This window comes from Vanessa cardui, chromosome 4 (genome assembly GCF_905220365.1).
Source record: "Vanessa cardui chromosome 4, ilVanCard2.1, whole genome shotgun sequence".
Classification (NCBI taxonomy): domain Eukaryota; kingdom Metazoa; phylum Arthropoda; class Insecta; order Lepidoptera; family Nymphalidae; genus Vanessa; species Vanessa cardui.
This window is the reverse complement of record NC_061126.1, coordinates 7,789,410-7,910,770: the sequence shown is the minus strand read 5'-3', so window position 1 is coordinate 7,910,770 and position 121,361 is coordinate 7,789,410. Positions and strand designations below refer to the sequence as shown.

Here is a 121,361-nt window from a genome sequence, read left to right as displayed (position 1 = left end):
TGTGAACACACAATGAAAACCTTAGTGGTGCAGGACCGGGTGATGGAGGCTGCAGAGAAGCTTAAATTGATTTTGCAGCAGTTACTGTAGACTGAAGCGTTAGTTTCTCCCATCGAAAGATATTTCCCTTTATACTAGTCGAAGCCCTGATGGAGATAAAAAGCGTTTGAAGAAGCGAGAAAACCTACATGAACTGATGTTGGGACTGTAAGTGTTTTAACACGGTTTGTGAAGTCATGATCTATCAATTCAAATTTAATTCAGTTAAATAATGAGGCCGCATTACGGAGCTCCAAATTTGAAGCGAGATAATTATATTGCCTTAAGTTCTGTGAAAACAAAAAAAGGGTACATTTTGTTCGCATCTTCCTTCACTCGATTCTCGATATGTAGACGTAGACATGAGGTAGAAATCAGCAAATAAAACAGTATATTAAATCTTCGGTCGCTTTGGAAAACGATTTCAATATTTCTCTTTTCTTTGCCATCGTTTTATTATTCCAAAGAACAAAACTCTCGTCTTCTAAGTTATCACTAGTTTCATTTAATTTAATCATTACATTATTCTGAAAGTCAAAAGTATATTTATAATTGTTAATAATATTTTTTTATGGTAATTTTGCATAAAAATACTTTGGGTTAGGTTTCAGGGTTAGCTCTATAAATATTTTGTCTGGTACTCCACAGTCACGTACGGTTGATTATATTTCATCGTCATTTTATTTAAATTAATTTTATAGTAGGTACGACATACTCTTACGCTATATATATGCTATTTGCTCCGTTCGTCGTTTAACTTTTCTTCGTTTTCGATATTTCTGAAACCATAAACAAATCAAAATTACACGATTTTGTCGCATAAACGTTTGATACCAAAGCAATACAAACACAATATCAACAACCCACAGGCACGTAATATTAACAACGTGTAATTACCAGGAATTATTATAGATACTGGCAAAACAACGATAAAGTAAAAATAACACATAGTGCGTTTTTGGATTGATCATTTAAATCTAAATATTTTTATTTTGACGCTTAACTTAAAAGCAAGATAATAGACGCGAAAGAATAATAGAATAATAGCGATGAATTGAAAGCCAGTGTTATCATTAAATAACGCCGAAATGAGAAGAAACAGTATCACGTAAGTAATACAAAGATAATACATGATACGTCACATTGAATCAATAAAGAAAATAAGAAATTCTGTATAAACGAACTGAACTACAATAGCAAAATTTTAAAAATATTTAAATTTCTATTTCACACGATCGTCGACAGATATACTGCGCGAAAACAGGTAACGGGTGCGTGTATGTTTGGCAAGTCTATACTTGCCAAACATCGTACCTTGGAAAGAATTAAGAATGGCCCAGAATTCTGCGCATAAGAAATAGTACTAAAGATCACAATTATTAAGAAAGTAATATAATCACCACGTTTACAAAATGTGTCAATCCTATGCTCAAGAGGAATGGGTTTGAAGACAATATACAAATCCATTGTATATTATATGAAGTGTTTTAAAATAGTCATATGCCGTGAATTTGTAGGACACAAATTAATTATTATATAACTATAAAATGGCGTTGATAACAGGTTTTAATTCATATACAGCGACATGGAATCGAGGAAATCATAACCTTACACTAACGTAGAAACTATCATGAAAATACCATGAGATTTAAAATCAATGTCCAGCGCCTTAAAATTATAAAGCAAAATATACCTCTGCATTATGCTGCAGTATTTTGCATATGGCTCAATGATCAATAAAACACATAATGCCAACTCTTATTATATATATTCATACTTAAAAGATAAAAAATGTTGTACATATAACAGGTGGATACCTCACACTAACAGCTTTTGAGCACATAGCACGTATACCTAAGTTTATGTTTTAAAAAGGTTATTTGCATGTTTTGGATGTCTCTAGTGCACATTTTTTTTACAACTATAACTACTTAATATGAAAAATCCTTTGAAATGTTCCACAAACTTTATTTGGCAATTGTAAGCAGTTTTGTTTTAAAGTTAAAGTAATGATCTTACAGCATATCACAGATTATTTTCCTGCAGGGAAGTAACAGAAAATTATAGTAACATTAAAAAAAACAAATTTAGATCTTAACATTGTTAGTAAGAAATTAAAGCCATGTCTTAATTAATTATTTTTGACTCATTGGTGAAGGTATTTAAAACTACAACTACTTTTGTTGCCATTCGATATTACTGGCTATCTACTTTTACAAATAATAATTACCTAGCGTACTTAACGTAAATTCAAATAGCTTTCTGTAATCAAATACCCAAGAAACGTTGAAAGCATAGTCCATTCCACGAGTCGAATTCCTACGAAACGAAATACTCGCAAACCATTGGTCAATGCGCACGGCTAGAGATAAGTAGACGAGTCCGATATGTAAGTAATCCAATGAAATCATTTGGCTGATGAAGGTCACACATATTAACCTATAAGCGCACACTGGCGATTTCCTTTGGGAGTACGTTTCGTGGATTGGACTACGTTTTTGCCAAAGCAAATTTCTACACAACATATGATTTAAATCCGAATCGAACTTATGTCTACAATTGTTTCTAGGAAAGAAGACAAACCAAAACTACTGAGATATTTATGCAAAACATATAAGTTATAATACACAAGTAGCTCAAATTCCACATGAATAAACTTGGATTATATCTGTTGGAAAAATAACGTTTGAAATAGACATTCATGAGATCAGTTTGTCGCAAACTTCCACGGCGAATTATATACAATATAATTAAGATAATTACAATTAACAATACCTATAAAGGCCGTAATAGAATATGTACAAATACTTATCATAGCTATTGAGTACTTAAAATTTATTGGAAACAATATTGTATTTTAGTTTTATAAATTAAAATTTCTGTTCATACTTTTCCTCTCATTCAGCCAGGAATCTTAAATACTATCTCTCCACTAAGCGGTTTTAGTGGAGAGTTGTATCGTTATACAAAAACACATTTTACACCAAGAAAAGAAATAACGACTGTACGAATGAAACGGTCCTATCTCACTACACAACACTTTATTCAGAATCTTCAGCGTTACTTTTTATATTATTAAGCTGATCGATCAATTCCTTGCGAAGATCTTCGGACGCTTTGGAAAACGATTTCAATATTTCTCTTTTCTTTGCCATAGTTTTATTCCAAAGAACTAAACTCTCATCTTCTAAGTTATCACTAGTTTCATTTAATTTAGTCATGATATTATTCTGAAAGTCAAAAGTATATTTATAATTGTTAATAATAATTTTTTTATGGTATTTTTGCACAAAAATACTTTGGGTTAGGTTTCAGGGTTAGCTCTATAAATATTTTGTCTGGTACTCATGCCATGCTCCTCATATTAGATATAAATATTTACCTTATCTGTAAGGTCGTGCATAACAATGTCATCAAGAGCAGTACTTGGAGAATCCACATTTCTTTTTGATTTTATATTTTTCGACAACTCACTTTTGAGATGAAAGCCTTTTTGAATCAACATCTATAAAATTAGAACTTAAATTAATATGTTACAAAAATATAATTTAATTTAATTCACTTAAGAACATTTCAAACAAAATTATAATTTTAAGTTTATTTTACATTAAAAATGGTACAATATTAATTTCCTCATTGCGTTACTTTGTTTCCGATTATCGCAATCTTAATCTAGTATAAAGAATTATAAAATTCTGAAAGTCACGAGGATAACATAACATATTACTGTTTTGCCATGGAGGCTGTCATAAAATATAATAAATCAAGCAATACGTTTGATCATCAAAGAATGGCCGCTTATCCCTCCTCTAAATAACCATTCAATTTTAAAAAAGTGCCTTTAAAAAAATAAATAATATTTGCTAATTAGGATAGCATCACCTCAATTAGCATTACTGCTTAAATTATCGGGAAATTTAAAAATATACTGAATATAAATGAATAAAATGTTTAATTTTTGACTCACATAGTCTGGAGTTAAGTCTTTTGCCTTTAATTTTTTCTTGATGTTGCTATCAGGTAAAGACTCAAGCGCATGCCACTCTAAATGAATATGCCTCGGTATATACATTTTTCTAGACATAACCCTGAAACAGAGCAATTTGTCAATAGAAACATTATGTTTTTGTGGTTATTGTCAATAAGGTGGTATATAATATATTTACTTACTGAGTTATTTTATTAAAGGCTTCGTCTTCTTTATAGAATTCGGTGTATTTAAACCCAGGAAATTCAAAGCTCAATTCATTTTCAGAATTCCGTCTGCCAGGAATCCAACCTAGATTCTCTACATTTTTACAGACAATCCAAACATCTTTACACGTATTATCTTTAGTGCAAGGGTTACTAATACTTTCATCCTCGTCATCCGAAATAACGTAGCACTGAGTTTGTTTATTTACTACGGATTTTTCAAGAAATTCTTCTATGTCCATATCCATGCTATCAATAGACTCTTGATTGTTAGTTTTCTCTTGACCACATAATAATTGATTTTGAAAAGATCTTTGGTTAATCTCTTCCGGTTTTAATATTAACATACCCCCCTCTAATTTCCTTTTTTGTAAATCATTTGTATGACCAACATTCTTAAGCGTTTTTGCTTGATTTGCAATTTCTTGTACAGGTTTTTGTTTTTGTAACATTATTCCTTTTTCCACTGGTTCTTCAGGCTGAGTCAAATATTGACGCAATAGTAAAGGCGAATTTAACAGAGGTGCGTTTGAACTACTACTATCTTTATTTATTAACATATTCTTTTTAACAAGAAAAGCGCCTTTGTATTTTAATTTATCTTTATTTTGTAAAGGTACCTGTTTTAACAAACCGTTCGGTGCCAGTTGGAAAAAACCATTCGTCTTTCGTATTCTTATGGGTTTAACTACTTTACCTACCACCCCCTTATCAGTCTTTTCATTAGAACCCGTTGACGTTGTACTTTTATCGGAAACTTGTTGATACTCGTTTGTACCATCTTTTGAGCAAGAGTCAGTGTCTAAACTAAGCATATTATTACTGTCTGCATTACTCGATGGCATATACATTAAAGGATTATCTATAACATTTAAGTTATCAATTTTATTAGTAGTTATCCATCTACCTCTTGTGGAATTAGATTTTCTTACATCATGCATATTTCTTATAGTTTCTATACCCAATGCCTCATCTTTTTCATAAGGCCCGATAAAAACATAATTTTCTACATCACTCGGTATGGCATAAATACCAAAACTTGGATTGGTTTGCGGATAACTGCAATTTTGGGATGAAAGTTTCACCGTTTTACCTGACACCTTTGCAACATTTATTGCTTTTATAATACTTTCATACTTTACAAAAAATCCTCTTTTGTAAAATCGAATTTCAGTAAAATCATTTTCAACTGTCATTACAAACCATTTAGATTGTTCCGGAGTATTTTCAGATGTCTGATTAAAAACATTTTCCAATGAACAATTCAATTCATCTGAAGAGTTATCCGTAATTACTGGCATAAATTCTAAATCAGAACTGCATTCACTTTGAGATTTTGGCCGTTGTGAAATAATTGTATCTATTTCATTTTCTTGTGTTACGTTACTTCTGTTATTGTTTACTTTTGTAACCGAACCAACTAACTCCCAACAATGTGACAGTCCACATAAAATACAAAAATTATCTTTTAGATCGGTTGCATTTGTAAGTAAGTTTTTTACCGTTATGGGATATTTATCAAGATCGGATAAAGCAATGTCATTTATATTAATACAATTATCAAATAAAGCATTTTTTACATTTACCGCCATGAAAATACGATAGGGTTGTTGTTTAGATATGAGAAAGTAATTTTTCTTTTCCCGATATCTATCTAATATGAAGTCCCAAGGATATAAGGCCATTGTACCTAGTCTTGGTGGATGTAATGAATGTTTAATTGGACCTTGATTAGTTCGTTCTTTATATTGCTTATAATTTGATTCGAGCCATGTGACAAGCTTTGTACTTGATAATTTTTTAACATCTTTATACTCTAGTGGAATTTGTTCAATAACATTATTCAATAAATCATTCGAGGTTGAATCGATAACAACGGGTGTATTAACATTTTGAGAAACAATATTTTCTTGTGAATCTTCTTTATTAATTAAACTTGCCAATTTCTTACGTAAAGTTTTGTCGTTTCGTTCCATTTCCAATATTTTCTTATTTGTAGTATGATAGTATTCCTCACAATGTTTTCTGCCTCTATAAGGTAGTGTTCTAATACATTTTACACTTTCAAAGTAGTCAAAAGAATCTAATGATGACTCATTACTTTCATAAATAGAACGTTTCCTATTTGCTTTGGTATCTATGGATAATTCTTGCCTAGTTAGGTCAATATTTATAACCACCTTTTTAATTTTTTCAGGAATTTTATTATTTGTATTCACAGGTTCCTCTACTCCCGGAGTAAAACTTTTTGTAAATTTACCCTTACAAAAACATTTATACAAGTTGTGGACCATACACCAGGGCTCAACGTTATTAAGTACAAGATTCGTGCAAAGAACTGACAACGTTTTTTTTGCGTTATCTTTCGTTTTTAGGCGCATATTACTATAAAACTCAGCATACTTTTTTGAAGTTTTCCAATTTCTTTTTTGTGATTTTAACACTATACTTTTGTCATCTGTTACTATTACAGTCTGATGAAATTTTTGTTCCTCTTTTGCTAATGTTTGTCCCAATTTTTGGTCCAAATTCACTAATCCCGGCAATATATCGGTACAATCATTATCAAATGAATCCGAAAGCCTATAGTTCGAATAGTCACATTTACATTGAAACATACATTCAAATCGTCCACAGTGTATTTTTAAGCCGTAAGAGTAGTTCAGAGAATCACAAATACACCCTAAGGTACAATGAGCATTAGAACATACATTTTTAGCATTTAATTCTGATTTATCTGAAATTCTGATAACAGTAACATCAAGCCTATCTAGCTCACCGTATTTTCGTTTCCCTTTTTCTTTTAGGTGATTTGTATTAGAACAGCTGTTTGTTACTATTTCTTCTCGCGTTTCGTCTTCTCCAAAAAACATTGCATCTTGATTTAAGCTAATTTCGACAGCATCAATTATATTATCTACGACGCTAATTACCTCAGACAGTATAACTGAATCATCTTGTGTCGTTTGTATTGGTACTCTTTGTACTTTTTCGAGATGTATAATATCACTATCGTTACGCATAAGTATTCTATTTTGAAAACACTTATAATCTAAATCAAACGTAACATTACAGCTATCTTTTGATTGAACTGGAATTCCCTTTTCATTTGTACCCAAAACAGTAACTGCAAAATCTGCCCATTTCGGACTAATGACTCCGTCAGAATTTAACAAAAAGGTATTTTGAAGAAATGTATTGATAACTGGAGCCAAGGGCTTACCATAAGAGGGTTGTATGTCAAGACCAGGCTTCGGTAACGTGACTACTGCCATGTCACCAAACTGATGTTTTTGGTAGGAATTATCTAGACATTTTTTCTTCGTCAATGGCCCAGGCTTAAATTTTACATTTAAAGAATTTTGAAGCAACGCTTTTTTTTTCTTTAAATTATTTCGTCTGTATGTTGAATTATTTACAGAAAGTTCCTTTATTTTACCAATATCATGTTTACATATAAATTTACTATTCCCTCCTTTACTGCCATTTACTTGAATATATTTCCCATTAAAACGAACATACTGATGAGCAAATTTTTGGTCGTTTGGGTTAATATTTATAAGCATTTGCCAAGCCGATCTTGAAATAGGAGAACTTGATTTTAGCATTTTTCTAGCTATTTCTTTCGTTTCTTCGTCTTTTGAAGAACCTAGCCTAATTTTACGTAATAACATATTTTTCTGTTTTTCTAGCTCATCTGGCAAATAACTATTGATGTCCGCTTCAAATATCTTTCGAATATCTTGAACAGTTTTAACTTTCATTCCATTCTTCTTCTTTGGTACATAATATTTGTCAGTTTTATGTATAAAATTACAATCACTGACTTTTTCTAGCTTATCTACTACAGGCGTAGCTGGAACAATATTCAATATTTCTTGCAAATTGTTTTTAATATGATTCTGTGTTCTTATTATCGTCGATGAGAATACTTTTTTTTCGACCTCCATTTCAAAAAGACGATACTGAAAAAATAGTTCATTTATATTTTTGCATAGTGTATAAATTAAAATAAAACAGATACTTTAATAAGCTTCGTTTATTTTTATGTAATAGTTAGTTAATTTCAATCAAAGTGTGAAAAAAGTATAAATATTAAATTAGTAGCAGTATCAGGTAATAGTAGGTTACAAAAATGTGATTTTCATTAGTAGATTTGGTCGCTGAAGATAGCAATACCACCCACATCATAAACAATTCTTAGTTTTTAAGAAAACTAAGTATAACTTTTATACTCTATAAATGGGTATGGGGTGGTTATAATTGGATAATTAACAATGAATTTTAATTAACTATCATCGAAATAACGATAACAGAAGCTTCTCTAGGCTTTTTGTAAAAAAAATAACCACTAAAGGACAACCTCATTTGACACTTGATAACAAATGTAAGACAATGTAGACTTGAACAGACGGATCGATTATGTGATACACACTTTCTCAATTTATCTTTTAACACCACTAATAATTTAACCGAGGTAGATAATTATTAAACGGAGGAATTTGAAAACCAGATAAAATGTCGAATATACCAATAGAACCACAATTGAGCAGCATGGTGGAATAACCTCTATAACTTCATTTTGAGCGGAGAGCAGGTCTCTTAGGTCTTAGGCTATCGCTAATTTTGCTAAAAAGTTTTTTTAATAAGATGTAGTTACGTAAAGAAATATCTACTAATTAGTCATGTTTCTAAAACGTGAGTCAGTAAGTTTTAATTTCAGAACCGATTAAAATAAACAACGCGTCACATATTATTAAGATGGCGACATCGAAACTATTTCTTTTTAGGTTATTTTATGTTCAACTTAATTATGAGAATTAAAATCAATTAATAACAAATGGGCAAGTTGGAAAAATACTCACGATTATTTAGATAAATGTTTAATAGTTTTACATATTTTACTACCACGGATCAGTTTATTTATGACGTAAAAATCGACATCGATTTATATGTTTGGCAAAATGGCCGTCTGATTGCCCAAAAAGTAATTCAATATTTTTCCCCTTTTAATATATATTTCTTTATTTAAAATTATTTTTTTATTTTTTAAATAAACTAATTGTATTTCTTAAGCCCGTTATTATAATCGTTAACTTAAATCATTCTATAAAAGTAACCTTAAACTGAAGCGTTGTTTCTTGTAAAATCATCAGTGCTGCCAGTTTAAAAAAAATAGTAGGAAATAAGGTATTATGTTTATTCATTTAAAACATACTAAACGATACGTTATAACTTCCATTTAATGAATTACATTAAGAAACAACAATTTAATGTATTTTAATTTATAAAAGTACAAGAACAATACATCAATAAAAATTTAAGTTTTCTTGTTATCAAAAATAGCAATTACTAAACTTGTCTCGCAACTTTAATGTACATAAACCTCTCTGCATTCAAAATATATAATTCGCGGATTAAATATAAACTTTTTATTAATCGTTTACAAAATATTATTATTACACATGTTAAACAGCACAAAAAGTAGTTGCACGTACCTCGCAGCTTTTTTTTGAATATTTGTGTTCAGATTTCTGTTAGAGAAACATCACGTGATCAGTTGTTAAGATGGCCGCTTATATATTTAAGCTCACAGCCACGTAAAACCAATCAGATTAAATCTTTACTTTCGAATTAACAAAATACACGTTTTATCAACTATATTGATATTAAAAATTAGATTTATGCATTACTTACTGTATTTTAATTATAATTTAAATTATTCTATTACAAATTATTCTTCAATTTATCCTTTATCACAGATAACATTTATTTTGGCCATAGATTTTAAAGTCATTTCACAATGACAGATAAACAAAGAAAATATATTTTCAAATACTTTAAGCTTACAAATGGAAGTATGTTCATAGAAAATGATTTGATTTATTTTTTTAGCTTTTTTTAATGTTATATGTACTTTTCGATTTATGTCGAGGAATCTAACAGCCTATATTGTTCATATGGGACGACTTATTCGCATTTTCGAATATTATTTAATCTCACCTATGTAAACCTATTGTGTATATTTAAAGAACATAATTTAAAATGTTTGTAAATTATTAATAAAATTACTTCTGCCTTTCAACATTTATAAATAAATATAAAAAATAATAATGGCAACATGAATGCCATATAAATATTAAATTTGAGTTGGATTATGAAATATAACATTATTATTAAAAAAATTAAGAGTCGATACATCATACATTTTTACATATAATTGTAGTCTTAAATAAGAATATAGGCGAGTAATTTAAACGTGTGGTGTAAACTTCTTGTTTTGATATATAAGACTTACCGAAATGAATGTATCAGTAAAGTTCAGTAAATTGTATGAAATATTATTAAATTGTCTTATTTGTTATTCAATGTAATATAAATCGTAATACTTTTTTAAATCCAGATATTTTGTTATATATAATTTAAGCAAGCAGGTATTCTATTTTGTCGCTATGAATCCTTAAACCAGTGTTGTCAGGTTTTATTGATAATTTTCATAGACACATAAATAAACAAATTGAAAATAAATAAATATCATTTATAATATCAACAATAATAATAAATCAAAAAAATAATAATGTAACTTATATAAACAATCAACAAATATTATTACTTAGACTTAGCAATCGTAATGTTATTCGTTAAAAAGTTTATTAAATATAAAGAATGGGTAAAATTGTAAGTCAAAATATGTTTTATTTCGAAATAAATATGGTTACAATGGAATATTATAAAATATTAATATTTTATTATTGAAATACTAATATTGAAGATAACATCGTTAATTAATGTCTAAAATATGTAATAAAGCATATCGCCAGTATACCATAATTCTATTGGTGATTTAATTTAGTGTGCGTGTGGTTACATATTCTCTATACGAAGCAATAGAGCTCCACACTCTAGCAGCTTACATTGCATAATTGCACTATAACGATTAGTCAGCGTCATATTGGATTGAACTATTTGTATGTGCTTTTATAGTCAAATAAGTAAATTAATATATTGCTTATTGTATTTACGAGCATCGCCATGTCTTAATATAATGAAAATTATTATTAATTTCAAAGCAGATAAGCAAATGAGCTACCTGATTATAAGTATGGTCACCTTTCGTGCTGAGATTAGTATTGGCATTAAATTAAATACGCATCAAACACTATATTCAAATCAGCTTAGTCAGATGCCCGTAATTACACTGATAAATATTAATATGACGTTTTGAAGTAGATGGAAATCAAGTAAAAAGTTTACGGTATATAAATACCGGATAAGCTAATAGAAGGTGTTAAAAAGTGTGGTTGTGTGGTTACCCACCTTTAATCAGTCTGCACAATATTAAAGTTGCAGTCACCGGCAGACAACCGCTAAATATATTAGTTATTTTTCTTTTGCAAGATAATTAGAATGAGAACATTACACCATAAAAGTTGTAAATGCTATTTGTATTATAAACAACGTAAGACATTATAAGCGCTTTAAACGTAAATTAAGTAAAGTAAAGTAACAACCTGTAAATTTCCCACTGGTAGGCTAAGGCCTCCTCTCCCTTTAAGGAGAGAGTTTGGAACATATTCTACCACGCTGTTCCGATGCGGGTTGGTGGAATGCACATGAGGCAGAATTTCAATGAAACTTGACACATGCAGGTTTCCTCACGATGTTTTCCTTCACCGCTGAGCACGAGATGAATTATAAATACAAATTAAGCACATATAAATATATAAAGAGTGGTGCTTGCCTGGGTTTGAACCCGAAATCATTGGTTAAGATGTACGCGTTCTAACTTCTGGGCCATCTCAGCTCCGCTTTAAACGAAAACATATTTATTTAATAGTTTTAGTGTATAAAAATATTATACTTTTTTTTATGTTGTAGGTATTTTAGACACTAATTAGTCCAAATAAAACGCCAACCATTTCCAGTACGATTTTTATTACAGTACAATAAACACATACTGTTTGTCAAATCCCAACGAGATTCAAAATTAAATTTCGAAATAAAATTTATTTTCTTCACTGGTTAGTCTGTGTTCAAAAATAGCTTATCTTCTAATTTTCGACTCGTTAGACCGCCTAGTATAGTACTGTTAAGGAGATCATTTTAAAAGAGCGATAATAAAAAGAAAGCAATAAACGAAAACACCATTAAAAAACAACAACATTAAAAAAAGAGGATTTAAAACTAAATTTAAAATAAGTTAATATGAAATATAAGGATATTGAATAATCTAAATTTAATACTATAAAAAAGGATATTGTTTGTCTCGTGGTTCTTCGTGTGAGCGGTCTCGGAAAGGTGACTTCTCCTGAGAAATAAGAGTATAATATAAACAATAATACACGAGCCAGGATGAGAAAATTGAACACAACTTTTTCTATGAAATGTAGCGTAATGCTATCTGTCATTGACAATGCGCATAAAACCACAACAAAGTTTACTTAGCCTTTTTGTTATTTTTTATTTTCAATTATTAGTGAATTTTTAGTATACAGATATTGAAATGAATATATTTTGCTTATGTTAGGTTTTTGTAAATACATAATTGTGCTTCACAAAAGCGAGTGGACTATTTAACTTTTTATAATTTTGAAAAGCAATCAACCAAAAATGCAAAATTCTTAATTATAAACTTGAAATAGCTAGGCAGTGTAAATGTGACTCTCAAAGTCAGTCTCAGTCTCTGTCTCATGTTATTAGTAAGAATGATAACAATATAAGTTCAAATTGATAAAATTTTTGAATATTTGTATTTTTCAATACCATCTAATGGTAAGTGGTCACTAACGTACATAGACAATGGTGCTGTAAGACATATAAACATTTTTTTAAATCGCCATTGCGCCATCATTCTTAAGAAATAAGATGTTATGTTGCTTGTGCCTTTAGTTCCGCTATCAATAAAACAGACAAACAACAGTACCGAGTTCTGGTTGGCGGCAGAGTATCTGACGTGGGAGTGGTATTTACTCAGACGGCCTTGAACAAAGTCCTACAGCCGAGATTAGTTCTTGTAGTATATATAGTTCATTTAGATCACTTAGAGTTTCTCTGTTATCCTAGTAAGAGGGTTAACATTATGAAAAAGTTTGATGCTAGTAACTCTTATTTCAAGTCAAAGCACTAGAACTACCATTGGTCTCCAAAACATATACGTCAAAATCAAAAAAGAGGAGCATATTACTCTCTTTGCCACTTAATTAGTAAACAAAAATTTAAAATATCGTTTCCTATTGAAGATAAAAAAAGCTCAAAAGGCGAACTTATTTCTGTTTTGGACTATTACGTAGTTTATGTTCTTAGAGAAAGCGAAGGATCTATTCGAATACATTTTTTTTTGCTTGCAACAGCAACTTCTATCTTTTTTGTACAAACCTCTTTTAGTTGCAGTTTCCTCATTACTGAACTAAATTGGACAAACATACGAGGAAATAATATATTCATCGCCAGAAAAATAATATAGAGACAATACCCTTTTGTGATATTTTTCATAATGATGATCTTCTTGAGAACCGTTTTGATGACTGCTTATCTTGGCAACAGCTGTAATAAATTATACCCGGATTATAAAAAGCTTCTACGTATAGTATGACACAAATTAGATGTAGCATCGGAAAATGCAATGCCATGAAAATAAAACCGATTAATGCCGATTTACACAACCAATAGAAATAGCTCCCTATCGCGCCATTCGACGCTATTCGTCGCTATAGATTCTCGCGTCAGAGAAAGCAAGTGCATGTAAATCGACGTGTCAAATTGACGAATATATTCAGTCATGTGATATTACAAGTTATTACGTTTGTGCAAAGATCATATTCGCATGAGAAATAAATATTGATAATTTGGGACAGCGTACTCAATTCGGATGTGATCAGTTTTACGAATTTTACCGAGGCGACATCTATTTTGTGTCGTACTATACACTATTTTCATAAATACAGATTATTGCTTCTGACTTCATACCTTTTTGTTCGTCACGACGTCTCTTTTGTTCTAAAATAGCCGAATCTTCGGCTCGATCCTAGATAACAAATTAACACGTTAAACTGCAAATAGTAATAAGATTATATGTATACAAGTTATTAATAAACAATGTTATTAGTCGAACTTAGAATTTTAGTACCTATGGTTTGTATTACTCATTTAAAAAAATATGTTAATATTTTGACCACTTATATTACGAATATGTGGGGGTGAATTTCTCAATAGCCCAAATAGACAGGAAAAGTTTTTAAAGTATGTGAACATTGACGCTTACTTAAAAGCTTTACTCAATCAAATGGTATCTGTAGTATCTCAGCGTTTTTTACCCGTACAGAATTGGTAAATAATTTTTAAAGAAAAAAAGGGAGTATGCCTTTAAAATACAAAGTAACAAATCCGCCCATCAAGTATAAATAAAAGTATCTTCATCTGCCTTATCCACCACTTTGATTCATCATCATTCACATATCGCCATAAGAGTGTCGTGGAATCCATGATATCCAAAATTCAAGTTTATATCTGTTATAGTTTCTAATATTTCGTGATTAATCAGTGTGTGGTTTTCTAATCTATATACACGTATAAATTAAAAATATACTTAGCAAAATAATGACTAGTAAGTTCTTAGTTTAAAAATAATGGTGTAAAGTTTATTGACTCACCCGCTTTCGACTCATCTTACGCTCTTTCCTTTCATCCCCTCTTAGTTTAGCCTTTCTCTTTTCCTTCTCTGGTGACCGCTCTTCTATTTCTTTGCTACCCTGCTCATTCAGAAATCGTATATTAATTTTGAATTAGATCTATTAAGACAACTAAATATACTTCTTTTTCTATGAAAGAAAATAGAATATTTACAAAAAGGTGAAACCGAGGCAAAAGGCACATTTAATTAAGGCAACAATAAACATCGTTTTGACGTTTTCTTTTCCCCTGTTTTGATTTGTTTTTATGTTAAAGTTGATCCATTCACGGCGTACGTAAAAGGTAACTTGCAATTTCAAGCAGCACTGACGAGAACGGCTCCTTACGATGAACATTAATTATACATATTCTTCTTCATCTTCTCTTCTTGGTGATGAATGGTCATGACTATGATGCAAACGAGACTAAAATATATGTTTTATGACGATGCTGATTCTTCGGTCCTTTCAATTAACTTGATAAGAATATTCTTATCAGATAATATTTTGTTGATTTTTCATCTGATACTTGGTACAGGAACTATTAATATTTCTGATGTTTGTTTAATGCGTTTTTATACTATAAATTCTTGATCGTGATGTCCTATAGTTCTTCTCGTTCAAATTATTATTTACAGTGACATAAATCCAAATAAATTTAGTCCTCCATGAAGTTTGTTCACTATTTTCTTCTCTTCGTAATATTTACATCTCAAGTTTGTCTATTTTCTTATTTCAATCTATAATTGCAACCTTAACTCAATGTACCTTTTGATCCAGTCGTATATTCGTTTTAAAGAACAATAAAACCTTACCGGTGCTCGACTGCGGACTGGACTGGGCTGACGGAACTTACGACACGAATTTTTGATCCTTTTGTTTTTATTTTGATTAAAAAGAGATTTAAATCACATTTTTATTTTATATCATTTGGTCATCCTTTCTTCACAAAAATTCAATCCCAATTGTTATTTTCAGCTTAATCCTGAGATCGTCTGCTTAATGTAAAATAGCGTAGGGTATTTTAAATATACTTTCGAGACTTTCCTTTCAAACTTCTTTACTCATTTTGGTCGTGGTGTATCCTGAGACCTCACATGGGACTTTGCGTCAAACTTTTCTTCATTTAGACATAAATAATTGAATCCATTAAAATTAAAGTTAACATTCACATGCAAAATTTACAATATACGTTAATATTGTACATGGTTTACGGTTCCTATGTTGATGTTGTTTCCCTTAAATTCTTTATCCAAAATCTTCTTTGCTTCGTATAGTCTTGAGTTGTATTTGTTATTGTTGATTTGAAGTATCTTGAGATTTTTTTTACTTGTTTATTAGATGAAGTCCGTTTTTATTTTAGGACAAAATTTATTTAACTATTATTATTTTAAACTGCACATTTACAATTTAAGCACTGAAGTCTTAGAGTTTTTTCACAGAGCGTCTTATAGTGTTCACATCTTGTACACAAGTATGATTTAGCAGAGGAGATTTTCATGTCTCGTGCAGCCCAACCGTCAGTCCGGCGCTAGAGCGATGCAAGGCCGATTTATTATAACGTTACTCACCTTGCCATTGCCGCTGCTTTCAACTTTACGACGTTTCACATCTGAAATACGTGCAAAAATAATTAAGGAACTGTAACTCTTAATATTATTCTACCAAGAAATCTAATCCTAGGACAAATTTTAAAACGATCTCTCTCCTATCTGTCTTTCTTTGACAACTACTAAACTACCTCCGTAAACCTTCACATACAAATTTTCCAGTGTGGAAAATTGAATTTGTCCAACAAATAAAATATTCTAGTGCTTCAAGAAAAGTATCAAATGAAGGAGGAGGCAAATCCAGAAATCTGTAAATTGCCACAGATAACGAAAAAGTATGTAAGCATCTCAAGGTTAGACGGAATAATTGTAAGAGAATACACTAATGGACACATATTATGAATCAAATTATATTCGAGGAATACAATATAAAAAAAAATGTCCTTACCTCGATCTATGTCATCGGGTGGATGACGATGATCGTGAGGCGGCGAAACGGACTCCAAATAACGTTCCTCCTGAAATATTAGTAACAGTCCTTGAATATAAGTTTTAATTACATGTAGAAATAATAGGCTATTTGACAATGCGAAAAATAAATTGTGAATTATTGTAATCAGTGTATATTATGAGTTTTAAAAATGGTTATTTACTAACGAAACTTGAAAATAACACTTAATTTATTCAAAAATCAATAAATAAAAATGCATTTCTTCAAAAGTTTGTCACGTGACACAAAACGCTCCTGATTGGCCGGGCTTATGATGAAGTCACTTTCTTGTAAACCACAGATTAAAATACAGCAAAGTGACGTCACCGACCTCATTGCAGCGCCATATTGTCCAAATAGCGTTTTCGCGCGTTATTTAAATATGGAATTTTTAATATGATATTTTTCGGTAAATATGTACTAGAAATAAAAAAAAATCTACTTTTACCGGGTTCCTTAACCTCTACTAAATAATGTAAAACGGATTTTAAAAACCAGTCAAATAGCCTATTGTATCACAAAAACTCACTCTGTGTGATCTTTCTCTTGGAGATCTGTCTTTGCTTCTTATCTCCTCTTTGTTTCTTTCCTTCAAAGACCTACAAAGCAGTTTATGATTACAACACACGATTTACATAATAATAAATAGTCGCAAATAATCCGTCATCTCATGGTTTGGTTTACTTACGATCTGGATTCACGTTTGGACTCCTTCTCTCGGTCTGAATCGTCGCGACGTCTTTCACTCGCCCTCGTCTCTTTCTTTTCTACGTCTGTCGAATAAGATACCATCATTATTATAATCTATTTAAAATAAGTTTACCCATATACAAAATCAATAATTTTTTTCTAGTTAAAGCCTTAAATGAAGATTGTTACATAGAGAAACGTATGAAGTAGAGCTAGCTTCCTAACAATGTCATAATAATAATAAATGGGGGCTATCAAAAAAAAGAGTTGTGACCTGGATTCAAACTCAATCAGCCGAATTTTTTCCAGTAAAATAAGTAAGTAATAATTCCAATCTTTTTCATTCAAAGTAATCCTTTTGCCGTCTCATATCGCCAATGTCTTAAAACAACTGATAATTATCTTCTACAATGCCCCCTCCTCCTCCCCTTGATGGAACAGCAAAATGTGGAAATGGCACACGTTGCCAATGATATAAATCAACTCCACAACTTAAATATTCTCCGCAATGTCAACACAGTTGACACAGTGTCAAGTTAGTACTCGGTTACCAGATTCAGACTGCGTATTCATTAATACTACTGTACCAAAGCGTATTTCGTTTCCTTTTACAAGTACAAGAACTGGGAATCCATCTCTGTTATTCGATTTCGATTGCTTTTGGTGCACATTGGTGGATAAACCAGGATCCTAAATCAATTGTAAACGTCCCAATCTGTATGTATATTATGTAGCATGTGTATCAAAAGTCCATCCACGTGCAGTGACAGTGACCATTTCCTTAAAATTATTAACTATTTAACAGATATACATATAACATAATTCAAGTAATGCTATATTTAAAATAAAGACTTGAAAATACTAACTGCGGAGCTAATGCAAACTCTATTAATATCTTGTTAAACTAATTTCGTTAGTAATAAAAAATGACCATTACGAGATCTATCCAAGTTCTAATAACTTTTATAACATTACCCATTTTCCCTAAACTGTTTTTTTTTTCAAAATGAATAAAAGAAATAAGATTGGACCAATTTCTGTAAACCTTTTACCACTCGGTTGCGTACAGTATAGGCCAATCTTAAAAAATATTAATAATTTATACAAAACTTGTCCTTTGTTTTAGGCAGGATAGTAACAACATTTACTCCATGTGTGACCGATAAAATGGATAGCCTATTAACATTTTGAGAACATCACAAAGGTCTAAACATAAGTAAACAGAAACAGATGACAATCCCTACTCATGGAAATCATATCACTGAACGTAAGAAGGTCTAAATCATCATCATCATCCTCCTGCCCTTATCCCAATTTTATTTGCGGCGGCGCAGCATGTCTTCTCCTTCCATACTTCTCTGTCAGACGTCATCTCACAAGTAACATTCTTTCTAACCATATCGTCTTTCACACAATCTATCCATCGTTTCCTCGGTCGTCCTCTACCTCTATATCCATCCACATCCATGCTCAAGGCCTTCCTCAGAATATGTTCCTCATTCCACCGCATTACATGCCCATGATAGTCGCCTTCCACAAACTTCTCAGCAAACTCCCTCTTATGTACTCATTCCTTTCTCTATCCATTCGCGTAACACCACAAATTCCTCTCAGCATTCTCATCTCCGCAACATGCAATTGTCTTTCAGTCATCCCTTTTGTAGCCCAACACTCTGATCCATTTAGGACAGCAGGTCTGATCATGGTCTATTAGATCTTCCCCTTAAGTTTAAGGGGAATACGGGGTCACAAATTGTTCCCGTAACCTGCCGCCATTTCATCCATCCTGAGTTAATCCTGTGCTTCACCGTTCGATCTATTTCGCCATCGCCTTGAATGAATGAACCGAGATACCGGAAGTCGGAGCAGACTGGAAGAGCTGCGCCATCAAGCGCTATGGCTTTAGGACCGGAGAGACCGCCGAAATCGAAGAACACGTCTTCGTTCTACTGATTTTCGGGCCAACATTCTCCAGTTTCCGTTGCCAATCCTCCAATCTGCTCTGGATCTCAGGTCCATCTTCACCAACCAGTACAATGTCGTCGGCAAAAAGCATGCACCAGGGTGCCTCCTCCTTTATGTCCGCCGTTAGAGCGTCCATAATCAGCAGGAAGAGGTAAGGACTTAGAGCCGACCCTTGGTGAAAACCTACAGCCACACTGAACCGGTCCGTGTTACCGGCAGACGATCGGACGTAGGTACAAGATCCCCTGTACATAGCACGGACTAACTCCACATACTTCCCAGACAAACCTTTCTCTTTCAATGCCCACCATAACACCTCACGAGGCACCCTATCATAGGCTTTTTCGAGATCAATGAACACCATTTGCAGGTTCTTGTGAGCACGTCTGTACTTCTCACATAATTGGCGGAGTGCAAAGATAGCAAGATAAGAACAGGAAATTAATGATTTTTGGTCAATAGACCAAAAATCATTAATTTCCTTAATCTTGTGAGTCGAGATGGCCCATTGGTTAGAACGCGTGCATCTTAACCGGTGATTGCGGGTTCAAATGCAGGCAAGCACCGCTGATTCATGTGCTTAATTTGTCTTTATAATTCATCTCGTGCTCAGCGGTGAAGGAAAACATCGCGAGGAAACCTGCATGTGACAAATTTCATAGAAATTCTGCCACATGTGTATTCCACCAACCCGCATTGGAACAGCGTGGTGGAATATGTTCCAAACCTTCTCCTCAAAGGGAGAGGAGGCCTTTAGCCCAGCAGTGGGAATTTACAGGTTGTTGTTGTTGTTGTTGGTCAATAGACCATATATACATAGATTCGTTGATTTTGTTAATCTATTTATAGAGCGGAAAATTTATTTAATCTTTCAAAATTTTTTTGCGTGGATTTTCCAATCTATACCAAATTTTGTTTAGCCTCATATAATTAGTAGTAGTGAATATTCTGTAAACTAGTCACCGACCTGCGGGCATCTCGTCGTCCCGCGTCTTGGGCGCTTCGTCCCGCGCCGCGCCGCCCGCGCCCCCCGCCGCCGCCGCCGTGGCCCCGGCCGCGCCCGCCGCGCTCACCTGCAAGTTGACGATCTGCGTCCACATAGAATTCACAGTTGATAGTGAGCCACACACACACAAACACACACACAAGTGAGAACTAATTATTGGAATCGACGATGGACGACGACCAAAAACATTAATCTTATGTTTATCGCAAAATTAAAATTGAATTAGATTTGTTCTGATATTTTTTTCTATGGTAAATCGTTTATGCAGAAATTATAAAGATGAATTAGTTCATTTTACTATGATTAAATGATACAAATCACACTGGCAATTATTGTTAATTAGAATTATATTCGTACCCACCTGGTGAAAATCACTCTCTTTCATCATAGGAACTTTGTTTCGTAACTGGCCGCTGTAACCGGTCGCAAGAACATATAAGTCCTGTCTCTGCGTTTTCTCTTCCTCTTTAACCTATGTTGTAAAATATATTGTAATTTTACTATCATGTATAACTATACTGGAGTAGCTTGTCATCACAAAATGGTATAATCAGAATCTGCTTTCGTACCTTCTCGACCTTCTTCTCTATGATCTGCGCGAGCTTGGCGAGCACGGGGAAGTGTGGCAGGATGCGGATAAGTACTATGAGTGCGTTGCGGATTTGCACGTAGTCGCCCGAGTCCAGACAGACCACCATGGCCTTCGTGATCTTGTAATGCCATTTGTGACACACGTGCCTAACGCAAGAGACAACGCTTACAGTCAGCCACATAATTTTATTATAATATGCATAATTATCAGCAAATTGTATGGAATATATACATCTACTATGGTTTGATAATAATCTCTACTCTCTCAGATATGTAATGTAAAATAATTTCCAAGGTTGCCAATGTGTAACCGGTTTATACCGGTTATTCCTTATGGAACGGTTTATATTTGTATGAGTATACACCGACCTGTAGTTCTCGTATCCGACGTGGTCATTGGCCTCGGTGAACTGGTTGGAGACGCGATACTTGGTGACGAAGCCGGGGTAGTGCGCGCACTCGCTGTGGAAGGCGGCGCGGTCGGCGTGCCAGCGCATGGCCGTGCGCAGCACACGGCACAGGAACTGGCCGTAGCGCGCCGCCTCGCCCTCCGTGCACGACATGACGGAGTACGTGATGTCGCAGAAGAGCCTGTCGTAGCACAGCAGCGTCGAGAAGTTGGGCGTCTTGAGCGCGTGTACCGTGTGCACGAACTCGGCGCAGTACAGCGCGTCGGGCGCCGTGAACACGCAGCGCGGGAACAGGCAGAGCTGCATGAGGCGCGTCACAGTCTCGTTCTTGGCGGACTTGGCGGCGCGCGCGGGGAACCAGCCGCTGCACTCGCGCTGCAGACGCGCGCGCACGCGCGACACGTGCTCCTCCTGGCGCCGCCGCTCCTCCTGCCGACCAGCCAACACACGTTTAAAGCATTCTACGTCGACTAAGTATGTAAGCAATAAAAAGGAGGTATAGTACGACAAGTTCGACAAGTTCGACTAATAACATTGTTTATTAATAACTTGCATACATATAATCTTATTACTATTTGCAGTTTAACGTGTTAATTTGTTATCTAGGATCGAGCCGAAGATTCGGCTATTTTAGAACAAAAGAGACGTCGTGACGAAAAAAAAGGTATGAAGTCGGAAGCAATAATCTGTATTTATGAAAATAGTGTATAGTACGACACAACTTAGACGGCGCATCGGCAAAATTCGTAAAACCGATCACACCCGACTTGAGTACGCTGTCCCAAATTATTAATATTTATGTCTCATGCGAATATGATCTTTGCACAAACGTAATAACATGCAATATCATATAACCTAATATATTCGTCAATTTGACACGTCGATTTCGACGTCGACCTGCACTTGTTTTCTTAAGTTGAACTGACGCGGGAATCTATAGCGACGAATAGCGTCGAATGACGCGATATGAAGATATTTCTATTGGTCTTGTAAATCGGCAGTAATCAGTTTTATTTTCATTCCATTGCATTTTCCGATGCTACATCTAATTTGTGTCGTACTATACATAGTTGTTCTGAATATCAGTACTTGAAATTTTAATAAAGAAATAATAAAAAAATAAAAATGACTACAGAAGCAACTACAAATTAATGCAATGGAAAATTCAGTTTAACTGAAAGTAAAAGAATTGTATGGTAAACATTCATCCCCACAGCAATTGATTTCTATTGTTCTGTTGTTTTCATTGTGCGTGATTGGACAGACATTGCATTTTTCTAAAACATAACTTTGAAAAACAAGTTTTTATTGCACCTGTAGTTTATCAATGAGAGTGTTGAAGCGTTCCTGCTCCTTCTTTCCTTTTGTTCCCTGAGAAGTGTCTTTGGCGGCATTCGAAGCTGCAGTTTTCAAACGTTCTATTTCTCTTTCATAACTCTCTACTGGAACTCGAAGATCATACATCGATAATGACCTACAAAAATAAGAATTGTTTATAATCTCATACGAGAAAATCTATATTTCCAACTTCATTAACACAAATTTTTAAGTGGGCTAAATTAAAATCTTACCAAAAAGTAACATAAAATTCCGGCGATATATCTTCCCACACCTTAGTAGGTAATAGAGGTGTTATTGAAGTCACAACTGGCTCCAATGCCTCTTTGGATGCAATGTTATATCTTTCTATACTTTTTTCCATTGATTCACTTTTACTATCTGAACTTTTTCTAAATGCTTCTGCTTTCGCTGCAATTTTCTGAGCTAATACTGGGCGATGTAGGAAGAATGCCACATCAGCATCAACATGGTAATCTCGTAACAATTCCTAAAACAATAAAATACTTGACTTTAATTCAATAGCATTTTGTGATATTGTGATAGTGATTACACTTCATGTAGTGTGCAAAACGAAATCAAAAAATATTAATAAACTAAGATTATGTTTGGTATATTAATAATACTTTTCTTCTTTTATTCAAGCGCTTCTCTATAGGACACATTTTAATATAACTGTTAAAAATGTGAAATTTTAAACTTAGGATTACAAAGCAATAAATCAACTTTTGCGCTCATTTATACGGCAATGGAATGTCGAAATGTGCACGTCATACACTTTAGGTAGTTAATTCGTCACGGCAGCATGTTCGATGATATGTTTTTTTTTGCGGGTAACCGTGCCAATGCGTTTGCTAGCGATATAAAAAATCAGTGAAGCCACACTGTAATGTAAAACTCAAAATGTTTACCTGAAGAGGGGGAAGTCTAGCCGCATACTCGTCTGGTGCATGCGAGGAAGCTAAAAAGGTACCCAATTGCACAAGTGCATCTTGACACTGGTCTGCAAGTCGACCCACTACTTTTAGTTGTGAGCCTGGTGGCTCACCAGAACTGGGGCTGTCTTCTGCATATTCTACAATATGAAACAAAGTTTGTTAAAAAATATTATTTTAAATATATAATGAAAAACACAATGATGTTATAGTAAACAGATATGTTATTAACGCGCAAAAAGTGAAGACTAGAAAACGTCCCAATTGGGACGTTTGCCTTTAGTCGTTTTACGTAGTAATAATAGTAATACGTTATAATACATCATAATTACGTAGTAATACGTTTTGCGAAATTAAAACATCTAGTTATCCCTTTTACTTATTGTTTTTATCAAGCTATCCTTTTTACTTGTAACGAAATGTAAAATAAACGGTCCCCGGCGCGGCACACTTTTTTCTGTTGTTTAGTATGGATATAACATATTTGTTTATTAGAATATCATTGGAGAAACATAAACAGTTATTTTTTAATAGATTCACCTTTCCAAACGCAGCAGTGCCTTTGTTGGGCAGATAAGATGCAAAGAGCAATGTCAAGGTTATTTCCAACCACGGCCTCTTTTAATCTAGCAGATGATCGCCTAGTATTTCGAACTTGTGAAAAATACCCAGCCTTAAAAAAACAAAGTATGTTTAATAATACAAACTAATACAAAGCATCAATGAATTTTATACGGTTTCAATATATTTACTTCTCCTTTTAAAAGTTCTCCACCGGCCATGGCATCCAGCTGTTCAGGTGTAATTTCTTCGGCAGCTTCTATACCTGCCATCTTTTGTACTATCTCTTTAAGAATCAGTAGATCATGACTGCATCAGAAAAGAGACGAACTCATTATATAACATGTATATCGACATCAGCAAGACACAGAACATATAATTGACGACCTCCGTGGTCGAGTGGTGTGTACACCGGTTTTCATGGGTACGCCACTCTGAGGTCCCGGGTTCGATTCCTGGTCAAGTCGATGTAGATTACCATTAGTTTTCTACGTTGTCTTGGGTCTGGGTGTTTGTGGTACCGTCATTACTTCTGATTTCCATAACACAAGTGCTTCAGCTACTTACATTGGGGTCAGAGTAATGTGATGTTGTCTCAAATATATTTAAAAAATATATTTATTTATATATATATATTTGTCTCATATATTTAATTGAGATGAAATGTAACCTCTGCTGCGCTTTCAAGCGATTCGCAACGAACTGCAGCAGCGCTGTGAGTTCGATGTTGTGCTTCTTGAAGGCGGCGGCGGCGAATGCTGCGAGCGCTTGCAGCGCTGGCGGGTGCGCCGCGCCCACCGTGCCGCGCCGCGCAGCCAGCGCCTCCACCAGGCAGTAGCCCAGCACGTCCAGAGACAGCGACGTCAGGTACTTCAGCGACTCCACCACGGGCCCGATCAGGTTGTCGTACGTTTGGATCTGTCCGTGTTTACAATTAGCTACTGGTTAGTGGCAAAGGAGCCGAGATGGCCCAGTGGTTAGAACGCGTGCATCTTAACCGATGATTGCGGGTTCAAACCCGGGCAAGCACCGCTATATATATGTGCTTAATTTGTGTTTATAATTCATCTCGTGCTCGGCGGTGAAGGAAAACATCGTGAGGAAACCTGCATGTGTCTAATTTCATCGAAATTCTGCCACATGTGCATTCCACCAACCCGCATTGGAACAGCGTGGTGGAATATGTTCCAAACCCTCTCCTTAATGGAAGAGGAGGCCTTATCTCAGCAGTGGGAAATTTACAGGCTGTTACTTTACTACTTTACTAGTGGCAAAGTGGTCACGCAAACTCAACGTATCTTCGGCAGCGCAGTTGAATAAATAAAATTACACTTTATATAAAACTAGTTATAACGGATTTGAATCGCGTATATTAATTATTTTTGATATCCCGACGTTTCGAGCACTTTACAGCGTTCGTGGTCACGGGTAGACTGACAGTCTACCGGTGATGGAATGTCAAAAATAATTAATATACGCGATTCAAATCCGTTATAACTATTTTTATTTAAATGTGTAATAATCGCGAAAATTTAAGACAAATTTACACTTATTAGTACTATGAGATAGATACCTGCAAAAGCATGTAATCGAACAGGAAAGCGGACGCCGCATGCGACAGTTTCCCGATGAGACGACCCTGAGGTTTAATATTTTCCTTGGAAACTCGTTTCATAATGTGCTTGATACGTTGTAAGGAGTTACCGCGAACGCGCATCAAAGACGGAATTTTTTCACCAGCCTCATTCTTCCAGCGAGCATATAGACAATATCTATAAAACATAAATAACAAAATATTCCAATGAATTGTAATGTAGGCAAAGATTAACTATTTCTGTAGAATATGTTCATAAAACTTAATTGATCCTATTACCTGCATTGATACGGGTATAACTTCAGCAAAGTGTAAACTTCTTCAGCCATGCAACAGTTACCTTCCATTAAGGTTAGAGCTGGAAGTATGGCAGTATCTAATACCGTTAATGCTTCATGATGCAGTGGGTCTTCTACTAATGTTCGTGCCGTTCGTAAAATACGAATTATCTAATAAAACAGATACTAGTGTAAAAAAAAAATCTAATACAATCGTAATAAAAGGATAAAAAAACCTAATTTAACTTACTTTATACATTAAAATAGGATCATAATGTAGAGATGGTCCGAGCAGTACAAGTGCTGGTATAACTGTTTCTTTCATATCTTCAAAATTCTTGCAAGGTGTTGGTGCAAGGCTTGATAATAGTGGTGGGATTGGTTTGCCTATAATTTTTGGAGCAATACGGCAATGCCTAAAACAATCGAAAAAGTTAAGAAAGAGCTATTCTACGTCTTAGAGATTTAATATATTTATGGCTTGTATCTTACTTTCTGTATAGAGGCTCAACTAAAGCATGTAGCATATTACAAAGGGCTACAGCTGGGCGTTGTGCCACACTTGTAGTTGGTAGTCGAGCTGATAGTGCAGCAAACTCTTTCCAAGCCGTAACATTCAAAAGTGCTTCGCATAGCACTAGTTTTTGATTGTTCCAGTATTCCTGTAACAAAAACTTAATTTTAGGCAACTACTTAAAGTAGTGTATTTAATATGTAAAATCTAATAAGAAATTAAATGCTTCCAGAGAATCCACGAAGTCCACATACAAAGGTAGGCAATTGGTGTGATTGTCAATAGTATAAAAATGTCTGATATTATTTTTGAAAAAAATCATTAACCTTAAAAATGACAATAGATATATTGAAATAAAACTAGTTTTAACGGATTTACATCGCGTATATTAATTATTTTTATCATCCCGACGTTTCGACTAGACGTTTCGGGTAGCCTACCCGCGACGCTGTAAGGTGCTCGAAACGTTAATATACGCGATTTAAGTCCGTTAAAACTAGATTTATTTCAATGTGTAATAATCGCGAAAATCTAAGACAACATTATGACAATAGATCTAGTTTATCCATTGAGTAGAAGCTCTCAAAGAGGTAAATAGATTTAATCCTAATTTAAGCACATTATTTACTAAGTAGTGCCTATCTGTTGACTAAAAAATACTATTTTCTTTTATCTGGCAAATAAGTTCTATAATAATGTTTATCTCAGGATTAAAAGTCAAAACTTCATCTAATAAATGTTAAATAATACCACAAAAAGTTTTCAAAACTATATTAAAATTTGAGATATTATTTTTTTATTGCCTCACTGAAAACACACTTAAGGAATATACAAAAACTTATGCTAGATGATGCAATACATTTAATAAATATTAGGTAACTTTGCATGGGTGCAATGCAGATACTAAATATACTACAGAATTTTTTTACACCATTACAGTAGAAACATATAAAATTATCAGTGTACTATATTGTGTGTGTTACTATATTTTTCATGTATTATATACAAAACCCTTCCTCTCGAATCACTCTTATCATTAAAAAAACATCAAAATTCATTGTGTAATTTTAAATATCTAAGCATACATAGGGACAGACAGCGGTAAGCACCTTTTTTTTTGTAGTATGTAATGAAAAATATAGTTATAGAATATTATACAATAATACGATATGAACTATTATTCTTATCTGTCACTTATCAAGTGGAACAATATCTAATGAGTTTTACTAATATATATCAAAATGTATTCAATGGGTAATCACTATGTTTATATAGAAAAAGTATAAACATCTTACCTGGGGATCAGCTTTTTCCTCAATAAATTCAGCTGGTGCATTACTTTGAGGTCCTTTAGTAGAAACAATATTTAGCTTCCTGATATAGTCTTGAATTGCTTTTAATTCCTTATCAGCTTCTTTGGCCATCAGTGTGTCATCCGGACGTAACTATAGTGAACATAATTATTACATTTGTCTTTATAAGTAACTATAGATTTAATTTGACTTTTTTTTACATACATTTTAATTTCATACATCAATTTATTGTTCTTTCATTTCATGAAGAAAAAAAACACACAACACATATTATTTCATTTTTTTAAATCAAGATTAATGATAAGGATTTTTAGAACAGTCTATTGTGATATATTTTTGTTGATAACAATAACAAGCATCCTTTTTTCTTAATTTTAAGCAAGTTTAGAACAAACCAATGTCAATGAATATTCTTCAACAAGTTTGTATAAATATTTGAGTCATCAGAATTTATCATTTTGCAAACACCTATATGAAAAAATAAAGTGTTATAAATAAGTATATACAAGAATACTAGTTTCAAATCAACATACCCATGGATAAATGTCATCTAATGATATAACTTCATGTTGTAAAAGTAAGGCTATCACAGTCATTAGTGCAGGTGGTTCCTTATAACTTTCTAAGACTTCCATGTTTCCTAATTTAAAACCTAATACTTCTGAAATCACTTGGGGATCCCCCATGTAGTTCTTAATGAGTGAAATAAATAATTTATCTAAGTTTGGCCGTGCCTCAAAAGATTCTAAAATAATGTCGAGGACTCTGTTAGGATCCAAGTTGAAGCAACCTGAAATAATTTTTTTTTATGTATAATATTCAATATTATGGGAACAAAGCAATATCTGTAAATAACATTATTTTCAAATCAAATATAAAAAGTAATGTGCCTAATGAAATAATATATACATAAATTAAGTACATACCTATAAGAGACTGAATAATTTCAAGTATAGTCTTCCAGTCAGTGTTTTCAGAAATTTCCTGATTCAATTCCACAATAAGCTTAGAATATCCTTCACTTTCTTCTCTAAACAAGTTGAACTTACGTTGCTTATAACTAAATGTAAACATAGAATTCATTAATTTCTTTACCTAACTGTAATATTTAAAAAAATTGTTTATTTATACTTACTACAGCTTAGTTTTGATTTTAATAAATTTTGTATAAAAGTTTTTATTTTTCAATGTTCCAACGTCTTGCAATGTGTCAATTTCTAAGCGCTCCTTTAATAATTTGTCAGATATAATTGACTCCAACTCTCTTACTAAATAACAAAAGTTATTTCGCTCTTCACTGTGAATGTCCATAGATGTTTCGGAGTCAAGTATGCATACTACATCTAATAATATGGATGGTAAGTCTGCATGTGAAACCTAATGAAAACACGATTTGTTGATAGTAGCAACTTTAGCTTTAGTAAATCAAAATTGTAAAAATAAAACGACTTACAATTATATCTTTCAGGACAGAAATAACGGAGTCCTTTTTCAACAAGCCCCGAAGACCACATGATAACAAATCATAAATGCTTTGAGATAATCCAGATAGTTTTCCGGATTTTGAAAATAAGGGCGTCTTTCCCTCATCTTTAACGTATTGTGTAACTGATTTTATACTGGAATAAATAACAACAGTAAATAAGAAAGCTATATTCTGTACATTATAATAATATAGTTCATTTAATTAGTAACGAGACAACAATAAATACAATGTATTCATAATTATTAACTATTTTAAAATCACGTAGCTTCTTCAATGAAGTTTCCTGTCATATATAACACAAAGTTAACAGCAGAAACGTAAAGTATTGTTGTTTTAAAAGATGCCATTTTGACAAATACTTTTATACATGAAAAAAATCAGCAAAATTAACGAATTTATTAGCTTTTTGTTTAATAAAGGTTACGTTAAAATCAACATGTGGTAAATGGAAAATACACAGTATGACTTGAAAATTATAAAACTTACAATTGATCTCGTCCCGATTTTTCCCACGTTTTACAATAATCAGATATGAATTTAGTGGATGCACCCATTTTTAAAAAGGGATTTCTAATTATATTCACAACAATTTTTAAGCATTAGAACAACATAGGTACGCCGCAGCCATGACCAATTCCAAAAAAAAAACAGCACAGATTATGACTGTATGGTAGACTGTTTAGTGATTTTAATGTACTATGGTCTATATAAGTAAACAAGCATATCACAGAGTATATAAGATTATGTTAAATGGTACGTATAAATAGTCACTAGTCAGTAATAGCGCAGGATGGCTTCTATTAAAAATCATCACGGGTTTTGTACATATATAATTATATATGGACAATTAATAAAACTTTGAAACTTTTCCGAAATAAAGTACTTCAGTGTTTCAATAAAAGTGACTATAAGAATTATTATAATTAAGTCCTGAAATACAAGTATACAAATGTAAATTAAAATATGCCCTGCATAGGATAAATAATGCTAGCAGCATTTCGATTTATTTATATTTAGTGAGTACAATCTCACATAACCCGGCCTCCCCCCCAGGAGTCGGGTATCTATGACGATTTACCCTGCGTCAACAAAAAAAAAAAAAAAAAAAAAAATAGGCCGGTCCTTGTTCCCTGGGAATCAATGTCAGTCCTCTCAAAAGCCTACCTTTCTATAAGAGAGAAATGTTATCCGAAAGAGATCGTCTCTTTTCTACACGGACACATATTAATATGCACACCAGTTACCTGACTCCTTAATAATTGTTAACGCTAGAAGCTTTCACGGGTTTTGGCACTTTTTAAATTTTATGTCAAACTATGTAGAGTAACTTGGACCAATGGCGAATCCCAAAGTCTTTGGGGTATCCTTATCAGGGCAGTTTACCTTCAAGTTCTCTGTCATCTCTGAGACATTTGTGATTTTGACTGAATTATTGAACAAAGGTCTGAATCGCTATGCATAAGAAGATGGAAAGACCGGTAAGGCAAGTGGCAACATTCGAAATTTTCCTCACGCCGATGCCACCATATGGCATAGAAATTAAAAAGTCTAGCTTGAGTTAAATACTGGATGTATTGTATTAATCGAAACATTACAACACAGGTTTAGAATTTTTTAAGGAGTTATTGATTTGTAAAGCTAGGAAATTTCCAGATTAGGTTCGCGTGCTGAATATGCTTATATTTATGTTGCAAGAAGGTGTTTTAAGATATTATATACTCTACGACAATTTATGGATATTTTTCGAAAATATTTTAATTTTATCACTAAGAAAAGGCTCGACGCCTTCATCAAACATCGGTTAATTATAGTCATAGTTTAACAATTAGTAGTAACACTAATTAATAAACGTATTAAACCGATCTTCTAATCATTATAAAATACTAGATAGATTTTATAATTGGAAGCTTCCTTATACTGATAGGGCATTTAATGTCACCGAATGCTCCGATACTTAACCACGCATCATGGCAACGCTACGCCGACTTCCAACACCTAAGGGGATGTCCGGATTACAGAAATATCTGGGATCGGAGAGTCATGAAGAGGTGTTGATTGCGATGAAAAGAGTAAACTAATCAATTATTGTCGTTTAAAATATATAAATGTTATAGATTTCACCTGTAGTTATTGTGTACAAAATTGTGCCATAAGAATGGAACGTTATTCAAAATGCCTTTACGATATGACCAATGTTATTTTACCCCAATAACTCCATTAATATTATTGACATTATAATAGCATATAAAGGATGAATAATAAGTCATATTTTGTAAAAAAAAGTATTGACTATTTATTGATATGATGTGTTTCTACACTAAAGCTGAAACCGCACTTTAGAGGCGCGGAGCGGAGAGGCGCGGCGCGGCGCGGCCTCGCCTAACCGTACTAGACTGCAGCGGAGCGGCGCGTTGCGGCCTTTTCACTAGTCAGTGCGTAGCTAGACGACATTGAAGATGGACGAAACTTTTGAAAAAGTGATCGCGGTGTCTTTACTATGTGAAGAGGCAGAAAAATTAGAGAAAAGGAAATGTATGAAATCTACATGGATACATGACATCCCACGTTCTCGCTACAAAGAGGGAGAATACCACAAACTTTTTCCACGACTCTTGAAAGACATCGTTCGTTTTCATACTTATTTGAGAATGTTAGAAGAAAAATTCATATCGATATCAATTTATCCTCGTCCATCGTGCGTCGTCTTGTTTGGCTGCTAGTGGAACTTGAACTGAGTTTATTACATTCGGCCGCGCCGCGCCGCTAGCTATACCGCACTAGCGGCAGAGGCGCGGCGCGGAGCGGCGCTGCGCGGCAAAATATTCTTTGGTGCCCAAACAAGCCGCGCTGCGTCGCTTCACGCCGCGCCGCGCCGCTGTGGTGCGGTTTGAATCATATTATTATTTAGATATAATATTAATCGACGCCGCTCCGCGCCGCGCCTCTCCGCTCCGCGCCGCTAAAGTGCGGTTTCAGCTTAAGAGTAAAAGTACTCTCACATTTTTCAAGTCATCTACAGCAGTAGTATCCAGTAGCGTAAATGACCAAAATTTGATAGAATGTGACTTTTAAAAATATTAATAAATGTTATAAAATTAAATTACAAAAAAAATATTTCATCAACTTGAGAAGTAACTATAGTTAATTAAAAAGAAAAAACAATATTTTAAGCCTCATTGAAGCACAATTTTATTGATAAAATTCTCATTATGTATGTAGTTTGACTCAAATAAGAGAGCAGGGAATAGCCAAAACTTTTTGACAGGTTGGCAGCCCAGCTTTGTCAATGTCAAATAATGTCACATTTATATTGACATTTAGTATCAAATACTTTCTGTAACCTGAATTACTGATATTAAGTGCGCTCCAAAGCGGACACTGTTTATAATAGTAATTTTTCTATAGCTATAATAACTAGCTATTTGGTTAGATTGATATAACAAACTACAGTTTTCCATAAATTATAAATATGCCTGCTTATGAATTGGCTCTACTATTACGAGCTATGCCCAAAGGAGAATTGAAAAAAACATTAACTCGGATATCCCATGCTATTTTTAATCGCGGTGGAATAATTAGAAATATAGAAAATCTAGGATTCAGAGCAATGCCATACAAAACAAGTTCACATGGCTTAGTGCACCGGGAGGCTAATTATTACGTTTTCAAAATCGATACTGCTACTCAGTCAGTTGCGGATTTGAAAGAGGAATACAGTCGAGATGTTGACATAATAAGGCAGCGTGTGTTTAAAATGAACGAGAACATGGAACCTCCACCATGTACTTTAGCGGAAGAACTACTTCCTCCAGCATACAGAGAAGAAGTACAGAAAATGGTTGAAGTTGGAAAAACACAAGTAAATCGCTTTACATATAAATTTAAGTACAATTCTGGCCTTGATTATTATCCCTTCCAAAAGTAAATATTTTATTACATTTAGTTAGTTGTAAATAGAATATAATAAATAGGTTTGATAACATTTGTCTTTTATTGTAGCAATTTAATACATCTATATTTCCTATTATCCCATGAAAGAAAATATATAAATTTTAAGTAAGACTTTCAATTATACAAATTACTTAGTAGTTTTACTATTTATGTTATGATTCCGTTACTGAAATATTTCTGCTGAATTTTTGATGCTTGTTGTCTATTTTTTTGGTCTACAGTGATCAAGTGCAGTGGAAAGTTCCATCCCATTTAATTATTATTAATGATAATACCCAATTATTATTTTCCACTTACATAGGACATGAAACATTCACTGAATATTAAATGTGCTGTTTTTTGTTTGTAATTGAACCACCAATTGGAAAATGGGAATAAACACCACTTTTCGACATATTCACTTTTATACACTCTTACATTCTTTAGACGTAGGGCTAAATATTATACATTTATGGCAGGTCTGTTGGTGAATAAATCAGGATTGATATTTTCTTAATCATTGATATCCTATAAGTTAATAAGTTGAAAGTAAAAATTTATGAAGTTTTTTTTTATTATATCCATTCCAATTTTTTCGATTTATTCCCTTCTCCCAATTGTTGGTATTATTCATATATTGTAGAACCACATTAAATCAATATTTGAATTCAGAGACTGCAATACTCATCTATCACATATGTTGTATGTGATGTAAGCAATAGGAATAACTCCAGTAAGGATACTGAAATCAAAATCTCTTGAAGAATACAATAAAGAATTTATTAGACCAATACTTTCTTCTCTTAATATCTAACATGATTTATTGTTACCAATGTTTTAGTAGTAGCTATTTTTTGATGAGTTTTCTTTAAAATCCATAATTTTCTCTACTTCATCAAGTTCGCAATTTTTTAAAACATTTTGTAGTCTTTTTATGTCATCATTGTTGATAAAAATTTCATTGGAATGTAATTTCCACCAATCTATATACCATTTTGTTACTGTCTCTAGAAATAAAAAATGAATATTTAAATACAATAATATTATAGAAATGCATCATTCTTATTTACTTTAATTTTGGCACCCAAAACAGACTTGTCGCAGTTACCAGTTAAGATATAATATATAGAAAATTCAAGAGCTATGTGATTATCCTGAGCATGTGTACATATACAATTTACAAAGCACAATAAAAAAAATAATCATCATAAATGCCTATAAAAACAGAACTATAACTATAAAAGTAAAATCTGTGATTAAAATATCTATATTTGGACTTTTAAGAATCAAAATTAATGTGAAGTCTCAATTATAATGTAATATAAAATTCTCTTACCCATTAATTGATCAAAATTTGTCTCAATAGCATTATCATCCGATGAATTATATATGAGGAGATAGTCTTCACATAATATTGGCATAGTTTCATCATTTATGGTCATTTCATCCAAATCTAGAGAACTAAACATGAACATAAAAATAACAAAATATGATCAAGGTATACTTTATCACTTTCACATGACTTCATTACTAATGGACTTAATATAATGACTTGTATAGAATATTGCTTATAAAAACATACATAGCCTTTTGTAATTACCTTATTGCCTTTTTGATATCCATTTCTTTTTTTCTTTGGTATTCAGATTTAAATTTATCTTTTAGCAATTGAAATGATTTTAGGCAAAAATCTTCTGGAACATCTGTAAAGCAAATTGATTTTTTATTGAATTATTTTTTAACAAATATATTAATCAAATATCAAAGAAATACAAACCAAAAGAAATTTCTTCTCTTATATTTCTTTTTATGCAACAGTTTGAGATAAAATTTTTCAGTACCATTATTGTGGATATATTGTCGGACTTAAAAACAGCCGAACCACGCCTGTATGTCATAATTCAAATTTATTTTAATTATAGAAATTATAATTATTAAACTATACATGATATTTTACAAAAATCGAGACTAAGGCTAATATTTGTCGTTTAAAAAAAAGATTAGAAAAGGAAGTTGTTGTGAGACACCCATTTGCAACGAAGTTATTTGCGATGTTTTGTGTATCAAATAGCAGAAAATAAACAACAACGTTTGAGAATAATTTAAAGAGAAGAGACGAAATTGTTATTAAAATGTTGTGTGAATGATAACAATAAAAAAAAATAATAAATTATAAAACCGTATACAACAGAATGAGAATGAAAAATCGCCTGGAGGGGCAAAGCGAATTTTCCTGTCGTGACGATTTCTATCATTTCACTCTCCTGAAGTCGCGTAAAAGAACATCGTTTCAAAAAAAATCAGACGAATTTTGAAGTCGGTTAAAAAAGTCAGAAATATTGTGAACACGAACAGTTACAAGTATCGGAGTATTTTTCTTGGACAGAAGTATCCTTTATAATTGCGGTAATAAGGGATGGTAATTACATTAAACAAATTACTAAATCACTGTCTATAAAGTGAAATTATTTGAATCAAATAAGGATTTTATTTCATTTCATATAAATCAAATACAAAATACACTAATATTTATTTAAAGAAAATATACACTTACTGGTATTTGCATACGAGTGAGGTACCAAGGAAAGAATGTGATCGCGCAAAAGAAACTTTGTTAGCAGGCCTAGGTAGTTCTCCTGGAAGAACATCCGTTAGCCATGATGTTATTTCAGCTACCGAGAAACCTCCTGATACTTGAAGCTCACACCAAGGCCTCAGAAAAGATTAATTTCGTTATAATGTTTTTCCTTTTAATATAAATCGTAGTAGACACAATAAATAAAACCTTAATAACAGCCTGTCAATGTATCACAATCCTGACTATGTGATGTGAGTCTGCTCGGATTAAGATCACAACTCTTGAAGATATAATTCCATGTCGCTGCTCCAATGTAGGTAAGTTGATAGACAAGTGGCAGAATTTTATCTAACTCTCACAACGTTTTCTTTCACGGCCGAGATCAGCACAAGACAAAGTACCTACCTACTTATAAACACAAATTAAGTAAAGGACTCAGTGTGAATGTTTAGTGGTTCTAAATTATATCTTCAGTCGGTCAGAGTCGGATTTAAAGGTGTGGAGGCCCCGGGGCCACAAACAGGCTAATAATTATATTATTATGAATTAATTAGTTTTTTTTTATTTCAATCAGTAAGCTATGAATTGTTTCGTATTTGTATCGGTAACTTTTAAAATATTAAATAGTAACATTATTATAATTTGACTATATTTCAGTATTTGTTAACTTGCTGAAAACTGTGGCCCCCTCTCATGTGGAGGCCCCAGGGCAGTTGCCCCGGTTGCCCTCCCCTAAATACGGCCCTGCATTCGGTTCATGTTTGGTCATCATATAGACAATTTAAAAATATTACAATATATTTTATAACGTTATTGGCAAAAGTAAATCCTAAAATATGTGTGATTTAATTTATTAATTACGATTTAAGACTATCAGAAAAATAGTATGTCATTTAAATTTCAAAGTCATTATATGATACCTTGTATTTTCTTCAATATCTAAGGGTTCATATTTTGAATAATGTGGTAAGATGGGCAAATGAAACTTAATAACTCGAGCGACTCTCGGGGCGCCTGCTGGTAAAATATAGACTAGTACGCGAGTTCCTTCCATCTTTGTGTCCTCCAAATTTACAATCCGCATACGTAGCCAAACTCGCCGTGTTCCAGCTTGACATCTAATTGTTGTTAACAATTCTGTTCTGTTATATTCCTGGTGATACACAAATTGTTTTAATTTAATTATTGAAAGTTGTTGATTATTTAAGTTATTTAGTAGACTGCAAGAAAATGTATACACAATTCCTAGAAAAAATTAAGTAAGCTTTAACTTGAATATCATACTTGCGGAGCACATGTACTGAGGACGGCTGCGTTATCCGTCTGAATTTCTAGTTGGCTATCACAATATACAAAGAGCATATCGAGAGGAACTGCAGATGTGATTTTTGCTTCTTGCCAACCATTGTGAGTAGCTCCTGAAAGCTAGAAAGAGAATAGAAAACCATTAGAAAAATATGTAAAACGTTTTTTTCGTGTTGTTTCTTATAACTCTTTTTATAAAACCTCTTTAAACTCAATACTTTAAAAAATGATGTACCTACACGCAAAATATATAGGTTTATCGAAATCGAGAATTTCGGCTTCGATAGCTATTACACCACCGAGGCCGTAAAGCCAAATTATGATTTTTTTACTGACCTCATGTTGTATATCTAGTAAGGGTGGTGCTGACACTCCGGAAAATGAAGAACGTGTAATCTTTTTATATTTTTCACGCTCATTTGCCGTTTGTTTTTCTAAACGTGAAACTTCCGACCTAAAAATATACTTTTAACTTATAAAACTAGAGAAAATAATATTTTAAAATCTTATTATAAATATAGTTTCATACGCACTCAAGTTTCGAACGACGAGTAGCAAGAGCGTCACCAGAAGTTTTGTTTGAGGAGACAATGAGTCTACTAGATCTTAAGCCGAATATTCTTCCCGAAAAAGTTGTAACAAGCAATTCTGGTTCCTCCGTTCCAATACACCCGCCACAAACTGAGGTTACAGGCTCACCGGAAAACTTATTTTAAAATAATTAATTTGAGCTAAACGAATCGTAGAAGTTACATAATTAATAATACATATTTAATGACAATGATAATTTCTTACATATGTAAAATTCAATCTCGGTTTTTCACTCAAGTCTTCCATGCTGATAAGGTACAACTGGATGGAGCCATCATGCCGACCTACCGCAAGATGTGTGCCAGAATTATTGGTATACCATCCAACACACATGATAGAGCCTAATCCACATCCTTCCACTAAACATTTAGCAGATAACTCGGATCTAGGTAAAAGGATAACTTATAAAAGTAAACCACTTTTTATTAAGTGTCTATACATTTTATAATTTAAAAAAAAATGTCGAATTAATACCTAACCGAAATCTTGGTTTTAGTTTTGGTCGATAAAGGCTATTTGTTGCAGATAGCCCAAAAAAGTGGATTCTACGTTCATTAATAATATAATTATTCTTATTCAGCGGCTAAAGTTATATAATATGTAGATAGTAAAATAACAGCCTGTAAATTTCCTACTGCTGGGCTAATGGCCTCCTCTCCCATTAAGGAGAGGGCTTGGAACATATTCCAACACAATGTTCCAATGCGGGTTGGTGGAATGCATATGTGGCAGAATTTCAATGAAATTAGACACATGCAGGTTACCTCACGACGTTTTCTTCACCGCCGAGCACGAGATGAATTTTAAACACAATTTAAGCACATATACATGGTGGTGCTTACCTGGGTTTGAACCCGAAATCTTCGGTTAAGATGCTCGTGTTCTAACCACTGGGCCATCTCGGCTCTTAATATGTATATAGCAGCAATTTTTTTATATGACATGTTGTAAGCTGCTACAGAAAACCAGCAATGTAGGCTACAAGAGAGATTATTCTTTAACCAGATATTTATTAAACACTGAATTTGGTTTTACACATACATAAGAGCAGCATAAAATTATATAATTAATCGAGATCTTAAATAATGTTTTTGCCAAAAATTGTTTTTTGAAAGTCGCAGTTATTTTTACTTTCAAAGTTCCAATAACAGTATATTGGAACTTTGAAAGTAAAATTAGAGTAGACATAATTAATTTAGTGGAATAGTGTTGTATAGGGAACATGCAAATATAATATTTATGAAAATGTTGCTATTAAAATGTTAAAAAAATGTAAAAGAAGGGCCACTGCAAGGTTTATATTTGATATAATGTTGTTTTTTAACAATAATTACGAATTAAAGAGTCGTGAAATGGAATAGGTTTCAAAACACTAATTAGCGTTCATTTATTTGAAAACTTTGTTGAAGTAGATGAACACATTGGCACAAAACATACGTCAACAAAGGTTTTTTTTTTCGAAGTAATAATAGTACGTTTTAAATTTTTACAAAAAAGTATCTCAATGGTCGAGAAAAAATGCACAAGTATGAAAGCCAGCGAGGAAAGAACGATCAGTGAGCCAGTGACAGCCAACAGTAAAAATTTAAATTGACATTTTGAAACCGCATTTTTTGAAGTAAATTAAGTGTTTTAGATTTTTAATATACTTGTGGTCTATTCTATATGGAGCTCTTTAAAATAAACACAAAAATAAAAATATCACATTTTCTCTATTATAAATACAAACATTAGTCAATGTTTTTCATTATTTCACAATATAAAAATAATAATAGGTATGTATTAGAAAAAAAACCATTATTTGATTCTAATCTAATGGTTAAATATTTTGATTGATCATGGTCATCAAAGTCTACATCAAAGTCATTTAATAATTGGTAATAGGGCGATAGTTTGACGCTCGAGGTATATAAAAATGTGGTATTTCTCTAGAGTAATTAAAATAGTGGTAGCTACTATAGCTTAGATTATGGTATTAAATATTATGAATGAAACAATTCGAAAGGTTGGTCGAGTTCTACATCCTAGGCATAAAAGTACTTACTCATCATAAGAAATGAGCCCGATGGAACCGTCTACAGCACCATAAAATGCGTATACTTCAGATGTCGATATGGACTGCGGTACAGTAAACCGCGTCGGGCCAGCCGAAATATGAGTCCGCTTTTGCATATTCCCATTCTCAATAATTAGTACTTCTTTGTTTGCAATTAACACTAATATTCTTATACGATTTCTCTTTGTATTTATGAAAGAAAAGAGACTTGATCATTAAATTCAAAACAAAAGCGAATACGCATAAAAACAAACACTTACATTCCGTGTGGCGAAAGCGATAGCGTCAAGCACTCTATCTTCACAAACGTAGCAATATATTTCCTGTAGTTCCCTATAAAGTGTAACCGTTCTGCCAGAACATAAAACGAGGTCGTTGCCCAAGACGCACCTAAATATAAATATCCTTTTTAACAATGAATAAACAGCTATGTTAATAGTAAAATGACTAAAAATGTGTTACATGGATGTTATCGTTTCAGACACAGAAGTTTCAATACTGAAGAATACTTTGCCTTTTTTAGTATAACCTTTTACTTCGTTCCCCGAAGCAGCAAAAATTTTATCTGTATTGGTTCCTAAAAAAATACATTCTCCATCAATATATAATTCATTAAAATTAAATATTAAAATACCGAACTGAATATTGTCATTGACCAAATATATAATACATACATAAATATAGTTGAGCTGAGATGGCCCAGTGATTAGAACGCGTGCATCTTATCCGATGATTTTGGGTTCAAACACAGACAAGCACAACTACATATATGTATATATGTGCTTAATTTGTATTTATAATTCATTTCGTGCTCGGCGGTGAAGGAAAACATCGAGAGGAAATACTACTATGCTTAAATGTACCCATAGAAATATCTATCTGACCTACCTCTCGTCCAGGTGATGATTTTGTATGACTAATATAAAATTAAATATAATATCCTACCTACAGACGAAGCAAGTTGTACAGAAGTGATTGGTTTTCCTGGTATGGTTTTAAAGTGGACAACTGGTTCTTCATCCTTAATACTTAAACACTGCAATACTCCATTTTTATCTCCTACTGTAAACTGTATACATAAAATGTAAACTGGGTGAAAATATACTTAGTAAAAATTATTTATTCGTTTTAATTTTATTTTTAGTTTCACCTTTTGTTGCACTTTATGGTCAGTATTTGGCAAAATTTTTAATGCATCTGGATATGTTACTCCACAAAGAGTATAATCAATACGAGCTAAATCATAATCCATGTTTAGGCTTTAATTCGTTATTAAACTGCTAAGATAATTTAGCTTTGCTTCAACTACCTACTATAGATAATATAGAGAACACCAATGTTTAAATATTTTCGTTTCTAAGCAACAATAACAGGACAACATTTTCATGTTAAGGCTCGAAGGTCAAATAATAAATCGATCGAATGGTTAAGTTAAAAAAATATGTACAAAACGTAAATAATACGACAAACGTTTAGGTCGATAAAAAACGTTCAACATACTTTTTTAATATACATTGTTTATATATAGTGTTATTGGTAACTCGACATATATCTGGTAGGAGGTGATAGGGGTGACTATTTATCCGTTTTTGGAAAACTATTACATTTTTGGAAAGCTAAGAAAACGGTTATATTTTTAAAATAATCTGACCAGGTTTCATAAAGATTTTTTTAGTTTTTGAGGCATTTGTGAGGAAAAAAAAATCAAAAAAGTATTGAAAGAAATTCGTTTCCCATCTCGCATTTATAAATTTGGTCAGATAATTATTATTTCAATATTAAGAAATATCCAGTGTGTGATCGTTTTTATAAAACAAAAGAAAAAAATAGATTTTAATTGAAACTTTTTTTTAAATAAATTTTTGAAGTTGACAAATTTTGAAAAAAAAAACTAAAAAACGTGATAACTTAAAAATGGTCACTTTTGGATTATGCATAAGGGGGTTAAAATTATTGCAAATAGTCACCCCTATCACCTCCTAACGGATATACGTCGAGTTACCAATAACCCTGTATTTCATATATTGATAATACTAAAATATCGTTTTATTAATTTTATAGTTTAAGTTATATAAACTATACTGATTTTATAAGCCTAGTGAATAAAGAATATATTTTTTTTATTTGAAATATATACAAAAAAGGGACAAATATGACGAGCCAAGTGCACAGTCCTACTAAAAAAAAACACTAACAATTGACAATTTGTCACTTTCTTGTCAATTGTCATTTGTCAGTAAAACAACCTAGAAAACGACTGGAACACTTGCCAACTGTTTTTGTTATTAATATACTATATAGTTTTTAATTTTTTGAATTAATCTAATAACTGTAACAATGGAAAACGATAAAGATAATGTAATTCAAGCTGTAGTGATAATGGACCTTTTCAATAATAATTTTAGTCCAATATGTAACCAAAACCCAATGGTAGGTTTCATTTTAGTTTATTTGATTTAAGATTAATGTAATATTAATTTAATAAATCCTGTTTTTATCCTCTAGGGACTTCTTCCTGTTGCAGGAATTCCTATCATTGATTATGTTTTGGAATCCTTGGTATCAGGTGGTGTGGGAGAAGCAATTCTATTTTGCTGTCAGGACAGTTTAAAAATTAAAGATCACATAAAGTAAGATTTTGCTTATTACGACCTTAACTTTACATCTCTAATTATGTTGATTTTCAACTAACTTGTAATATTTTGTTAAGTTATTTAATTTGATACATTAAAGGAAATGCAAGGAAAACAAGGTGCCATGGAGCATTACATTAGATGTGCAGATAATATCATCAGACACTTGCCAGACTATGGGTGACGTGATGAGAGAAATAGATGCAGCTGGATTAGTTCGGGGATACTTTGTACTTGTAGGAGTAAATAGTATAACAAATATCAATTTCGCTGCCTTGTTGGAGCAACATAAGTAATATTTTTATTATTAGTAATTCATGTTTAATTTGGTTACTGATTTAACTAGTAATATAAAACAAGATTGAGGTAAATAAGAGTAACATAATATAAGATCAAGTTGCTAAATTTGTTTGCATTTATATATATAAGATTTGTAGTACAGCAATTTATTAATAAGGATTATAATTTTCTTCATTATGATTTTTATTATTTATTTATTTTTACTCATATTATATTACATTTTTAAATATAAAATATAAACATATGTATAAAATATATTTAAAAATATAAAATACAGAGGCCAACCAGTGACGGGAACAGGGTCTAAGCCACCGGTGGTCAGGGCTCCAAAGAGAGGAACTTCCTCACAATACGCGCCGTGCCGAGGAGTACTGCCTTCTGCATCAGGCCCTTGACCCAGCTGTCTAACGAGAGTCTCTTAAGATGTTGGTCGAGGCTCTTGGCCATTAGGCCATTCGCTGAAACAACTATCGGCACAATAACTGCTGTATCCACATCCCACATGTCGACAACCTCGTGAGCTAAGTCAAGATATTTTATTTGTTTATCCTTCTCAGCTTTCACGAGATTCTCATCATGAGGGATGGTGATGTCAACAATTATCGTGCGGCGCTCTGACCGATCTATCACCACTATATCAGGCTTGTTGGCGACAACAGTCCTGTCAGTGATTATAGATCGGTCCCAGTACAGTGTGATATGACCATTCTCGAGAACTGGGTCGGGCACATACTTGTAGTATGGTACCTCTGATACCACAAGACCGTATCGAAGTGCAAGTTGTTGATGGATAATCTTGGCCACTTGATTATGTCTGTGCAAATACTCTCCGTTAGCAAGACGAGAACAACCGGAAATAATATGTCTAAGGGATTCGCCCGGAGTGTGACACGCCCGACATATGTCCACCGTGCCATCCCTCACAATATACCTCCGGTAATTGTTCGTCATGATAACTTCATCCATAATCGCACAGACAAAACCTTCGGTTTCACCAAATAGGTTACCGAACCGTAGCCAAGATACGGACGCCATAAAGTCCACATCGGGTCCATGAAGGGCCCGATAGAAGCGTCCGTGTAACTCCTTGCTCTTCCATACCTCCTTGCGGTTCTCAGTACTTAATACTACAGGTTTGTGCCAGTTCTCTTTGCCTAAAGAGAGCGGAGTTAGTCCCTTGTCCATTGTAACTACATCTCGGTGCATATCCAAGTCAGTGTGGAGAAAATACTCCCTGAGTTTGTATACCTCACGGTTATGTAGGGTCTTGGCATTTAAAAAGCCACGGCCACCACATCTCCGTGGGATGTACAATCTCATCACCGAAGACCGAGGATGATGCATTCGATATGCAGTCAGCAGGACACGAACTTTCCTATCCAAGGCGTCTAGTTCTTTTTGAGTCCACTTGAGTATGCCAAAAGAGTACATCAAGACCGGCATGACCCAACCATTGAAGGCGCGAACCTTATTGCCACCTGATAAAAGACTTTTGAGTACCTTTTTCAGGCGACCAAAGAAACGCTCCTGCAATGATTGTTTCATGTCGGTCACATTGATGCCTAACGCTTCCGACATACCCAAGTATTTGTATGATTCGTTTGCGGACAGTGACTTAAAGTTTATGGAATCTGAAAGTTGTAATCCGTCAGATTCCATAATCTCTCCTCGCTTTACATGCATAACCGCGCATTTGTCAACTCCAAATTCCATTCTAATAGAATTACTAAAAGTTTCTGTTACCTTTAGTAACTCCATTAGTTGTGAATCTGAAGGTGCAAAGAGCTTTAAGTCATCCATGTAAAGTAGGTGGGATATTACTTTACCTCCTCTCCGCAAACGATAGCCTAGCCTTGAACTCTCCAATAGAGTACTTAGGGGGTTCAAGGCTAAACAAAACCACAATGGACTCAAACTATCGCCCTGGAATATTCCCCGCTCAATCCTTATCGGTTCGTCATTACCATGAATCGTTCGGCATCCTGGATAGCGAAGGACTGTCCGCCATTGCCCCATACATGATCTCAAGAAACTGCATAGAGTTGTATCTAATTTATACAACTCCAGCACCCTCAAGAGCCATGTATGCGGCACGGAATCATAGGCCTTCTTGTAATCTATCCAGCATGTCGACAGACTCTTTCGAGAACGACGAACCTGTTGGCTAATGGTCATATCAATGAGGAGTAGCTCCTTAGTGCCTCGTGATCCACCCCTACATCCATTCTGAGAGACAGACAAAATACTATTATTCTGTATGTGACTATTAATCTTATCTCTCAGAATGGCGGTAAGGAGCTTATAGACCGTCGGTAAACAAGTAATCGGTCTATAATTTTTAGGATCCGTTGCACTACCTGACTTATGGAGCAGGTGGGTGACTCCGGTGGTAAGGAACTGTGGTAGCGACCCAGACTCTAGAGCTGACTGGAACTGGGATGCCAAGCATTCATGCGAGCTGCGTAGCCATTTTAGCCAGAAGTTATGCAGCCCGTCCGGTCCCGGAGACTTCCAGTTGGCAACGGATCGAACTGCAGCAGCTACATCTTCAGAAGCAATGGAAATTTTTCCCATCACTTCCAAAGGCTCGCACGCTTGCCTGACCTCCAGCATCCAATCACCTTCAATGTGGTCGACGGGCACCGACCAGATGTTGCGCCAAAATGTATTCGTGGCATCATCATCTGGGCGGCACCCATCGCTCACATCCTGGTCGAGTCGCTCCCACGTTCTGTACACCCACCTTTGATCGCTCTGGAATTTGCGATTCAAGTGATAACGGTCCACTCGCCGCCTGTACCGACGGATGCGGCTTGCCCATGCATAAACTTTTTGTTTTAGGAAGTCAATACGCTCCACGACATGGAATGGATATTCTTGCGGACTGATACCAGTTCCCAAGAACGCCCGCCCCACGAAACGCATTACACGTGGACGCGTATTCCCTTCCTTAAAACAATATAGTTTTCCAATGAGCACTCTGGTCTCATTAATACGTTTCTCAATCCTGCTCTGCCAGGCCGGTGCAACAGCCTTTGGTCGTGTAGCACGTTCGGTGTCTTCAAATGTAACACCAGCTACACGACATGCTGCAACAGCCGCACAAAACAGAATTGAGTGCGTATCCTCGAGATTTTCACTGCTCTCAAAATAATCTGCGAGCAGTGAATCCAGAGTGCACACTAGGTCCCTATTCCGTTTAGTCATGGGTAAACGTGGCAAACGTGGCCTAAGCTCAGCGGGAGTGTTACGATACTCCCGAATCGCATCCCCCAGTGCGCTCCTCAAATGATCACTGTACTTACTTTTTGTAATAGCCATGACACCACCACCCTCATCATCATGTTCTGGACCCTGTGGTATTGCAGGAAGTGGTTCCTCAACCACGGGCGTTGACGGGCCAGAAGTGACATCGCTATTACATGTTTCCGAGCGAATCCGATCAAGTACGGTGTCACTCAGCCTGTTGTTACGCAGAATGACTCGCACCTGATCCGACAGTCGTTGAGCCGAGACGTTGACAGCTGGTTCAAGCGCCTGAAACAGAGAGAGCATCCTAACACGGTACGCAGTGAGGTTAGTTCCCCCCTTTGTAGCCCCATAGTATGCGCGCATGACATTTTCATTAATGGGTTGTGTCCATCGCATGCGCTGCACACCACCACCGGAAGCGGGGACCCTGTTCGAGACCGGTTGGCCTCTGGCTCCCAAGCCCGTCGGTGGCCGGCGTCTCCCCGCTCGACGTACAGGTGTTGGCGACGTCGGCGGGGAGAAGTACTCGTCGCTCGAGCTCGACGCAGCTGCAGACACCAGACTACTTCCTTGTGCGGGGTCCTGTGCCTGCGAGGCGGAGCTGAGCGGCGGGTCCGGGGATGGATTGTTGTGCGCTTGTTGTCTGGCTCTTGTCAACATGATCTTAGATTTTTACATTATTTATTGTGTTTTGACACTGTCATTTAGATTTTCTGCATATTGTAGTTATATATTTGTTCATACTGTTATATACGCATATTTTATTACTGTTTTATTTTATATACTGTCTGTATTTTACTTTTTTAGGTTTAAAAATTAGATTTAGATTATTTTAAATAAATTTCTTTGAATAATTCTTTGACAGCTCAATTTTTTGCATGTTGACGTATTCGTTGGTTGCCAGTTCTTTCAGTGCTAATAATATTTTTTTGAAATAATTTACAACTTTTTCATGTCTTATATTTTAGTTGGGATATTTTATGATTATTATTATTATCATCAAGAATCCAAAATTCAAATAGAGAAGAATTTGTAAATTGTGATCCTAAATAACTCAATAATACCTTCAGGCAAACATGCAAGAAAGATAAAGGAGCAGCAATGACCTTGGTATATAAAGAAGTTGCATGGGAACATCCATTGATAAGCAATGACAAATCATTACTATTGGCAGCTGACGGTAGAACTCATAAAATACTCATGCATCAAAAATATAAGCCAAAATCTAAAGAAACTGCAGTTTCTTTACCTTTGGTAAGTTATTTATATTGTAGTCATTAGAAAACAGAGTTATACAGTTTGTTGTTATTATTATGTTTTAAATATAGCTATAATGTTGTTTCTAAATTGAATAAATACAAATATTATTTTAGGAAATATTATGCTTATTAATATATTATATCTGAATTTAGATTTAAAATTTTCACATTTTTTTGTTACAGGAGTGTGTGTTGCAGCATTCTGAAGTCAAGTTGTACCATAATTTAGTAGATGCTGGAATAGCAATATGTTCACCTTCGGTGCCTCCCCTTTTCTCTGACAATTTTGACTTTCAAACTAGAAATGATTTCATTCATGGTATTTTAATAAATGAAGACATATTGGCTAGTTCCTTATATTACACAATGTTGAAGGAAAATCAGTATGCAGCTGCTATAACAAACTGGAAAACTTACCAAACTGTGTGGTCTGTGTTAAGAACATTTTAAATGAAGTATTATGGTAATGTGCTAATAATATTTTTTTGAAATAATTTACAACTTTTTCATGTCTTATATTTTAGTTGGGATATTTTACACAATTGGGTGTATCCACTATCAATTGAAACTGATTCCTTTTATAAGAATACCTTCATGTTTATGGGCAATCATATCTTTAGAAAAACAAATTCCACTTTGAGCAGGTATGTATGAAACAAAAAGATCATTTTCAAGTGATTAACCATTATTCATTTTTATTTATTTTTTTGCAGATCATGTACCTTAGTAGAAGATGTATTAATAGGAGCTCAATCACATATCAGTGATATGTCAACTGTTTCAAAATCTATGATTGGAAGTAATTGTACAATAGGAAATCATGTTGTGATTCATGGCAGCCATATTATGAACAATGTTGTGATTAAAGATAACTGCCAGATTTTGAATTGCTTTGTAGATGATAATTGTATAATTGAGGCAAACTCTAATTTAGAGGGTGTCATAGCTTCCAATAATGTATGCGTAAAAGAAGGAAGCAAGCTCCGAGGCATAATTTTAGAAGAAACAGACAATAATGGTATTTAGATATAATTATTTACTATCTGAAAAAATATACCTTACTGACAATATTTCAGAAAATAATTTAATTCTGTTTTAGATAAAACTTTGAAAAAAACATCATCCGAGTCTGGAACTGAATGGGAGAATGAGTCATCTGGCAAAGAAGATGATGAATATGTTGGTTTTGAAAAAGAATGGAGTGACAGTGAGTCATGCTACTCTTCTGACAGCAGTGCTGAATCCTCATTACCTGATTCACCAATTCCAGAAGATACAAACAGTAAGTTTTTTCTTAATCATTCACATATTATAGAATATGCTGCAATTAAATAAATAAATATACCAATTTAGTATTTCAAATTAAAATATACAATTCTTTATCATTATATTATTGTATTATTATTCTTATTTTTTTTAGTATTCCTTCAAGAAGTTATAGACAGTTTAGCAAGAGGATATGAAGACAACCTAAAATGTGATTATCTAATACTTGAAATTAATTCATCAAGATATGCTTACAACATTCAACTGCATGAAGTAAACTTCTTTGTTGTAAGAGCCTTATTGAGTATGCCAATCTTAGAGGACAGCAAGAATGTACTTACTACTGTCAAAGACATTTTAAAGTTCTTCCGTCCTGTTATAGCTAATTACATTAAAACAAAATCATCAATAATGGATTGTTTGAAAGCTGTGGAAGTAAGTAATAATGTTTGGTGTGGATATTTCCATGTATTACAAAGTTTTACAACATGAACTAATTGATTTACATAATTCTGTAGGATAGCTGCATAAAAAATAGCTGGCTAGAAGGCAGAGCAGGCCAAATCATCCATTTACTATATGAAGCAGATGTAGTTGATGAGGATTCCCTGTTAGTGTGGTATGAAGATTTAAAAGAAAATGAAAGTCCAATTAGAAATCAAACTTCTATTGTTAAATTTTTTGAATGGCTTCAAGAAGCAAGTGAAGAAAGTGAAGAATCAGACTAACAAAATACTCAATGAAGTAAAAAATCCGTGTGTGTTAGAATTTTGCAACATTAACCTAAATTAAATGTTATTATAGTAAGACAGAATATTGTACAGATTTATACCTGGCAATCAATTGCCTGACAGTTCATTAATGTTCAAAATAAATTTATATAAAGATAAAAATGATAACTCACAGAGGGCATGTAATTATTTTATTACTCAATAAATAATATTAGTTTCTTAATTTTATGTATGATGCAGAAATATAAAGTAAAGTAAAAAATAATATATTATCGAATAGTTGCATATTGCTGAAACTCTACAGTTGAAAAATTTCTAAATTTGTTAATATCAAATGAAGTAGGTTCACAAGGAGAATGAATTTTTATTTGTCTCATATGTGTGTCTCTTCCATTTTGGTGATTGCTTAACACTGCTATTTGAATCATATATGTTCTAATGGGCCGATCATGAATATCTTTGATTGGTATCATTTCCCATCCTGAAATTGTTAATATATAATTTGTATTTTATTAAATACAGTTTTCATATTAAAAACAATATGAGTTTTTTTACTTACCACTTGGTTCAATTAATTCAATTACTTCAATTTCTTGTAGATCATTGAAATGCGTTCCAGCTCTAATAGATATTCTACTAGGTGTGTAACTTTCATCAAGTTTATAGTCAGTATAGATGTAAATATGAGAAACCATAGTTTTCCTTTGAAACTGAATATTGACTAAGTGAGGTAACTGACCATCTGATTGCCAATAAGTATCCATACAATCATCCCGCAATTGATCAATCCCAAAACCTAAAATAGGTTTAAATGAACAATTATACTTCTAAATTAATAATATTACATGAATCATGAAAATATATATTATTTAATGTAAAACTTTAAGGAATAATTTAGTTTGGTTTGAATAACTTTGGTTTAAAGGATAAATAATCTCAGCAACATGAAAAATATTGCAAATAGAGGAAATTTTTTATCAAATATAATTCCCACATAGATATAACATAAAGACTTTTAACTATGTAATTAATTATATAAATAGTCAATTAAGTCATTAAAGAGATGGGAGTAAAATTATTGTTGTTTCTAAAACTTATTTGAATAGTGTTATTGTTTGTGTTTTATTTGTTCTTTTTATATAAACAGTAGGACTATTAATATACCAATCAGTTACATTTTATGAAATTAAAGCAAGAGAGAAATATAATCTATTAATAAATAGATAGCAAAGAAACAAAATCAAAACAAACTGTAATATTGAGGTTTTTTATGATATGATATTGATATATGTAGCTACAAATTGGGTTAAATCAAGTGAAAAGATTTACAGAAAGATGAAAACTTTAGGGTCCACTCGCCACAACTTACAGTAACATCAATATTAGTAAATAATAGTTATTTATAAAACAATTGTATTTAATTATCACAAGTAAATATATTATGACCTGGTTTACACGACGATAAGCTCCATATTGCATGGTTCCCTACTTCTCGCACAGTTCCTGATCGTTCACTTACGAGAGGATCTTTTTCTGATGTCATTGTACAATATCTAAGCAATTAGTAGAATATTAATGCAAAAACTTGATTGTTATTAAAAATTAAAAATACCTAAACAACTGTTAAGCTTTCAAATATCAATGTAAAATGTCAATACTGTCAATGTCAAAACAAAATCTACAGATATCGACAATTTAAACGATCGACCTCAATATCAATTTTATTACAAATTCTCAATTATTATATTTTACCAAGTAAAATATTTTATTCTAACATATTTTTGTATGCTGTCTGAACTAAACGGTAAAAGCCTGGCTATCCAACGAAATGAACATTGTATAAAAATACATGAAGTGAAATTTTGAATTGCTCCGTGCTGTAGTGACTAAACTATTACTATGATCACGTTACCTGTAATTATACTAACCAAATCACATTTTAAAGTAAAACATAATAACACGAGATAAATGGGGGGTTTGTATAAAATTTTTAACAAATATTAATATGTTACAACATTTTTTGTACAGCTAAAGACAGTAGATATATATGTGTTTTCTACGACCTTATATTATAACAAAACCTATATGGCTATTTGACAATGCGAAAAATAAATTGTGAATTATTGTAATCAGTGTATAACATTACGAGTTTAAAAATGGTTATTTATCAACTAAAGTAGAAAATAATACTTAATTTATTCAAAAATCCATAAATAAAAATTCATTTTTTCAAACGTTTGTCACGTGATACAAAATACAAAACGCTTCTGATTGGCCGGGCTTATGATGAAGTCACTTTCTTGTAAACCTTGCTTTTCTACTATATGTACTACATATTAATATACAAGAAAGTAACGTCACCGAACCCATTGCAGCTCCATATTGTCCAAATAACGCTATTTAAATATGGAATTTTTAATATGATATTTTTCGGCAAATATGTACTTGAAATAAAAAACACAACTATTACTGGGTTCCTTAACTTCTATTAAATAATATAAAATGGATTTTAAAAATCAGTCATAAATAGCCTATTATACAATCACTTCGGTATATGTTGAGTCTAAACCTCTCTCATTAATTTAAACGTGATTTTAAACTTCTTAATTTATAATCGGCGTTTTTATTTTTCTAGATTAAAGGATTTATTTCCCATTATTTTCAATTACTAATTAATTACTAGTAGTTTTTAGCTCGCGGTTTCGCTCGCATTTGAGGATGTAGGTTGTCATGTGTTAGGCAAAACAAAGTGTCTATGTCCTTTCTTGATATTCATGTAGGCTTCATGCCAAATGTCATGAAATTCGGTTCAGCAGTTTGGTGGTGACGGTGACAGAGCGACAGACAGACGGACAAAGTTTCTTTCGCATTTATAATAATAATATTATAGACTATAGATTTCAAAGAGGAGATATGCCATTGCTACTCCTTGACCTATGGTTTATATAATAAATTCGATCGCCCAGTGAAATACTGGGCAAAGGACTTCTAGTAATATACTTTTATTTGTTATTTGGGCGAAAAGTTATGTCTCAACTGAACGCTGCTTACTACATTGGATACTGGAGGTTGTAGAAATAAAAAAAAAAACGGAAATAAATACTTTTTTTATTAATGTTAAACTGGTACCCTATTTATTTCGTAAATCTATTTAACTGTTAAAAAGTTTACTTACTTTTTTGAAGTGATATGCCGTTTATATGGCTAGAGAGACCTATTTGCGCGATTCTTATTTTGTGTTAAATATTGTAATGTACCTATAAAGTTATTTACATATTTGGATTAATTCCTCTTCGTTTTTACTTTTAACCGCTTACGTACATTTTCGTGCACTTGCATAGGCCTATGTCCAGCAGTGGACAAAAACGGGCTGATGATGATGACGTACATTTTAGCTAATCCGACAATGCGTTGGGATACTTTTGCTTATACCTACTTTTTAGTTTTAGTAGATAGTTTAGCTAGCACTAGTAAGAGTTTAAAGCAATTTTAATTTTGTTAGTAGCATAATATTAATAAAACGTCGTGATTTCGTTCTCTTTGCACATTACTATGTAGGTTTTATTAAAAAAAGATAATTTAAAACAATATTTGTGTCATTTGTCAGTGTAATGTTTTACAAAAATAAGCGGTCTTGTATTTCTATAAATACAAGTAAACAATAAAGGCGTCGAAAAGTATATACAATTAATATGATTTTCGGTAAAAAACAAATAGAGCAACTATCCGGCTTTTTGACATCTTTCCTTGGTTATAGCGTGGCTGGATTTGTGAGCATGGTATATTGCACGGATTGGAAAGCTATATGCGCATATATTCCTTTTTATAAAAATAAATTTACTGATGATCGTCCGAAGCAATGATTTTTTTCTTGTATAAAATTCAAGTTAAATAACTTCAGTCATATTATTCTTAATTATTAAAATATTCAAGAGATTATAATAGTAACTGGATTCAACAGCACGCGTTATGTTCGGGGCACGTGATAACGTATTCTGTTTCAATTGAAATCTGAAAAGGGATTTGTAATGACTAGTTTACGAGATCAGGTGGGTTGGGATTTTTGTAATAAAATGTCAACCGGCTCGCGCGCACCCGGCTTATGCGCAAGCGCACCCGCAGCTGCTGTTCGCCCTCAGCCCTCCTCTGACGTGTGCATTTGCCCTCTGAATAAACAACGACCACCTCTTTCGTTTTATTGTAATGTTCATATTTTGTTATTATAATAGTGTATAAAATTATAAAAAGTTTTATAACCTACCCCTATTATTTTATTTATTTAATTGATATTCTTTTAATAATCATTAACCTAAACATATGAAGTTAATCTGACGGAATGTATAATAAACGAATTAAATGTTCTAAGAATTGAACCTCGCGTTTCTTTTGGTTTTTTAGCAAGGTAATTTAGTTTATTTACTTATATCAGATGACCGCAATAGGTAAAAAACCTACCTATGCATATGCATTACCCATATAATATTAATTATATAATTCATACGAAACAGGTAACTTATGGCTGTGAAATAATTATTAATTATAATTAATGTAAAAGTAAATACAAAATAGATGTATCATGTTCCCATTACGTGAAGTCTTTGAATAACAATTAAAGACCCAATGTTTTATCAATTGGGCTCAATGCGATTATGATTGAAGTTTCGAGTCTACATATTCTCGAAATATATCGTTTTAATATATCATTTTATAATGTTTACGTGTAAAGCACTTATATAAGAATCAACAAATATTTTGTAATTAAAAATAATACAAATTTCACATTGATTTAGTTGTACACCAAATTTAGTATTGACTTTAAAAAAAATACTTAAAAGTGACAAAAATTCTATAATCATGAAAAGTATAACCTCTCTCAGCGCGGTGTATACAAGCCTAAACAGGGGTGGGGATTAACGTAGGGCTTCGAGAGTGGGTCCGCGGGACGTTGCGTTCCTTTACATGCGGCATGCCACTTCAGTTTGACAGAACACACTTGTCTGTTTGGCTGCTTGCCGAGCGGCTGTGTGAGCTGTGACAGCGCTGCTACATAAACTCGTTAAAACATAAACACTGTGCGAACTTTGTGAACTTTAAACCACGATCTAAGTAGCCTTAGGACTAACTATTTTAAACTATTGTGGTGTGAAGTGTTTCTTAGTGGTTAAAATGGATTTATCTTGTGGAGAAAACCTACAAAATTCTGGAAATAACAGCAACACCAGTGGAAGGACGATGGACATGTGTGTCGCTGGACCTGATCGTGCCTTGGATCGAGACCCTAGGCTTTTGTTGAATCTTCTGACGTTAGAAAGAGTTCATGCATTACACACAGATTATTTTCAACATGTACAAATTGATATACAACCTTTCATGCGAAAAGTTGTTACTACTTGGATGCTAGAGGTGAGGTCTTTTTTAATATTTTATAAGTAAAAACTTGCACGCATGCTTAAGATTTAGTCATAATCTTTATTGTGTTTATTAAACGCCCTTTTCATTAAACTTAAACTATCGCCTACAACTTCCGACAACAGCTGATTAAAATTAGAGTGAATGACCTTAAATTTCTGAGAGCGTAAGGGAACTAAAGCTTTCTGTAGAGAACTATGTTGAACTTTATACGAAACTAGGTATTATTTTGTAGTTTTATATTACTCGATCCAAAAATTATAATTTACATTATAAAATTAACAAAGCATGGAATTTATCTAGTACAATTAAAGAAACATTTGCTGACTACCTACTTTTTACTTAAAAGTCTTATGTATAATAAAATAATTATTAAATTTTAATCTTCAACGATTTATTAATGTATTTATGGTAATTAATTAATATGTTAGTAAACATGAGAAAGATCATGTCAATAGTCATAGTATTTAACTAAGTATACTTAATAGGTGCTTAGTGGAATAAAATTGTACTAGTACATTAACGAGCCACATACCTGGAGTCTGGGCCAATGACAGTAATCTAACAATGTTGTGATGCACGTGTGATTACGTGAGGTATAAGCCCTTAGAATCGCTCGACACGAACGGAAACCTTTTTATTACAGTTTTTTTACGAAGACTCTGTTCGAGTTCAATGAGCAATGGAATCTTTATAATGTAGTGTAACAGGGATTGCAAAAAACGTCTTACAGTTTATGTCTTGTATATGTATTCAACGGTTATCCTGTTGGTCTATGTATTTATAGATGCAACTTTAATTCCCGATTTGGCGTTTTATTTATAACATGCTTTAATTTTACGCGAATAAAATATCTGCTATGCATTGTGATATTTGTATGAGCTACTACATTGCTATCAGATATTGTTCAATCTTTGTTATTGTTTCTCATCTCGTTTGTACGTTGTACTTTTGCGTTGTAATATAACTTAAAATAACATGTATAATCCACTATATCTTGACATTTGTTTTCGATCTCGTAACCGTCAACTAACACTGACGACTGAGTTATCGCAAATTTTACTTTTGAAATTTTTTTTTTTGTAAACGAGCTACCTATTTAAAGTGAAAAACGAATAAAATTAAAATTCGCGTTTGAATTATTCATAACATGTTTTACATCAAAATATTTTATGTACATAAAAAATAAACCTTTTCTTACCTTCTTATCTTAATCATTGAGTCTAATGTTAATTTAAAACTTACTACTTAATTAGCGTATTAAAGCATGTAGCATTCCATAATTACTAAGTATAAGGGCTTTAATTAATTTGTGCTTAATCCATTACTTTTATACATACCACAAAACATTCATTACTATAACCTATTCTTAATAACTAGTCTTGACAAAATTATATGTTCGATCTTATAAATTAAATACAATTGCCAGGTTTGTGAGGAACAGCAGTGCGAGGAGCAGGTGTTTCCTTTGGCCGTGAGCTACATGGACAGATTACTGGCTCAGCGTGCTATATCGCGGCAGCAGTTGCAACTGTTGGCCGTCACTGCCCTCCTCCTTGCCTCCAAGTTTCGCCAGTGCCATCCTCTCTCAGTCGACCTGCTCTGCGCGTACACTGACAATTCCGTTTTCCCGCATGAAGTCCGGGTAAGATATAAAGTTTACTTATGTAAAATTATGATATGATAATTGTAAATTTTTTTTTTTCAATATAAAATCACATACTCATAGCTGGAGTACTAGTCGAGTGCTTTGCTGTCTGCCTTATGCTATTAAAACTTCTAATTTCTAATTGTGTATAATTTGTACCAAACATTATTTAAATTCGTTAAGATGATATGGAAATATAATCGTTATAGGATTTTATTCAAATATTTAAAATTAGTTATCGCTGTAAAAGATCAAAATCTTATGAAACGTTAATTGTAAGTTAACGCGTCGCGAAGCAGCCATACACCTTACATCCTGCGACGACCGCAAGGCGCTGCATTGTTTTGATTTCGTTGTGTATGAACTCGATTAGCTGAGTCAAATGTCACTCCTTCACCCTAAAGGACAACATTATATTACCCGTTTCCTTAAAGTTCTGCTTGTGAGTTTCCGGTGATTACTTCTTCCGCGACAGACACATTCTAGGGGCAAAGAATATAATGTCGCTTTCTTACAAGTACAGAGCTGCAACGTGTGACGAAGTATTGAATTAGTCGCTACTTCCGACGGAAATGTGGGTAGCGAGACGTTATGATACATTGATAAGGCGATTCTTCTTACATCCGTACCATTTGATGACTGGAGTAGTACATTCATTATACTCCAGCTCACACTATTGTGTTAGAAAGTTCACACATTACGAATATTGTCATATCGTCATAATTGTAATATTGTGTGAGCAGGTAGGCAGGTGTGATTCGTTCAATTAGTTTGCTAGCGCTCGTCAGTTTTTGACTTGTCGCTTTCACACGCCACTGTCGCCCTCACCAACCAAATGTTGTATTGTAATAATGACATTGCCTTAAATAAATAAGTCATGTATTAAGTCATACGAAACATAGATTATTATGAATTCCCATACAACTACATAAGTGAATTAAATGCTACAACGTATGTTAATTTTTCTAACATTTGGTAGCACAAACCGTGACCGTGAGAAAGTACTCACGTTCTTTGATAAGTAGGAACCGTATGGCATAGTACCATATACTTCCTTATAATTAATTCATGTGATGATCCCGATAACTCCACGATGTGTGTGATAATGAAGTTGGAGGGTATGTTGCAGAAAGTTCCCATACTTTAGCGTATTACTTAGCATTTTTCGTTTGATATAAAACATTATTAAATGCGTTGGTATTTACAAACAAGCTAATTGGTATACGATAACGATTCCATTACTTACACTTAATTAAAGTATAGCAATAAATAAGCACATGTAGGGAATACTATGAGCAACATAGCAACCCTGCAAGGTTTCATAAATATAATGCCTTTTCTGGATAATTAACTTCACCCTTATTATTTTAAGCCTTTGAGCTTCACTATGTGAATATCCCTAGGCATTGGTTCCCTGTTTTGCCCTTTACTTTCACAATTGTAATATGATTCGCTATTTTTTGCGGTTTCCGCCTGAACCACCGTGTATGACGGTTAAGAATACCTTTAAGGTATCTGTTATTAATTGTACATTTTCTAAGTACTTTGTTATATAAATGAACTGGTAATATTAAAGGGCAATGGAAACTCAGTTATAGTATTGGGGAATGTTTAGTAAGCATTAAAAGGGTATTGTGTGTACATTTGAAAAAGACAAGAACATGGGAATAGTCTAAATTTAAATCTGGGAAATAAACGAGCAACTTTCTGAAATGTTTTACGTCATTAGCTATAGGTTTTATGTTTATCGGCTTAGCAGTTTTTCAGTTACGAAAAAAGCGTCCTCGTGTATAAGTATAGATACGCAGTAAATATTATATGTGTATTTTTTTGTTATAGCAATGGGAAGTTATGCTTCTACAACGACTAAATTGGCAACTCTCAATTGCCACAGCCTTCGACTTCGTAGAGCCTCTTTTGGCTCGGGTTCCGTGGGGCCGCTCCAATCCTCTCGTACGAACGCACGCCCTTACGCTAACCTCCGTCTGTTATACAGGTAATGAATTGTTTTAGATAACTATATTATTTAGGTAAAAGTATTTTAGTTCGCCAATATGTATTGTTTCAGCAATATGCGGGTCGAATAGAATTTGGCCTTCCTTGACTTTATGGTAATTTTAGTTGATCGATAAATACAAAGTTGTCTCAAATATAATATGTTTAAGTATGAAGTTTTAAAATTGAAATTGAATCATAAATTGACTTTTGTTCAGCTACGATCTCGATCTTTCGGACGATATGATACGATTAGAGTGCACGCAATGGAGTGGTCACAAGCATTTAGGGGTTGAGGGAGGGTTGGATGTATCGGAACGCACATGCCGCTCGTGCCGTGATATCGTACACCTTGTGCCGCCACCCCACACACTGACCCTTTCTAAAATTTCCTTTGTTACACACAAATAATTGCAATTATATTTTAATAATTGTACATACTGTAAGCACATTAACCAAGTATTTTTTTGTGATGACATTACGCTCTAAATAAAAAAGTACGATATATCGAATAATTCAGTCTTCAGGGCTTTGGAATAAACGCGTCTAAACTATTTTTATTTAAAGATTTTATAATGTTGAACAATTAAGATGGAAACCAAGTCTGATTGGTTGGTATGTTGATAACGTAAGAAAAACTGATCGCATTGTGTTGTTCAACTCTACTATAGCCATTACGTTATCTGAACTCAATCTGATTTATGGTATACCACGCCATGTGCTCGATACGGTCTTCTACTAGTGAATAAACATGCTCGTAAAGTCACGTCAACATAGATGTGTTTATTTTTATTAAAAAAAAAACTTTATTATTATATTTAAAGCACGTTGAGTCTGTTATTCTAACCTACGCTTGTAATTACCAGTGCGTAGATGTAAACAATAGAATACATATTAGATACTCACTGATTGGTGATATTGAGTGATGAACGTTACACGTTTTATGAATATTAATATCGCTTACAGTAAGAAGAAGCTTAAAAAAGTTAAAGCAAGCGAGCAAAGAGTATCAACTTCATATGTATGTACGATATTATACGCAGACGCATTTAAGCATCGTTGTTCTTTATAATTAAATATTATAGATTTGAAAAGCCGTAAAACTTAGTGCCTAATGAATAAGATTTCAATAGGATTAAAAAACAATACACTATTTCATGTTTGTGAAACGTGTATTTTGTTGCTTTATGCATGTTATAGTTAACACTTATCGTTATTCGTTGGGGTGGTAAGCAATTGCCACTGACCATCATTGACCCCTTACGTTACAAGTATAAGTTCAAACGGGGGTAAGAAACTATATGATAATATAAATATGTACTTTGTAAATGTAAAAAGCTCGATGTTCATTAACATTTCGAATGAAGTTTGTAATTACAATTCAGATACATTACAAAAATATATTACATCGATACGACTGTTAACCCTGTATGCCCCTATATCGTTCATCGAATCTCGATAATAATTGATTTATGGCTATTGGGTTACCATTGGAGTATTTCAGTTTTGAAAACATTATGATGGGACAGTCAAATTTGAGACTGTATAGATAATGTTATAATTATAATCTACTATAAGTACAACACTTTTTCTACTTATTAAAGCTCCATTTGTTTGTAAGGCATTTACTTGAATTTATCTTTGCTTATCATTTAGTGTTACTGACTACAGAGCTACAAGGTCAGAATCTTTACTGAATTATATATTAACTTTTTAGTTGTATATTGATGATGTATAATGTTTATTATCGACTATCTCTATGTAAATCTATTTATATATATTATTTTTAAATTGTACATATTTTAAATTAATAATTATATTTATGATCTTTTTCTTTACGTTTGATATTTGTTATTCGAGTAAATGTTTTCAAAGCAAATAGAGTCCCATGCCGGAAGTATCCATAATTGCTGGTAACTGATCGCGCATTACCCTAAGGTGTTAACAGGTTAATAACACTTCTTGACCCTTAAACTTCCTTTCATGTAATAATATAGTACAGTTAATTTACGATTAAGGCCTTAGAAATTTTATGGTTTATTAAAACTCGAGTGATATAAAACTTTGCATGTTTTTGGTGTCAAGACAGTCTTAAGGCTCGACGTTTATGTTTCACATTTTCGAAGATAGCAATCAAAGTGTGTTATTATTGTAACTCAAGTAACCGTGTCACGGTCGCGGTGACTTATGAGTCGATTTGTCGTGAGGGGAGCGACCGCGCCAGCTGAGTCGGCGACAATACGCGAAGACGTCCCGCGGCCATTGTCGTTACCCAAGCACTAAGGCCTGTCCCGGCATTTAACAAAGGGTCCCCGACAAAGACCGTCTCAGTACGCACCTGGCGTCCCGACCCTTAGCTATCTAACACGATACTTGGTTGTACGATACGTTTTACTCAATCTTCCGACATTCGTTCTTACTACCAACTATTTCTTATTTGCCTATCAAAAGTAAACTTTTGAAATATTATTCTTCTTTGAAAAATCAACTACCAAGTATAACAATATCAAGTAATCTATGCAAGTCATATAAATTGTGTCATATCAAGATGACTTGCATAAATTCTCAATTTAATTATTGTTAATTTAAATGATTATGATATTATAACCGATAGTAATCAATAAAATTATTCTAGTATTCGATCTATATAGGTATATTATAGATTTAGTCTGTATTTTTATCACTATAGAGTATAAATATACAATTATTTACATCATAGTATGTGTATTGAGATCACTTGCGGAAATCACAAGATGAATGTTAATGAATCTCTGTATGGTTATTATAGTGGCATATTGCATCTAATATGATATCCTTAGAATATAAACAGACATGAATAGGTTAGTAAAAAATCAAATTTATATGTATAATTGACGTCCACGTGGAGGAAGGCGCAGCTACCGTGAATTAAATAGAATAACTGATTTTATGACCCGCGACCCTTTTAATGACCCCAAAAATTAATATATTTTAAAATGAGACATTAGGACGTTTTGATATTATATTACGACTAGTTTCACACAATTAGATAATGACACTAACTATTTGCAACCCTTGCACTTTTGCATCTATTTGTATAAGTAAGGATTCTCATAAAGGGTGTCGTCGGGACAGGTTCGACAAACGGAACTTAACGGTTCTTAAAGTCTGTTGGTGTAACGCTCATTACGTGTTCCAGGATAATTAGAAGTAGTAGGGTAAGACGGGGGTGTAGTCTTAGGCGTGCGTGGCCCTTTGGCTCGTGTGTCTGGTGTCAGCAGATGTTGACTCCAACTGGCGGGCAACCTGTCGCGCAACGGAACGCTCCGGTCCGGTGCCCGCGCGAGATCGTCTGATATCTCTAGTTCGTTTTTGATTCGTTAATCAGCTAACCGCTCGATAAAGCCCACAACAAAGTTTTCCCTCATATAGTTTTACAGGACCACAGATGTTGTGATTTATTTTATCATGTTATTATAGTTTAAATCAATATAACTACTTATTCGATATAAAAAATCTATTAATTAAACGAGTAATAAGAAACTCCAGCGAAAGTTCACTGTTATGATATAAAGTATTTATTTTACTATAATTACGAAAGTTCCTTATTTTATTGCCTGCGTTACTCATAAGCTCTGACCTTAACGTTTCATAACAGTTTTTTTTTTCTTTAAGTAATGAGGTGTCTGTAGTATGTTAGCGTAAAGGAACGTAAAAGGGCTCGCTAGTAAGAAACATGTAGGCGGGCAGTGACCCAATCGTACCTACTCAGAGGCAGCAAACGGAAGGGTCGTGCCAGGTGTTAATACATCTGCCGTCTTGGGTCCCTCTACTCCACACCCAACGCGACTTAGTTGAATGTTTCAAAGTTATACGGTTCATCACCTCATCTTCGCCGTTAATATTCGCATTATTTGCAGATAAAATCAGAAAACGTGATAGCGAATCAATGTTTAAGACGGTCATCTTTATGAATTTTTAAATTAATTAAAGTAACAGTTTTGATTTAATATACTGATGTTATTTCATATAAAGCAAAAATTAAAATTATTGGCGATCGATAAGATGAATCGATCTTGAATATAAGTGTTAAATCACGAAACCCTCCTGGTTCGTGGCGAAATTGCAGCTGCGTCCTTGGCTAGTGAACTTAAGATGTAAATTACCATTATTCTTGGCCTATTGTGACGAGGTACGCAACACACAAAGATGCAGACGGGGACTCCATGCACAAATCTGGCAGCTGTTCGATTTTCCTTCCTTATTCTCAGACAACAATAGCATTCGTATTGTGCAAAATGTAACGCGATGGTTTTTTTATGCGGACCCCTTAGACCGTCGGTTGTCCTTTCTCGGATTTTAAATATTTCGTTTTGATTTTCTATATTTATTTCGGTAAATTATTTTATTGACGATTTACGCGCAAGGAATTCAAAATAAGTAGTACTGTTTTTACTTTAGAAGGTCGATAAAATAAAAGATTAACACAAGGCCAATAAGATGCAAGGTGCCCAGCCACCTGTCCGCTGTCGGTAATTATCTTGCAACAGATGCGCGCTACCTGCCTCCGTGCCTCTTTGTATCCGCATAGTAATGCTACAAAACAAGCTTATCAAAAACTATTGAAAACTAATTTATTTCTACTGCAAACATTCCTTGATAAATTTACTATGCTATATATGGTGAATTATTGAATTGAAATATAATTAAAGTAATAGCATGTACATATTTTGTAAGTACTTTTGACGTAGGGATTGTAAGTTCCAGTAGGTTTTCACTATTTACATACGTGTAAATATTTCTTTAGAGATATAGCCAAATGTTTGATAGGTGTATATGTACATATAAGAATAATTTAGCGTATGCGGTAATGACTATGATTTAATGACATTAACAGGAACGAATAAGTGCACAATACACATTAGATATTGTTTATTCGAATCTATAACGATTATTTTGTTATTGTAGTTTTTATTAATCCAGAGAATAAAGAAACTTCTGGATGAATTAATTTCAACTTTTATACTTTTTATATTTTATTGAACTGTAAATGTTAATGTAAAACATACATGTAAGTTTAATGACCTTAATATTTGTTTGTTAACAGAAACGGAGTTCCTGTTGGTACCGCCATCGTTGATCGCTGTGGCGTGTATAACGGCAGCGGCGCGGGGCTTGCGTGTGCGCATGACCATAAACGATCTATGCACTCTGACACGGACGCCTGCTGCTGCCGCCGAATTGGTCGCCAGACACGTTGAACGAGTGCTCGCTAGAGAAACGCAACCACAAGAGCCCAGAACGAGACACATTCAACCCGTGAAGCAAACAGCGTCCGATCAAACTCAGCTACCAGACACCCCAACAGACGTCCAAGACATTCGCTTCTGAGTAACAAATGTTACTTACATAAATTTATTATCCTCGTCTATATCTGCATAGACATATCCTACACAAATATGAAGTCAATTGATCTCATCTCTATTGATGAAATTGTTATGAAACGCGTTGAATGGATTTGATTGTTATGATATTTTTTTCGTCGCGCACCTGGGTGTACAAGTTTCTGGTTCATAAAAAAAACGTTATTTATATTGGATTTCTTCAATGCGAAGTTGGAAGATGGATTAGAAGAATTGCCCTTGATCTCAAATTACTATTTATGTAAAATACTACGTTGTAATAGATTTGCGTTATTTATAAGGTAAACAGCTAACAGTTTGACAGTCTGCAAGCTCTCAAAAGTCTTGCTCTATGTTGATCTCCGTCGATTCCAAAAATTATGTTTTAAGACTGTTTGTTACTATTGTTCTAAGATTTCCCTGATTATGAATTAATTACATTCGATGAAGTTTGTTCAGTTTAGCGCAAACTATCGACAATGATAGAAGAAAAAAAAACGAAAATTATTATTATTTATTATACTGAATGTATTTTCAGTTTTATCTGGCAACTCCTAAATAAATTTGGTACGCAAAAGTATATTTAAACGAAGAGTAATTCGGTAAAATTTTGAATTGGTATAATTTATTAATATTAATAATAATAATTCTATCGTCGATTGTTTGCGTTTGACAAATTAACAGGAAAAAAATATTGTTTTGCGCACATTGTATAGCTAGTTATTAATGTTTTATTTCATGAACTTTACAGATTTGAATAGAAGTTATTTCGACAATATTTGTATCTTGATTGATTGATAAAATTTAAGGATCTCAATTATTTAACAAATTCTAAATGAAATGCGTGTATAGCAAGCGTAGGTTTTAGTATTAATTTTAGCTGGTTTCGAGTGAAAATGTTAAAGTATGTAATTTTTTATTTAGGTCGATGTTAAGTTTAGTAAATTCTAGTCACATGTTTTACACATTCCTGTTTTCGACCAAACTTTATATTTAGATTTAGATTTAATAAATAAGCGTTTAATTAGAGTAATGAAGACTTATTTGACTTACATTCTCTCTTAGTAATAAACTTATGATTATTATATTTTAATTACTTTATAAAATACTCACATTCATAGATCAAGAGAGATAGTGTAGGGCAAGTGGCCTTCCAGCGTAATTTATATTATATCGTATTTAATAATTATTTAGGTCACGTTTATACTAAGGGAGATTTATTTTGTAAACCGAAGTATCGAGGCGCGTCCAGCGTTACGCGGAGCTGATTAAGGTAATTAGAAAAAATTAATGGTCGTGCTTTTAAGTTTTTCTATTTATAATTAAATTGAAACCTCATTCGTCTTTGAGCCCTTTTAAACATTATTTCTTATTAATTTATTGTGAAACTAATAAAGAAGAATTTATTCGATGGATATAAAAATAATGTTTACGTATACAATGTAATAAAATGTCTGAAATACAATGAAAATTGTTTTACAATAACGTGAAACATTCCCATATGGACACATATTGTTGTTTTTGCTAAATCTGCGTTAGTTGCTAAGACTAAGATAGTCTATTGTAGGTCAATGTGTACAGTTTTGGTTTTAAAATTTATTAAATAAAAAACTACCCAAAAAGAATTTAATGTTTTATTCGTGTTCTTAAAATTTTGATTCTGAAATGGCGAGCCAATCAAATCAGCTAATTTTACTTTTATTTTTATGGTTATTGGTCGATGGAAGTCTAGACGCATTAGGCGACCAATGAGCGTTTAGTATTTAGTAAATTAGTGGCTCTGATTCGCACTTTAGAAACTGTTAGATTTTCCCGTTCCATCTATTAATTATAATATTATGTTTTTAACCCGATTTTTATATAATAGTGATAATAGTTGTCTGTCTATCGACCGACATTTATCTATATTTTTTAATTTATTCTGCAAATTAACACGGTTTTCGAAAATATAAAGACTTTAGGTATAATATAACTAATAAACTAGTTATTGACGTAAAATATTTGCCAATTTATGGTGTAGGTGTTACAATAATAGTGTAATAAACGATATAACTATAACTCTTTAAACTGAGGCAGAAGAAAAGGTCAGCATCTCAGTAAGTCTTATAGTTTAACACTAAATTGTTAATTAAAAATGTCAATAAGTGCTTGAACCCCAACTCGTTGGAACTTTGTAGATATAGAAAAAAAAGTGCGAGTATCTCGAAATTGGTTGCCATATTTTTAACATTTAAGTAATTAATAAAATACCTTTTCCTTGGAACTTTGTAGAGGCCTACCTCTACAAAGTTACTAAACTACTTCTTCTTCTACTACATTTGGAAATTTCAAATGAGACACAACTCAAGAAAAAATTCTATCATCTCTTCATTTTCGATATATCCAAAGGTTTTAAGTCAACGTCTCGAAATGAGATTTTTGATTTATTAGCGAAGTTAGTTAATATTTTCAAAGCGCGATTTGTATAGTTTAATATGGTCGCATGGAAATATTGTTCAAAGTTAACAAGAACATCAAAACAATTCTGGATACCTCTACACTGTACTGAAGTTTATTTGTGAGGTATGCTTACAGTGGAAATTATAACGTGACGTATCACGTAGTTTCTAAAAGAGTAGTGCGTTATATAATTCCAAAAATGTATGAAATAAGTATTTGTTTCGTATGTGTATATTTTAGTATTTAAACTTGATAACTTCAAAATATACATATATATATCGACAATCCGAAATATATCTACAGTTGCATTAATCTAATAAAATACCTTCAAATTAGATTTTTGTAATTTTTTTCATATACCATTTTTAATACTGTCCTCTTATATTTAATTAATTTATTGTTTTATAGTTAAGAATTTATTATTCTTATTAATAACTAGCGGTCCGCCCCGTCTTCGCACGGGTGCAATACTGATAGTAAATATACTACTTACAGTTTTTTTTGTTTCTTTACTACATTGTCGATGTATTTTATATAAAAACTTTCTATTAAAAAACGCATCAAAATCCGTTGCGTTGTTTGGAAGATCTAAGCATAAATCGGGATAGACAGTGGTAAGCGACCTTGTTTTATACTAAGCATGAAGCTTAAAGAAGTTATTTTCTGTTTTTAAAGCATGCATGTCTTTAGTCTTAAGTACTAGTGAAATAAGACGAGAGATGATAGCTCGGATTAGCTCCAAAAATTTACATTTGAATATAAAAAAATAATTCGGCTGTCTTTAGAAAGCTGTCCTGATTGAATGTTTTTTTCATAGGGTTTAATTTTGGAGAAAGAATCCGAGTAAGATCAATTTTTAAATTTAAATATATATAATACTATATTTGTATACGCATTTTTTATTTCTGTTTTGTAAGCTTCGGTCATCCAAAACCAACCGAATTATATATTACTTTACTTTTATTTTTAGTTTCCATTTTATTTTACGCACGGTTTAACTATAACAGCGCCATCTCGGTTTTCTGAATAAAACTATTTATATTTTGTCTTCCAATAGATGTCCTTAGCGTGCTTATGAAAAAAGAGATATATATAGCTGGTATACTAATAGATGGCAGCACATTTGAAAATGTACTTTGGTCATAACTTCTAGATTTGTCGATAGATGTCGGTAGCTAAAACATTTCTAGGTATTTTTGAATCTAAGAATTCAAGTCTCACAATGCTCATAACTGAGGATTAAACGGGTGCTTAACTATTTTATATATTTGAATTTAGTGATGTTACCACACACTTTTTTCGTCGAAGAAATTAATATAAATAAATAACTGAAATAAGAATATCACATGTTTCAAGGAACACCGTATGTAATGTTAAATTGATTATTTGTTAATGAAAATTTTGTAAGGTAATAATAAGGTTTTCGATAAATTAGTTTTAGCTACAGTGTGAAATTTTTGTTAATAATTGTAGTAGGATTTTTTAAATGATGTGTATACGATAATATAAAATAAAGTATTGTTCCAATAGATTGTTGAAATCACTAATTTAAATTTTTGAATTAAATTTCAACTACCGATTTGTAACTTCGGAATAGTTGATTCCGACCTGCTAAGAAGATTCAAGTGTACGAGTGTACAAATAAATTTATTTGTTTGTTTGTGTAAAATTATCGAATGCATATTCTACGTTTCTTATTCTATACAGATAAATAATCTTGTATTGTAAATCATTATCAATAATGAATTCGCAGTATTAAATAAGGTTCTTTTTTTACTTAAGACTTAATTTTATTGAGTGGTGAAGGTAAAAATATTTTTGAACGTAAACTAATTGGACTCCAGGAAGAATGTATTGACTGCGTAATCGTGTATATACCTAATATTAATTTGAAGTTTTATATTGGAGTGTTTGATGTATTAAATAGAGATTTAGATAAAAAATTATATTCAATAGAACTTCAGTTACTAATAATAATAATCTATGAGCTGTGGCCCATGTCGTCGTGGCCAGCGTCGATCAGTGGCTTAAGTCTGGGCGAGCACTGAGTAATCACGTCGAAAATTTATGTCCATAATTTATATAGTCGGCGGTAAAGGAAGAAAATTGTGTCATAAAATTACGCATAATGTATCTGATGGATGAAATTTAGCCCAATATATACGATCCGATCCGCAGTGCAGTGGCCTGGTGAAAAAGCCCTAATATGTCTTCCCAGGGAAGTAGATTTTTGTCTAGATGCAAGACATTTATGAGTTGTCGCCAATACAGCACCAACATATTGAAAGTAGCTACATGGTTTAACTTTTATAATTACAAGAAAGGTGTTTTGTTGACTTTTTTGTGTTTGTATTGATCATATTTGTTACGGAGTTACGTTAAATGATATAATTTATTGAAAGTTCCTGATACAGCCCGGTAGTTAAAATGAAGATATATTCTCAAATTTTTCATTTATTATTTGTCTTCTCTTTTATTATATTTAATTTGCGTTCTAACATATTTTTATGTTTGAATACTAACATATGGCTTCACGTGTGCAAAAGCAACATCAGACGATTCAAACGTAAGTATAATACTAAATATAAGTAAAAAAAAATCAACTTAATATTTCTCGCGTCGGTCATGTCGGTTTGTCTACAATTTTCGCATTTGCACTTGAAAGTCCGATACGACACCGAGGGAGCAAACACTCCGAGGTTTGGGGGGGAGGTATTGGGGATTCCGCAAAGCCAGGCGTACGAAAAAGCCAGGCGAGGAGAGCTCGGGGCGTCGAGGCAAACACACCGTCTCGGGAGAGCCGTTCATTAGTTGTTCAAACAACCCGACGGCGGCCACTTTGACAAGCGGCAGGACCTGCTCGTCCTCCATCTAGAGGATTCTTCCCCTTCACTGATCTAAGGTTAACTAAAGAGCTATCGGAGCTGCACATTGTAAATAGAGCGGTCTGTTGTGCTAATGAACCGCTCAGAACTGAGAATCAATAGTGCTCTCGTGATATACAATTCGCTGGAGTGTTATAACATTATTTTTCGTGTAAAAGATTGTTCATTACAAAGCTGCATACTTTATTATTCTATATATAATACAGTTTATGTGGCGATCTATATCTTAAATCGAAACTAATAAATCTTCCACAAATTTTGTGAAATTGTGCTATCTGTAATCTTATATTATAGTCTACTGAATTAAAGTTTTATGTATATACCTGTATCTAGAAGATTTAAAATTTTACTTGGATATTGAAATAGTACTTAAAAATTAAATTATTTATTCCACACATATTTCTTTACGAATAGACGGATGAGTATACTCAATTAGTCAAATTAATTTTATTATATTTTAGTCCATTTTTACACAATAATATGAACTTAAATATTGTTATGACATTTAGTTAAGCTGAGATGGTGCAGTGGTTAGAACGCGTGCATCTTAATCGATGATTGCGGGTTCAAACCCAGGCAAGCACCACTATACATATGTGCTTAATTTGTGCTTATAATTCATCTCGTTCTCGGCGCTGAAGGAAAACATCGTGAGGAAACCTGCATGTGTCTAATTTTATAGAAATTCTGCCACATGTGCATTCCACCAATCCGCATTGGCGTAGTGCAATATGTTCCAAATCCTCTCTTTAATGGAAGAGGAGTCCTTATCCCAGCAGTGGGAAGTTTACAAGCTGATACTTTATGTACTACTTTACTTAGTTAAATTATTTATCTCATTATTTGTATGTATATTTAATTGTCGCAAATTGAGTCGTCGGAAATTAGTCGTCCACTTCGTTTAGGTTCTAGTTTTATAACTAACGTATCATAAACATTTAGTACTAAACTCATATATAATATATAGACGTACAATTTATATTTTCTAAGTACATTGCGGTTTTCTAGTTGTGTTGTGCTTTGCAATAACGATAATGTCACACTCATTAATCAGTGACGCAGGTGTATTGTCATACCCCTTTTGGCTTCGAGCAAAATACTATAACGTATTTATCGTACAAATAAACGACGAATCCGTCGAACGTTACTATTAAATAAGAAACTTATTCCAGTTAATTGATGTTAGCTTTTCTTATAACAGATTATTTCATAGTTTATTTATTGGTAGGATTTTTTGGTAGGTCCCATTTATTCTACAGCTACAAAGCAATGAATAGTATTTTGTATTCTACCTCATAATTACAGGCAAAAGGGAAGCTTAGTATTTTTGTCGTCGTATTGATAATTTAAAGCTTAGTTAATATTTCTTATAGACCTATATGATGGTGATCACTTAAAATCAGTTGGTTCAATAGGCTGTTTGCTTATTTATAGTATAAAAAATAGTGTATATTTTTCAAAGTTTTAGTTACATTGTTCAAGTAAAGCGTTGCTGAAAAATGTAGGGTAGATATAGCAGCCGGTAGCCAGTAATCATGGCGATTGGTAGGTCATCAATCAGTGGCTCAGGTGCCATGTCAGGGCCGGTCGTCCCACTGAAAACTCTAACGCCTCTATTCTACGGATTGTAAGTAACTATGTTACGTAAGTATCTGCACGTTTAAGTTAAAAATTAAATAATATAAAGTACGCTAAATTAATGTTTGTTACTTATTTTCATTATTCTTTTGTGGACATCAGTATTTATTGATAACTAACCACCAGACCCGGCTCTGCATGGATATAATAAGGGTCTTAATATAACCTTTATATTATAATATACATTATACAGGGTTATTGGTAATTCGACGTATATCCGTTAGGAGGTGATAGGGGTGACTATTTGCAATAATTTGAACCCCCATATGCATAATCCAAAAGTGAACCATTTTTGAGTTATCACTTTTTTTAGCTTTTTTCAAAATTTGTCAAAAATGCAACTTTATTTAAAAAAAAAGTATCAATTAAAATCTATTTTTTTCTTTTGTTTTATAAAAACGATGAAACACTGGATTTTTGTCAATATTTACCAATAACCCTGTATAATTCTATTGTCGGTATATTTTTAACCGTTATCTTCAACAATCATCATGATATTACTGTCAATTGAAATTACCTATTTATGATATGTATCACTCCGTCTTTTGGTGAAAACCGTATAACAGACATTAGCGAAATAATCTGTGTCCTTGTGGCATTTAATAGCACAAAATCCAAAATAGATAAAACAATTTCGTTTCGTAGTTTTTGAGTTTATCGTATAAATACGAGGTAAGTGTAATTTATTTTATTTTATGTAGTGATGGTAGCTTGGTGCACCTTCGAGCAGTTTCCACAAATCGAGAAGCTGTAAATGTTCACAATATGGGAAGTTATTTTATGGTATTAAATGTTTGATTATAATCAAACAATTTTTGGATTTCATGGGTTGCCAAGTTTGGAATTATTTTTTTTATTTTCGGGAAATACACAGAGTACAATAGAGCAGTAATATGAAAAAAAAAAACAATAAAATAATACATAAAGCAATCAAGTTTCCACTGTTATATATTACAAATTAGAAGCAGGAAGTAATAAAGACTAGAATAGTTATTTAAAGAATTAAAATAATAATTACAAACCCAAAAAAAATATTAATATTAGTGATTAAAAATTTAAAACATTAAAATTTAATAACAGAACACAATATTAACATTTATTGATTCAGCAATTTATTGCTGTTCTTTTTTAAAACTTAAAAGGGAACATGAAGATTTAATAAAAACCTTTGAATTTGCACCCGTGATAATAATTTGTTATGTTGGTTCATTCGCCTTGCATAACGAAGCCTACATCCTACAACTACAACATTTAAAAAAGCTGACGCTACACAATGGATCTTAAACTTCATGTTAGTTGGATCTAAGATAAATAATATACTTTTGAAATTCCTCATATTATTTTTAGCTTTAATTAAGGTCACGGAAAAACTTTGTAGGTCTATTTTCGTGCGTCAAACGTAGGTACACGTCTTCCTCACAGACATCCCTATACAACAACAACAACAGCCTGTAAATTCCCACAGCTGGGCTAAAGGCCTCCTCTCCCTTTGAGGAGAAGGTTTTGGAACTTATTCCACCACGCTGTTCCAATGTGGGTTGGTGGAATTCACATGTGGCATAATTTCTATGAAATTTGTCACATGTAGGTTTCCTCACGATGTTTTCCTTCACCGCTGAGCACGATATGAATTATAAAGACAAATTAAGCACATGAATCAGCGGTGCCTGTCTGGGTTTCAACCCGCAATCATCGGTTAAGATGCACGCGTTCTAACCACTGGGCCATCTCGACATCCCTATGTTATAGTCTATTTTTTTCAATAATTCACAATTTTCAATATTTCAACATATTATTTTTAACAGTTATAGTATAGTTAAATACCAGTTATATATGTCTTAATAGAAAGATAAGCGTATAATGTTGAATAGAGGTACAAATACAGAAACTAAAACAGTAAGACTTATTTTTGTATCTTATGTGTCTTACGAAATGACTCTTTCTTTCGATACTAAATAAAATGTTTATCAAAACAAGCTTATCCTGTTCTTTTTGAAACTACTGAGCCAAAAATAAAATAAAAACTAATTTTTAATGCTAAAATCTTAGAGAGAACGTCTTGATTCCAATTTTTCGGAACGGGAATATTGTACTAGTCTATAGTATCAGTCTTTTGTGATATACGCAAAGGGGGCTTAGGTATATGTATCATCGAAAGTAAAAAAAAAATTGTTCTAAGTCACTGAATAAACTGCATAGAATTTATTGTAATCTAAATTTATATGTATTAATATATAACGGATATTGATTATAAATTATTCGTGTATATGGTAAAATGACTGCACCATAATTTGGATGTGGTAACAGTAAAAGTGAAACTTAAAATGATTGTATTAACTAATATGATTGTATTTTTTAAATGTTGAAAAAGAGTAACTACTGAATTTCTTGCCGGTTCTTCTCGGTAGAATCTACTTTCCGAACCGGTGGTAGCTTCACTTAATTGTAAAATGACGATTCAAAAGTGCTTGTAAAAGCCCACTTGAATAAAGTTTATTTTGATTTTGATTTTGACAAAAACCTTATGTCAATCATAATGCAGGCTAAGATTCGCAGTAAGTGTTCTATGACGCGTAGTTTAGTTATATGTTAATTAAAAACAGCGATGTATGAGGCCACCCGGCATGTGGCCCCTGGGGCGCAAATTGAATTAGACGACGCACGCATTCGCCCATAACCGCGCATTATCGGATTAGTTGCAACGCGCTGCTCTAGACTGACGATTACAACTTCTTTGTTTTGCTTTTGATTTTTATTACCAAAAGAAGTGTTATTCTTATATCCTTTTATCTATATTAAGATTAACGAAAGAATCTTTATTCATTTCATTAGTATTTTATGGTATATGGCAATTATTTAGGATCACGACACCACCTACTGATTTTGTTGACACGGTAAGGCATCGTCTTCTTTAAAAAAATGTTAATAAGGTACCTTTAATAATCACTCTGCAATTCGGTAAAAAATAAGCTCTGTTAACAATGAGTCTACGTGCTCTTGCGAATATATTGTAAAAAGCGAAGATTTTATTATACGATACGATTATTATTTTACGATGTATTTTCAAACAATGTCATACGCTATCATAACAAGTGTAGTTACGGTGTTTAGAAATCATCAAGTGCCAATAAAAAACTCCGCCTAAACATAGGCGGGATACTAAGTATTTACCTAATTTTTTCAACTAATGTGAAATGTTTATGTTAAACTGTTTTAATACACACGATATTTTAGTAAAATTTAAGGATGGCTGAATAAAATAATGATAAATGAAATATTTTAGAACGTTTGACCTTACATGAGAGATATACCTAATAAATATTAACGTTTTTTTTTCTTTAGAAAGATAATAGCTAAAACAATTAGTAATATTTTTATATCTTATATAATATTACCATAATAATCGTAAATCTATAACAACGGAATAAGAAAAAAAGGTTTTACGGGAACAGAAAAACTACGCAGCAGTTGTTTGATTACAGGTCGCTAAGTGATCACATATATTACACAAAACTTGTTTTTCCTTCCCTTACGCTGAGTAAATACGATGTCAATGGATGTGAGTGTCGTTCGTTATTTTAAATAGATTTTTTGTTTATTGCGCGCAAATTTATGTTATAAAAAAAATTAATAAAATTAGGTATGACACGTACAGTATCATATATATTGTATATTTAATTGTTTTCTAAAACTTTTTGAGTAGTATCTTTTGTGGTACCGTCCTTACTTCTCATTTTTCATAACACAAGCGCTTTAGCTACTTCCATTGGGATCAGAGTAATGTGTGTGATGTTGTCCAATATTAAATATTATTATTATCTTTGTATATAACATAGCTTCAGTAAGTAAATAAACTATATGAAAACATGTTGAAATATTTCTTCACAACGGGGTCTAATAATAATCGAATATTGTTGTGTTTTATATTTCCGCAAAAGAAAAAGGTTAGCCTGTCTACTGGACAGAACCGATTTATTTGACTAGTCATTCAAATGAGTCAGTCTGGAGCTATCTCCAGCAACATGAGCAAATTACTTAGTCCTAGAGCGATATTTGTAAAAATCATATGTTGGAGATAGATCTGATTCTATGTTTTCACGGGATTTTGTTGAAAAAGTTAAAAAAAATAACTTAAATATTTCGCTTACGCTTGTTATAGGTACATACATTTAGTGAATTATTTTCATTATTAAGTATCACTAATGTGATAAACGTGATTCACATTAATCTTTACTTATGCAATAGGCTATTGGACAATGCGAAAAATAAATTCTGAATTATTGTAATCAGTGTATATTATGAGTTTAAAAATGGTTATTTACTAACGAAAGTTGAAAATAATACTTAATTTATTCAAAAATTTTTTTTTCAAACGTTTGTCACGTGACATAAAACGCTCCTGATTTGCCGGCCTTATAATGAAGTCACTTTCTTGTAAACTTTGCTTTTCTTCTACATGTACCACAGATTTAAATACAGGAAAGTGACGTCACCGACCCCATTGCAGCGCTATATTGTCCAAGTAGCTTTTTTGCGCGCTATTTAAATATGGAATTTTTAATATGATATTTTGAGCCAATATGTACGAGAAATAAAAAACACAACTTTTAGTGGGTTCCTTAACTTCTACTAAATAATATAAAATGAATTTTAAAAACCAGTCAAATAGCCTATTGTACAAGAAATTAAATAATATTTTTTAAATAGATTTTTAGGTAGTTTTTATGTAATCAATCATTATATAATTAGTACATTACATATTTTCATCCTACAACGTAGCGCTACCATAGCGTCAAAGTCGATCATTAAGATTTCTTACATAGGTAATGAGTATAAAATTTTGGATTAACTTTTTTGTATCCATTTAGTTTCATATGAGTGATTACTTTGACAAACGAGTGAAAAACTATAGTACACAATTTGAAGACAAGATGGAAGAAACTTTTAGAAATTATATTTAAAAGAATGCTATTGCTGTGAGGAATGTTTACAAACTAGTCCTATATGTACCGGTCTAACCTTGTACCTAACTAATTTTTTGTATCTTATCATGCAACCTGTTCAATTAGCCGCCGCTTGCTGATGCTGATGATGATTTATTATTTTTTATAGTATGTACAACGATTTGACAAAAGATTCTTTAAAAAAACTAAATCAATTATATCTCTAGAATTAGATGCATCGTGTATTGAAATAAGAATATTTATAAGATCCATAAAGTGATGGCACGGTATCGCTGTGTTAGCGATAAGACCGCCTCTTGTACATCTTTCCTAACCGTGTCTATGTGATTTCTTTACTGGTGTACAATAAAGAGTATTTTGAATTTTTTTTTGACGGAATATATTTTGTAAGAATATACCTGCAACGGGAAATAATCTGGCACATATACATAGTATAAAACACGTTATTTCATGTCCTCTGTATACTGCTCTTAGGTTATACAATTGTTTTTTTTTTTGCAATTTTCATCAATCAGTAGTTTATTTCTTTATTAATATTATAGTACTTTTTCCACTACCTGTGATTTTCAACTTTCTTAGCAGAAAAGGCAATAATTTTTATTTTGGTTCTTCAATTTAAAAGTTGTATATAAACCTTTTCATATCCATGTTAAGTCGGGATGGATCTAGTATCTACTAAACCATATTGCAAAAGCATGGTAGAATGATCTCGAGACGTCCTTAAGAGTATTTTACATTATCCTTGTTTTCGATTTTCAGAAGATATGGAGTATATATACATCACTAAATATTATAACACCAAGTCCTCCCAGTGTCTCATCTGTCTGTCTGAACTCGATAAACTATTTAACGGATTTTAATCCGGTTTTCAACAACGGATGCAGTCGTTCAAATGCGCTTGCGCCGCCTAAACTAATATATTTACATTATTTTAAATTGTATATATTTATATATGTAATTATATATTTCTCTTATTTTACACATACGAAGTGGAGATAGGTAGCGAGTTATCATCGGTGGGAACAACATTTGTCGCTTATTGTTATTGTCGTTGTTGAACCTCTCTTACTGGATATGTAATAATTCGAAACCTTAATAACTGTGTTTTAAGTAAATTCTTAATCATCCAAAGCAATATTTCGTATCGGCCTTTCTTTTATGTAATAGTTATACAGTTAGAATCATCAACAACAAAAAACTACATGCATTATCTAATACATCAAACGGAAAAATAAAAAAGGGAGTAACTGTGTTGCAATTACGATGAATAATAAATAAAGTGGCGGGATGCGTCGCTAGTCCCGCGGGACGACGCAGCGCGTTGCGTCGCGAATATTATACGCGTCATTTTCTCACGTACCCTGTAGTGGTGTGCCTTATGCAATGCCTTATTGTTCGCCTCCCGCAGCGTACGACTACACAGGGAATAACATGCTGGTAAAGACTATTTACATTAATTTAATTTTATGTTTTATTTCTATTTTTTGATTGCCAAAAGTTTTGCTATCGCTTAGACCCAATATTCATTATTTTGGTATGACTTACAAACTAAGGTAATTGATAACACTATGACTAGCACTACCATTACTTAATATGAGTTCGCATTTTTCATTTTTAAACTTATATAACATTGTGGTACATTTTCATGATCTACTTAACGATATTATTAGCATAGTCTATTAATTTAATTCCGACTATTCGTTAAAGGACATTTATAATTACATAATTTAAATCGGAACACAACAATATGTATTGCTGGTAGAATATTTGTAACTTTACAAGCTTCCATACAGACCTGGCTCCAAGTATTAAATATCTTTTTTTTTATTTTTAATTTTAACAGCGTATTACCATTTTCAAGATCTTACTTTTTCATCCTTCTTTTTTTATTAAGAATAAAACTAGTACGTAGGTACTATATTATTTCAATAGTACCTACCTGGAAAGTAAGATAATAAAATATTCAACATAATATAATTAATTAATATTATGTTTCTTAATATTACTAATTAAAACTTTATTTTATAATTAATAGTTTTCAAAATTTCCATATCAATTAGGCAACTCGTCCGCCACCCGCAGCTGAAAAGTGTTTCACAAATAGCTCACAACGGCCACCCTAAGACAACGATCAATCACTTGCGAAACCTTTCCTCGCACCAGATCCATCTAAACTTTTACAATATATCCATAATGTTATTTACTCGTAGGTATAACGCTTACGACAAAGTTGGAGTGCAATAGGGTCCCGATTAAATATACCAACAGCCATTCATTAGTACCTACCTGGACCGTTAATTACAACTTTTTTATTTTCCTCAATGACAAAGAAACTGTCGGCGAAAAGAAAAGTAGACAAGTGTCGTGACATGCACCCTCGAGCGTAGCGCGGAGGGGACGAGGGTGCGGGGACCAATGGGGCGGTGTACCCGACCGCCGGGCTCGCCCATTGGCCCTCCTGGGGGTGCGGCCCCGCCCCCTCCTCGAGGCTCGCCCTTATTGAATTAGGCTTATCATTCGATTTCAAGTGGGGCGAGCGCGCGGTCCTCCGTGTCGGTAAAAACTATCCTTGTGATCCGATACCATCTGTAATCGGCATAATTCGATATACTCGCGGCTCATCCAATTATGTGGCTGTGAGCTCTCGCGACCTCCGACACGCAAAGAACGCGCCCCGCGCGGCGCGCCACTTTTGGCGGGAGCTGAACACTTTTCGTTTCTTAGGATTCGGAGCCGATGTTAGAAAGTGCGTTAAAAAAATAGGTGCAGCAATGGAGTACGGGTATCTGAGCGGTGCCGGTGGTGGGTTCGACAGCGGTTGCCTGGGTTCCGGCGGTGGAGAGCTGTCATGGGGCGAGTTGGCGTCGTGTGGGCAGATGTCACAAGCTGCCTACCGCTACCAAGGCATGCGTTACCAACCGCCGCCGCCTCAGTGTGCGCGACCTCAGGATGCTGCTATGAGGAATCACCACATATTCCCGCCGGCCATGAATTTGCAACGTAAGTAACGATTACATTACTGTTTTTTCCGTCGGACGGTCTTAAAAATAATACCAATCTTTATTTCAGAAAAACAAGTTTTTTTTTAATAAATTATTCTATTGAATGTGCTTTAGAAGTAATTTTATTAGCTAAACAAACAGACTCTACGGCGCACATGTAGCACAAAAGTTGTTTTTCTAGCATAAAAAAGTGTTGTAGAAGGATTAAAGGATGATCAAAGTTGTGTTATTTGTATTTATTTTCTCTCAGTTTGAATCAAAATACAACAATGTTTACAACCTTAACCACTATGGTTATGATTTTTAATTTGGTTATAATAAATTAATTTTAATATAAATTAAATACGTAATAAAAATCTTCAAAACGGTATTCACCAAATAGACGATCAAAATGCTTAAAAATATATTGTCTTTTTTTAATTAATGAGCTGATTGATAAACTGAAATGTTTTGTATAATTTCATTACCGATGCCGTAGACATCGTTTGGCCCCTTGTCGCTTCTGAAAGACCAGCTCTTGATTCTTCTGATTACTGATCCTACAATCTCTCATTAAAAAAAATAATTTTGTTAACCAATAACCTAACCGTTTAGTTGCATGCTGATAATAATAGATAAAATTCATTGAAAAGTTATTAGGTTTTGTCACTTAAATACTAGTATATTTCACTGATAAACACTATGATAGTCAGGAGTAATTATTTTCTGAATTGAAATACTTACTCGTACATACGGTGGTTATAACCATTTAATTTGTATAATTGTAATGGTTTATGTGAATAAATCATTCTATAACTGACGTATCTACTAGACTGCGAGTGAAACAAAGTCTTGTATAATATAATAGATTAATTAATTTAGAATAAAAGCGAATATGTTCGATTACGAACAGAACAGACCGTAATGACAAAAGACATGTACCTCCGTTCAGTGTGAAACAACAAACATGCAGGCCAGTAGTATGGGGACTAAATTCATATAAATATTCAGGTTACGAAGGCTTATTTGCATGTCAGATTCGAATTAGCAATAGCAACGTCCAAGATGCATGAAATAGTTACTTCTCAAAGCTGTTTTTTTATTCTTTGTCTGGTTTTTAAAAGTTACATAAAATATATCTGTTATTTACATTGAAGTTCTATAAATCTAATTATTCTTTATTCAAGTAGGCTCATAGAAGCTCTTGAAGCTCATTGAATTAAGTTTCAGTATTTTTTATTTTGCCTAGGAAATGATTTACTGGCTTATTTATGGTAAGTATATAAGTAAGAGGATAGAATCTATAATAAAAAATGGTGTGTAGATGTAAATTCTATTCTATTTTCGAATTTGGGTTCAAAAGAAATGTCTAATGTTTTTTTTTCACCACATAAAAGCTGTGAGTACCTAAGTATTATGTAAAAACACATGTTAATATTTAAGTATATATGATAACATAATAATTGTTAAGATTATAATTAGTGTAGGAGTATAATAATCATTTATGAGAATGAAAAAAATAATAATTCAAATATTAAGTCGTCCACATTACGTCTTCTGGAACAGGTGCCCTGCTGCACTTAAAAGAAGGCTCCAACCTATACTGTTTAGACGAAATAAGCTGAATAAATATATGTATATATATTTTTTTATTATGCTTTTTGGATGTTAAAATATTAATACTATAAATAAAAAAAAACTCTAAGTACTAAACAGACCGATATTATTGGTTCATTGAATAATTGAAATACATTCCACAAAGGTTATCTGCCTCTTTTATAAAATAATATCTCAAAAATTATGGGTTGAAATTTCTCGTCTTTTGATTTGTATTTTGAAAAAAAAAACAAATATATCTTTAATATATGTGCATATATTAAATCAATTATAAAAGAGACGAACACATAAGGCATATATAGTGAGAATAAAAATTACTTCTTACACCACCAACCAAGAAATCCATGATGTTACATCCTTTGCACGGCAAGTTCATACATAATTCAAGAACCATAGCTAATTCCAATACCAGAAACAGTATTTCGATTTAAACAATTAATTAATAAATCTGCTATATTAACAGATTTACACAAAGACTCTACAAACTTTTTTGATTAATGTATTTTTATTTAAAACACAACACTTAAATATTTAAGTTTATTTTACTCTCAGACTTCGAATGATATTTTCGGGGACATTCAAAATGCCATGTATTTACGAATAGCACTGAAAATTTGATATGATATGATAATTATGTTATATAATTGAGAATGAGTTGTTTATTTTTATCTTGATTTTGTAATAAGTTTTGCAATATAGCTTAAGTATTGTATTATATTCAAACGGGGTTGATTTACGTTTTTACGAGTTTTTTTTTTCAGTTCAGAATGTATAGAAATTATTTAAGAGCCTAACTGTTATGGTTCATGTTAATTCAGGAATTAAAGTTCAATCTCTAAAAAATGATTGATATATTTGTTACATGTATCCCTTGTATATCAATATTTATTGATATAGAGTAGATAGAACTATTGAAAATTTTATTTGCTTATATTATATTTTTATAATCGTAGAAAAAGAATCAGATTCGGGATATATAACTTACTCAACTAACAAGTTAAGCCATACAATATTATTGCTATAGTGGTTTTTGTTATAAATATCATTCCATAAATAATATTTAAAATGCCAATATTGCTATTCTTAGTTATAAATATGTCTCGTATCAGATATGTTTCGATGCTCTCAACTAAGAATCGTTTTTAAAATCCTTATAATATTTTGAATTAATTATAAACTTTGATCGCTATCAAAAGTCACCGTTACATGTTGTTTACTAAAATACCTACGTTTCGTAAATATGATTACACTTATTTCGTAGTGAGGCCAAAGTAAAATCGTTTTCATTTGGTAACAAGTGGCGGAATGATGGGGGAAATAAGACGACGTCATGAAACAAAGAGTGCCTTGGGCGGAGCGGGTGGCGTGGGGGCCAAGTTCCAGCCGCGTGAGCGATTGCGTCCCTAATTGGCGGCGGCGTCCGCGAGAATCTTAGAGGGAGGACAGCAGTTCGAGCCAGTCTTGCTTGTGCCTTGGATCTCAGCCTGCGGACCGACCCCCTCCTGAGAAGTTTGTCTCACCCCCGTTAGCACCCGTACAACAATAATTCTCATCACGTAATCTTCAGTAAGCCCGCCTTATGCCCGTTAATCACGTACAAATTAATTACAAGTTTGTATATTAATTGTTGCACGATTATAGGAATTATATGGTTACATAGTATGCCTTTGCTTTAAGAATACCCATTTCTTTAATATGTGTAACAATAACATATCCGAGAAAAAGAAAAAATATCTTATTTTTTACTATTATATTACTATATGACTGTCTTAGTAGCTTTCAATAGTCTATTTTAGAAAATGATGAATAAGGCATATTTTGTTTCCCTATTCCAATTTCTTTCAAAAATAGTGTTTGGAATTTAAAGTAAAATTATTTTATATCAACGTAAAGTCATATAAAAAAATGATAGGTCGAAAACTTTTATATCTCACTACATTCGAAGTATATCGACGGATGTTTATTCGATTTGATTTGTAACGGAGAGGGAAAATTCGTATAGTTGGGTACCTATCCTAAACCAATATCGCAATTTCTATTCTCGCGTCGGCGCGCCTTTGCATGCAAGTGGACGGGTTAATTCGATTTGGTGGCTCAGAGGGCAATATTTTATCGCATCATGTGATCTATTCTGTCCCAGTAAGTATAGTAGAGTGGGTCATAAAAAAGGCAATATCTCACAGTTGAGTTGCGTCGCGAGCCAGCCTCGTAACTTCTACAATGTTACTGTAACACACTTTACTTGAGGAGACGTTTTCATTTTGCTCATATTACATCATCATCTAAAAATATATTATACATTTTCTTATTAAAAAATACGAAAAAAAACTTTTGTACTTATCACGTCAGATAAGGCGAATTACAATTGCAATATATTGTGGCTTATAAAATTTATATTATTAGATACAAGTTGTTCTGAATTGTTGATTTCCTTAGGAATGGTTGAATTAATAAAAAAATGAATTTTTATACCCGTTTCCGAGTCGTCGCGAAGTGCAATTTGACTTCTGTTTCGGAGAACCCGTTTTATTACTGCCATTATCGAAATTTACCTACATGTTTATTCGCAAATATAAATTGTATTGGTGTTCTGCATTACTCTTGACTTTTATGTTTTGCATTTTTATGGTGTTCCAAATGGAATTATAACTAAGATTTGTTAGACATTTTTTTAATTGATGGGGTAATTTTAACATGATTAGTCAATCGAATCGAAATATCTTCAAGTTGGTAGACGCTGTGAACATTTGTGAACTTTTTTACAAAAATGTTTAGTTAGCTTTAGTTAAAGCGTATATATAATATATTTTGAAGACAGGACCAGAAGGTAACTAAGTATAACCAATAAGGAAGCGACAGTCCTGCCGACAAGTGTCTTTCATTTTTTCTCCGAGAAGCAGTGTCGGCTTGATCCAGCTTTCCATTAATCTGCTAACCCTTCCGCAATATGCCGCGTTGACGCGCCGACATCGCCTGCATTATGAATGTCGGCGAACTTTGCGCGTGACGCGAGAAAAATGAACCACGGCCGCGTGGATGGATGGCGAAACAATTTACTACGATTTACTAAAGAGGAAAAAACGTTGAACGCTTTAAATATGCTTTAACTAATATATTTGTGGAGCACACTCTAGAAAAAAATAGTTTAACGTAAACATTTATGTCATCTTTTTCTTAATTTATTTTCATGCCTTTCTATTATTCCTTTAAATCATGATTATTATTGTATATCAGTTATGTAGGTATTATAGGTATTATATTTTTTTATGTCTTGTAAGTTTTAAATAATAATGCACAACCAAGTGTAAATGTACAGTAGATTCTCAGAGCCCCTGAAGTCGCTCCGTTCAGTAATTAGCGAAGGATCTCCGGTTGGGAATAAGTCTGGGAGGGAAGATGGGGGTTCATGGATCATATCACCTGTGAATTAATCGGCGTCTGACGATTAATTAGCTCCACGTGTTCCCCATGTTACGAATTTGTGATACACAGGTTGAAGATAAACTTCGTTTTACATTCCTTAATTTCTGGTTTTATTGTTGTTTCGATAAATACCGATTATTATGAATATTGTTATTATAATATTTAACGAGGAGCCTTTTTAACTAATATAATATTGAAAAAACAAGTTAATCAATATGTGTATGAGTCATGCAATAGTGTACAGCGCATCATATAAATTGACAATTACATTAATGAATATTTTGAACGTGTGGGTTAATTACACATTCGTGTATTAACAATTTGCAATTTATATAATTTTTATACCAAGTACTTTTTTATAAAAATACTTTATTGTTAAAATAGTCGATTTTAGCTAGGGCGTCTAATCTCAATGAACAGTTATAGGATAACGTATAACTGTTTTATGAGTGCTATCCTCATTCCCTTTCTATAAAAGTCCAGTAGGAAGGCAATTCGACACGACTGGAAAGGAATAGAACCAACGGCTTTACGTGTTTTTTCGAGACACGAAAGAGTATACAGTCATACACACGCTGTCAAATTATACATTGTCAAAGTATGTGTACTATCAAATATGGGACTTTCGACTGCCTATTTTCATAAGAAAAATCTAAAACTTTTTAATGGCAAAGGACTAGGATTCTGAATCTGGATTTTGAATCTGGAGTCTTATAAGCTAGCCCGATCAACGAGGCTGTCAAAATAGTATTTCGTAATTTATTTATTGGAATATCTAAGACTCAGAAACAGATATAATTTTTTAAAATATCGAATATTTTAAGAAACATTAATTTAGAGGTTCGGTAGAAACATCTGAGATATAAATAATTAAGCATTTATATTTAGCGAACGCTCAATGCCAGCGACTTCCAGGTCTACCTATAAGGCAATAAAGCGCGCAATAACAATGATCGGGCCGCCTGCCTGACCCAAGAACTGCAAACTCAAATTAAACATCATAAGAACAGAAACATCTTGGCGGGATCCTCTTCATTAGGTTTCACAAATTGCGGGGAGGTGGTGCGCGGGCAGTGACACGATTTCCCGTCCTCCCCGCTATCCGCACCCTCTATTAATAATGCAAATGAGACCGCAGCTCGGCCAAGAAGCGAGTCTCGATTAATTCCGGTTCATTTGGGGTAATTGTCGCTGCGCGTGCGGTTTGCGGTATCTATCTCGCACGTCCGTACTAATATCTACGGTAACTGTTTCACAGGAATTCATTATATCGCCAGTTAAAAAATGCTCATGGCTTTATGCGAAATGTACTACAAATTAAGCAAATGAAGTAAAAAAATGCAGTTACATGTTTTTTTAATTCAAATACAAAATTACATTATTCAGCTTGTGACTTGAAGCTATGATCGAAACGTCTGCAGTACAAATACAGAAAAATGCAAAACGCAGTATTCAACGGAATTTTAATCTGAAAACGCTAGCAAGACTACGGAATTGTAGCGCGTAGCTCGTAGCTCCCAGTAACAAAAGAGTGCAGTTTTCCTTACGTAGCCAAGGCGTAGCGTCGGCTACGATCGATACCTATGCCACGCGACATGCCACCGCTACGGTTTTTCCACCCATTATTATTTAGGCGAAACATCTTATAATGCTCCTTTATTTATATAAACGAATTATAAATTTAATATAAGTGAATAACTAAATTCGTAGATTTGGTTAAATAATCTTAGTTTTTCTTATTATATTTATAATATAAGTATATAAAGAATTTATGACTTTTTAACATTATTTTTTCCACAAGGATCGTATAAAGTAAACATTACAAGACAGTAAAATATGAATGTAATTTCAAATAATTGGGTAATAAATAATAAATAACCTTTGCAGCTAATAGAGATTTTATATGTTAAAGGAAAACGAATTAGCAAAATTAAGGTAAAAAACGAAAATCAACATTTAGTTAGAATATTATGCTAAGAACGTTATAAACAAAATTATATTTGGAGTATGTCATTTTAATTTTTGTTTATAAAGAGATTAAAATTAGACTGATAGAGCAATATTAATTAATTTAATTTTTGTCGTAAGTTTATTCAAAAGTATATGAAGCAAATTAATCACACAAGTAATGCACAAGCATTAAATTTTGGATTATAATTTATAATCACTTTTTACATAAAATAACGATACAAGTCTTTCAAAAATACCAACCATCTTAATTAAAACGCCAAATAGCATTAGCATTTATAAACATAAAATATATATAAAGGTGTAGGTACAATAAGTTGTACCTACGAGGGCGCTGTCGGAGGGGAGACAAAAATGGCCGCTTCTAAACGCGAATGTACCTTCTCTTTCATTCAGCGATACGAATTTTGTAGAAAACTGAAAATAAATACGATGTTCCTTTAAAAGCTATAAACATTACTATTGAATGATATCGATAATTTCTTCTTGGTTTTTAATTACTGAAATGTTAATGTTATTTAATATTTACATAAAATAATAACGTCTACTAGAAGTATAAAATTGCTTTTTTTGTTTGTTTAACAGCTGGTCTCCCTTACAAAGTGTATGGGGGACATGAAGGTTCGTTGACAGAGAAGCGGAAGCAGCGTCGAATCCGGACTACCTTCACGTCAGCACAGCTTAAAGAGTTAGAGAGAGCCTTCCAAGAGACACATTACCCCGACATTTATACGAGAGAGGAAATAGCAATGAAAATAGACTTAACAGAAGCTAGAGTACAGGTGAGCCTTATTCATTATAAACATATTTTTATTATCTAATCTTTATATATAAAAATAAATCTATATCAATATTGAAAAAGAATTGCGTTGTGAAAAGTTAAGATGTATAGTATAATTATTTAAAGTGTTAATATCGTCTAATTAACCACATTGCATTAGCGTCTATCGATTTAATGGAATAAAGTAATCAAAATATTTCGAGCCTCCCACTGGGACGAAAAAAAAACCTTTTTTCCGCTTCGTCCGTCACTGCATTTCCACAGTCCAATTAGTGTCCGGTAATTCGGCTGTAGCTGACGGCGCCTTGCCAAAAAAACGTAGCAGACATTCGCGGTTAGCTACTGTTAATTTCATAATAGGCGCTCATTTTTATGTACGCCGGGCCTGCGACGCGTGCTCCTTGTTGCTCTTGCTGAATATTTAATGTTACGGAATCGGGTGAGTGGCGCGAGAACTGATCACGTTCTGCCGCAAGCGACCCGCTGGTGACTCCGTACTAATCTCATATTCTACATGACAACGCCCTAGACAGTGCGACTCTGACATTATAACATATTTTGATTCCTATTCGATATTTACGTACGAATAAATTTCCGAAATGTTATAATTTTTTCATTACATAAATGATACGTGAATTAGTCTTGAGGAAAAGTCACGTATCTGAGTAAAAGCGCCGCCAGCACACAATACATAATGGAAAAACAATCGTAAAGCTATGTATCAGCGCAACCCCCATAGCAACGCTCATTACGTTAAAAAGTGTATTGGAATGGCAGACAGCCGCCATAAATATCGCGGGCGGTCGCGTAACTCAGCCGCGCGCGACTCCCGATAATTAAAACTCGCCTGGAAAATGCGAATTCACATATTACAATTAAAATTGGGTGTACGCGACCCGCGGTAAATACAGTATTCATTGTAGAGTGCAAACAAATGTACTACAGGTAATTAAATTACTTTGATGTATGAGTAGGTACGTTTTCTGATTGTAGATTTACCTACAAGAGATAATGATTTTTTTATCAAAGCAAAACTCAAAACTGGATACAAAAATGTCTTGAGATTTAATGACTAAATAAAGGTTTTTTTTTTTAAATTATAAAGCCTTCTATATACTTTAACATTAATAAAATTGTCGCAACACTAAACTTATTTTTCGTCAAACAATTTCCATTGGTCAACCATTAGACGGGGGTGCGGCAGTAAATGTTAACATTACGAAAAGGTAAATATTACGAGGCGTCCTAATTCAACACGAATCTTGCTCAAATTCATCAGAGGCGGTTCGCAAACATAGCTTACCCGAAGCGCTAAGCAAACGCACAATTTACCGTTACCGGTCGGACAACGATAAAAGAATGGCCACCTGCTACCAGAGCAAAAGGAATTGCTTGAAAAATGACCAGCTGCTTCATAATACGGGACGTATTTTTCCGTACTCACATTGTCATAGGGCTAGAGCAATTTAATCCATCAAGCGGTGTTGCCGTCCGAGTCGATAAATTCTATATAATTGCGGACGATTTTGGTTTTATTGTTATCCACGAACGGCGAGAGAGATTAGATTGGGAATATTCGGAATTTACAAGTGCATCTAAATTACTATACCGATACAGAATTTCACATTGTAAACTATGCAGCAACTACGCTTACCTACCTTATAGTACTTACATGCCCGATAAACCTGAAATATCCTTAACATTCAAATTTATTATTATTTATTATTTATAACATTATGATTTATTATTCCACATATGTTATCCGATGAAAATTAAATTACGAAAAGTAAGTAAGATTTGTTTATGAACTTATTCGAAACCTCAATATCGGAATATCTATTATTTCTTTGTTTATTTTCATATTATTTGCTATTTATGAGGACGTGGTTTCTCATTGTTGTTTCACATCGGTGTGGTCACTAAAATATGACGTGTGCCGAGCTGAAATGCAATAAAGATTGACACGACTACCTTCGGGAACGTCCGCAAAATGTCAATCCAGGTCTTAGATCTTGTGTTTGCCGCTTGGGAATATAATTTCTGGCGATTGAGTAAGGGTCTGCGAATAGAAATGTAATACATTATTATGTGATTATAAAATGCGGGTAGACTTTTTTTGGCTTAACATGTAACATAACTGTTTTTATTTTATTAACATTAATTTATTACCAATATAAATGATTATTTAACAAGCACTTCAATTGGTAAAGCTATTTTTTTAATAAAAAACATTTTATGTAATATATGTATATCGGTGAATTTAAAATCGTTGGAAGCTTATTAAGCCTAAATAGTTTAATTAATCTCATTAAATCAATTTTTATGTAAAATAAGGGATAATAAAGAAGGCATTATTATTATATTAATTATTTTACAACTATATATAATTACAAAATAATGAAATGTAACGTTGTTGATTACTTACTAATAAATAATTATAAATCTGAACAATATGTTTGAGCGGCATCAGGAACTAGCAATCAGCATTCAGATTTAAAAAAAAAATCAAGGTCATTAGTTATGCGACATCACACATAGGGCGTTTTGAGAACCACGCAGAATAGCTAGCTAGTCACATTATTATGGAACGGTTATGGTGATGAAAACAGCTCCAAGTAGTAAACAATTAATATCACTGTCTCCCTATCCACTCCCGCGCAGGTGGCTCGTCGTATGGGCACGTGTCGCGCACGCGTGCCCGCCACGTGATTGGACGCACTTGCCACTTGCCACATAGACAAGGGTATAAAATCATTATGGTTATTGTTTGTTTGAATAGCAGTGCTCAGAATTGATATGTTATTATTTATTAATTCTATAATCTGTTTGTTCTGCGTTAAGAGAAGGAATAGTCTTGTTACATTAGCAAGTATGCCTATGATCATTGATTTTTAAATGTTGAAAAAGAGTAACTACTGAGTTTCTTGCCGGTTCTTCTCGGTAGAATTTACTTTCCGAACCGGTGGTAGCTTCACTTAATTGTTAAATGACGATTCAAAAGTGCTTGTAAAAGCCCACTTGAATAAAGTATATTTTGATTTTTGATTTTTTTGAAAACTTTCTACACCATAAAATTATGATGTATTTAAATAAAATAATTCACAAATAATAATTGAAACTAATGGTTATCTTAAAATCGAAACAAAACTTATCAAAATCAAAATTAATCAAAAATTTAACTAATTTCAATATATCATTAAATTTGGATGACCGAATATTTTTTTTCGAACAGCTTCATGTGCTCTATGCTCTACATGATTGGTTATGTTCGATCGTAAAGGAACTTGTAAGAACCGACATGAATAAAGTATGTTTTGGTTTTGATTTTTTTTTATGTATCTATTAAATATCTATGGCACGTTACATTTCCGAAGATATGATTATTTTTGACAACGGTTCTTTGCTATTTACTATGCGTTTTACGGTTTAGCCGTAAAACGCATAACCGACAGAGTTACTTTCGCATTTCATTAGTATATGTTAAAATTAAGTACAATTATGAGATTAAAAATCTTTAAAAAACACCTTAATAATTTCTATAAATGGAAGGCAATAAATATGCTTCGTTCTTACTCGTTTTAGAAACAAACTAAAAATAATAATAAATAAAAAATCATAAGAGGTAATTTTATTATTTATGCTAAATAGTCCATACATTATATTGCAATATTTATTTCAAATTTAATTACAAATAATGAAATGTAATACATAATGAGATTATATTAAGATACTCACTGAATTAAATCTCTTGATTTCAATTTGAAACTTACCCTAATGAAACTACCGCCCCAGTTAATCGCGTTGATTGCGGTTCACGCAGTAAGTAATCACTTAAAGTCGACTTCGGGCCCGGGTTAGTCGCCAGAAGGGATCGTCAAAGTAATTTTTAAATAACAAGTCACAAAACGTACAAGTTCTAGAGTTTACAAATATATGTTACAAATATATTACATGAAATAAATTTGATGCGGAAACCCTACTAATTTGTCAGACTCCACCAATGATCCTACATACATATGTTCTATAATAATTCAATAAATATAAATATTAAAATATAATAAATTTAATGAATCTGTAACATAAAATATATGCTTGAAAAACTTTGTAGTCTAAGTAGTCTTTTCTATTTATTTTCATTTTTATTCGAATTTATTTGCATTATCTCCATTGACATCTTTTTCCGATTATCTTTATATGATTTTTATATTCTCATTTAATTTAGAGACAAAAAGTATTGGTCATTTGAAGATCTGTTATATAACATTACAACTAGGAAATCTTCCAACATCACCAGTTATCAGATAAATAAAAACGTCAACGCATACTTAGTGCAACTAATCGAAACGAAGGGCGTGACATTTGATATGGTGGAAAATAGCAATAAGTGTATCTGAGCCGTGGCATCGTGGGAAGTAGAGATCGCGCGCGCGATTATTTCGCGTACCGTGACCTGCGTCTCCCACGGGATGTAGTAGATCTGATAATTCCCGTTAATTGATTAACATCACTTCACAGATACTGATGTATGTAGTTTAAAATAAGTCGAACGTGATTCGGCATTATTCTCTTCAGATTTTTTATTGACTGATTATTAAACAAAAAAGTAAAATTAGACAGATGATTTCATTTAACTTTGTAAGTTATTAAGTAATGCATATTAATTTATGTTAATGTTGTTTTGTATATTAGTCAATTGATTTTGAAACTTATATATTCATATTTTTAGTTGTTAATTGCTCGAAGGGAATATACATTAACGACATTTTTGCATATATCTTCATTATTCCTCAATGTTCACGTTAAGGAAGGGATAGGATACGGATCGTTGTTAGCACTTAAAGTGATTAAAATGTGGCGCAACTAGAGATTCTCCTAACGGCACGAGAGTCGATTATATTTGTAATCATACATAAATGTTTGTAACATAAAACCGACTTCAAATAAAACACTATTTTAAAACAAATAAATATGCACTAAAAAGTAATAAAAATAATTGCGTCTTCAACATATTTTTTATAGTCATCTTAAGTAAAATGAAATGAAAAATATTTGACTTAAAAGTTGATTTGCGATAATGTAACGTAGTTATAGTTATTGTTATATTTGGACAAAATTATCAAAATCGGTCCACCCAGTGCAAAGTTATGAGGTAACAAACATAAAAAAATACAGACGACTTGATAACCTCCTCTTTTTTGAAGTCGGATGAAAATAGATTTTATCTACGGGTTTAATGTATACATATAGGTAGACGTTTAATTAAAGAAATAAAAATATTACTGCGCTGTGGAAACTTTGCTTTGATCTACTTAAACTTAGTATTAAGGTGCATTAAATACATAACTTTATATTAATACAAATATAAAATATCTGACTAACTTATAACACAGACAGCCTTTTTGTTGGGTTTAACAAGCTGAAAAACCGTGAAACTTATAAGATAAAAAACATTAAAAATTAATTAATTATCACTGAACAATAATTAATGGAAACGATTTTTAATTCATGTTCATCGACAAGTAGACAAGAGAAATATTCACACATACTAAATGTAACTTATGATAACGAATCTTTTTGGTCATTCATTTTTTTAATATAATATTGGTTTGCGGACGAAAAATGGGTAAAATGCTATGTGGTGTCCATTGCCAATAGACATTGGTACTGCAAGAAACATTAATCATTCCTTACATCGCTAATGTTCCACCAGCTTTTAGAACTAAGATGTTATGTGCTTTGTGCCTCGAGTAACGAGTTACCCTGGCTTCACTGTACAAACTGGACAACAATAGCATTTGGTACTTGGCAGTATTGCTGTTTAGCGCCATTTTATATGTGTACCTGTACACCACCGAGCACATTTTAATCTTCGAAATTTTACAGTTTTTTTTTTTACAAAAACACTAAACACAAAATGTTACATTGCTAAGAAATTTTTATATTCATATGAGTTATATTTTGACTTCTGACGTTCGTGCTCCCAGGCAATTATTTTTCATTTAAGCTCGCGACTTGTTGTTTTTTCCCCAGAGACGCCATGGGATCAAGTGCATGCACAGCGCCCCCGTAAAATGAAAGTACAATTTGAATGTGAGAAATGTTCGCGGTATGTAGGGAATACTTACTTGTTAATCGTCTGGGGAATCGTAATTGTTGTTCACAGGACAACAAAATAAGGGTCTTAAAAATAAATATTTCTAGTTCCCACGCATGTCCCAAAGGTGACACACATTAAATGTCATGTTCGAAAAGGAAAGAGTCGTATTACAATCTTTATAAATATATACATATAATTTCTTAACCTCATATGTAAAAATCCACAAATGTAAAAAGTAATTTTGAAATATTAAATTATAACAAATTTAATTAAAATGAAAGTGATATCAAATTAAATTAAAACGATTTAAAAACTAAAACATAAAAATATAACATTATCTGAATATATTTGCGAAGTCAGCTTTGTACACAATCTAAGGTTTTCATAAAAGAGCAAATTCATGTTCCCCATTGGGTTTAGGGTCGGTTTAATGGGGGAAGCATAGGAGAAATGTCAAAAACTATCATACGAGCTAAATATATGGATATTATAAACGAATCGCCATTGCTTCAATGCAGAAGAGGGTCGAATTATTTGTGCTCTCTCATAGACAAACTTATTTTCTAGCATTATATACTTTTTACCGAAAATGACTTTTGACAACAAAATAATTTTACTTTTTAGAATAGTCGTATTTCACTAACACCGAAGTATTTAATGTGTTTATATTTTATACATATTTTGAAAGTAAATTTTGTTAATTTCATATTTGACTAGCTACGCATTTCGACTTCACTCAGGTACATATAATAATGTATACTATACAACATTAAAATTGAAGTACAAACATAAAAAAATATATTTTTTATCTGGCTAGGAGAGGTATTTATATATAAACCTTAACCTTCGTCTTGAACCACTCTGTTTATTGATAAAACCCGAGGTAAAATCCGTTGCGTACTTTAATGGCGATGTACAGATGTGTGGACTAGTAGTGCCCGCGGCCTGACTCGCGTTTTAGGGTGTTGGTTCTCATAAGCTAAGCAAAAAAGTAGCACCTTTCTTGGAGTTCAAGTTTACTTCATACGAAATTTCATTAAATTCGGTTCAGCGGTTTGATCGTGAAAGAACGTCAGAAAGACAGAGTAACTTTCAGATTTATACTATTAATATAGATAGTAAAATGTTAAAATAAAAAGTGTCAATTTTCAACCGATTTCAAAAAAAAAGAAGGTTACCAATTCGTCTGATTCCGACACTGGGTCCCAATATAACAATAATTGTAGCTAAATTATATAATCGTAAAACGCGTTTTAGGTAGAATACTTTTAATACTTAATTATTTTTTTTACTTTTAGTGTATATTAATTTGTTTTTAAATTACATTTTGTTCGAAGTCGGTTTTAGTTAAAATTTTTATTTATCGTTTATAATAATTTCTTGAATTTAGTAAATTATTATTGCAATTTAAAATAACACAAAAATTAAAAGAACAAATGAGAGGATAGTTAACAATTTTTGGCATTAATATATCAAGCATATTTCGCCATAGTTCACGATTCTCTCACGAATCATTTAGCACGGGGCGAGAGACAAGTGCCGATATTGTCTGCGCGTTAACGTCACTGCTCCGCTCCCCGTGGCATTTATCATAGGAGATTCGCGACTCATTTACTGCTCACTCCGTTCATACACTGTGTAGGGAACCTCATCAAAATATGGGATAGCCATCTGCCGTTCTACTTCGTATTTATACAAGAGTCACTCCAAAAATTTCGACACGAATTTATATTTATTTTATGAAATTAAATTGCTATTCATAACAATTGCTTGAACACTAGTATTTTTTCTAAAAATACACAACAACAGCCTCCTGTTTTAGTTTTAGGAAAATTTATAGGCCTTTGAGGAGGAGGTTTGGAAAATGTATGAAAAATATACATTATAATAATATCTGAACCGATTTTTTATTATTAATTACCCCGTTTGTACTAGAGTATACAGAAGAGTTTTTTCGGAAGCACTACAATTTCCTTAGTCATTATCATCAGTAGCCGACGAGGATGGAACAGTTAACAATAATCGTATATTTTTTTATAGATTATCTTATTGATACATATCATGAATAACCTTTTACGGATTGTAATTGAAATAATCAATCAGTATAACCGGCACTTCCCTACGTAGGGTTGTTAAAATGGCATTGATTCATATCGATTTTGAATGATCACCGTGACTGGGCTGAACTGCGAGGCCGAGACAATGCGATCTAATCACCGATATCGGCACGTGATACGACAAATAACCAATAGAGATCAGCAGATGTTACACTAGTGAGTTTTAAGTTTAATAAATAATTCAATTTTTCGTAAAAAAAAATGATTCATTTCGACTTGATAAAATTTATACAAACGCACATTTTCTTATGTCATTGTTAAGGTATATTTAAATGAAATTATATTTATAGCATTATTATTTTACGTACCATTACCATTATTGCGACTTTAACTCTAACAAAAAAATATATATATACATATATTAAGAACTGCTTTGACAATTACTGGAGCTAAATATATTTTTAAATATATTTTTCTGTAAAATAATCTACTAGCGACCCGCCCCGGCTTCGCACGGGTGTAATGCTAATATTAAATATACTACAGAATGACTTACAACGTTCACAGTTTTTCAGTCATTAGTCAATACAAAGCTACGTCTTACGACATCACTTTAGAAACTAAAATTTTCTGTGTTCTCTACTATTTCGTGCATGTGTTATGTAAACCTTCCTTTTAAAACAATCTATTTTCAAAAAAAAAAAAACGCATAAAAATTCGTTGATTATTTTTAAAGATCTAAGCATACATAGATAATTATGATAATATTATGATGATGATGATAATAAATAAAATGTAGAGTTCCAATTCAGACTTTGGAAATCGATGCTGTTTTATTGTGTTGAAAGTCTGATTTATTATTTGTAAGAAGAGTATTTGGACATCATAAAAACTGTTACAACGTCATCAATAGAACCAGTCTTGACTCATATAAATCGTGTTTAGTTATAAAAAAGTAACAAGTCAGCAAGTAGGAGGCAGTGAAGTGTTCACTATCAATGGGGGCGCATCTGTCGCAGGACGGCTTATGACAGACTTTTTGTGATTTAGACAACTCGCATCATTAAAAATTCATTGGCGTACACGAATAAACAGCATGATAAACGGTGTTCATAATTGTTTTACAGTTTTATGAACCAAGGAAACATTTGCTAATACATGTTTTTTTTTTTTAATTTATTTCATAAAAGTTCATTGTTACGCTAAATAAATTCTCGTCTTATACTTTTATTAAAATACTTTGATTTGTTTAATTTTTACGATAATTAATTTGTAAATATCTACATAACTTTTTACGTTTGACTTTACGAAATCAACGCATACAAGTCTATAATAAAGAATACTGTTACAAATTAATGTATTAATTTAATAGCATAAAAACGTTCGCAAATCCGTTATACCTTCCTCTCATGATTAATCTATATATCATCATTCACATCAAACAATACAACTTGTATTACAGTGCCGCGATTTTATGAGTGAGTGTGTCAGTATTACATTACAATTAGAGGCTCGACATGACATCTTAATTAGCATAATCGGTGTATTGAATATTTCATACAATGCCCACATCTTCAGGCGATGATGACCATTTCTTGCCAGGTCCCGTAGCCCGTCTGCATAAACGAAATAAAAAGTAAATAAACTTTACTCAATTATCATTACTCAATCTTTAAGGCGATTAATCTTTATTTCAAGGAAAAGTTACCACACCGGATGTATATTCCACTGTAAAGAACTAGCATGAAATAGATACGGATTCTTATAAATAACACGTGATATTTATAAAATCAGTATTTTCGGCCTCTGTATTGACCGACGGACAGTAAAGTAGTGTTAATAGATTTAGAGTATATATGTTTTTATTACGAATAAGTAGAAATAGTAATGGAAAGCTTATTGCAAATAAATGTTTTCTTGAATATGGCGGATTATTTGAGTAATACATTAAATCGAGGTATTTTACGAGATAAGTAGAATTTACGAGTACAAGGACTACAAGGGAACCTTATGAAATAATATGAGTTGCGTCAACGCACCTGTCGCTCACTAAACGCCATCGAATAGCGTCGACAGACGGACAGACGGGCTAAATAAACTACGTATTCATCTCTTTATTATGATGTGTTAATCCAGGATTATCAGCAAATGTTAACACATGTTACCAGTTAGTAAAAAAACTTAGCTTTTCTAAAATGACTCATCTTTCGATTTATCGGCAATTCGAATTTGTTCTTATTTCATACGCAATAGAATCGCTTTTCGGAATATGCAGAAGCTTATTAACATTGATCGTATTATTGAGGGTAGCTAATATTATTCCGGGGCGTACGGTGTTGCCTTTTCATCCGCTAAGTATAAACAGGGGGGTGTGTTTGGTGTTTGATCGCTCGGCCGCTTCGGCGATTGATTAACTTTGTACTAGATATTATGAAGTAAATAACTTTATTAAATTGTAATAACATTTAAGTTATATTGATTTATTATTTATTTTTAGTTAAGTTATTTTTTATTTTTAAAGCTAAGAGTCTTACCAACAGTATATTAAATGAAAGAAGAGAATCTAATAAAATTGATTTAGTGTTAATAAAATTAATATGATTTTGATTAAACGATATTATGTTTGTAAGATGATAAATTACAGACAACGAGGAATAATGATTATAAATGCCTCTAATATCTTAAATATTAAATTTCCTATTAATTATACATGCACTGAAACAGTATGCTTTCAGTGTTGAGCTTTAATACAAATCACTTAAATTGTACGATTAATGAAAGTTTTATAAAATGTCATAAGTAATTTCTTGTACATATACCTATATGTATATTTTAAAATAAGATCTGTAATTTATTTATAATGAACTTAGAACTCTTAATAATCATGTTCTTATTAATTATAAATTGTAATAATAATTCAAGTAAATAAGAATGTGTATTTAAAGTATATACAGAAGATTTTGTAGAAAGCAATTACTTTTATCATTGAAATATTAGTTCGTTGTAAAGTGATTTAGATTATATGGTTCCATGAAAAATTACGAAAAAACGACTTTATAAGATTTGGGTTTTTCGTGCAGATATGGGATCAAAGGGAGGTTGTGCCCGAGGCGAGTGAGGCACAGTCAATATTTGCGCGTCGTCCCGGCTAATGAATACAATTAGATCATTCCGCGCGGCCTCACGTTTTTCATACGCCCCGCTAGCGCGCCCTCTGACGTGTCGGAAGACGACCTCTGCATGTAGTGCTCGTGCAAACATTCGCTGTGGTTTCAAGGTGAATCAATGCGAATACGTACAATCTATATTCTATATTAATATTATAAACGTGAAAACAACTCTGTCTGTCTATGTGTCACTCTTTCACGACCAAACCGTTTAACCGAATTTGATGAAATTTGGTATGAAGCAAATTTGAACTTTAAGAAAGGAGATAGGATAGATTTTTACCTAACACATGACAACAAACTCCCTAAAACGCGACCGAAGTCAAGCGGGCAAGCACTAGTTATTGATATTTAATTCTTTACATGAGATAAAAGTAAAAACTGGACGTCTCGCATAGTTGACAGTGCTTTTAATTTTTCATTTGATTCCTTGATTTCAGCCACCAAAAACTTCGACGCGTAAAAATAATGATTTGTTTAAATTGGTAAATGTAAATACTTTTTAAAATAAACAGAAAATACTCGTACGGTAAAATAATACAATAAAATGGGTTATATAAAAATAAATTAAATAATTTTATAAAAAGCCCGTCCAGTTTCCTTATAATTCAGAGAAGGGTACAGCCAAGGATAAGTTGAATGCAGCATTCGGTGGCGCTGAATATATTAGCCGCTGTTTGCTGTTTGCTCGCCAGGGTGCGCCACATGGCGACGTTACTGTTTATTTTAATACTCAACCATTGTTGCTTGTCTGTTTGTAAAGGGAACAGTGTTAAACTACCCTTGTGGATTTGTTTAAGGTGTATGTTAGAATTTGAGTAACATTTTGACCATGTTAAATGAATCACGCCCTGTTTAAATTTATTATTAGTTATATATCTACCATAAGTTATGCTTTGATAACTGTGACGGATCTAAAAAGAGCAATATGGTTTTGGCGCAGTTTTCTTATAAATAAAATTAACAATGTCATTCTTTTTAGCTTGTGTGATTTATAAATTAGTGTTAAAAATATATTGCAACTAATAATTTCTTTTAACATCATGAATCAAAAAACAATAATACATCGTATTATTGCAATCAATAATCTAATGCGTTATCAAAGAGGAAAATCATTGTGCCCAATTAGATAGCATCCTTATCTGGCTCGGCATCTGGAGCGTGCGGGTCAGAGATGGCATCTGCAGAGCGCATCTCCCGTTTAATTACATTTGTCGTCCGTCGCCCGCCCCGCCCTGCAGTTCGGTTCATTTGCAAAGTGCATTTCGATGCCGTCCGATTGTTCCGACCCCGCGCTTAATTGCCCGCTGCCTGAATGTTATTTATTATTGACATTTGTTTGAATATTTGCTCATAGTCGACGTTCATTTAGCCATTACCGCGAAACGTTAATCTGGAAGATAATAACAACGCTATTGCGTCGAAATAAATAGCCTCGATTAACTTTATTTTGTTGTTTTTTGGAACGAGTGGAAAAGTTTGACGCGATATTGATATTATAAGCACGCATCGCATTCGATAAACATCGCAACAAATTCCTTCAAACACATCGGCGGACGTTTATTTGCGTCGACCCCACGCTCGGCTTCACTCCGACTTCGCATTCCGCACGGCGTCGTATCGCTACTCATTTGTATTGGCGGTGGTTCCGTATTATTTGTTTGTTTGCGGTTGCCGTATACGATGTGGGGCTTTGATTTTTTCCAATTTGGAAATAATGCGGAAGGCGTGGAGCTCGGGGCGATCGGTGCTCCGCCAGCGCCAATCAAGCGAGTCGCTGTTCGTTAGTCGCCAGCTAGCGAGCCTTACCGCTTGGTTAAACCGTGCACGTACGTGGGACCTTTCCACTCGAAAGCACTGATTTTCTCTTAGATTCTAACAGAATTACTTTTAAGGAATCTTTTGTATAATATTTTGATATTATTCATTAAAAATATTATAAGAATGCTGTTGTGTTGTATTAAATATCGGTTTTAAATATTTTTATGTTTATAAGTACAATCCTCTACTTGTAATATACTTATTAATACGAATAGGCATCATAAATGAAAAGCATGTCTTAATTTTATTTAAAGGGACTGAGAATTTGACCACGAACAAAGAAACTTAATCTGAAAGTTATCATTTGACAAAAATCGCAAATCATAACACTTTGATTTTCTTGATCTTTTTCGTATATGGCATGAATTGAGTTTAATGAAATATACTAAATTTTATTATTGCTGTCCACATTAGAGTCTATTCACGATCAAGTCCATTATTTTAAACATAACTTTTATAAACTTATATTATAAGTCTGGTAAAGCAACAAGGTCTTCATTTTGTTGGTATATGTGAAGGAATGGCTCATGGATACTACTATTATTTTCATAATATCAAATTATTTTTATAATTTATGAACGCAACGGGCAAATGCGTCAACCTATGATGAAGTGGTCACCACATCTCATGGACAGTGGCGCGGTAAAAAACATTAACCATGACTTACATCGCCAATGCGCTGTCAACCTCGGGAACTAATATTTATATTCTCTGGTGATTGTTATTACAATGACTGCTGATGATTCGAACTAGAACACAACAACACTTAGATAATTGCTTTTTCGAGGCAGAATATGCGATGGTACCTAATTCTGTACTTGCAGAAACCTTACCACCAAGTATAAAGAAAATTATACTGATTTAGCTTTATTTATTTGTCATTTATTCCTCGTAATTAGTCATTTTTTGACGAAATTTTATATAGAATATTATCGAAATAATAAATTATAAAATAAAAAGACATAAAGGGAAGTTGTAATTTAACAATTATTTTTTGTCTAAATCTTTATTTATCTTTATTATCATTATGTGTTAACTTCTACTCAATTATAGTTATTTAAATGTTGATTTCAGTACGCAGAAAAAGTGAGAAATCGAAATCAATAAAATTATTCATAAATCAGATACGTTTGCGCACCTTTCGTACGGATAAGTAGCTGTTCCTGGTTTGGGTACACCACCTTTTACTGTGAAACAAAAGTGAAACACACGCCATTCACACCATAAATTATGTGTAAGCTAGTGGTTTGGATTTTGGATTACCAACGCTAAAGAAGTGACGTATAAAGTGGTATAGTATATATATTTCTAAACAGCGTGTGTAAAATTTTAACAACGAAAACAAGCATAAATTTTTGTCGACTAATGAATGTTTGGATCATTATGATTTATTTTAATGACATATCTTCGCCAAAGGTCGCTAATGCATTCATCTACAAGCGGATTGCAGTGGAGCGGACACGAGAACCGATCTGTCATGACAGTCATGAGGAAGGTGCAAAGGTGGACGTGTCAGCTCCGTTACGACATAACGAATAGACCGTATGTTCTAGGCAGGGGTGTCATAATTCATGAAAATCATCTTTTATACATGTCAACTACAAAATATTTTATTACGCAAACTATACACATTTACTTGGTGGTAGGGCTTTGTGCAAGCCCGTCTAGGTACCACTCCCGGTAGGTAACACCTACTCATCAGTTATTCTACCGCCAAATAACAGTACTCAGTATTGTTGTGTTCCGGTTTGAAGGGTGATTGAGCCAGTGTAACTACAGGCACAAAGGACATGGACAGCTTCATAATCTATGGGTGATGGTTACCACTTACCATAAAAACAAAAAAAAAAATACAATTCATCAAATAAATCTCAGAAATTAAAATTACCTTTTTGTAAGATTATACATTCTGAGTACATATTACTCAACACGTTTAATTATTCCAGTATATTATAGGTTTTAATATAATTGATATCAGGTCGTTATGGTACATAGCGTTTCGTCGACCCTATTTCCAGTTCTGATGCAGTTGTGCGCTGATTTGACATACGACAAGTCACGGCCTTTGCGCAAGTACTAAATCTTTAATTCCAATGTCATGCTTCCTATATGTCTTGGTCGTTTAAATATAAGTGGAGTATAAATTTATGAAGCAATAACTTTGCACAAAATTTAATAATTGTAGTCAAAATAGCTTTAGCTTACAAATTAACATTAATCAAACAACTACACTTTATTCTAGTATGAAACTATAATTACATAATTACGAATGGTCTTTCATAAATTAAAATGTAAAGCTATCATCACCCATTTGTTCAAAATATGGATCATGAAGAAAAAAGATTAATAAACCAATCCAATAATGAACAATTAAATTTATTAATATTTATGTATGGAAGTAAATAAGTATTGACTGTGCAATTTTTATATCATTTGACAATTTTATGTTTCTGATTAAATTATGGTTATTCAAATGGTAACGATGGTAGTATTTTAGTTGATATCTAATTTATTAGTAGAATAATTTTGGAATTACCTTTGTATTGATCAATAAAAGATGTTAAATATAATTTGAATATTAATTTAATCATAACGGTCTTATTCTAAAGCACTGCTAATACTAAGTAGCAATAAATAAAGACCTGACATCACTGAATACCTATTTCTGACAGTATGGATGTTTCTTTATGTCAAAACATTTGATATATTACAATCAAATATAAATTCGGAAAGTAATAATTTATTCAACTCTTGGAATCGAAAACTATTTCTGTGAGAATCAAATTCAATGATTTATAATTAGGAAGTATTTAATAATAAAAATAATATTTCCAATAGAATATAAACAAATTAACGTTATGAATTTTCCAAGAATGCAGCTTTGATATTAATATAAGCATTTTGTAACACTAATAACAACATTAATTGGACGTGTTATACTTTGGCCATATTTAGATTCGTGTAATTATTTGTGACGTTAGTGTGGGCGTCCGGGAGAATATCATCCACGTGTGTAGCATTATGATGATCACAGAAATATATGATGAAAAATATCACGACACGGCCAAGTTTGAACATAGTGACGAATTGCTGAAACTAATAAAACATTCGAATTGTTTCGAGAACTAAAGTTCATTAACGTCGTCCATTATCAGTGCCAAGGCAAATTTACGCAAATGTACGTAGGCGTTGAATGTATTAACGCTAAATTATTAAAATAAAATTGTAACGTATTGTTACTTTTTCTTTACGAAGAAAAAGTTTGGACACAGTATCCCTATGACGAAAATTCCAAGTATAATTTTATCAACCGTTTATATGTAATACTACATGAATCATTCGTCAAATGGTGTAAAATAATGTGAAAAATGTACAAATGGATTAATGCTATACAATATATTTTTGCATTTATATAATTGAAATATTATATATCATTGAAATATCACTAAAACAGAAACACATATTTTCATTTAAGAATACCCATTAATTTAAAACCATATCCTCCAAGAACAAGAATATTTTGATATATTAGAATTGTAATGATATATATAAACATATAAGAAACAAACGTAATATATAACTGTAGTGACTAACAGAGCTTTATGTTTGAAATGAATTTTTCCAGTTTACATATTATAACTGAAACGTGATCTATGAAAATTTTTAGTAATATTTAAAAGAGAAAACTACATTATGTGTACAGTAACTCTGTCACATAATTGAATACATATTATTTCAAAGAAATTATATACTGTTATATTACAAACTGGGTTAAAATATTCAGCGTAATACGATCTAATTATTATTGATGGGAAGGCTTTGAGCAAATCCCCTCTCATCAGTTATTCAACATAGTTTTCAAGTATATGTTCTACGTTAAATGGTAAAGAACCAGTGTAGTTATAGTCCAACGGTCTTAAATATAAATGTGGTTTATTTATTTTATTACAACGTCAACATCTATTGGCGAAGGTATTTTTTGTTTACTTTCATGCAGTAAAAAACATTATATTTAATGTGTTTTTGAACATAGATTTACTCTAATTCATTAAGGAATTATTAATAATACGAACATTTCTAAGAAAAAGCTACGCCATGAAAATTTATATTAAAAAAAATCATTAGAGGTTGTACAAAATGCGTAGAGTAAGGTCTCGCTAATAAGCTGGCAACGTACAGTTCGTCGGAATACCAAAAACATAAAAGCGGGCAAACATCATCAACGAGGACTGCGATGAGCAAACAAAGCGTGCGTATAATTGTCGGACGACTCGCGTGCCACGTTTTTTTCACTGTTACATCGCCCAATCAGCGCCAGTGGCAGTTGCAATTATCTCTCGCACCAAATCGAATTACGATCAATTCGGATTTGCGCGCATTCGAACGAATATAAAACGGTTTGCATTAAAATTTGGCGCTCGATGCATGGGATGCGTTCCCATTAGTCGGGTCGGACGCTAACTTTGTTTATTCATTTCGACCCGCGTTTCCTGCCAGCTTTATTATCTGTGAACATCTTATCTATTCGACTTACAATGTTTTATATCATTGTTTGGTTTCAGATTCCTTATTGTTTATTATCATTTGGTATGTGCTTTTACCATTTACAAAATTCATGTTTTGTAAAGGAACATTTATTTCAAAAGTAGTAGTAGCTAAATATCCAATACAATTTGTCCTATTATTAATACTCAAATAATAATAATTGATATATTTGTTATAAGTTCAAGCAGATAGATTTTCCGTTTGGACGCACGGTGCTAATAGGTATACTGTCTACAATTCTTATATATGAATTGATTTCAATTTATTGTAGTATATACGTATAAATACATCTAAAACTGACAAAAAAAAAGGGGGCAAGTGCGAGTTGAACTCGCGTGAAGAGGGTTCCGTACGATGTTACCTATATGTTTTTTTTAAATCTGACCCAAATTTGTTTGTGGTAACTAAAAAAAGTATGAATGGTCCCTGATTGGAGAGGGATATTACTAAATATATTATCTATTGTTGAATTTTGTCTTGTTGTATATTCTTGAATACGCGGAGTAAGACCGAGTGACAGAAGGTATTCTGATATTTCATTTTTTGATTTGTCCTTAAAATCAATATTAAAGTCACCGGCAATAATAATCTTTTCGTTTGCACTAATAGCCTTTTTAATACATTCGACTGCAATTTTCGGAAGACATCTTGGTGATTTATATACGGTTAAAAATTGAACACCAAATGCTTTGAATTGAAGACATTCACAGTGTCCACCTCCTGGACTATCTATAAATAAACCTTTATTGGAACCGTCATCTAATTCATTGACGTAATTACAATTTATATATGCTATTGCACCCCTTCCGGGATTTGCATTCAATACATTGGGACCGTCTATTCTGCACACTTGCTCAAAACCTTCCAACTCAAAATTGTCGCTTCGAGAGCCCCAAGTTTCTACGAATAATGTAATATGAGATGAATGAATTATACAATCAGCTTTTACATCTAGTAAATGTTTACGCAATGATTGTACATTATGAAAGATTATTTGAATTTCATCTCCTGGTGACTGTAAAACTTCGAACTGGGGTATCAATTTATTTTCTAACAGTCTCATCATTTCCAAATGAACTGCACTTTTTTCTGATACCTTTGCTGGGGGATTGAAATTACCATCTGATGTAACCAAATAAAGGCCACTAGCTGAAGTAGCTCGAGAACAGGCTACATATAACATTGATCGCTTCACATTTCTACTCAAATGAACAACTATTTTTTCCATAGTGCAGCCTTGAGATTTATGAATCGTCATTCCCTCAGCTGGTACTACTGGAAATTGAGACCGATGTACCTTGAGGTTCGATGACTTCCATTGTTTCACTGTATACGTAGAAGTTTCTAGCGGTGTCCACTGAGATTCTATATATGCATGGTGATTCCGGGTATGAACCTCAAATTTATTCCTTGTCGCAATACCGACATTGTTATCAAACTGTAACCACAATCGCAAAGGTCTTCTTTCATTAGTAGTGATATGGCGACCATATTCTATAGCTTTCAGTAATCCTGTAGTGCCATTAACTAGTCCATCAGATGTATCTAGATTTACTGTTATCATATATCGGGCACTTATTTTCACATACAGTATCTTAGGCAAGCCGTATGTCTTCATTGTTGGTAATGCGTTCACTGATTGTAATGCTTTTTTTTTTGCTATCGGATTGGGTGAACCGGAAACTATGTCTATAGCCTTGACAGAACAACCTTCAGTATTCATTAGTGATAATTTTTGTTTGTTGTAATTGTCCACTTCTTTGTTACTTGCAAATAAATGTATAGCACCATCAGCATCAGCAGGTAAGCTGCTCATTTTGAAACACCGCGACTTGATAAGTTGAATATCAATGTGATTCATATTACCAGTAGCCATGTTATTCAAAGCAATAGCAAAATTGAGATCATCCCTCTGACGCATTATTTTAGTCATCGGAAACAGCCGAAATGGTTCCCACAATGGTGCACCAGCTAGAACTGCCATCGGATTACGTCCTGTATTAGGCTGAAAAATCCAGTTGTCTCCAACTGGCGGCAATTGATTAAAATCTCCTACAGAAATAATAGATTTACCAGCAAACGGGACGTCTGTATGAAAAATTTGCTGTAATCTGCGATTAATCTGATTGAAAGTCCTACTTCCCAACATAGATATTTCGTCTAAAATTATTAATTTAACTTTACATAGCTTACTAGCTAATGTGTTAGCCGTGCCTGCCGACAAAGACGGCATAGTACTACCACACTGTGAAATTGGCAAACAGAATGCGTTGTGAACAGTTTGTCCTCCAATACCAAACGCGGCTTTGCCAGTAAAGGCGCAAAGTAATATTTTTATTTCATCTGGGTTAGTTCCAGGCTCACGATTAAAGATTAACATTAAATATTGATAAAGGGCCTTTATCAGCAAGCTTTTACCAACTCCAGCACCGCCGCTGACAAAATAATAAAATGGGAGCTCTAATTGTTGCGTGAACAGATTTCCTAGGTGCAAAACAAAATTTCTTTGGTCACTATTCAACATTCTTAGTAATGCGAGCACATGATCTTCGTTCATTAATAATGGTTGAGCAATTACTCTACATATCAAGTCATTGCCTTGTTCCCCTTGTAATTGCAAACAATGGTCGGGATCAATTTCTTGGGTCTCCAATTCATATTCACCTAGAGCACAGGCTCTTGCTTCAGCTCGATTGTTATCATTTTCTTCATCATCATTTTCTGCATTTCGAACCGCTGCTAATAACGCTTCAAATTCTTCTGGCCCTCCTAAGGAATTGAACTGTATACTTTCTGATTTTATCATATTACATTTATTGAGGAAAATTTCTTCTAAATTTAATTCGTCATTTACAAGCTCTGACTCTTCATTCCTCCAAGGTACATATAACATAATCTGCTCTCTATAAAAGTTATCTGGGTCCTGCTCACGATTATATCGTCGAAAACGTATTATTTTAGGCTTTAATCTTCTTCGTATGTAGCCGTCATTATTTAATAATTGTATCCAGCTACCAGTTGTTCTATCTTCGGTATTTTCTTCCATATTTTCATTCTCGTACGATTTTGATAGCTTAGTTGAATAGGTATAATAGGCAGCAAAATATGCCAAGCTCATTCTTTCGAAATAATCATCCTGTGGTCGATTGATGTAATGGTCTAACAAATTTTTTTGAAATATATCAGTAGAGGAAGCATTCAATGACTTCAATGTTTCCATCGGCTTTAGAATACCTACTCGTTCGTTTGGATGACCCGTATTAATATAAATATCAGCTTCGCTGGCACGAGACAAAGGCAATCCTGCGAGGCAGTAAATAGCTTCTTGCGCAGAAATTTCTGATGAATTGAGAAACACTTTAGATATCGCACGTAGAGATTCTTTTATATTTGCATTACCATTTTTAGCTTCCTCTACAGCAGCTCTAAGTAAGTTGGACATACCTCTGTCAGTTTTATTAATGTAGTCTACAATATAAACTGAACATGCAAAAGGATCTAATATAAACTGGCAATCCATATTCGCCTGCTGTAGTTCTAATATTTTTTTGCAAAACGGATTTAACAAGATATCTTTGGGTTTTCTTTTCAAAAATATTTTTGGTCGTTTGAGTGTAGCTCTTACGGCTAAAATATATTCGGATATAGTTAATCCAGTGGATTTCAAGTAATCATCAAATGTGATATCATTAGAAACATTAGATAGGTCTTCTTTTAACTTTTTAGAATTTTTTTTCCATTTTGCTGTGGAAGGATCGTCTTTATACAATTCAGTCAACAATCTTGTTTTGTCCATTGGAAAGAAAGGTATTCCGAATCTGCATGGTCGGTCTGGTTTTGGGTGACATGTGTGAGTGTGTTTGTGTGTTTGTATTGCTACAAGATCGTTACTTATTTCATTACTGTCACAAGATACGATCATATCAACAAATTTTATGATATTTTCAATAGAAGTTTCGTCTTCGGGAGTATATATTGGTGCACCTTCTATCCACAACATTATGTGTGCATGTGGCGATCCACGATGTTGAAATTCTATCCTATGGTACTGATGGCTAATCTTATTGTCCCCAAATGGTCCTGATGGAACTAACCATGTCTTCATCAATTCTTTAAGCCTTGTTTCAAAAAATGTGACACAAATAAATGGGTCTGATTGAATAAGACGTGCCTTTTCCTCATAAGAGATAGATCGTGCCTCTTTAAGACTAACTTCTCCCTTATCAACAGTTTTTTTAAGTTGTTTTATAAGTTCTGGCCATTTGGCCTCTGCAGCTGACACAGTAACAAAAAGGGTTGGCACTCCGAATTGTCGAACCATAGCGAGTACCTTTTTTTTTTCGTTTTCCCAATGAGCTGGTGAATTTCTCACGTCGCACAAAACTCTATACCCGTCATCATGCTGTATAAGATTATTCAAATACTCATCTTTCAGCAGATTGGAAACTATAATAGGTACAGAATTATTTACTTTTTTTCGTAAGCAGGTCAAAATATTATTTCGCAGCTGTAACATTTGTTGTTTTTTCAACAAAGTAAATAAATAGTCAGCCCTCATGGCTCTCCGGTCAAATCTTGTTATCTCTGATTTCATAATTTCGGAATTACTCAAATTTATTTTGAATTTCCGCTCAACCCCTCCGTGTATTTTAATGAAGCCTAATTCTTCCATATATTCATCATAAATTAGTGACCTTGGTTGATTACCTTCTCCTGGCGCCATTGTAATAGTAACATCTTTTTCATTATCTAATAGAGTTTCTACATTTCCAGGGTTAATATTTTTTTCTTCTTGTGCCAAAACATCACACGTACATTTTTCGAGACAATTTTCGTCATCGGATTGGTCATCGTAAATCCACTCTTCATCATATTTGATACCTATTTTCTTAAACAAATCAGTTTGCACTAAATACTTTGCAGCTTCTCTGATTACGTCCGGCCGGATTCGCTCTTTTCGACCATGCTTATAACACATTCTCCGTTTTAATTCTATTGTAATAATGTGATTATCAGATGGATGTCTAGGCAACGCTGAAATCATAGTATTTACATCCACAGGCACGTTAACAACTCCACCTGTTAATCCATGTTGATAACCAAGGCCCTGCCCTTTTCTTACTATTTTAAGGAATATATGTCTTGGTGAAACCAATCGCTCCTCAAGTGGTGTAAGTTTTTGTAAAACGTCAGGAATATCAGGGAACAGTAAACCATTACTCATTGCTAATCTCGGTATTTTTCCCGCTTTCAAATTATTATGACAAGTGTAGCAAAACATATAATTATTATTATCAGAAAATGTACTTAATTTTATGTTTCTCATGACTTCATCTAGGAAAAAAGACAGATGATTTACTTTTAATGACTTCAGGGAGTTTCTATGCCACAATCTTCCGCAGCACGAACAAATGCTTGTGTGGCCATGTAAAATAGAATCAAAGAATTGTTTTTCAATTTTGTCCCAATCATTTTCAATATTCTGATTTCGTATATTTCGAATTTCGGTTTCACGAGTAGCGTATTCTGGATTTTTACGTGATAAACGATGCGCTATGGTATCACGTTCCTGTTCTAGCGTTTTATATGCAGGATCCTGACGTAAAATATGGTGTGATGCAGTGTTAAGTACCCGTTCGCGTTCCCTGTAAGTACGATCCTGACGTGAAATGCGACGCGAAACAGTATTGCGTTTTTGCTCCGTCTTGCGTCTACGAGGTACTGAACGTTGCAGTTTTTTCGACTCTTTATCTCGCTCTTTTTTTCTATTTTTAGTGTCATCACTACATCTGGATAATCTTTCTCGTTTGAGGTTATTCTCTAATATCCTTGACGATTTTCTTTTACAAGCAATAAGCGAAGTACTTTTTACTGGGCTGAAATTACTATTTATAGGGGCGTTCTGATCATACGAACAATTAGGATTTTCCAATGTTTCATAGGAAACAGGAATAGTAATCGAGAGAACAGTTTTCCCTAAAACCTCTATTTGACTACAGTTCGATAGTTTATTGATTTTTTGGCGCCTTTTTTTGTTTCTTTCACCAATACGTTTTCTTTCTAACTTAGTGCCACAGTATTTGTTTTGGGGACGTCCACCACGATTAATAACTGTAGACGGAAATTCTGTTAGCCTATGTGTTAAAAGAATGTTTAAAGTATGACTTCTTAAAAACTCGACATTGAATTTAATATTACATGGATCAAGGCCTAACACAATTGAAGTACTAAATGCTATTGCGTATAAGCCGCAATCAATCAAATTTGGTTGTTTTTGTACAACAGGAAATATGATTTCATTTTCTAGAATGTAAGGAAACAATTTTCTCAAATACTCTGCCTGTATTTCACTAAGATTTTTATACAAACTATCATAAACTTTGAGCGTATGAGATGAATAATAGACACAAACCCAATGCCCAACTTTCGAAAAATCGTCAGAATCAGGACGAAATAAAACCTGTAGAAAATTTGAGTTCGGATCAACAGGGAGAGCTTTTTGGCGCAATCTCTCTGTTGTTATCTCATAAACACTTCGGTTTTGATACCCATGAACTACTCTAAGTAAGGAGTTAAACTCCTCCACAACATCTTCTTCAACATAACTACCATTATCCAACAGATAGTTATATGATAACTGTACAGAAGTCATTTTCAATAGGGAAAAATATTTTTTGTGAAATATTTTTTTTTGTAATAAATCTTACTACGATAGAAACGACGAAAATTATCACATCAATATATAGAAGTCTGGGATACGTCTGCAGCATAGGGAGCCGACCGCGCGAATGAGCCGCGCGGGCCTTGTGTCTGTGACATAGACTCGAAATCCCCACCACACTCGCAGCGCAGCGCGCATCACATTAATATTACTCCAGCCAATACGTCATTAAATGCTTCAAAAACGTTCGATTTTTAATTTTCTTTCTTTAAATTATTAATCGAATATGAAAAACAAACAACCCCTGAAGAAAATTATAAGACTTATTGTTTAAAAAACCAATTGCTTAAACAATCATTTTATTACAATATTTTGTAATATATTTATCAGAGATCGAGACATTTGTATAACAATAGATTAATTATACCTCGAATTTTTGACGCTATAAAGCAATGAGAATGTTAAATTTTAATCGAGTGTAATCGAAATATGTTTTCTTTTCAAACTGTGAAAATTTTGTATTTGATAAGATTACCGACCAATGAAAATATATATAATGTAGAGATGAATTTTTTAATATATTTTAATCACTTTGATCGGACTGACTAGTGGAGGGCACGACCTTGGGGAAATCTATTGAGATGAAAATGTGCGTAAAGGTAGTATTCCAGGTATATATGTATATATTACCTGTATAATATATGTATATATGTATATACTGTATAATATAGGTATATATGTATATATTATTATTTATTTATATTTTCTTTCATTGATTATAAAAATAAAATGACTGTTTCTTAGTTATTCTTTATTATTAATTTTTTCCCTTTTATTTTTTGTAAATTTCTATTTATTTATGATCTGCGGTGAAAATTAGAGGTAAGTAGAAAATGAAATATAATCTCCCATACGAAATATTTTCAATTTATATTTTATAATGATTATTATTCGGAAGCATGTACCATTTGATCATGATTTATAATTAAATAATATTTTTAAATAAATTAAAAAAAAATCGTATAACACATTACATTTTATTTTTCACCTACCTATAATTTTAACTGCAAATAATAGATGAATTAAAATTTACGAATAATTGAAGGAAAAAAATAATAATAAAAAATAAAAAAGAATCAGTCACATTCTTATAATTAAAAGAAAAAAAAATATGAATAACTTAAAAAAAAAAGTTTAATTATGGACTCGAATACTACTTCTATGCACATTTTCATCCTGATCGGTTTTCCCATAAATTCTACATTTAAATTTTTAATTTTTCTAAACGATTCATACTATAACACTTTTATGTCTTCATTGATTTGTTTACAACTATATTATTGAAACAAGACACTAGCGCACAAATCTGTCTCAAGTAGAGCAACGTGAAGGTCATGTCTCATAATGCCGTAGTAAGGGCCCGCGCCTTACTAAGCATTTATTTGTCATACCGCGGGCGGAATTAAATTGAAAAATTAATTAATATCTCCTAAAACATTGGTCGTAGAATGCTCATTATGGGCTTATTTTTTTCGTTAAATATTCATCTACAAACCGATTTAACAAAACTTAACATTGGAGTTAAAAATATGTTCTCCCACACATTCCACCTGCAAATGTAAGTTGGTACGCACAATATTGAGTGATTTACCATGTTATTTTAATATCATGGACTTCTTATAGGTTTTCCTATAATCTATAAGGAGAAAACTAATTTCTGTATTTTTTTCAAAATTTTAGGTTCAGTAGTTTCGGAGATAAGGGGGGGGGAATGGTCGATTTTCGTCTATTTTCTTGAATAACTTGGAAACTATTTATTTTAAAATTACAAAAAAAAACATTTAAGATCTTCTCAACAAGACCTTTCATTTGATATGCCACACGATGCAGTTTTCAGATATTTTTTTTTTAATTTTCCCCTTCCCCCCCAAAATGACCCCCCATATACAGATTTCATCTACTCACGTCACACCTCTGTGTTTGGGTTACAGGAATTGATATGTGTACCAAATTTCAACTTAATCGGTCTAATAGATTCGGAGATAATTGACTGTAAGCGACGGACGGACAGACACACGAGTGATCCTATAAGGGTTCCGTTTTTGTATTCAGACGTACGGAACCCTAAAAATGAATAAAACGATAATTAAGTTACAACTAACAAGGTAGTGAGTTAAAAGTAAATAGATCTTAAAATATTATTATTTAATCTTTTGACATAAAGATCTTAAGTTATCGATGAAATATAAAATGAACCTATCGTACTGTTACTGATTTTCAACCGACTTCCAAAAGGAGGAGGTTATCAATTCGTCTGTTTTTTTTTTTTATGTTTGTTACCTCATAACTTTTCACTGGGTGGACCGATTTTGATAATTTTTTTTTTGTTTGAAAGGTAGTGCTTCCCGTGGGGTCCCATTTTTTTTATTTTTTTTTCCGATGATGGTATCCATGTGAAAACGACATAAGTCTTAAATTTGCGTTATGTATATGCGCGACAAATAGGTGAATAACTGAAAATCACGTTAACCAATTTTGATAATTCTTTTTTTATTATAAAATATATACTTCAAGGGTAATTTGGTGAAAGTTTGGTAAGGTTCTGAGCACAGGATCCATGACAAAGTGACGGAACGGAAGGGAACGGAACAATTCTGAGGAGCACGTTAGCGATACTCGGTCGAATCTTTTATTTATAGGTTATTTGGATATTTGAGTCACCTTCCGTAATGTGGTTATGTTTATGTAATTATCATAGTCGAATATTATAATCAACTAGCTACCCACCCCGGCTTCGCACGGGTGCAATACTGATACTAAATATACTACAGAATTTGTTTATATACGACATCACATCGCAAACTTCTAAAATTATCAGTGTTTCTTTACTATATTGTTCATGTATTATATACACAAACCTTTCCCTTGAATCACACTATCTTTTAAAAAAAACCGCATCAAAATCCGTTGCGTAGATTTAAAGATATAGGGACAGAGAAAGCGACTTTGTTTTATATTATGTAGTGATGGAACTCCTATACGGCTCGCAGTTAGGGTGCGATATGGGGCAGAATTTCTTACTCTCTTATCTTTATATATATATATAGTAAGTATAGTAAGCGAACATACATAGTGAAATAGAGTCTTTTTCTTCTTTTTTATCGTTAGATAAGCTAATTTTACGATACAAAATGTTCACCATTTCTAGAATCAATTCATATAACAAGAATTTGTAATTTATATAAGCGTAAAACAACCTGCAAAACATCTGTATATGTTAAGTTCTTCCAAGTATACAACGGGTTTCATTTAGAAAATTTATACTCTCCTCATATTTATCTTCTCCTCATAAATAATTATTATTGAGGAGGCCTCAGTCCAGGAGGACATTTTCAGACTACTTTGCTGTAGAGCACAGTCGAGGCTTTAATGCTACACAATTACGTCGTCGAAAATACTATTGTCTGGATCTATTTTGTCTTTATAAAGTGAATGAACTACTATAGAAAAATAATGTCGTTGAAAAATTTGTATGTATTATATTTTGTAGATGATTTCTCAGTTTTTAACCTGCCTTTTATGCTCAAGGTTATAAAAAAATACCGATACACCGATTGAATCTCATGAATGCGAATTTAAGTTAAAATATTTCTGTTTCTGTAGTTCTGAGTCTAAATAACAGGTATCATTTAGACTCAGATACCTATGATTAGGACCTTATTTTAAATAAAATTCTTACATGTGATCAGATGAAAGCTATATAAATATATTTAGAAATACTTATAAATAGCTGTATATTTTTTTTAAATTATTGAATTAAATTTACAAAACGATATTGAAATAATAAGAAATATAATATATTTTCCAGGTATGGTTTCAAAATAGACGCGCCAAGTTCCGGAAACAAGAGCGATTAGCACAGCAGAAAGCGGGCGAAGCGCCTGTTAAGGCCGAAGGTAAACGCGACAAGCCAGGCTCTCCCGCGACCTCACCGCATCCCCCGCCGCCAGCGCAGCCTTCGCACCACACCCTGCCACATCTCTCGCCACCGGATTTAAAACCGATCACTTCAGCAGGTACACATACACTCAATTATTTTAATAACAGTTGCTTATTAATTGTGACGAAATCGTGAGCACTCGATTCGATTTTCAATTTTCATTGTTATGTAAAAAAGAAAATTAAATTTTCTGTGTGCCATGATTTTTATAGGATAATATAATAACCTCTCTTTATATCTAAAATGTTTCTATAGAAAGTTTATCATTTCCTAGAAATTCGAAATATGAAAAATATCGCTGTTTTAATTCATCATAAAGCCGTGCGTTCTATATTTAAATGCATCAATGACAATAATTTCATCAGTATGTTTTTATAATATATTTTGTTAAGATGAATAGTTAAAAATAATAATTAACGTATGTTTTACGTACATTGGTATCAATCAAACAGTTATTTTTGAAGAATTATTTACACTCATTTACAAGACATGTGTCTAATGTTTTCTATGAATATCTAACAAACGAAACATAAATCATGTTTTTTATGTACAACTCGAGTACATACTGACAAAAAAGATGTTTAAGTGGCGCAGTGCTGCCAACATAAATATAAATTAAATTTAGTAGTGAACACTCATCTGACTAATAAATAACAACAATATTTTACATTTTTCATATTCATTTCTCTAAACTAAGATTATATAAGTGAAAGTGACACTGCCGTTCTTTTACGGCCAAGCTATCGAATTGAAATTGATGCCTAATATGCCTAATAGCTGACATCCGACCGCTGAAACGCGTTTGACTTTTGATATCATCGGCTGATCAGAAAACAAATAAAAACAAAACGATACCTTCATACCGTCCTATTTATATTTGATTATTAGTAGAACATATATTTGACGACAACAATTTTCACGTACGTTTCTATTATGTCTTGTATTGTTTAGAGGAAGTACAATGTAGTGCACAATGTAGTAAAGTAGGCGTTTATTTTGTAAGTATTAATTTAAAAATTAATACAGAAGTTCTTATTATAATATTGTACTAAAACAATAAATAAGGTTTTTTGGAATTCGTAATTGAAATAATTGCTGACCAATTTACTTAACCTAAGTAACAATACGCATATGTGCACATCTAACAGAAGATAGAGCGAATTTGGAAAGAAGGTTTTTGTATATAATATTATTACAAAAGTCGGGGGGTTTGGCAGTTTTATCCGTTGTACATTTAAACTATTAAGATGACTAGCATTAACGTTGTTGCGTATAAACTATAAAGTACTTGTTGTCGCCCTCGACTTTGTTCGCGTTTTAGGGTTCGGTTGTCATGTGTTAGGCAAGAAAGTTAGTATGTCTTTCTTAGTTATGAACAAATTCCATCAATTACAGTTGATTAGTTTGGTAGTGATAGTGGGACAGACATACAGACAGAGTTACTTTTACATTTATAATATTAGTATAGATTATAAATGTAAAAGTATTAAATTATGAAATTAATATTAATATTAGACTTTAAAACCGTAACTCGAGTACCATAAATCTGTTCTCACGCGATTAGACTAAAATGATAGACATAAAATCTTTATTTTTACACGATGATGTTAGCACTTGCGGTAAGGTGGTCGATGTAAAATGCGCCGCCTAACGTAACGCTTTTTATAATTTTATATCAAATTGAATAATATAAAAAAAAGCCGAGTGAAAAAAATATTAAGCAATCATAAATGTATTCATCACTATTACATGTAAGCTCTTACGATAAAAAGGACAAATATTGAGGTTTGAGTTGGTTTTTTTTTAATTATTTATCTTGTTCAATAGTTTGTTCTAGGGATTAAGTATCTAATACTCTAAAATGTATCTAATAATTGAAATTTAATTAAGATTTTTTAAAAAAGCAACAGTTTCATCTCTGTAATTAACAAGAGAGTGAATCTTAATTTAATTTTAATTGATACGTTTTATAATAAGAGTTGTGTATTTTTTAACGTTATCTTAGATTTTTTAATACGTTTTATAATAAGAGTTGTGTATTTTTTAACGTTATCTTAGATTTTTTAAAGATTCATACATAGATCGTTTATATTAAAGACTTATGAGTCACGCATTCCGCCAGATCGCGGTCCAATCGCACTATTTCAGCGGATTGCGTGGGAGAACATAACAAGGCTGATTTCGACAACAGAAATGTGTCCTCAAAATAGAATTTAAAATTAGAAGATGCAATGAAATGTAACCATCCAATAAGTTTTAAAAGTTTATTTTTAGCAACAAAAGAATCAGGTCAAGTTCGAAGATCCTAACTGTTTGAATATTATAGTTTTTTTTAATTTTAAATCAAACTAATACTTTCTTTTTTTTATAACTATAATTATGAAAAGAATTGTGTTAATTAACATTATCAAAGAACACAAAATACCAACTAACTTCTCTTGCCAGTCTTAATAAGGAGCTCGCTTTTTTCGAAACTGTTTTAGTTTTGACTTAGATAAAAATCTAAGTTTTCTTTCAAATTAAGTTACCATTGTATATTGAACTAAGAAATGTTATAAATTAATCTAAGATATGGAATGTTATTGTAAAACATTTGCAAACACAAACATAATATTCCGCTAACCCTCCCGAGCGTTTATATCTCAGTTGCAATAGCTATCGACGCCGACGCGATCATGGTTTGCTAGAGTAAAAAATAAGAAATATCAGTAGCGATGAGTGGTGTACAGGTGTGTCGAGAGCTCGTAGTGCGCAGCGCGGTGGGCCAGAGGGCGTATAATAGCTTGCGGCTGGATTAATCACATTATGCCGCCACCACGCCACGCCATCCGCGCCAGATTTTCACTTCGGCTCATTTGCGCTAATTGTGCGCGCGATTGTCACTCAGGCTTGAATAAACAACAGAGCGGCGGCAAGGATTAGGTGATTAGCGCTTAATTGCGTTACCACGATTATTTCATATCCGCTAGCGTACCTGCAGTCTGATTTCACATTCGGCTAGATTTGTATGCAAAAGTTTTCATTGCTTTAATTGCAATTAAGAACCCGAGTCTACATCGACTCGCTATTTTAATCATAAATGTCGCATTTTACTGCATCTATGGGTATAACAAACGTTCTAAATTATGCTGATGTCTTTTGTTAAACTATGAACAGTACGGCGTCTTTAATAACATATCATTAATATATGTACCAACTTTATGTAACTAGAAACTGCCTTTTTGCTGATATTTTAACATCATTAACTTTTAAACATGCTGGTTACACTTATAATATGATATGTGATATTTTAATGGCTATTTACAATAAACATACCTACAATGTACTGTTTCTATTTATAATCTACTAATGAAATCAATAGAGAAGAGAAATTGGTTAAAAGCTGCCTTGTTACGCATGTATGTATTTATATGCTATTATATGTTATATCATGGTTTACACAACAACTTAAAAAGAACATTTACGAAATGATTTATTTCTGTCATATCACATATAATTTAATAAATCATATAATAAACAGAATACAGCCAAAATATTTTTTTAAAAAACGTCGTATAATATCTGTTATTTTTATTCCTTTGATCCAATACTTTATATGATAATATAGTTCATACGTATACACTTAAATATTTGTTAAAATATATTATTTTTACAGCTAACAAATTATGTGAGGAGTTAAACGGTGTCGGTGGTTCCGAACCCCCAGTGAGCGGAGTCGGGGGCGGCAAGTGGGCTGGCGGATGCGGACTTCTGCGCCAACCCTCGGGTTTCCCACTGCTCGGGGTGGCGCCACCCAACTACTTACTCTCTGACCACCTCGGCACACTGGCCAAAACAAATAACCATCTTTTCTAATGGTCACAACTGTTTAACAACCTACCTGCCCAAACATACAACGTGCAGCAGTTTGAATGAGGCAGGCGTCGCGGTCGAAGATAATGGAGGCTGTTGCTCGGATTTGTATAAAGCAGTGTATCGAAAAATTTTCACTTAGAACTACGAATGTGTGACATTTTGGGTGGATTTTATTGTGTAGTGTTTAATGACTTCTTAAAAGTGAAATAATATTCCAAGTGCCAAACAGTCGTGTCCATTAAATGTAGGTGAAACGCAATATTAAACTTTACGAAGGGTTAGATGATTTATAAATATTGAACGTAAGGGACGTGTTCTTATATGCATGTAGTAAAGGTATTAAAAACTTCTGGATTAAACTTCTCTATAACGTTTTTCTTTCGTGATATTTTATTTGCGAGTTTTCGATTGAATCAAATGTAACATTGTGTGTCTAGCAAATATTATTTATGTAAATACGAATAAAGAATTGTATACGCTAACTTATTTCTCTATAATAAGTAAGGACAAACTGTAACTTTGAATTCTTTATTATATAGGTAAACGATTAAGACATTCCTGATAATAGCAGACGACTGCGTTGTGATAAGAATTAGAATAGGTTTAACGATAATCTAGTCGAATTAAAGTCATAGCCAATTTGATTTAATTGAGATTATGTTATTATAAATGATTTAATTTATCAGAGATTTATTTATAGTTTATAAGTGTACTTTATAATATTGTTTGAATCGAGATTTAAACTGGACGTGAACAATGTTGTAAATATGTATGTAAAATTGTTGTACATATGTATTATGCATTGTAGTGTTGTACCCTGAGTGTATGTAACAGTACTGATGACTAAGTGGAGGGTGTTTTAATAAAGAAATTAATAAATTGACGAATTTTTATTATATACATATATTGACAGAAAAATAATCATTTAAAAATATATATAAATTATACAGTGTGTTTTACATTTACTAAGCTCATTTTGAGTTATGTTAGTGGAATAAAATGGTTATGGCCATTAAAGATCAAATTAATCTCTTGTAGCAAAATAGGATATAGTGTGTAATGTTTAAATCACTAAAGACTTTTAATGTTACCATTTCGAGAGTTTTTTCTTGAAAACTTAATTTCGTAATTCTTGGATGTTGCTTAGCCACACTGTTCACCAGAACCCATTCTAAATATATATCTTTAAGTTAATCTTAAAGTGTGGTATGATTTGCTTATTATTCACAAAATTTACTAGATTACATTTGTAAATAAAGTTGTCACAAATTCTTGTTATGCTTATTTTATAATTATGGTAAACTTGATTCTCTTTTAAATACATTTTGTATACAATGTGAGAGCTATATTGAAGCTATATAAACAAAAGATTTAGTTTAACTGAATGGGTACATTTTACGTACGCAGAATTGGTAGACTTTATGGGCGGATGCTTGTTTGTATATACTGTAATATAAATTATTACACAGGAAAAGCTTTGTCGCTGCAGCAAAATAAACTATTCTCAAAATATATTTAAGAAAAATAAGTTTACTCACGTTTCACATTCATATGCATGTTATATATTATCTTATTATTTTTTATACTTCTTTATAATAAGATCAGCAAGAATGATACTACATAAGCAACTTGCCTAATAAAATACGAAAAGTATTAAACTCTGTACGATTTGTATATTTTTACGAGTTTAATAAAAAGATGATATATTTATATTTACATATTTTTATAAGCATTTAGAACAAGTCTGTTAAAATTCCGCTATAGTTTTGTTGATTTAATACTTTTTTTCGCATCATGATTTTTTTAAAACAGACCAGCATGACATTAATTTATTTAATTGCTTAGTTAGCAAAATATCCGTTAATTAATTTTATAGGTTTCATGTGTTTTGTGTATATATTTGCAACGGTCATTAAATAGAAAACCTTATTAAGCACATACTTGAACATTATATCACTAGCACTTACATTTTGATTAAACAAATGTCTCGATTAACATTTGACCCACAGATACATTAAATAAAATTTGTAAAAAAATATACCTTTTCAACGATACATACCTGATACTTTATTGTAAAACAAAAATCGTAATATAATAAAATGGTAACATGTGAAATAGTCGTCCGCTGCGTGGGTATCGGCGACAATGATAATTCATCGGGTACTCAAAGAGCCGTAGTGGGCGGCGAGACGCCTTGACGTAGCGGACGATCCATGTGTACGATCACGCCCGAAGCGACTGCGCGAATCATCGCTCTACCCACGAAAACCCAAGCTATTCTCTAATAATCAAATTCGACACGCAATATTCGACCCCATCCTTATTTACGCTGAAAACCACCTTACGACACCGCGCTTCTTAATGTTTTGTCTCTTCAAAATATTGTACATTTATGTACTGAATGTTTCGTATTATATAATTTAATTACTGATTTTCGATTCCACCTACTTTTCTTTATTTTAAGCAGTTAATTTCAAAACACTTCAATTCCTTATTTTTACCTTATA

General features: G+C 32.8%; 8 protein-coding genes across 12 annotated transcripts; 4 read left to right on the top strand and 4 right to left on the bottom strand.

Moving 5' to 3' along the window:
• Positions 1–1,788: 1,788 nt before the first annotated feature.
• Positions 1,789–9,988, bottom strand: LOC124544079. 4 transcript variants are annotated; one of them, XM_047122499.1, is made up of 5 exons: positions 9,931–9,988; positions 4,210–8,198; positions 4,007–4,127; positions 3,422–3,544; positions 1,789–3,269 (listed from the first exon to the last, which is right to left on the bottom strand). In XM_047122499.1, exons 2-5 carry the CDS (start codon positions 8,181–8,183, stop codon positions 3,081–3,083), a joined length of 4,407 nt encoding a protein of 1,468 aa, XP_046978455.1. In that variant the 5' UTR covers positions 8,184–8,198; positions 9,931–9,988; the 3' UTR covers positions 1,789–3,080. The 4 variants fall into 4 exon arrangements, with proteins under 4 accessions (XP_046978455.1, XP_046978454.1, XP_046978456.1 ...); XM_047122498.1 differs by having other exon boundaries at positions 9,732–9,987; XM_047122500.1 differs by lacking the exon at positions 9,931–9,988 and adding an exon at positions 9,099–9,722.
• Positions 9,989–12,151: 2,163 nt separating this feature from the next.
• LOC124543987 (THO complex subunit 2) lies at positions 12,152–30,300 on the bottom strand. 2 transcript variants are annotated; one of them, XM_047122306.1, is made up of 29 exons: positions 30,108–30,300; positions 29,589–29,754; positions 29,271–29,512; positions 29,062–29,195; positions 28,669–28,925; positions 28,118–28,267; positions 26,801–26,970; positions 26,559–26,724; positions 26,310–26,479; positions 26,010–26,208; positions 25,107–25,354; positions 24,628–24,745; positions 24,416–24,548; positions 23,852–24,015; positions 23,174–23,430; positions 22,917–23,076; positions 21,562–22,031; positions 21,171–21,339; positions 20,963–21,073; positions 20,563–20,683; positions 17,629–17,713; positions 17,470–17,539; positions 16,899–16,968; positions 16,472–16,512; positions 14,883–14,981; positions 14,200–14,257; positions 13,706–13,776; positions 12,492–12,541; positions 12,152–12,311 (listed from the first exon to the last, which is right to left on the bottom strand). In XM_047122306.1, the coding sequence occupies exons 1-29, from the start codon at positions 30,173–30,175 to the stop codon at positions 12,278–12,280; spliced, it is 4,251 nt and encodes a 1,416-aa protein (XP_046978262.1). In that variant the 5' UTR covers positions 30,176–30,300; the 3' UTR covers positions 12,152–12,277. The 2 variants fall into 2 exon arrangements, with proteins under 2 accessions (XP_046978262.1, XP_046978263.1); XM_047122307.1 differs by having other exon boundaries at positions 20,563–20,668.
• Positions 30,301–32,920: 2,620 nt separating this feature from the next.
• LOC124544419 (probable 28S ribosomal protein S6, mitochondrial) lies at positions 32,921–33,603 on the top strand. The gene has a single exon (XM_047122952.1). It carries the CDS (start codon positions 33,091–33,093, stop codon positions 33,544–33,546), a length of 456 nt encoding a protein of 151 aa, XP_046978908.1. The 5' UTR covers positions 32,921–33,090; the 3' UTR covers positions 33,547–33,603.
• Positions 33,604–34,314: 711 nt separating this feature from the next.
• Positions 34,315–41,363, bottom strand: LOC124544418 (Bardet-Biedl syndrome 7 protein homolog). Its single transcript, XM_047122950.1, has 15 exons — positions 41,232–41,363; positions 41,027–41,150; positions 40,544–40,658; positions 40,342–40,471; positions 40,070–40,263; positions 38,230–38,410; positions 37,968–38,140; positions 37,771–37,888; positions 37,414–37,554; positions 37,050–37,282; positions 36,106–36,264; positions 35,329–35,438; positions 35,152–35,254; positions 34,888–35,012; positions 34,315–34,558 (listed from the first exon to the last, which is right to left on the bottom strand). Exons 1-15 carry the CDS (start codon positions 41,331–41,333, stop codon positions 34,389–34,391), a joined length of 2,178 nt encoding a protein of 725 aa, XP_046978906.1. The 5' UTR covers positions 41,334–41,363; the 3' UTR covers positions 34,315–34,388.
• Positions 41,364–42,301: 938 nt separating this feature from the next.
• LOC124544149 (translation initiation factor eIF-2B subunit epsilon) lies at positions 42,302–50,062 on the top strand. Its single transcript, XM_047122607.1, has 10 exons — positions 42,302–42,511; positions 42,587–42,711; positions 42,815–43,006; positions 47,337–47,520; positions 47,709–47,953; positions 48,050–48,169; positions 48,239–48,543; positions 48,625–48,807; positions 48,946–49,226; positions 49,310–50,062. Exons 1-10 carry the CDS (start codon positions 42,419–42,421, stop codon positions 49,517–49,519), a joined length of 1,938 nt encoding a protein of 645 aa, XP_046978563.1. The 5' UTR covers positions 42,302–42,418; the 3' UTR covers positions 49,520–50,062.
• LOC124544150 (anaphase-promoting complex subunit 10) lies at positions 49,773–51,179 on the bottom strand. The gene is made up of 3 exons (XM_047122608.1): positions 50,969–51,179; positions 50,082–50,318; positions 49,773–50,003 (listed from the first exon to the last, which is right to left on the bottom strand). Exons 1-3 carry the CDS (start codon positions 51,063–51,065, stop codon positions 49,792–49,794), a joined length of 546 nt encoding a protein of 181 aa, XP_046978564.1. The 5' UTR covers positions 51,066–51,179; the 3' UTR covers positions 49,773–49,791.
• A 3,335-nt stretch (positions 51,180–54,514) lies between these two features.
• On the top strand, positions 54,515–65,564 carry LOC124544526 (G1/S-specific cyclin-D2-like). Its single transcript, XM_047123124.1, has 4 exons — positions 54,515–54,925; positions 56,361–56,576; positions 58,419–58,575; positions 63,661–65,564. Exons 1-4 carry the CDS (start codon positions 54,689–54,691, stop codon positions 63,942–63,944), a joined length of 894 nt encoding a protein of 297 aa, XP_046979080.1. The 5' UTR covers positions 54,515–54,688; the 3' UTR covers positions 63,945–65,564.
• Positions 65,565–78,652: 13,088 nt separating this feature from the next.
• LOC124544529 (paired mesoderm homeobox protein 2B-like) lies at positions 78,653–119,701 on the top strand. The gene is made up of 4 exons (XM_047123126.1): positions 78,653–78,881; positions 86,456–86,652; positions 114,868–115,075; positions 118,655–119,701. The coding sequence occupies exons 1-4, from the start codon at positions 78,653–78,655 to the stop codon at positions 118,852–118,854; spliced, it is 834 nt and encodes a 277-aa protein (XP_046979082.1). The 3' UTR covers positions 118,855–119,701.
• The last annotated feature ends 1,660 nt before the right edge of the window (positions 119,702–121,361 follow it).

What these genes read in the sequence shown, in the direction of transcription:
- LOC124544079 (XM_047122499.1), bottom strand. Translation starts at nt 8,183, where the DNA reads ATGGAGGTCGAAAAAAAAGTATTCTCATCGACGATAATAAGAACACAG. An exon ending in GCCTTTAATAAAATAACTCA is followed by an intron (nt 4,128 to 4,209) that starts GTAAGTAAATAT and finishes GCTCTGTTTCAG; the next exon opens with GGTTATGTCTAGAAAAATGT. An exon ending in AAGACTTAACTCCAGACTAT is followed by an intron (nt 3,545 to 4,006) that starts GTGAGTCAAAAA and finishes CTAATTTTATAG; the next exon opens with ATGTTGATTCAAAAAGGCTT.
- LOC124543987 (XM_047122306.1), bottom strand. Translation starts at nt 30,175, where the DNA reads ATGGGTGCATCCACTAAATTCATATCTGATTATTGTAAAACGTGGGAA. An exon ending in CGCTTGAAAGCGCAGCAGAG is followed by an intron (nt 24,746 to 25,106) that starts GTTACATTTCAT and finishes TTTCTGATGCAG; the next exon opens with TCATGATCTACTGATTCTTA. An exon ending in ACCCGATGACATAGATCGAG is followed by an intron (nt 16,513 to 16,898) that starts GTAAGGACATTT and finishes CACGTATTTCAG; the next exon opens with ATGTGAAACGTCGTAAAGTT.
- LOC124544419 (XM_047122952.1), top strand. Translation starts at nt 33,091, where the DNA reads ATGCCTGCTTATGAATTGGCTCTACTATTACGAGCTATGCCCAAAGGA.
- LOC124544418 (XM_047122950.1), bottom strand. Translation starts at nt 41,333, where the DNA reads ATGGATTATGATTTAGCTCGTATTGATTATACTCTTTGTGGAGTAACA. An exon ending in TCGCTTTCGCCACACGGAAT is followed by an intron (nt 40,264 to 40,341) that starts GTAAGTGTTTGT and finishes ATAAATACAAAG; the next exon opens with AGAAATCGTATAAGAATATT. An exon ending in ACTCGTCGTTCGAAACTTGA is followed by an intron (nt 37,889 to 37,967) that starts GTGCGTATGAAA and finishes GTATATTTTTAG; the next exon opens with GTCGGAAGTTTCACGTTTAG.
- LOC124544149 (XM_047122607.1), top strand. Translation starts at nt 42,419, where the DNA reads ATGGAAAACGATAAAGATAATGTAATTCAAGCTGTAGTGATAATGGAC. An exon ending in TATGTAACCAAAACCCAATG is followed by an intron (nt 42,512 to 42,586) that starts GTAGGTTTCATT and finishes TTTATCCTCTAG; the next exon opens with GGACTTCTTCCTGTTGCAGG. An exon ending in GCCTTGTTGGAGCAACATAA is followed by an intron (nt 43,007 to 47,336) that starts GTAATATTTTTA and finishes TAATACCTTCAG; the next exon opens with GCAAACATGCAAGAAAGATA.
- LOC124544150 (XM_047122608.1), bottom strand. Translation starts at nt 51,065, where the DNA reads ATGACATCAGAAAAAGATCCTCTCGTAAGTGAACGATCAGGAACTGTG. An exon ending in CTTATCGTCGTGTAAACCAG is followed by an intron (nt 50,319 to 50,968) that starts GTCATAATATAT and finishes AACCTATTTTAG; the next exon opens with GTTTTGGGATTGATCAATTG. An exon ending in TGAATTAATTGAACCAAGTG is followed by an intron (nt 50,004 to 50,081) that starts GTAAGTAAAAAA and finishes TAACAATTTCAG; the next exon opens with GATGGGAAATGATACCAATC.
- LOC124544526 (XM_047123124.1), top strand. Translation starts at nt 54,689, where the DNA reads ATGGATTTATCTTGTGGAGAAAACCTACAAAATTCTGGAAATAACAGC. An exon ending in TTACTACTTGGATGCTAGAG is followed by an intron (nt 54,926 to 56,360) that starts GTGAGGTCTTTT and finishes TACAATTGCCAG; the next exon opens with GTTTGTGAGGAACAGCAGTG. An exon ending in AACCTCCGTCTGTTATACAG is followed by an intron (nt 58,576 to 63,660) that starts GTAATGAATTGT and finishes GTTTGTTAACAG; the next exon opens with AAACGGAGTTCCTGTTGGTA.
- LOC124544529 (XM_047123126.1), top strand. Translation starts at nt 78,653, where the DNA reads ATGGAGTACGGGTATCTGAGCGGTGCCGGTGGTGGGTTCGACAGCGGT. An exon ending in GCCGGCCATGAATTTGCAAC is followed by an intron (nt 78,882 to 86,455) that starts GTAAGTAACGAT and finishes TTTGTTTAACAG; the next exon opens with CTGGTCTCCCTTACAAAGTG. An exon ending in AAAACCGATCACTTCAGCAG is followed by an intron (nt 115,076 to 118,654) that starts GTACACATACAC and finishes TTATTTTTACAG; the next exon opens with CTAACAAATTATGTGAGGAG.